Source organism: Vigna angularis, chromosome 3 (assembly GCF_016808095.1).
Source record: "Vigna angularis cultivar LongXiaoDou No.4 chromosome 3, ASM1680809v1, whole genome shotgun sequence".
NCBI classification, from domain to species: Eukaryota; Viridiplantae; Streptophyta; class Magnoliopsida; order Fabales; family Fabaceae; genus Vigna; species Vigna angularis.
In genome coordinates this window covers 40,533,833-40,678,011 of record NC_068972.1, presented here as the reverse complement: position 1 = coordinate 40,678,011, position 144,179 = coordinate 40,533,833, and the positions used below count along the sequence as shown (strand labels likewise).

The window sequence follows — 144,179 nt, the reverse complement described above, 5'->3', positions numbered from 1 at the left end:
AATGCTTAAAAGTCTAATCTATCTCTTTAGAAGTCAAACATGCCCGAAGAAACTACTATTTCATCTTAAGACATTAGAATAGTATAATATTAGAATATTATATAAAATATATCGCTATTATTATTATTATTATTAAAACAATTTGACCAAGGATTTCAATTTTGAAAGTTTACTTTTTCTATCTAAATACTTTTAAAAGGTATTTAATAAATGAAGCTTAACCTAAATCAAATATGAAAAGCAGAAACAAAAACCAAATATGAGCTACAATATATGTGTGTTTTAGACAAGGAACTTAACCTACTTCCATCGCAATGTTAAGAGAGAAACACAACTATGTAGAAATAACCTTTTTGTTAAAACTATGAAAATATTATCATCACTGACACATCCAAAAATATTATACATCTTATGCAAAACAATCCATAGTAACAGAAGTTTGTGGGGACGATATTTACATTATAAAGAATTTTATATATTAGAATGATTTTAATTATATATAACATTTTATTATAAAAAATAAATTGTGGAGGCAACTGTTCCATATCACATAAATCCTTTGTTCTTTTGTGTCTATCAATTTTTTTATCAGTAAAGTAAACTAAAGTGCTAGAAAAAATAATAAGGTAGAAGAAGATGCAGTGTTTCATTCTCCACTATACTTTATTAATTATGTTTTTATCAAGTAACTTACAATAAAACATGTTAATGAAAAAATAATGTTTTTTGATCCATCTTTTTTACTAAATCAACTCATTTTTGAGGTAAAATTGCATTTGTAATGGTAACTTCATGCTCAAAGTAAAAGTAGAACTCTAAACATGGCTAAACAATCTAATGAAGTATGGGCTATCAAGTTTTGATTCACAGAACAAAGAGAGAAAAAAATTAACATAAATTTTTTTTACAATATTTTGATACAGTATATTGGTATCGAACTGTTGTCTGACCACTCATTAATATTTTGGTTTACATACAAAATATATATATCTTGGTGTGAAGAGTATGTGTGAGGGATGTGTGAAGAGTGTGTCGGAACCCTCACGACTAACAATAAAATCAATTTAAAATATACAAGTGAGTGTAAATCTTAGTTTACAAATCAGTTTTATGGAATTGAAAATTGATTTCTTAAATTCAAAATATTGTAAAAAAATATTATTAATGTATATTAAAAAAAATCAATGAAAATATAATGAGAAAGTAGGGTTAGCTAAACGTGGAATATGGAGGTCAACGCGAACACGACAGGAGGGTGATGAAAAATGAAGTAGTCTATTTTTAGGTGTTTGTATGCAGTTAATGCAAACTCCAAACGTTTACTTTGAGTCGTCTCAATGACTGCAAAGAGGATTCCTATCGTATTAATTACTTAGCTACCTGCCTACGACCTCACACAAAACCCTTTTCACCTTATTTACTATACTTTCATTATTAATTCAATTTAGATATTTTTAATCAACTTGTGTTTATTTATTTATTTAATATTTATAATATTTATATTTTTTAATTAAGTATCTGTCATTTAATTTGTTTATCAATGGAATGTTATGAGTATATTTTGTTTACTTATTTTACTTGTTAAGAAATCCACGAAAATACAATAAGTGTAAAAAGATAACTGTTTCTTATTATTTTTATTGAAAATGTGTTGCATAATAAAAATGGTCTAACCGATGGTAATGACGAGAATAATTTCTTAAGTTATATTTCGAAATCATTTGAAAAACATTGATGAATATCTTATCTAATAAGTAAGAAACACAATTTTTAACCCACAGAGATAGGTAAACAAAATGAAAAACAAGATAATGATCATATCACTCAATTAACAAAAGATTGAATAACGATACCTAAAAAATATAAAAAATTTAAGTACTCAATAGTAAAAACAATTGATTTATGGGTTAAAATTTAATTAAGCCTTATAAATATATATTATTAAGCTGAAATATAGTTAGAAATAGTGTCAATTTATGTTAATTACTCTAAGAATTCGGGCTTATATATAGTGTGTAAACCCATGCTTGATAATTTATTATTAGATTATATGATAAAACTATTTCGCTTACTTTGCTTATTTTTCTTTAAAACGACAGTGTAATTATTTTTTTATCTAACTTAATAAATTTTTCACACATCACTTGTTTCGTGTACGTTAGCTAGGTGGGAAAGCTAGGTTGAAAAATGTGTGAGAGAGGATTTCATTGCACTTTTGCTTTGTCTTTATGAAGATTCGTTTACAACAGTTCATTTTCATGAGTATTTTATTCCCATAGAAACAAGTTTATATGTATATCATAAGATATATTTTTGCTTACTGAAGAACACTTTCGTGGATAAAACAAAACAACAAATCATAAAAATTAGAACCAACAAATCAACCCAGATTTAACCTGAAAGGAATATATGTTAATTAATTTATTAGGTTAGCAGCAGAATCTGTAGCCAAATAGAAAAGAAAGTATTACTAACAGTTGTTTCAACTTGGGCATGTGATGGCTCAGATTCAGATGTAGTATGAATAAGAATCCCACTGCTATGGCAAACGATTGACTTTCATACCCAACATGGTTATCAACCATTTCATTCCTTCCAATTGTAAGTAGATACAAACGCAGATAATGTTAAGAATCTAATTCACATTGAATAAAAATGAAAGATATAAAGTAATATATAAAACTAAAAATTTATTAATATATTGTTGTAAAGTTTTAGATATAATGTCAAACTTTTATATGAATAAACTCAGATCTCGTGTTAATTAATCACCTCTTCCGTAGATCCATAAATAACCTGAAAATAAGCCATAATGATGTCTTACATTTGAAGACTAAACAGGCACAAGTAATTCCCCTTGCTTTAATTAATTTTGGCTCCCATTCTTGGCAACTTTTTCTACCTTTGACCACCGAAACTCTAAGAATGAAGAAATTAAAAGTTTGCCATAAATATATTTATATATGTCGCATATGGACCCTTGACTTAAGACCAGTAGAAGAAGCTGTATATGTTGAACACATATAAAACTAAGAGGAATTCTCTTACCGTTTGGCACTCCTTCTTCTGGTTTTCCTTTCACACACTCTCTTCTTTCTTCCGTTACCCAGTTTTTGGTTTGGCATGGAGGAAATCGAAGTGCCTCAATACTTCATCTGCCCCATATCCCTCCAAATCATGAACGACCCCGTTACGGCCATAACGGGCATAACTTACGACCGAGAAAGCATTGAACAATGGCTATTCAATAACAAGAATACCACCTGCCCCGTTTCCAAACAACTCCTCCCAAGAGATTCTGATCTAACCCCTAACCACACCCTTCGACGCTTGATCCAAGCCTGGTGCACCCAAAACGCTTCACTTGGCATCGTTCGCATTCCCACTCCTAAGCCTCCTCTCAACACCCTTCAAGTCCTTAAACTCCTCAAACATCTCCATCATCACAAAACCTTCGTTCAGTTGGAACTCCTTGCCGTCGAGAACCACAGAAACAACAAGTGCTTGCTAGAAGCAGAGGTCCCTAGGGCCATGATCCTCTTCATCATCAATTGCTATAGAAAAAATCAAATCCAAAAGGGTCTCCAAGAAGCTCTTAGCATATTGCAGTTTGTCAAGATCCCCAAGAAGGAAGTGAGTCTCACTACAAAATAATAATAAATTACTGATTCAAGTTCACTATAAAAGTTGCCTTTTTTTTCTTTTTATTTTATTCTTTCTGATATACAATTTTGTGGAGACAATGATTTATATTTTTTAATTGGATAAAACTGTTGTTTTCCAACTGATATGCATATCTCGTCATTATAATGTAATATCAAGAAAACAAAAACAATAATAGAGTATTTATGTTTTGTATATATGTTCTTAATATTACAGCCAAAATAGTAGTCTCGAGATGTTTTTCTTACGATTCTAGCTTTTCTTGTAGTGGCCGCTGCTCGTTAAGGACCACGACCAGATAATGGATTCTCTAGCATGGATTCTGTGTCGTGAGGGAATGGAGAACTCCGTTGCAGTGAAATCCCATGCGCTTCTACTTCTGAAGAAGATCATCAACAAGGGCGACACGTGTCACGTTCTGGAGAGGCTGAAACCCGAATTCTTCGAAACAATGGTGAAGATTCTGAGACACGGAGTGACCCAACAAGGAACGAGTGCGGCACTTCACGTTCTGCTGAGCGCTTCTTCTTCGACGCGGAACAGGATCGTGATGGTGGAAGCAGGTGTGGTACACGAAGTGGTGGAGATCGAAATGGGGGCGCCGGAGAAGAGAGTGACGGAACTGACGCTGGCTATATTGTTCCACTTGTGTTGTTGCGCCAACGGGAGAGCCAAGTTTTTGAGCCACGAAGGGGCCATCGCGGTGGTGACGGAGAGGATTCTGAAGGTGTCTGCGGCGGTGGACGATAGGGCGGTGTTTGTTTTGGCAATGGTGGCTAAGTTTTCGGGGACGAAGGTGGTTTTGCAGGAGATGTTGAAGGCGGGAAGCATGGCGAAGCTTTGCATGGTGCTTCAGGCTGATAGGGCAAAGTATTTGAAGGACAAAGCCATGGAAATTCTGAAGGAACACTCGGAGCTTTGGAGCGACTCGCCTTGCTTTCCTCGTTCGTCGTTTTGTGCCTACGTTCCCTACTGAAACCAAACACCATTTCTGACATCTTCGAAACTCTCGGAGGTTCCTGTCACTATATAAACCATGCTTTTGTTCTTCTGTATACCTCGAAGAAGCACGTAACCTTCAAAGTAAATTTGAGTGTTTAATATGTATGTTAGGAGGAACTTTTCTCGAAGAATTTTTTGGAATAGAAAAATAACAATAAAATAAATCAAATTAATGTTTAATAGGATAAAATTAGTTTATAAATTAATTTGTACATCAAATAATTATAATTTATTGAAAAATTAATCAATTTTCTTTTCATTTGTATGACAATGTATTTCTCCTTTTCTCTTTTGTATGACATTTATGTTATCTATCATACGTTTATTTTAATTTTTCTCTCTTTCTTGCTGATTGTCAAATAGAAATTTGCATATCTAGAAATAATTTTTAATATATTGTGTATAATAGTTTGTTTTTCTTTATTATATTTACTCTATCGAGTTCTAATTTATACAAATTAAATTATTATCATATCCTAGATAACAAGTCAACAACACCTGAATTTTTTTTGAAAGACGTCTAAATTGATAGTTATATGTAACAATCTACGTATTAAAAAAATATTTTTATGAAACTTGTATAAATATGTATAAGGGTGGTATTTAATGTATAATAAATACTTATTTTTTGATTAATTCACTCAAATTGCATTATATTCACTTATTTATTAAGAAACTTTTAAACGATTTCACTATAATCAAATTATTACACAAGTATTATTATCATTGGTAGATTTGCCTTACACGAACACGAGTATACAAAATTATTTGTATCCCTTTTATATTCTTCTAAGACATATCAAAAACACATTTATAATACTAAATTACTTTTACTTTCAGGAGTGTTATCTAACTATATACCAAATGCTCAAAATATAGGAAATAAATATCTACAAGAGGATATGAAATTTAAGATCTCCTTTAGTAAAATAATTTCAAAATAGTAAAAAATATTTATAAATAAAGTTTACTCTCAATTATTATCTTATTATACAATTTAGTATTCATATATTTATATATATATATATATATATATATATATATATATATATATATATATATATATATATATATATATATATATATATATATATATATATATATATATATATATATATATATATATATATATATATATATATAGAGGTTCATTAGTTGTGTATGGATTTAAAGATTCTTCTTAATAGGCCTTTCTCAGATGAATGTCGCTCTTTGGTGTGTTGATCTTCTGAATATATATAAGAATTTTTTAGTTGACACTTTAGTAGACACTCAACTTTTTATGCTCGATGCAACTTTTCTTCTTAAAATTTTTCTAGTACTAACTTTACCATATTCAACACAAATATGCAAGTTGTTATGAGTGTTGGATGAAGTTTTGTAACAAAATTAACTTAGGGAGACTGACTTAACTTTGGAAGTTATAAATGGTCTGATTGTAGAGAGATTCAACATACATAAATCTTAACAGTAGTAAGATATACTAGTACAAAAACATTGTACAACGTCGAATATTTTGAACTTTTCACGTCGAATTCGAGAACAACGTCATATCATGAGACGTTAAATTGACGTCGAATTTTATCAATAAACGACGTTAATAAATTTTTTTATTTTTTATAATTAATTGTGATCTTTTTTACAACAACAAATTTCAGTTTTTGGTATTTTGTAAAGCATGAACTATGAACATGTAATATAGTATCAACAAACAACAATGACAAACAACAAACAAGTTCAATCAAACAACAACAAACAAGTTCAACCAAACAACAACAACAAACAAGTTCAACAAAAAGTAACAACAAACAAGTTCAACAAATAAGTTCTTCAAAAAGAAAACTAACCTTGGTTCATCGGAATAAACTGTTGCCACAAGTGAGAGAGAAAGCAGAATGCGCTTATGAAGGACAAGAACAAGAAAATAATTGGTCAAAAGAAACGAAAATCATACCTAAAATAGTAAATTAACATGCATTTGTATCAAATGAAAGAAAGATTACATGTGATGGTTGTCAAACTTCGTTCGAGAAAAGTTTGAGCAGAGAAGAGGGTCTTGCGCACTAAGGTAAAGTGAATGAATTTTCAATCTCCCGCTCAAATTTTTATTGAATTCACTAATCTTTTGACGTCTAACTCTAGAACATTCGACGTTTTATATCCTTTTATGTTGAATTACAATTCTAAACGACATTAATAATTGCATTTATTTACAAAAATACCATCGGTCATTTTTAATGTTGGCTATTGAGTGGTTCGACGTTGAATGCGTGACGTTATACGCTGTTTTTGCACTAGTGATATTGTTCACTCTGAGTTAAGTTTTTACGAATTTGTTTTAAGTATCACTCTAAAAAAAACTCTTACTAATGGAAATATTTTATGTGTGTATAAATTTATGTCAATCTTTTGTTTTATCCTGTATAGAACTTTGTTATCCTAATATCGATAACTTAAAAATAAATTGTCGTTTTGTGTAGGATCTTGCTTTATCTTTTTTACTCTATGTATTTTGTGTTTCTTCCACTGTATAGAGTATATTAAAAGTTTAACTATTCTCATACAGGTATGTATTTTTTTTCTCTTATGATAAATGTTTAAATGAAAACATTATTGGTCCTTCAAAACTAGATGTTATTTATTAAGATTAAAACTTTTGAAATGATAATTTCTTTTTAAGATTGTTTTTCTTATCAGAAAAAATTAATGTGTACAACAAGTATAGATTGTAAATGTTATTGATATTTTTTCTTATTTTTTTGTCAGTAAATATGAATTACTGTGGAAGGATTTATTTGTGAATAGAATATAGAAAGTAAATCAGAAATCAGAAATGCAGACGTTAGGATAAAAACAAAGTTAAAAGAAGAATAAAAAAACAGTGACAGCAACTGAAGCAGCTTCCCAGTATGAAATGCTGAAAATAAGCAAACGACCTAATAACTCTGGGACCACACTGTTGTCAACTATGGACTCTGCATTATTTCTTATAATATAAGAAAATAGTAAAAGTTATTTTCATGCACAGTATGTAAAGTGCATGCATTAAGTCATTGCTGCCCTGATATAACAATTTTACCTTTGAAAAAAAAAAAAGAAATTTCTTCATACACCACTTTCAATGCTAATGAAGCTTTCAAGTTTTAACCATATGCATGTATTTCTGGGTGTTTAATATGAGAGATGAGTTTTCTATACATGATTTTTAAAATTAAATTTTAAGAGTTAATATTTATAGGTAATGTTTTTCTTATATATCAGTCAATTTTTCTCTCTTTTTATTTCTATTCAAGATTCAGACTTTCAATGGTGTTAAAGAATATGTGATTATAAAATTCAGTGATGCTAAAAAATAAATTATATTGAAATCATTTATAATTTTATTGAAATATGGGGAACACAATTTTCTTTAATTTATTTAATTAGATAATTCTATCTTTTATAAAATTAAATTAATTTTATTATTTGATAAAATAGTAATCATACAATATTTTTACCTAAAAATAATCTCATAACCCCTCAATTTAAAAATATATAAATAACTTTTTAATTTTTATATTAACTTTTTTTTTACGTTTTAAAATTATATTATTATAAAAGTATAGAATTCTTAAACAACCATTTTCAAAATTACTCTTAAATATATACCTTTTTTTTATTCTCATATAAGATACATAATCGCTAATATTCCTGAATTTAACCTTTTTTTTTTAAGTTTATGTTTTGTATATTTTTATTCAAATTTATTTTCTAGTATGATATATATATTCAATCAATAGAAAAGAAACTTTGAAATATATTTTAAAAATCATTTTCTATTTTTGTTCAAAATTTTATAATTATAATATTTAAAACAATTGAATTTATTTTAAATTTTTTTAAAGATATGAATACATAGGGATAGCGCTTATATTTTGTCTTTCTGTAGTTTTTTACAAGGAAATTAAAGGAAACGGAAACAAAATCGGCTGGTCAACTGTATCTGGTCAATGATTTTAATTGGTCAAAGTTCAATAATTCATTGATGTCATGTACAATCTGTTACTAATTATTAACTATATTTTTTAAAAAATAAATAATAACCTTTTATAAACCATATTAAAAAAAAGGACCTAAAATACACAGCAACAACAAAAGAAGAAAAAAAGAAAAATACATGATTTGGTACACTCTTTTAACACAATATATTTTACTGATTGAGTTGATAAATTCATGAAATTGTATGAGTCAAAATATCCTAATTATTAGTGTTTATCTTAATATATATTTTTAATAGGAAACTGAATGAAAACTTCTGAAAAAATAATGAATTCTTTTATAGAAACTACACTATCATACATTAAAAGTTACAATGTTCCTTTACTTAGTACGAATATTTTATAAAATTTTCACTTTCAAAATTTTAATCAGTGTTTAATAGTATTGGTCAATCTTCAAATAAAAGTATTCCAAAGTCACTATATTCTAGTTCCTAAACATACTTTTCAATAAATATTTTAAATAAAGAAAATACAACAAATGAATATCATAAAATAAATTAAAATTTTCCTGAGTTAACGTTAACCATTAACTTTAACTTGCATGATAAAATTCGTTGTGTTCTAAGTATGTAGATTAGAAAGTAGGTACTACTTAAAGAATTCAGAGTTAATTGTATTTTTTTAGTATATATAATTTTAATTTTCAGGTTAATTATTTAAGATTTTACATAATATTAAGATGTATGTTTGGTTATCATAATTTTGGTTACCATTTAAATTTTACTAATCTTTATGCGTTTGATAAATCGTTCTAATATTTTTATAACATAATTTTTATATCTTAAGTTATATATATTCCTTGTCATTAGTGAATCATAATAAATCTCATGATTTTTCATTACATCAATAACAGAGATAGTATTTATTTTTTTCATTAGAGAATCATAAACAATCGTAGTAGCAAAGTAAAATTTTCGAAGTCTCGTCAAGAACGGTTTGCACAGACTAAAAATATGAGAAAGCCCATTTCAATTTTCTGGGCCCATCTGTATTTTGAGCCATCTTGATCCTGTTAGAAATTGGTTTTGGACTTCACTAATATTTTATGAATTAACTATAGTTACTTTATATATATATATATATATATATATATATATATATATATATATATATATTATTATTATTATTATTTATTAGCTTTCCTTTTAACTTAAACCCACGCGATCCCACATGTATAAAACATAAATAAAGTACAACTAAACTAAGATATATCTAATCGTAACATTTACGATTAATTGATCAATTCCTATTTATGTAACATAAAATATGTTTTTCAATAATTATCATTGATCAGGTATCATCGCTTGAAAGAAGGGTTAAAATGAAAAAAAAAATATATGTTTTAAATAATAATAATAATAATAATAATAATAATAATAATAATAATAATAATAATAATAAAAGTTATAATTCATCGTCATTCTTTATTCTATTACATCTTACTTTAACCGATATCGAGAATAATAAGTCATTATAATTTATTATACGCTTCAATTGATTATTTAATTAGTCCAAGTATAACCTAATTTAGGTTGAATAACATCATAATTTAAACTTACTAAATAAAATTTAAGGCTTGTGATCTTTTTACTCATTTAAAAGTTCACGATTTTTTGGGAAGAATTCACTCTAATTTTTTGTTATAACTAATGATCAAAGTAAACTATAACAAAAATAGTTTAGACTGTAGTAATCGAGCTATGCATATCATTTATAAAGAATGCAACATATTACAATTTAACATATTACTATTACGAAAAATCTATTATACAATTTATCCAATAATTTACAATTTCTAATTGAAATAAAAAATAATAAAAATTATATAAAAAAATGTAATAAAATATTACTATAATTTCTATTCTAAGTGTGTTTCATATTTGATTAAGTATAACTACCCTTCTATGTTGAGTATATATAATCATGTAAGTGACGCATTTTGATGCGTCAACTTTTAAAGCAAGTCAACGAAAAGAACATCCATTTATGTTACCAAATCAAAACTTCAATTTGGCACGTGAATTTAATTTGGTAATGTTGAGATTTGGATGAGACAGTTGACCTGTTAAAACAACTTGTGGGTCAACAAGTTGTATTCACAAACCTGGAATTGCACACCATTAATTCATATTCCTAATATAATATTAAATGTTAGTTAAATTGTGGAACAATAACGGTAAAATAAAATATAATATAAAATATAGGATACATTATATATTAATTTCATTTTGTCTACAATTTTTTAAGATTTATCTCCGGATAAACTAAAATATAACAAAAACGAGTTAAAATCATCAATAAATGAGTTTTAATAAAAAAAAGAAAATATATATATATATATATATATATATATATATATATATATATATATATATATATATATATATATATATATATATATATATATATAACGATGTAAAAAACAAAAATTAGGATGAGAGAAAACGACGGTCAAATAATGGCCCTTGGCTGAACGAGGCATAATAGTTGCAGCACGCAATGAATTAATTTTTTAGGGCTAAATTTCTTTTATCTCAACTCTAACAAAAAAAATTGTAATTGGTTTTGAAACTTTGATTTTGTTTCATCTCTTATTTTCAATTTTAATCTTTCGTTTCTAATCACGTTAAATTTGTTAATATCAATATATGTTTGAACAAATATTTAATCTAAGAGAATGTATCTTATTCAAAGGAAAACATAAAATTTAAATAAGTTTAGAATGTATCTTTTGTTACTATAAGAGAACGATGAGATGACAAATATCAACGTGAATTAATTGAAGTTTTGTGGAGGTTCGCAAGTACTATGCTTTGATAAGGTATTTATGTGTTCTTTACCTACCAAATGAGTAGTATAGATTTTCTTAGTGATTTCAAAAGGGATAATTTAATCACCACTTACTTACTTGCAAGCGTACCAAAACCTTTTGAAATTAAGATGTCCAAATTGTCGATGTCATAAGTACGATTTTATTTCTAAAATTTTTTCAGTTTGATGACAATGAGAGTGTAGTGAAGTCGATATATAGAACAATTCAACTTCCCTTCATATTGGTTTACATAATGAGGCCTCATTTTGAATGAAAAATTTTACATATGCCATTTTGAATTAGGATAGACAAATTTTTTTCTTGTAGTTGTTCCATTAATCTCAACTTGCAAACTCTTGTACCAGCCAAAGTTGAATCATTAAGTTTGATCATCCTATTAATTTCTTCGTCTTGTAATTCTATGAACCACAACTTATTTTCGAAGTCTAGGAACTAATCCTCTATATGTACAATTTGTTTTTCTTGTATATGCAACTTGCAAAAATTCTTTTTCTACCTTTGTTGCTTCTTCAAAAGATGTGTAATGAGTTTTTCTCTCCAACTCATGATACTAATAATGATACTGACCTAACTTGTCATAGTAAAAGGACTTAGTGAGTGCTTTATTCGATGTGTATCTTTTGTGTCCTCTTCCACGTCCACAACCACTTCTGTAAAACCCATGAAAAAATTTATAATAGTAAATTTTAGCATTTTATTAGTAATAATAATTTTAATGGATAGAAAAATATAAATTTTGGATATAAAATTATAGTAATTTTATAAGGAGAAGTTAAAATTTTTGATAACTTATTTAGTAAATTTTTAAAAAAATCGAATAGTAAAAATTGAATAGTGAATAGTAAAAAGTGAATAGTAAAAAGTGAATAGTAAAAGTGAATAGTAAATAGTAAAAATAAATTTTCAGCATTTGGATTCCTTAGCATGGAAGTAAGTAGTAGGTAGAAATTAGGATCAGATTTGGTGAGAAAATGATTGAAATATTATTTTTAAATAATATTAAAATAATAAATAATATTAAAATATTAATGAATAGTAAATTTTTTTTTACTATAAATAGCCATAGGAGGGAAGGGTATTTTGCACCAAGAAAAGAGGAATCAAGTGAGAGCTTGAGAAATAGAGAAGAAAGAGTTAGAGAGAAATTTTTAGTTGCAAGAAGAGTAGAGGTTCTGAAGGGTTTCGGGGGAAACAAATTCGGAGCAGGAGATTAAGTCTGGAATAGAGGTAGGGGAGCTAACTTTTCTAAGCTTTTATATTATGATTTAGTACTGTTTTATTACTATTCATGTCTTGAAATTATGTATGAATATTGTTAATGCTTACTGTATGTTTATCTATATTGATATTCGGTATAAATATTATATGTTGTTGTTTTGAATCTGTTAATAAGAAATTTGTTAAAAACTAGTTGAAGAACACTTTGGCTAAGGAAAGACTTGGTACTTAAGTTGTCCATTGTGACGCACCTCTCTTTCCTGGAAGTCTACTCGATAGGTTTTTAACTTAAATCTTGTGTACAGATTATGTACTGTTAAATTATCATGTAATATATCTTGTTGGAATATATTCAGTTTGTATGATTTCTGAAATGATTGAAGTTTATTTGATTTGAATTTATGCATCTACACATGTATGAGTATTACGGGGAAATGTCGTAAGGGTATAATATGAGTCGAGGAATGTGAGTATGGTATGAGTCTCGCGGAGAGATTCTGTAATGTCAGGGTATGTGTATGAGGATTAGGGGTAGATTTCGTAATGGTATAATATGAGTTGAGGAATATGAGTATGGCATGAGTCTCGTGGAGAGATTCAGTAATATTATAGTATTTGTGTATATGTTGATGTTGAGGGTCCCGTAGTTGGAGGTTATCCTGATACTCTAATAATCATCTAGTCTCAAGTAGAGAGGGATGAATTATGTGGTGAGAGGAGCAGGAGGTCCTGGTCTATGTGCCGGTTTTGGACATAGTGAGGGGACTAACCTTGTGAATGGTATGAAGTATTTTGGAAGTGTATTTGTAAGAAGAAGTAGAAGTCATTCCAAGTGCATAACCTCCCGTGACCGCTCATCAACGTATCATCCGGATGAGTGTCTATTGGGTATTGTGGTGTCTATTGGGTATTGTGAGACGAGTGTCTAATAGGGATTGTGGTATGAGGGTGTCGAACATAATTATTATATGATGTTTATATCAAGGTAATTATACATGTTTTAAATGATTTGTTGCATGTTAGCTCACCCTACTTGTTTGTGTTTGTTTTGTGTTTGGGTATGTGCGATGATCGTATAATTCGTTATACGGGAGCAGATGAAGGAATGTCGTCTGATCCAATGCCAATGAAGGGAGAGACAGAAGAATAAGTTAGAAGAATTCGAATTATATTTATGAGATTATAGTTGAAATCTGAGTTTAAAACATGTGTAGACATATATTAATTATGAATTTATAAGTGTGAGATTACGGGATATTACCGTAAATGTAATGTTACAATATATATCTGGCGTGAGATATTGGGATGTTACATTAATGGTATCAGAGCAGTTCGTCCTTAGGATGACCTTTGTGTCATGGGTCTGTCGTGTCTTCTCTATGAAGAATTGAGTCTAAATGGTATACTTACGATTTTCTCCAAGTCTAGATAGTAGAGTATTGTGTCTAACTACTCATGACTTTTACGAGAGATGATTTTCCTTTCTTAATTCTTAAGGTTTATGAAAGATATTAGAATTAGTTAAAGCCTTCATAGGGAGATATAATACTAGAATTTGAGTTTCAAAGGATAAGTGAAGATGTTGGTGTTTAGAAGTTATGTTTTAAGATGTTTGCAGGACAAAATCAGGAGATTAGATATCTTACGTTTCACAAAAAGGAGTTAAGTTCAAAGGCTAGATTAAGAGAAGCTTTGGATAAGCATGAATGTAGCAAGGTTTGAGAAATCAGTTTGGTTTAGTATATCAGTAATGTTAGAAGTCAGAAGAGAGGGAAGTGTTGGTGAGAAACGGAGTGGCATTGTGTGAGATTGGTAACATGGATCGATGTATCAGTAATGGTTGGAATCTGAAGAAAGAAAATGGTGGAAGATTTGAAGATAAAGTTTAAAATAAAAAAGGATAGGAATACTAAAGTAGATTAAGGATAAATCAAATATTAGACGAAGAAGAGTAGAAGAGAAGTGGTATAAGGCATAAAGAGGATTGAGAGAAAGTTTAGTAGGAGGAGAAATTTGTAAGTTAAGAGAACACGAGGTCTTTAGAGAAGAATGAAATATTGAATGGATTCTAAGCTAAATGGATGATCAAAAGAGATGGTTAGATTTTTCCAGTAAATGTATTAGAGATAAAATTTGAGAGTATGTGATTTTGGTATGATGAGTGGTAGAGAAAATCCAGGTACGAAAATTTTGGCTTTCAGCTTATGCAATGTTTTGGTATTTTTATGAGAGGATTAAAGAGTCATGACTTATGGTTGAAAATCTTATTAATTTTGGAATATTAAAGTTAGTAGAGGTAGTGTAAGTTGAATTAATATTATGAACATGGCAAGATAAGGAAGAAGAAGAGTTTGGAAATAGATAAAAAGGAGAGTTGCAATACTAATGTGATTAGGGAATTTGGAATAATTAAGAAGTTGTAGGTTGTGATTGGAGCAATTTTCATCAGGTATAGTTATATGGTAGTATTCAAACCTCAATGGTGATGTAAAGGATGGGTAAAGATTTATATGTCGCACCTTGATCTCTGACCAATGATGTGTGTGAGTGAACTTATTTATATTTACTTTTAGTTCGCATAAGATAAAAATTTAAGATTTGGTTAACACTAAATATCCTGGGGATATGGTTTTGATATCGGGAAGCATGTTATAATTAAGGTTGTGTTGTGGTTGATTGCATTAATAAGCTCTTTAAGTGGTGGCAATTGCCCTGATAATCTCTAGAAGAGTGGTAGGAAGTAACATGGTGGTTAAATGGTTTGGAGAGTATACTTGCCTGAAAAAGCTCTTGAATAGAGTGGTGGGAAGGGATACTTGGCACAATGGTTTTGTGCTATGACATGTTTTGATTACCCATAAATTCTTTATATCTGTAGGAGTTATTTCAAGTATTAGAGGATTAATTAGTTTAACCATTAAACTATATTTTAATGTCATAGGATGGATTTAACTTATGTGGCATAAGTGGTTTATTTAAATGAGTAGGTGCAGTGCTGATATGAAAGCTAGTTAGTTTTAAATTCGGCCTTATTAAGATTAAAATAAGTGGTTTCAGAATTTATAACATTGTTGATTGAGTGATCTGCTGAGTCTTATCAAAGATACGCAGTTGTTAGGTACTGGGTTAGAGGCAACGTTAAGTTTGTGGATTCATGTTAGGTTAGGATGTGGGAAGGTATTTTGAGGACAAGGTTTATATTCCTAAGATTTAGAGTTTATAAGTTAATTCTTGGAGAATGTTTTAACTTAGGCTAGTAATGTTTGCTAGGAAAACAATTAGATGAAGGTTGAGGTAATTTGGAGTATAATCTTGAAAGAAGTTTGATTATTCTAGTTTTGTCAAGTATTTCAGAAGTGTTTATCAGGTAAAAAAAAAAAAATAGTGGTTCAACATTTAGTGTGGGTTAAATAAAGGATGAGGATCAGTATTTTAGGGATATCTGATCAATGCAAGTGAAGGATAGATATTGTAGTTTAGGGTATGATCGAAAGGATGGTTTGGTCATGTTCCAATATGTTTTTAGAAGTTTATGGTCTTCAAGAATTGTGAGTTGATTGTTGAACATTAAGTGTGGTTAAGGGTGAAGGCAGTATTACCGAGAGTCAGATAAGTTCATCAAGGACGAGTGAAGGAAATGATGCATGATCTTAAGTGTGGAAGGGTTTCTATGGATGTTATAAAGCATACTCAATATAGGTATTATTTTGGACAAGTTCTTGTTAAATGGGTATAGAAAAGATGAATTGTTTAGTAATAGTGTTTTGGACTCCGTGTAATCATCAGAGTAATTATAAATTTTACGGAGAATAGAAGTAGAGGGTAAGGTGGAACAATCTAGTATAATTTTGGTAAACATAAGTGGCTTTTAGAGGTGTACGATTTCTAGGAGTAGAAATTGTGTTGAGAAAATATAATGGAAGGTTGTTACGGAAAAAGAATGATTCTTAGAGTTTTACAGGGTCATGAAAGTCTTAAATAGGGATCTATAAGGAGAATCACTTTCTGGTTATAGTAGGAATGAAAAGTTTTCTGGAATTTTGTGATTAATAGTTTATGAGTAATGAGTTCTTTTAAAACATTAATGGATTATTTTGAGACTAGTGGGGTATGTGTAATGGTGGTTTTGACGAGGCTAGAAGTGACAAGTAAGAGTGTTCTGAAGGTTTATGATTTTAATTTTTTCGTGAGTACATTTCAATTTGAGATGCTAGAAATTTTATGCACAAAATGAGTAGAGTAAATGAGTTTACAAGGAAACTAGAAGATAAGGTGAAATAATCATAACTTTATTTTTTTATATCGAATTTTCGAGGACGAAAATTTTTGTTGTTGGGGAGAATGTAAAACCCATGAAAAAATTTATAATAGTAAATTTTAGCATTTTATTAGTAATAATAATTTTAATGGATAGAAAAATATAAATTTTGGATATAAAATTATAGTAATTTTATAAGGAGAAGTTAAAATTTTTGATAACTTATTTAGTAAATTTTTAAAAAAATCGAATAGTAAAAATTGAATAGTGAATAGTAAAAAGTGAATAGTAAAAAGTGAATAGTAAAAGTGAATAGTAAATAGTAAAAATAAATTTTCAGCATTTGGATTCCTTAGCATGGAAGTAAGTAGTAGGTAGAAATTAGGATCAGATTTGGTGAGAAAATGATTGAAATATTATTTTTAAATAATATTAAAATAATAAATAATATTAAAATATTAATGAATAGTAAATTTTTTTTTACTATAAATAGCCATAGGAGGGAAGGGTATTTTGCACCAAGAAAAGAGGAATCAAGTGAGAGCTTGAGAAATAGAGAAGAAAGAGTTAGGGAGAAATTTTTAGTTGCAAGAAGAGTAGAGGTTCTGAAGGGTTTCGGGGGAAACAAATTCGGAGCAGGAGATTAAGTCTGGAATAGAGGTAGGGGAGCTAACTTTTCTAAGCTTTTATATTATGATTTAGTACTGTTTTATTACTATTCATGTCTTGAAATTATGTATGAATATTGTTAATGCTTACTGTATGTTTATCTATATTGATATTCGGTATAAATATTATATGCTGTTGTTTTGAATCTGTTAATAAGAAATTTGTTAAAAACTAGTTGAGGAACACTTTGGCTAAGGAAAGACTTGGTACTTAAGTTGTCCATTGTGACGCACCTCTCTTTCCTGGAAGTCTACTCGACAGGTTTTTAACTTAAATCTTGTGTACAGATTATGTACTGTTAAATTATCATGTAATATATCTTGTTGGAATATATTCAGTTTGTATGATTTCTGAAATGATTGAAGTTTATTTGATTTGAATTTATGCATCTACACATGTATGAGTATTACGGGGAAATGTCGTAAGGGTATAATATGAGTCGAGGAATGTGAGTATGGTATGAGTCTCGCGGAGAGATTCTGTAATGTCAGGGTATGTGTATGAGGATTAGGGGTAGATTTCGTAATGGTATAATATGAGTTGAGGAATATGAGTATGGCATGAGTCTCGTGGAGAGATTCAGTAATATTATAGTATTTGTGTATATGTTGATGTTGAGGGTCCCGTAGTTGGAGGTTATCCTGATACTCTAATAATCATCTAGTCTCAAGTAGAGAGGGATGAATTATGTGGTGAGAGGAGCAGGAGGTCCTGGTCTATGTGCCGGTTTTGGACATAGTGAGGGGACTAACCTTGTGAATGGTATGAAGTATTTTGGAAGTGTATTTGTGAATGGTATGAAGTATTTTGGAAGTGTATTTTGGAAGTGTATTTTGGTGCGATGATCGTATAATTCGTTATACGGGAGCAGATGAAGGAATGTCGTCTGATCCAATGCCAATGAAGGGAGAGACAGAAGAATAAGTTAGAAGAATTCGAATTATATTTATGAGATTATAGTTGAAATCTGAGTTTAAAACATGTGTAGACATATATTAATTATGAATTTATAAGTGTGAGATTACGGGATATTACCGTAAATATAATGTTACAATATATATCTGGCGTGAGATATTGGGATATTACAGCTTCTGTCGCAACCTTGACTAGCTGTTGATTTATTATCATGAACGACTTTCAACATCGGCTCATCTCGTTGATAATCTTGTATCCTTTGTTCATGAACAAGTAAGTTGTCATAAAGTTCATCAAGGATGAAGATACTCATCATTGAATTCCTTAATTGAACATACAACATAGATGAACTTTAGATTAATGATTTGATAATTTTTCTAACAACCGTATTTATCATTTCATTATTAAATTTCATCTTATTAACAATGTTGAATGAACATCATATCATATAGGTGTCCACTTTCTTACCTTTTTTATTCCTGAAAACTCAGAATTCACAACACAACACAATATTTCAAGCTGATGAAGTACTTTTAAATTTGATACATTTTTAATAAAATAATGAACTCCAAAAATAACTATATATGATAGAATTAATAACTGTAAAGGTCAGAATTATGATTTCAGTTATATCGAGTAATTAATAAAATATTGAAAGAATTATATTAGTAAAAAAAAGTATATCAAACATTTGAAATAATTAAACCTTACATAAAAACTTTATTTTATGGGGTATAAATATTAGAAAAATACATCTTAAAATTCAAAATTTTTTGGCAGCCTTCACATTGAAAAAAATTCTCAAATACTTAATGATGTGAAAAAGTTGGTATCTGGTTTGGCCCTTCTCTAGGGTTTAGACTTTGGTGGTGGCTTTCACATATGTCTCTTTCAGCATTGACTCCATCTGGGTCTTCACAAACACATGATTCAGCATTTTCATGGCCGACATTCATAAACTTGCATCACCATCATCATCATTATCACTTTTTCTCTATTCTGGTTTTCTTCATGTTGAACGTAATACGAAATATGCGTAAATGTTCACAGTGTAACCCTAATGATCCAGTGTGTCATAATATTGGTATTGATTTTTCTTGTGCTTTGTTCATATATAAACGCGGAGAAAAGAGATCGGAAGAAAAATATCAAATTAAAAAAAAAAACATGTGAAGATAATTTCTATCTTAAGGAGGAATACTTAAAATATCTCTTAAAATTTTGTTAATTTTATAACTTTTAAAAATAATTCGGAGTTGAAGTTGACATTTTTTTAATATAATGTCAGAAGTTTCAAACTCAGTATTCTAGTCCAGTTTGGCTTGTTATTTGTTCCAGCTTGCATGTGCTTAGGGTTTGATTAATTATATCCAGTCATATAAAAATAGTTTGATAAGAGTTATGAAAATGAAAGAAACAAAATTATTCTTTTGTGCTTTAAATATTTTTTTAAAAAAACTTAGACGTATACCAATAAATAAATAAAAATATGATATAGGTAGGTATATGAATTTTAAAATGTTTTCTAATTATAGAAATCAATAAAGTTATCATAATGATAATTTCTATTTGAATATAGTATAACGTTATTTATATTTTTGATATATTTCTATTTATATGATAGTATAAATAGTTATTTAAAGTGTTATGCCTTCTCATGTTAAAAAGTCAAAACCCCCTTTATCATCTTTTTTGTCTTTTAATTGCAAATGAATTACAATTTTGTTCTCGGAAAAACTGATTTACTATTGATACGTGAAAAGTAAGAATATTAAATTTATTTTTAAAGTTTTAGGCTATTATTTATTATTGAGATGACATTTTTAAATAATAATTTGATACTAAATTATATTTTTCTAGTACCAATTTCCAACATTTAACCATAAAAAAATTAGATCATAAGTTGGAGTCCAAAGTAGGCTAGACATATTTTTTTTCTCTCTAAAATCATCAACATATGCATGTTTTCAAAACTAAGAAAATAAAAAGAAGATTACTCAAAGAATTCAAATTCCAAAATTGATACTATAATTGCCTTCTTATTAACTAGGGTCAATAGAACCTTCAAAGAAGATATATTAGGAAGAAGAAGAGAGTAAGATGGAAGGAAAACAATAATGTCTCATGGCTTTGTAAGATATAATAACATTGTTCTATCTTATTAAATACATATGCCTAATTACTATGCTCATTCCATTTTTGTTTCATGCTTACAAAGCTCAGACCAAAAGTAGTAAGACATGAAATCCATATAAGATAAATATTTTTTACAAACCCTAACAATTGAAACAACTTAACAACTTTATTCTTTTGTTAGCAAGAAAAAATATAAAAATTAAAATAATTAGGTTACCTTAATTCATATACAATTACTTAATTACTATAATTCAAATTAAGTCATCATAGTTATTTTCAATATTTAACTCTTAAAGTTCAACAGTTTTGATCAAAGAACAAGTTGAAGAGCAATAAGGAGTTTGTGAAAAGTTAGAGATTTTGCACCACTGTTAAGGGTTTGAAAGTGACAAGTAACTATGGAATTAAGGTTTCATGAAGAATTTGATAAAAGATTTTTATGTTGATTGTTTCAGAACCAGTATAAAAAGTAATTTTTTTTATATTGGCTATATCTATGTTAATTCCAGAACTGACAGAATTTTTATAATCGGAATAAAAAACCTTTGTTACAAGGTGATTATTTACATGTATAAAGGGAAGAAGAGTATTTTTTTCAAAATATGTAGTGAGTGTTGTTTGATATTACTACACAAATTTTTATATTTACTAATAGATTTTTATCAATAAAAATAAATATGTTGATAAATCCAAATTTATTGATGAATTTTATTGATGAATGTTTGAATTTAAATCATTGACGAATATTTTGTCATTAACGAATATTTCGATAAGATTTGTCGATAACTTAAAATTTGTATTACTAATAGATATTTATACATGTAATATATTTGAAGATTAATTTCATCATTAAATTATGTCGGTAATTTAAGATTCCTTTTATCGATAGATATTTCTGTTAATAAATTCATCGATCAAATGAATGACAAAGTTTTCACCAAACTTGATGATTTTTTTTTTTGTATTTCAATAAGAGATGGGTGAGAAGAAAAGAAATAATAAAAAGAGGAGGAGAAGGAAGGAAAGGAAGAGAAAAAAGAAGAGAAGAATGAGGAAGGGAAGGAAGAGAAAGAAGAAAATGAAGAGAAGAAGGTATAATGGTGATGATTAGTTGACAGTGACAGTTAAAGTTGGAGGCAGAGGAAAAAGAGAAAAAGAAAACGAATAGAAAAAATTAAAGTGACAACAACAAACTAGGTGGGGGAGTAAGAGGAGATGAAAAAAAAAATCAAATCGCGATATTTATCAAAACATTTTATCCATGACCAAAATATATTAATAATTATTAATAAATTTGTATCGATAAAATTAAAGTAGTTCATAATTTATCTACATTAACAATTCATCAATAAACTAAAATTATTGATAAATTTTTACTATTATTGATAAATCGTATATGTCGATTATATTTTATTTTGTTACAGTAATATCTTATGTAACAAAATCAAACATAATAATAAAATAGTGAATAAAGTTTAAATTCTTTGACTAAATTCTTGAAATTAAAAATGCAATGATAAAATGAAAAAAAAATTATGACAATATGGGATGATATGCAAAATAAAGTCAAGTAATTCAATTATAACAAATAAATATGATTAAAATAAATTTATAATGTGATAAAATATATTAGTATAATTTAATTTAATTTAATTAGATAAGTTACAAAATAGTAAGATGAGTAGCTTTTTAATAAATATTTTAAACATACAAAATATTGTTTAATATACAGTCGAATTCAGTTGTTTTTATTATTGATAGTTAAAAAGGTATATTCAAATTTAATTTAGATAAAAAAGATAAAAAGGTAAATTAAAAAAATTGAATTATAAAAAAAAGATATCGATTAAAACAAAAAGGAGTAATTTAAGATGGTTGGAGCATATATTTTTAAATTATTGTGAATTAAAATTAAGAAATATATTGGAAACTATTAAATTAAATTAAATGTTTAATATATAAGATTATGACAGTAACATGATGTGACAAGACTGAGATCCATTCCTAAGCACTCTTATTTAATATTATCTTCTAAAAACACTTTCATAAAAGAATAATTAATAAAAGTACTTTCATTTAATAATAGTTTCTATAGTTGTAGTCGTTCAGGAATCAAGGATAAAGATCCAATCAACCTAAAGTTTTTGTTTGACATGAGTCTCTTAATTAATCAGACCAAAAACTAAAATAATTAAATTTCAGTTTTTCTCTGTTACAATTTTTTTTTCTTTGTATTTGTGTTTACGTTAAATAAATAATTTTGGTTATATAGACAACTTGCGATTATGATCACGTTCTTGTGTTTTAAATTTTGGGTGTATAAGTATATTAGAAATTAAACAATGAAAATTCAATTTAATATATATAATATCAAATGTTTCATTATTAGGATGAGAGTTACTATAAACAAACTTGTATATTTTCTATCAAACTCAGTCCACCACACATATAATACGTAAAACATTGTGTGATTAAATTGAAAATGTTATACAATGGAAAAATTCAATTTAAACTTAGTTTAAAACATATCATTATTAAAATACTAAATAATTTTTCCAAAGCAACAGATAAGATGGTCTATTTAAAAAAGTGAGTAAAAGTTGACTTTTTGTTATATATCGTGTATATTAATTGTTGAAGAAACAAATTATAGAGAAAACGTTTATGCATATATGTATAGTTTTAGACATTTTCTTGCTCAGTTTTTTTGGGATTAAGTCAAAAACTGAGATTGCTTGCAATATATACACACACCACAGACGTAATATAGCTATAGTATATTTTATTTTTTTAATAAGACGTGCAGTGTTATTTCTTCCCTTATTTTTGAAAAATACCTTATAAAAATAAGTTTATCATAAAATTAAACAGTGACATATATAACACCCATGCATTGCTTGATTATTAAAGTATAACAATGAAATGTCTAACAACTAAAAGTCTGATTTTGTGTGCTTGATTCCAGCTTTGTGCTACTTTTTATAATCTATGTACTTTTATAATGTAGTGTTTGTTTTAAAAAATATTTATGGAACAATATAATCACGTATCCATCTAAGTATGAACTATGCATGTTTGAATATGTTTAAAAAATAATCATCTTTTTATATATAATAAAGTGTATGTATGTATATACGGGTTGTGTATTTTTTCATATGTGAATTTATTGGAGGAAAAAGGCCTCAAGATATTAGATTTTAAGAAAACTATGGAAAAATCTATTGATGAAAAAAAATTCTTCATTAGCACCGGAATTAATAAAATTTTAATATTTTAAAAATTATATGTGAATTGTTTTGTAATTTTTTTTTTTGTAGTGGTCATCTTGTTTATTACAGAGATGTTTATATTGTGCCTTTTTATTTATTTTCATTTGTTAATTTTAAAAAGTAGATTACTTAGATATAGAGTGAGAGTAGTCTGTCTTGAATTTCTGTGTGTGTGATTCCACATTCACACCCATGAACGTATTAATTAAATAGGTCAACTAATTTATTCATATATATATATATATATATATATATATGTGTGTGTGTGTGTGTGTGTGTGAGAGAGCTGTAGATAAAATAAATTTAATTTTTGTTATATACGGTATATACGCGTTGTTTATTAAATGCAAGGTGTCAACTAACTAACTACATTTAAATAAGTGCCAGTTATCATTACTATAAAAACAAATAATTCAATCTTTTATGAACATGGAAAATAGGAGGAAATGATATAATTAGGTGGTTTGAATTGAGTAATTTTAACTGTATTAGGCAGTTTTATAAGAGGAAAATAATGCTGGGAATCACATAATATAAGAAATAATTTGTTACAGTGAAAGTCTATTCACATAAATAATAAAAACTAAAAAACACAATCAAATTTAATGACATTTCAAATTTTACATCTATCAACATTTAACAAAAGTATTTCATTATTAATACAATTTTTTTACAAAAAGAAAATGTCAAACCTTTTTCCAATATTATTTTTTAATTATTTTTTGTAATTTTTTATTATTTTTTCTCCCACCTTTTTTTTTCTAGTTCAGTGCATGGTCATATTACTAATAATATGTTCATGACTTTGGAGCCAAAATATTTCCAATTTCTAGTTGTTTTGTTACTTTACTACCACAACTTAAATGTAAAACGTTAAAAAAAAATACATTATCTCAATCTCTATAACAAATTAACTAATTAAAAAATAATGTTAGAAAATTGACTTTGTTATGTTGAAATTTAGTGTAATAATTTATCTTTATTTTTTATTTAGTAGCATTTGCATGTATCTTTAATATAATCTATTATTTTAATGAATATTAATATCTTTAATATCACTTATTACTAGGTTAGTGAAACAACTATGGAAAATATTTGTCATAAAACATATTTTGAGATTTTTTAATCAATATTTAAAAGTAATTTTATTTTTTCTAAAAAAAAGTAGACTAGAATAGATTGGAATAGATAACCAACTATTAGATAAAGAAAGCATCATATTTCATTTCTTTTATTATTGATTTTATCTATTGTGACATAATTAATCAGTTAAACTTTGAAAAAAACTTAATAGAAGATTTTTCATAGCATAATTGTAGTATTAGTTGGTTATTGGGAGTAATTGTAAGAGGTTTTCTACCTAATGACTTAAGCAGGTTCAAGTCATATCATCAATTTAATTTAATTTAGGATAAGAGTATTCATGACTATAACATGTATATGAATAATAAATACTATGCAAGTGTAAATATTCTCTATTTACCTAGTAAAAGATAACAAATATCTTTGACTGACTTAATATTGCAGTACAAAAAATTAAAATTACTTGATTCCCGAAGAAAGTTACAGAAGATTGTTAAATATTTTTATAATATTTTAGATTTAATTGTATACAGGTATGTCCTACTTTATTTCAATATTTGTCTTTAATTTGTTCAACTGTGAACGATTTCTTTTAGTTTTTTTTTTTTTAAATTTAAACCGTATTATTTTTTACTTAAATAATAATTTATTTTTATTTTTGTTGAATTTATTTAATTTCTTTTTATTTAATTTTTGTTAATTTTATTCAATTTAGTCTTGTTTCTGATATTTAAATAACTATAAGACATAAATAATATTTGTCATGTATTATTGTAATTCTTTTTAATTTTATTAAACTGGTCATCTGTTTAGCAAGAATCGTGACAAATGGTTAGATTGATAATTTAGTTTTTAGATTAATTATTTTTGTTTAATTTAGTCATAATATTTTTTTAAAAAAAATTAAATTATTCTTTTTTAAATTTAAACTAAATTTAATTTTTATATAATTGTTATATTGATATATTGATTTTTAACCTTTTAAAATTTTAAAACTTCTTACTTCCAAAATTTTCACAATAATTTTAAACTGATTCTAATCTTAAATTAAAAATATTTAATAAAAACATAAATTGTAATACGTAAAAATTGAATTTGATATCGATTTAAAATAAAATAAAACTGTTTTATTTTGAAAAATATTAAAATTAAATTAAATAAAAATAATATAATTTATATTAAATATAAAATATTAATGTTGACATGTATTACTAAAAATAAATGAAAACCAAACTAATTTGACAAATAAACACTTTTTTAAAAATTATAAAAAAATTTAAAAATTAAAAAATCACAGATTAACACGTGATAAACCATTTCTATAGTCCGTTAATTATTTAAAAAAAATTAGTAAAAAATCAAATTAAACTATTTTAACAAAAGTTAAAACCAAATTAAAAAAAAAATATTAAAACTAAATTAAAAAAGTCAAGTAAGATGAAATTTGGATTTATCATTCTTCTTCTACTGTAATGGACAAAGAGCACTATTTTGGAGATTTTTTTTTATGAGCATATTTTTGGAGATTTACCTCTTCAACTTTTTTATTTTAATTTTTAAAAATCTAATTTATAACTTCTACTTTTATACTACTACAACTCAATAAAATATAATAAAAAAAATAAAAAAAGGTTGAATAAAAATATAAACAAAAGTGCAATAATTAATAAAAAATGATAAATCTGGAATAATAAGAATCACGCTTTCATACTGTTTAAGACAACAATATCTGAGTACAATTAGTCATTTTAACTATTCATTTTTTAAGTTTTCTAATAATATGAGATGATTAAAAAGATTGAGATAAAATTTTCAAGATAAACCACAACAAAAGAAATAATTAATATTCATTAATTTCTACTCACCACTTAAGACACTGTTAGTCAAAATTAATAGGTTTTAATAGCAATTTGAGATAACCTTTTCAAGGTACTAAAGAACTTTTTATCTTTTTTTATTTTATTTCACATCCCATATAAAAAATGTGAAAAAAAAACCTTTAATATTAATTTTTTACTTATTTTCATTTTTAGTTTTTCTTATATATTTTCTTTCTTATACCATAGTTCCATCACATTTTTTTTTTCCAGTTTTTCCTATTATTTCATTCGTTTCACATAATGTAAAGCAAAAACTTATTACCCTTAAATATTAACTTATACTACTGGTTACCAGTTCTTTTAAGTTGTGGTGGTAAGTAAATGGTAAAAAATAAAATAAAAGAAAAGCAGTATTCACAAAACATAATTTAATTTAAAATGTGAGAAAAATATGAAAGTTTTTATTAAATAAAATTATAATTCTAAATATTTATAGTGATGAGAGGGAAATAAAAAGAAAAATCAACACGTTGATAAGTCAAAGAACTGTGACAACTGTAACTGTGTAAGTGAGTTTTAATCCCACCACGTTTATTTGTTCCTAATGTGTGCAGAAAGTCAAACCCCAGTTTTTAATACTATTTCCAAAGCCTGCATGAATTGGAAGGAGCCCATGGAAAAAGAAACCAATGAACACAACACAACCTTAAAACAAAGTCAAAGGTGTAAATCATAAATGCTACAATAAACTCAAATCAGAATTTCATATCTATACCTTCAATTTCAAATTAATGAATGTTTAAGGGTTTTCACCCAAATGAATGAGTAGTTAAGAAAATTTCTTACAAGAAAATTATTACTAATTCAGAATAATTTTAAAAAATTAAAAAGTAACCGTTAGAACCGCTCTTAGAATAAGCTATATTGCAAGCATTTGTCTCTCATGGTTTTTTGAAAATACTTTTACTTGTTCCTAATATTTTTTTTTATTATAAAAAGTACATGTTTAACGAAAATTTGATAAATAATATTAATCTATCAGAAGCGGTCAAACATATTTTTTCTAAAATAAGCTTCTATAATCAATAAATATATTAATATATAAGTTCTTTTGTAGTTATGCATTTATACTCACATTTATACTCCATAAGATTGAGGTTAGATCGTTTTGGAAAAATGTTTACCACTTTAGTATAGTTTATACATAAGAGATATATTGTGACACTATATATATATATATATATATATATATATATATATATATATATATAATATTATTGTAAATAATACACTTAAAAATATTAGAAAGAACACAACATTACAAGAAATACTAAATTTATTAACAATAATATTGTGTTATTAATGAATTTACCAACGAATTCAACATAAACTAATAACAATGATATAAACTATTAATAAAGGATTTCCTACAATTTTTTTTTTCAATTTTACTTTTAGTAACTTCTTTTCTAAATTTAAATAATTATTCAAAATAAAAAATAAATACAAAATTATTTATAATTAAATAAAAAATTAGTAATGTAACTACTTTAATTTAAAAAAATTTATGAGAAAATCCCTTTATATTATTGTATAGATAAAATTTAAAAATTATTCATTTTTATAATGACTTTTCCGAGAAAGTTATTTTATACTTGAATACAACTTTTTCTGTTGTAAGAAAAAAGTAAATATCAATACGAAAGGATTTTCTCTTTTAGTGTATACAATATCTTTTTCAATTTAACTTTTTTAATAACATTTAAAAAAAATTAAATTAACTAGGTTATCTTTTTTACTACATGTAATCTAAATTTAATTGTTTCTTAAATAAGTATCTTATCATCTTAATCTAACAAATGACTGTTTATATAATTTAAACTACTTTTTGAAAGTAAATTAATTATTTATAATAAAACTGACAGAGAACCCATGTGTTTCTAATAATTAATAGATAAAGAAATTGGAATTTTTCTTCTTTTTCTTTAATGGGACATTAAACCTTGAGTCAAATGTAAATTTTCTTAAATGCATTAGGAGGTAGGAGAACGTTATCATAAAAGCTTACTTGGTTGCAACTTGTATCTAAAATTGAACCTGAACCTAGTCTTGAGTTGTTCAAGTTGACGTTGGTGTTGGTGTAACCGTTAAGTTGAGCACCATCCCCAGAGTAATTGGAAAAGTCAAAAGGTGGCACATTTTTCCGTGTTTGACTTTCCCCAATTTGAACACTATAAATATCCACCACCTCCTCTTTCTCATCTTCAACAATACCAAATCAAAACCATTCATTCATTCAATCAGAAGAAATGGACGAAATCGACGTGCCTCCCTTCTTCCTCTGTCCTATCTCCCTCGAACTCATGAAAGACCCCGTGACAGTCTCCACCGGAATCACCTACGACCGCCACAGCATCGAGAAATGGCTCTTCGCCTCCAACAACGACACGTGTCCCGTCACCAAGCAGCCTCTCCTCCCAGACCTCACTCCCAACCACACCCTCCGCCGTCTCATCCAGGCCTGGTGCACCGTCAACGCCTCCCATGGCATCCAACGAATCCCAACGCCCAAGCCCCCCGTTGACAAAACCATCATCCAAAACCTTCTCAAAGACGCTTCCGGCTCCCCAAACCTCCAGCTTCAGTGCCTCCGAACCCTAAAATCCATCGCTTCCGAGTCCCAAACCAACAAACGCTCCATCGAATCCGCAGGCGCTGTTAAATTCCTAGCTTCGGTTATAACCAACACTGTAAACTCCTGTTTAGACGATGACGTGGAGCTGGAGTTGAAAGCAAGCGTGGCGGATGAAGCATTGAGCTTGTTACACAACCTTCACTTGTCCGAACCGGGTTTGAAGACTCTACTGAGTCACCCCGAGTTTCTAAACTCGTTAACCAAGGTTATGCAGAGAGGAATCTACGAGTCACGTGCTTACGCTGTTTTTCTACTGAAGTCGTTGTCGGAAGTGGCGGAGCCGGTGCAGTTAAATAACCTGAAACCGGAATTGTTTGTCGAACTGGTTCAAGTCCTGAAGGACCAGATTTCGCAGAAGGGTTCCAAGGCCACACTTCAGACGCTGATTCAGGTGTGTCCGTGGGGGAGGAACAGGGTGAAAGCGGTGGAGGCCGGGGCGGTGCCGGTTATCGTGGAGCTTCTTCTTGAATACAGGGAGAGGAAGCCCTGCGAGATGATGCTCGTTGTGTTGGAGACTCTGTGTCAGAGCGCGGACGGGCGCGCGGAGTTGCTGGCGCACGCGGCGGGGGTGGCGATCGTGGCCAAGAAGATTCTGAGGGTGTCGACGATGGCGAACGACAGGGCGACGAAGATTCTGTTGGCCGTGTGTAGATTCTCGGCGACGCCCAGCGTGTTGCAGGACATGGTGCAGCTGGGGGTGGTTGCGAAACTCTGCTTGGTGCTGCAGGTGGATAGCGGGAACAAGGCGAAGGAAAAAGCCAAGGAGATTCTCAAACTGCACGCCAAAGCGTGGAAGAACTCGCCTTGCATACCTGTGCACTTGCTTGCTTCGTTTCCAACCAGTGCGTGAAAGAAACGAATCATACCAAGTTTCTTTTCTTTCATCGCTCATCAATCATATCAAACACTCCGTGTATCCATTGGTTTCAGGTCGGAACAAGTCACACGACAAAGTTGTTTCGTATCAGATCAAATGAAAACCAAACTCATTCATGATTTATCCACCACAAACACAAACCCCTTCAAGTCATTTTCCACTTTATCTCATTCCAAAACCTGCTCAAAGACTGATCCTTTCTTCGATACCAGTGAAAGAAAACTGAAATTAGATCACAGTTTTGAGTTTTTCATTCCCTGCTTGGTCGATTCTTGTTTCTTGATTTTGGTGTCGTTTTTCGTGTACAGATTTGTTTGCAAACAAAGGATAGCTGTGGGCGTCAAATGTTGCCCCCGAAGAAATTTAGAATTTATTTCAATTTCATTTAGTGGATATACGACAGACTATTTCATACTCATATTCCTCATCTTCTTTTCCCTCCCTTTATCCTCCTTGGTTGTTTTTAGCATTTTGTGAGTACAGTTTTTATTAACTTGGTTGTTTTAGAATTCTAAATTGGTAATTATGTAGTTTTTTTTTCTCAAATATGTACTTTTTAAATAGTAGGATACTAATGATTTTTTTAAAGGGTAATTAGTAATATATTTAGGTGGTATTTAATTTGCAATGAAAATTACTATTTTCTAATTTTTTTAATGAAACACAAATTAAAAGTCTTATTGATTGTTTTATTTGTAAGACTCTATTGTAATGTTAGTGTTAATTGAAACATTTTTAGAGTACATTATCTATAATTTAAAGATAAAATCTTGTAAAAGTAATAAGTTAGAAGAGAGATTAACATTAAAAAGTAAGGTAGTTTTTTTTTTTAAATGTTAATTTAAAATAAGCTTATCACTATCAACTGAGTTAATATCATAATAAATTAATTAAATGTTATGAATAAGAACGACAAAGTATTATCTTATCAAGGTTGCATAAAAAGATCGAATAGCGGTTTATAAATTTATAAAAACCAAAAAGTCTTCTTGATTAAAAATAAATAAAAGGTACTTATTGGAATAATGAAAATTGATAATCATGACAGAGGACACTATTATACCTTTCAATAAAAAAATAAAAGTTGACTTTGTATTTTATTGTGATTTGCTACCTCTTTCTAATGCGATGGATGCGAATCCATTACAGATCATCAACGTGATTCAACCAAAAAATAAGCACACCTTTCCTCTGTTCCCGTTATTTATTTTTCCCACGTTTTGATGCAACTACTTTTACAACCAATGACAAATATTGAATAAGAAAGTGTTTATTAAAGAACACTTTTTCATTTTAAATTTAAGTTCTATTTATTTATAATATATATTACATTTTCTGATACCAAAAATACCAATTGCTATTAATAAAATTGAAAATATAATAATACTTTAAGCCAAACGAAGATGTCAATTATACTGCCTTTCGAATCACAAATATAGCTTATGAGAGAGAAATTGAATGTCATTTTACTCTTTTTACCTCTGTTATAAATTGATTATATATGTCACTATACATACAATTTTATTATTTAATGTAATTATTTTCTAATTATAACAATTCAAATATTTATTAAAACTTAAAATTGTAAAATTAAAACTGTATTTCATAAACTCATAAGTGCTTCTCAAATATGCTTCTAATTTGTCATTTTATTATAAACCCATATTTGAGACATAAGTATCAAATTGTATCTTTATGAGTCCTATATATTCTCAAGAGCAAAATATAATATTTTTTTAAATCAATTGAGTATTCAATTGTATTTTGAAATTTATCCATTAAAAAATATTCCTATACGATATTTAATAAAATACACTAACACAGTAAAAAGAAAACAATATTCATAAAATATACAAATAAAGATTGAATTAAAAAATAAAATACTTGTTTCTAAATAAACTCAAATCTACTCACCTTGAAAATTTCTATTTCATATAGATTTATGAATGTTGAAGTAAACCTTATCATGTAGTGACACACAAAATACATTAATTTCAATTCAAGAGAGGTAAGTTAATTTTCAATCTTTACTATAAGGCACATACACTTATAGTAAAGAGAAGTAAGGGATGATAACTACTCTTTGTATGATGTTTTTCACTGTCCTTTTGTAGAAAAGGGTTTTAATTGCCTTGCTAATGAGAGAAAAGATCAAGGTTACATAAAATGGAGGTGAAAGCCTAAGAATTGTGAAATTATAAAGTTTGATGCCCGTCAATATTAGAAAAACTTTGTTGGAAATTGGTGGTTTTTGTTGGTGATTTGTTGAATACTACAAGGCACAAACACTACACCCACCCAATCTTCATTATGATAAGTCAGTGAGAATTTGGATCTTCATAAACAATTTTTTTTTCCAGGAAATACTCAAAATAAAGAAATATAGGAAGAGTCACACGTTATTCCTGCCTTGAAAGCCCGAAAGAATGTTGGGGCAGAAGACGATGCATTACAAAGCCAAGCAATGGTTGACGAGCAATGATTGATGAACAATGGTTGGTCAATTAACTCACTAGAACGCCTAGGTTGATGAACTCACTATAATACCTGAGTTTAATTTCGATGCAATGAACCCTGGTCACAAGCGCACTGGTTTAATGAACCTTCGTTGACAAGCACCCTAGTTTGTTGAACCCTTGCCAACGAGCACACTAGTTTACTAAACCTAGGAAAGCGAGCGCATTGATTTGTTGAACTCAAGCCAGCAAGTGCACTAGTTAGCTAGACTCAGGTGGCCTTGTGCACTGGTTTGTTAAACCTAGGCTAGGCTTGCGCACTGGTTTGTTGATCTCAAGATAGCAAGCTCATTGGTTTGTTGAACTTAGGCTAATGTGTGCACTAGTTTGCTGAACTCAAGTTGACGTACGCACTGGTTTGCTGAACCTAGACCCTAGTTTGGTAAACCCAGGCTGGTGAGCACACTGGTTTGCTAAACCTTGACCAACAAGTGATGACAGAAACAAACACTAGTTGGATGAACTCAGAATGCGATGTTTGATGAATCAGAACATGTAGTAGAAATTTGAGGAAATTTAAAACGTGTTGCAGTTAAGTTTAGGAAATTTAGGGAAAGCGTAGGAAATTTGAAGAAATTTGATTGTAGGAGGAAAGTTAGAAAATGAAAAGTGTATCATAATTTTGTGGAGGTCCTAAACCTCTTTAAAAAAGAATTAAAATCTTCACTATTATTAGCTTTCATACAATTGTAACCATGTTAGTTTGTGGAGTATTGTTGTAACCTTTACAAATAACGTCCACTAAATATCAATTTTTGTTGTAATGTGTTTATTACACCAATTTAAATACTATAATATATTTTTATTATTAGAAATTAATTACATTTCATAATTTACATAAAGATTAGTATGTTATTAATTCATACAAATGAGAAATTTTAATTTCCTTGCTAATTTAAACTGATTTTAAAATTTTTAATCACTCTACTTAAACTGATCCAAATGGTGTATGTTTAGATATAAAATTAAAAGTGTTTTAAAAAGTTTTCTTATCAATAAACTATGTTTTTAATAAAGTTTTCAAAATTTTAACTTATATCCGATGAAAGATTAAAGTAAACTCATTCATGATCCTCCCCTTGACTTTTTTGTTTTTGTTTTTTTTTATTATTTCATTAAAGAGGATCGGATCTTACTTAAAGATAAATAAACTTACCAGTGAGCTAAAGTACCCATCAAACACTTATTTTTTAACAATGTTCATTTTTTTTAATCATACAAGGTTTTCTTCAAAATATATAATGGATAATTCAGCAGATTCAAATTCAGGAAAAAAAAAGAAAGTAAAACGAAGGTAACATCTGAAATCACAAGAAACTGAATTTATTCGAAATATAGGTCACCATTTGACAACATATTAACAAAACCGTAGAGAGCCATGGAAAATTATTTGAATGATGCGACATACTAGTTGACTCTTCCATAAGTTAATACTTTACTGTAACTTATTTCACACAATAACTATTCTTAAATTTTGCGAAAAGTCTAACTTATTTTTTAAAGCTTTACATATATTATCATATTTTGAGGTATTTGGAATGGAAAGCAACGTAAGTTTAGAATAATAAGAAAATTAAGTCATGCCCATCACCTCTATACATGTGTTAGGGAACTTCAATATACACATATCTGCACACTGGTAAGATATTATCCGTTTTGGGTCAAACACTCACGGATTTGTTTTTGGTATCACTCTAAAAGGCTTCTTACCTAATGGAAGTATTTATGTGTATATAAACTCATGTTCAATACTTCTTTTATCCGATGTGAGACTTTGTTTGTATCCCGACAATATGCATGGACCTTAATCCTTTAATATGTGTATGGTAGGATATCTGAGTCGATCGACTGGCAACCCAGATGACCACTAAGGATAAATAAAGCACACGATAGCGAGTTTTCTTATGACCATTCCTGAACGATCGTCCACCCATTAGGTAGAGCGATCATTCGTCATATCATATGCTTGTCATCGCCGCTTCTGACATCAATCATTCAGTGATCGTCTTTTAGCGATCGTCTGTTGATTGAACTAAACGGTTAACATTAGTTCACGAGGTCACGTCAATCCAGTCAAAGGTCAGAGAGAAGACGTTCGATCAATTTTAGTCAAAATGGATATATTAATCCTAATAAACTAAAGAACAAACGGTTAGAAATATCTGGCCATAATGTCGCAAATCACGAAATCAATTAACCCAGTATCAAGCACGACCTAACAGTTGTGTTTTCCAAGTAGTCAGATTCTCTAACCAACCGGATTTTTAGGTAAACGATTTATCTTATTGTTAGGTTAAATATGAAAAACCAGAAGGAAAAAAGGTACGTTTTTCTGAGAGAGATTTAGGAGGAGAATATTGATTTTCTTCTACTTTTGAACTAAAAAGGTTCTATCATTCCCTTTTTCTGCCTTGAGCGTCGGAGTGCCTTTGCAAGTACCCACCCCATTTTCCCCAAAGAGTTCTGCATTGGAAGAAGACGTGGAGATAACTACATTGCTGGGAGGAGAAGACGTGACTCATCAGATTTATATCTCGGTCTCAACTATTATACCGAAACATTTTGGCACCCACCGTGGAGCCGAGGTTTGATATCCCAAAGAAGACCACAAGAGTTATGGAGGACAACAACACCCGAGATTTGATCAAGCAACTGCAAACACAAATCGAGGCGCAGGCGCAAACCATACGAGAACAGGAGGAAATTCAGCGCAAACAAACCGAAGAGCTTGCAGCGCTGAGGGCGCAGCGTCCTCCGCCGGAAATATCGACCTCCAACCGACAGGACGATAATGAAGGAAGCCATCATGGAGGACCGTCCGAACCTGTCAGAGGAGGAAGGAAGGGGCCCACCTCTATGCGCCTCACCAACCTGCTTCCATTTACGGAAGCCATCATGCAAGCTCATATGCCGGAAAAACCCCCTCCAGCGTTAGAAAGATATGACGGCTCAGCAGACCCCGACAATCATCTCCGCAACTTTATAGACGCTATGGCGTTCTACACGGATAATGACCCTGTCATTTGCAGAGCTTTTTCGTTGTCTTTGAAGGATGAGGCACTCGAGTGGTATCACACTCTTCCTCAAAATTCAGTGGATTGTTTCGCCACAGTAGAAGCCCTCTTTCGAAAACAGTATGCTACCAATAGAAGACCGCAGATGACTCCTGCTGAGCTCGTGAACACTAAGCAGGAGAAAGATGAAACTCTAAAGGCTTTCATGCAAAGATACAACGAGACAACCAGATGCGTGAAGGACGTGAACCACACGTTTATAATTAGCAATCTACCCTCGTGTTTGAGGTCGGGGTATTTCGCGGAACAGTTGTATGCAGATCCTCCAAAGTCTATGGAAGAACTCCAGGCAACAATCGCGAAATTCATCCGCATTGAAGACCTCAGAAACTCTAGAAAGAAACAACAGCATGACAGTCCTAACAATAGTACCAAGAAAGACACGAAACGGTCGTCCAACGACTATAAAACAGATCGACCACCTCGAAAAGAGTCGGGGTGGACACCTAAATATGATCGCAATACATCCCTCAACGCACCCAGGACAAAGGTGCTCGAAGAGGCATTGCACGCTGAACTTCTTACCGTTCGGCGAAAGGCCACTCCAAAGAACGCTGATGGTAGTAAAGCGTGTCGACTTCATATGAACCATGGTCATGATACAGAAGAATGTAACATGGTGAAAGATGAGTTGGAAAGACTCATCCACGTGGGCTACCTCCAAAATTACGTAAAGGAGAGGACATCCACCAGAGTAACAACTCTCAACCGGAAGGAAAGCTCCCGGCGAAGCCCCGAACGATCACCTCCCAAGGACGACCGGCGAAGACGGAGATCCCGAAGCCAACCTCGACACTCGGAAAGAGAGAGGTCGGTCCGAGGGCGAATCGACACCATATCCAGTGGCTTCGCAGGGGGAGGAGCGTCAGCCTCCGCCCGAAAACGACATTTGAGACATTTAAAGACGGTGCACATGGTAGATCGACAACCTCGATCCATACCCAACATCACTTTTACTGAAGCAGATTTCCACGCTCCCGACCCTGATCACGATGATCCCATGGTCATCACGACCGAAATATCCTGTTACGATGTCAACAAAGTGCTCGTCGATCAAGGCAGTTCGGTCAATATCTTGTACTGGACCACCTTCAAGAAAATGGACTTGTCCGAAGACCTGATAGCCCCTTTCAACGAGCATATTTTAGGCTTCGCAGGGGAAAGAGTCGACACTCGGGGATACCTCAACTTACGGACTCGACTCGGAACAGGCAGGGAGGCACCAGAGCTCAGAGTCAGGTTCTTACTGGTAGAGGCAAATACCTCGTATAATGCTTTGCTAGGACGACCTTGCTTAAACGCTTTCAGAGCCATTGTGTCCACCCCTCATCTGGCCATGAAATTCCCCACAGAACGAGGGACCATCTGTACCGTAAGGGCTGATCAGCGAACGGCTCGACAGTGCTATGTCGCCGGTTTAAAGGTCACCCCTTTCATGCCACCTAGGAGGGCAAGAGGAGCCAAAACAGCGACGATCGACTTGGACCCCAGAACCAATATAGATGAACGTCTCCATCCACAAGGAGATGTCAAAACATTCCAACTAGGAGCGGATACGTCCAAAACCACGACCATCGGTGGAAGCTTGGCGCTACATGATGAGCATGATCTGACGAAGATACTAAGAGCCAACGCTGACTTATTTGCGTGGGTGGCTGCAGATATGCCAGGAATCCATCCGGGAGTCATGGCCCATAAGTTGTCGATCTTCAGGGAAGCGCGTTCGGTTGCGCAGAAGAAACGACGATTCGGGGAAGAAAAACGAGAGGCCATCCAGGCAGAAGCCAACAAACTGATGAATGCCTAGTTTATCAGAGAAGTAACTTACACCACGTGGTTGTCGAACGTGGTCATGGTCAAGAAGTCGAACGGCCAATGGAGAATGTGTGTGGACTTCACTGACCTCAACAAAGCATGCCCTAAGGATTCATATCCCCTACCGAGCATTGATCGGTTGGTAGATGGAGCTTCAGGACATACTGTGCTCAGCTTTCTCGATGTGTACTCGGGGTATAACCAAATCTCCATGTACGAGCCCGATCAGAATAAAACAGGCTTCATTACCGAGCGCGCCAATTACTGTTATGAAGTAATGTCGTTCGGCTTGAAGAATGCAGGCGCCACCTACCAACTCCTTATGGACAAAGTCTTCCACCATCAAATCGGCAAATGCATGGATGTCTATGTAGACGACATGGTTATCTGAAGCCAATTTGTGGAACAACATCTCAAGGATTTGGCAGAAGTGTTTCTCCAGATCCGACGATACAACATGCGACTTAACCCTTCTAAATGTACCTTCGAAGTCCCGGCTGGTAAGTTCTTGGGGTTCATGCTGACATGCAGGGGCATCGAGGCCAACCCAGACAAATGTAGAGCCGTGCTAGAAATGCAAAGCCCAAAAACCATGAAAGAGATACAACGTCTGGTCGGCCGACTGACAGCATTATCCCGTTTCATTCCGAAATTAGCCGAACACATCAGGCCTATCCTGAAGAACATGAAGAAGGGCACCACCCAACATTGGGACAATGATTGTGAAAAGGCCTTCGGTGCTGTTAAACACATTCTCACCAGCTCTCCAATCATGGCGCGACCAGTAGCCGGATCCGACTTACAATTGTACATCGCAGCGTCCCATCATGCCGTAAGTGCCGCTTTGGTACAGGAGACCCCGCCCTTAAGCTGATATATTTTGTCAGCCGCACGCTGCAGGGGGCAAAGGAACAGTACTCCCAAATCGAAAAGGTAGCCTTGGCCCTGCTCACAACTTCACGTCGACTTCGGCCATATTTCCAGAGTCATCAGGTGGTTGTCCGAACTAATCACCCCATCGCCAAGAGAAAACCCGACCTAGTAGGGAGGATGGTCTCATGGTCAGTGGAACTTTCTGAGTTTGGACTCCGTTATGAACCTTGGGGATCCATTAAAGGTCAGCACCTGTCAGACTTTGCAGCCGAGCTGACACCCATACCTGACGGCTCAGAGCCGAGGTGGCTCCTTAACGTGGATGGATCCTCGGACAAAAGAGGGGGAGGGGGAGCGGGTATTGTTCTAGAAGGACCAAATGGTCTAGTCGTGGAGCAAGCCATCACGTTCTGGTTTCAAGCCAGCAACAACCAATCAGAGTATGAAGCTTTGATTGTTGGTCTAGCCCTAGCCAAAGAACTAACGGTCGCTCGATTAAAGTGCAGGATGGATTCACAATTGGTGGTCGGGCATATGAACGGAACCTATCAGGTTAAAGATAATCAATTACTGCGCTACTTCCACAAAACTAGCACCATCCTCAGGGATTTTGACAAGGTCAGCATTATTCATGTGCCTAGGGAGCAAAATGCAAGGGCAGATCTCCTGTCTAAATTGACTCACTCCAAGGAGAGAGCACAATTATCTTCAATCATCAAGATGACACTCGACCACCCAGTCGTGGAAGCTTTCGTCACCGATGTTCCGACGCAGGAAACAGATTGGAGACAGAACATGAAGAAGGTGAAGAACATGAAGAAGGGCACCACCCAACATTGGGACGATGATTGTGAAAAAGCCTTCGATGCTGTTAAACACATTCTCACCAGCCCTCCAATCATGGCGCGACCAGTAGCCGGATCCGACTTACAATTGTACATCGCAGCGTACATGAAGAAGGGCACCACCCAACATTGGGACGATGATTGTGAAAAAGCCTTCGGTGCTGTTAAATACATTCTCACCAGCCCTCCAATCATGGCGCGACCAGTAGCCGGATCCGACTTACAATTGTACATCGCAGGGTCCCATCATGCTGTAAGTGCCGCTTTGGTACAGGAGACCCCCGCCCTTAAGCTGATATATTTTGTCAGTCGCACGCTGCAGGGGGCAGAGGAACGGTACTCCCAAATCGAAAAGGTAGCCTTGGCCCTGCTCACAGCTTCACGTCGACTTCGGTCGTATTTCTAGAGTCATCAGGTGGTTGTCTGAACTAATCACCCCATCGCCAAGAGAAAACCCGACCTGGCAGGGAGGATGGTCTCATGGTCAGTGGAACTTTCTGAGTTTGGACTCCGTTATGAACCTTGGGGATCCATTAAAGGTCAGCACCTGTCAGACTTTGCAGCCGAGCTGACACCCATACCTGACGGCTCAGAGCCGAGGTGGCTCCTTAACGTGGATGGATCCTCGGACAAAAGAGGGGGAGGGGGAGCGGGTATTGTTCTAGAAGGACCAAATGGTCTAGTCGTGGAGCAAGCCATCACGTTCTGGTTTCAAGCCAGCAACAACCAATCAGAGTATGAAGCTTTGATTGTTGGTCTAGCCCTAGCCAAAGAACTAACGGTCGCTCGATTAAAGTGCAGGATGGATTCACAATTGGTGGTCGGGCATATGAACGGAACCTATCAGGTTAAAGATAATCAATTACTGCGTTATTTCCACAAAACTAGCACCCTCCTCAGGGATTTTGACGAGGTCAGCATTATTCATGTGCCTAGGGAGCAAAATGCAAGGGCAGATCTCCTGTCTAAATTGACTCACTCCAAGGAGAGAGCACAGTTATCTTCAATCATCAAGATGACACTCGACCACCCAGTCGTGGAAGCTTTCGTCACCGATGTTCTGATGCAGGAAACATATTGGAGACAGAACATACAGGACTTGATGATGAAGCAGGAACGAGGGGAAAAGGTCACCGCAAGTGACTCAAAACGTATCGCACGCTTTCTATACATAGGCGACGACCTATACAGGTGTGGCCACAACACACCCTTGTTGAAGTGCATATCGACGGACGAGGCAGACTACGTCCTACGCGAGCTCCACACCGGGATCTGCGGTTTTCATTCTGACAAACGTACGCTCAGAGCGCGCGTACTACGCGCAAGATATTACTGGCCAACAATCGACCAAGATTGTGAGATATTTGTTAAGAAATGTCTCTCGTGCCAGGCACACGGTCATGACTTCCGCGTCCCTCCTGAAGAATTGCATGGCATCATCTCCCCATGGCCGTTCGCCCAATGGGGAATTGACATAGTTGGACCGTTGCTAATCGCAAAAACTCAGAACAAATTCCTCCTAGTGGCGGTCGACTACTTCACCAAATGGATAGAGGCCGAACCACTGTCCATAATCAACGCCCAGCGAGTACAAAAATTCATCTAGCACTTGATATGCTGATTCGGTCTGCCACAAAAGATCATCACCGACAACGGCAGACATTTCATTGAGAAAAAGTTAGAGGAATTCCTCAGCAGCCTGGGGATTAAACATGTGACCAGCTCGGTAGAATATCCACAAACTAATGGACAAGCAGAAGCCGCGAACAAAGCTCTGCTCACAGAATTGAAAAAACGACTTGGCGAGGCTAAAGGTTTATGGGTGGAAGAACTACCCGAAGTCCTATGGGCGTATAGATGCACCCCGCACGGATCCACTGGGGACACTCCATTCAATTTGACATACGACACTGATGCCATGCTCCAGTCGAGGTCGGAGAGCCATCACTAAGACACAACATCACCAATATGACCCTTAATGATGAATAGTTGCAGATGAATCTCGACACGCTGCCCGAGCGTCGAGAAGTCGCCACCGCTCGTGCAGAAGCCCAAAAAAGAATGCTCTCCCGCCGTTATAACACTAAGGTCAAGCCCCGAGCCTTCAAAAATGGCGATCTTGTGTGGCGGAAACGAGGAGAAGCAGGAAACAACCCAGCACACAGTCAGTTAGCAACCAACTGGGAAGGACCGTTTCGCATCGTTGAGGACCTGATGAATGGGCATACCGCCTTCAGCTCCTCAATGGACAAACCGTCCCCAACACGTGGAATGCTACTCACCTCAAATATTATTTCAGTTGAAGTTCATTAGTTTTTATGTTCATGACACATTATTTTTCTCACTTACAATAAAGAATATCTTTTCTATTCTTCATTTATGTTGTTCTCACTTGTCAAGTCCCAAGGTCAAATTTTCCAAAATCGCTTGGCATGTTACATGGTCGCCCTCGAGCAGCCAGATCCAAGCAACTATTCGGCCTGATAAAGGTTCACCTTGGAACATCCGCACCATGATAAATCGGGATACACTCCCTCTGGTAGATGTTCTCTCTCGAACACCCAGTTACATTCAGGATATACTCCCCTGGTAGATGTTCACCCTAGAACACCCAGCACATTCGAACTAAACGATCGTTCATAGACCTTACCAACGTCTACCTCACACTAGTACGAGGACACTTTATCGTTCACACAACAATGCTAACAACGTCATAACAAATATATATTTCATAGATGACCAATATCTATAAAACAAAAGTTCCAGACAAACAAAATACGAGTACATAGTCACATCAAAATCCTACGACCTAATCTATTACAATGTTTGGAGATCCGACAACGGATTCTCTAGCAGCTTCAACAGTGGGTTCCTCAGCAGCGGCCGCCTCATTGGGTTCCTCAACAGCGGTCGCCTCATCATTAACACCGTCTTCAGTCTCCAAGAAGGCGTCTTCTGGAATCTCACCTAAGGGCAACATTTGACCCTCATACACATCCTTCCTCACATCAAATGCCACTCCCTCAGTAAATACTTGTAGGAGATGCGTGACCTGCCTCAAAGCTTTCTTGAAACCTCTAGTGTGTTCCACGACTATGGCTTCGATCATTTTTTCTCTTATTTCTCGATCCTCGACCGCCGCAGCAAGTAGATCATCCCTCTCTTTAGTCAATGCCGCCACAGTCTTCTTTGACTCTATCTGAAGCTCATCCCGTTCTTTCTTCAGAGCCAGGCCGGCTGTGCGAGCACCATTCAACAGCACTTGGGCCTCACACATTAACCGCTCCGACTGCTTCTGCTTTTGGTTGCAGCTAGCGTGGACCTCCGTCAGCTCTTTCAGTTGCGTCCGCGCCTTCTCCAACTCAACCCTCAACACGCCCCTATCGGAAGCATACGCCATGTGCCAAGCAGCCATGGCTGTTCGACTCGCCAATTCTAACATGGCGTCGGCCATTTGTTACTCCGTCATGCTCTCCACCACCTTCTTTTCAAAGTCATCCAGGTTGAACTCGATCTTATGGCTCAGATTGAAGGATGAATCCCATACGCTGTTCGGGAGAGGACGATTCATCTCCTCTTTAGTTTCCTTCATCCTCTTTGACGCAGCGCCAGTGGTGTCGATCGCTTTGCCCCTCCGTTTCCTTACCAGCGGCTGCTCCTCAACGATCACTACTTCGTCAGGAGAAGCCGACCGCATGCTCGGAAGAGGCGGAAGGGCTTGAGTAGGTTTGGAAGATGGGCTTGGACGTCCAACACCCGCCTTACCAGTGTCGATGGCTTGAAACCAATTGCGGATTGATCCCTTTCTCCCCATTATCTCTGCCAAATACAAGTCCCTCCAACACGGTCAGCAACAATCAATTAATATACAAAAATAACAATAAGAGAAACATACCGAATACCCTCGAGTCGAAATCATCATGCTCAAGACAATTTATGAGCCGACGGGAAGAAAAGGGGCGTGGCAATGCCGTCAACACACTCAGAGCTTCTAATTCTTCAATTTTCGTTTTATCCTCAGCCCACGAGGTGAATCTCAATGGATCCGGCGTCCAGTACAGAGGAAATTTCGGGCTCCCATCTTCATCAAAAAAGTGCGCCCGCCCTGAGTCGAGAATCGACACCTTAAAGAATTTGTCTTTAAAGCCCCTGTACGACTGCGAGTAAAGTTCTAGGAGAGCATCACCCGGCTCAGAAATTAAAGACACCCAACCCTTCCTAGCGACAGGACGACATCTAAAGAAACGCAAAAACAGCGTCACAGTAGGCCTAATAGCCAAGGCCTGACAAATAACAGCGAACGCCTGAATGTACCCTCAACTATTGGGATGCAGTTGGGTGGGCGCAACGTTTAGGGTTCTTAGAACTTCCATTTGAAATTTTGTTAATGGCAATCTCACATACAGATCATAAAACGGTGGGGCATAGAAGTAGAAAAAATCGTTGGTGGCGTTCTCTCTTCCATGAAAAACTCTTTCATTCTCACGACAGGCCACCAACTTGACGCAAGATCTGTAACCTAGGGTTCTCAAGATACAACTATTCTCTACCTAATCTGCTAGTACTAAATTACTGCTAAACAAGCTACGGAAATCACTTACTTCCCGCGAAGCCCAATCGTAGTTGCCACCACAAGTCGTGGGCATAGCGCAATCTTCCGGACCTTCACTCAACACGTTTCTGTACAAGAACGCACTTTCACTGCTAAGAATGGTGGTGATTTCATGACGCTCCGCCGTCGACGATGATCCCGGTGTATCAACACGGGCATTCTGCCCCTTTTCTTCCATTATCGGCAATAAGCACACTAGAACGGAGAAAGGATTAAGATTTACCTGGCGGGTTCGTATGGAAGCAGAATCAACTCGCAGCAACACAGGAGCACCGTCACCGGAGGGGAAAGGATGCTTTTTGGTTACGGCAAAAGTATTACACCTTTTCACATTCCCTTTCGTGTTAAAGACGCAAATGAAGGCAGAGCGCCATGCGCCGTAGGATCAACTTAATCCAACGGCTCTGTTTTCATGTCTTTACGTATACCCCCAAAGGCGGGAAACCCTAGAGCCTTTCGCCAAAACGATGCGTAACACTTACCTTACCCAATAACTGTACACTCAACGTCCTACAGTAAACTCACATGCTTAAACCACACTCGTTTACTCGGACTCGGGGGGCATTATGTATGGTAGGATATCTGAGTCGATCGACTGGCAACCTAGACGACCACTAAGGATAAATAAAGCACACGATAACGAGTTGTCTTATGACCATTCCTGAACGATCGTCCACCCATTAGGTAGAGTAATCGTTCGTCATATTATATGCTTGTCATCGCCGCTTCTGACATCAATCATTCAACGACCGTCTTTTAGCGATCGTCTGTTGATTGAACTAAACGGTTAACATTAGTTCACGAGGTCACGTCAATCCAGTCAAAGGTCAGAGAGAAGACGTTCGGTCAATTTTAGTCAAAATGGATATATTAATCCTAATAAACTAAAGAACAAGCGGTTAGAAATATCTGGCCATAATGTCGCAAATCACGGAATCAATTAACCTAGTATCAAGCACGACCTAACGGTTGTGTTTTCCAAGTAGTCAGATTCTCCAACCAACCGGATTTTTAGGTAAACGGTTTATCTTATTGTTAGGTTAAATATGAAAAACCAGAAGGAAAAAAGGTACGTTTTTCTGAGAGAGATTTAGGAGGAGAATATTGATTTTCTTCTACTTTTGAACTAAAAAGGTTCTATCATTTCCTTTTTTTGACTTGAGCGTCGGAGTGCCTTTGCAAGTACCCACCCCATTTTTTTCAAAGAGTTCTGTATTGGAAGAAGACGTGGAAATAACTACATTGCTGGGAGGAAAAGACGTGACTCATCAGATTTATTTCTCGGCCTCAACTATTATACCGAAACAATATGGATTTCCCCTTAATTTGAAATGAAATCTTAACCTAGATTTTTTCCATTTTGGTATGCGTGGAATGAATACCTAGTTTCTGTACTGGAAAATAGAAAGTGTCAAAATCTGTGAAGGGTAGTTGAAGTTGAAGATGGTGAAATCGTTATATCTAGGGCACATATATTTTACTATATGTGAATGCCCTCCAATGGAGGACAGGTCCAACTTTATGGCTCCGACTGCCAAAGTGAAAACAAAGTAGAATTCTTAAACAAAACATTGATTCCTTTGATTGCGGGTTTAAACTTGATGAATTAGTCATTCTCATTTGTCCTATATAGATTTTTATTTCTTGTATTTGACCTCAAAACAATAAGTAAATTTACTGGTAGTAGTTTTCAGGATGAAATAAAATATCTCATATTTTAGTATTGGTAAATATTTATTATTTACAAATATAACAAGTATTTTAATATTTCTTTATAAACAAGTTGAATGTAATATCATAATATTTACATTTACTGATATTTATTTTTTACAAAAAATATTAAAATAAAAATTTAATTTATATTTTTTAAGTTAAATTAAATTAAGATTAAAATTAATTTATGTTTTATTAAGTTTAATTTAATTAAAATTAAATTTTAATTTATATTTAATTTAATTTCTATTATACATTATATTTTGTTTTATAATTATACTTAAATTTTATTTTAAAAATTTTAAAATATATATTTTTTAAATATTTATATATATATATATATACACGAGTATTTATAAATTTTAAAATATTCGCATATATTTTTTATTTATAAATTATTTTTTTTTCAGTTGGCATCTTATTTCCGAGGCATAGCTCGCATCTCTTGCATAAACCAGTCTTGGTTAATCGAGAATCATCCTTTTTTATCTCGCACTGTTCCAATCTTCTTTTCCTTTTAGGTCTTTCAAGCATAACCTTTTTGGTATGAGGCATGACATCTGGATATGGTGTTAGGTCTCACATGTTGTTACCGTTGATGGGGTATACGATTGATGCATATGTTTCTTCATTGGTGGACTTCATAAAGCAAGGTGGGATGAACTGTTGTCCATCAATGTTGAGAAACTTCATTGCGGCTAGCGAGTGACAACAGGGAACTCCTGTGAGGCTCCATCTCCTACAAGGGCATGACAAGTCGTCTATGTTTACAACAAATTTGTCTCCACTGTGGGAGACATGTCTCACTTCAAACCATTTATTTGCTGACCAATTGTGAAAAAAAATGAAGAAAGTTTATAACAATGAATGAGGAAAGTACAATACAACTCAGAAGTGGAGAAGAAAGTTTACGTAGGAATCCAGTTCTTGGTTGATTGGAATTCCTTTGTAAATCTAGTCTAGATCTTTGGATAATCGATCCGTTAAAGGACTGTATCTTAGACCTGTTTTGTCCCATCTTTTCATGATGTACACCCTGATTTCTTCCAGCATTGTTATGATTGGTTTAGTCTTGGTATGAAGGAGGACACTATTGAAAACCTCACTCATATTGTTGACCAATGTGTCACATTTTGGTGTTGGACTGAATCTGGACCTTGACCAGTATCTATAATAACAATGAAAATGAAGCACTAAAATAAAGCACTCAACTGAACGGTGCCTACTGCCTGTAGTCGTTTGGCTCCTTCCCCATCACCCCAACATGATATGAACAATATTCAAACATTTGCAGAAACATACTTAATACAATAAGTGCTATAAATTAGAAAGTACAAAAGATAAACCTTGGAGGGATGGCTGTCAAATGCTTGAATGCGTCTTCATTGACATCTTTAATGTTTCTCATTTCCCTCTCCCAATTTTGTGGATGAGTAGTAGTAGTTGCCCTCCACATCAGCCGTTTCAGATTTTTACCACGAAATTTCTTCCTAAAGTTAGAATATAAGTGTCTCACACAAAACCTCTGGTCAACACTAGGAAGTAGTTGTTGTATGGCTGGTAGTAGACCCTGTGGTTTTAAAATTATAAAGAACAGTTACAACCATATGTAACTAAGGAATTAATGTAGGAAAGAACCAAATTAAATATGATTATTACCTTTTGTTGGTCTGACATAAAAGTGATTGATGAACATAGTTCTTGATCAAGCATATGTATCACTTCATCCTCAGAAACAACATGTTCAACGTATAAATAAGCCTAGCTAAGTTAGCCATAAGCATGGCACCAGTGTCATCAATCAATTCTTCCAACCTATTTTCCCACACTAAACCCCCCTACACAGTACCATAAATGTTTAAAATTATCATATCCAAAACTTTTCACTGCACTAAAAACTACAAAATAACTCCACATATCAGGGTCAAAGGACAAAGTTGTTGTCTCCCCTTCATACTTCAAGCTACCATCATTAATGAACTTCCCTCTATGGTGGAAACAACATTCAATAGCGTCGTCCATTACGCACAACACAATATAAATATATCTACACACACCTATTATGCAAAAATATGATGACAAAAAAAAAATATTAAAACAATAACAAAACGCAGTCACACAAACTCAAATAACTTTAAACATACATGGGGAACCACCAAAATGCACTCAACCGAACACAGACCAAACCATATATCAATGGGGAACCACCAAAACACACTCAACCGAACGCAAACCAAACCATATATCAATGGGGGACCACCACCGAATATTGTACTTTCCCAACTATAAAAAGCAAGACGATAAAGCACAAACACTGACCTTCATTCAGATTAACCTTCACTCACCACGTGCTTCTGCCTCGCGCTTCCAACGACACAAGGTCCCATAGATCACCTCGTGCTTCAACTTGTTCCAGTCGCACATGCAGCGTTATCTCATGCCGATGTTCTTCATTGACCAACACTCGCACTTCCAATCGAAGAAGATGAACAACGACTTTCTTTTCTCCCACGAACCCTAAACCTCAACTTCCCCCAATTTCAATTCCATTTCGCAATTGCAGAGGACAATGGGGCTTTCACCACTTTATTTTATTTCATTTCCAACTTTGCCCTTAGTTAAAAACATGTTTCCACTATGTACACTGCATTTTTTAATTGAAAAATAAAAAAAATACAATTCAATCACGTTTTTAATGCCACGTAATAAAAAATTACACTGTCAGCATGCCACGGCACACCCTCCTTAATGACGTTTCATCAATTTGACGGAAAGCTTTTATTTGATTCAATTTTACAAAAATAAGGATCCAATTGAGACACCGAAAAAGAAAAGGACCTATTTGAGATTCTGGCCAAAAATAGGGATCTAAAGAGATATTAAACCTAAATTAAACTCCAATTTCACATCATAATTTAAATCCCATTTTCACTTAATAAACTTATTCACATTACTTGCCAAGTATATCTTGATGCTTTTTTGTCTACTTATTTATTACATATTTTAAAAAATTGAGGATTCAATTGAGAAAACTGGAGACTTTGAGGAATAAATTAAGATTTTAGTACAAATATTATGAACATCCGAAAATAACAGTGGTAAAAAAAGATGTTTATACTTATTTGTGATCCAGACTCGTTATTTAATTTGTGTTGAACACTTTCTTAACATCAATTTGAAGTTCGTAAAAGTTATATTGTTTCCTTCGTTCCAAATATTCCAAATAATTACCACCGACTGACCGTCGTACACATTCAAACTTTTGTTCCATTTGTCATTCATTCCTAGAAGTTTGAATTGAGGTAACAATTATTCTTTGCATTGTTGTGGTGTTCTAAACTAACCCTAGACCAATTGTAACATATCTTCTATATGTGCCCAGACACCCTACGACTGAAAAATAAATGAGTATTTGATTTGTCACCATTTATACGCATTACACATCTTTTACTTCCCACATCTACCTCTCTATAATTTCATTTTGTGTCTTACTATGCTAATTTCACAAGGTAGATTTTTGTTTGAAATAACCCTTCGTTGTTCATGTATATCTGTAGAATGCATCCATCTAACTCTTGCATCAATGTATTCATCACATATTTCTCTCGTTTGAATGATTCTCCTTTTCATTCCAAATTCCATTTCCAATGATATTCATATTATTGTCTTTCATCTAGTTTAAGGGTTTGCAAGACCCATATTCTAAGTCCATAATCTCTTCCCACAATCTTGTATTTCCTTTCCTAGCCTTCATTTCCATTTCTCACTAAGGTTGTGTTGATGAGTTTCAAGTTCATTTTAACCACCTTCTTACTCTGTTTTACATTTTTTTCATTTTATCAATGAAATATTTTTGTCCCCACTCCCATGAAAACTTCTTTTGTACTTTCTTAATTATTTTCCCTACACTTGATGGCATTTTGAACATTCATTAGTAAAATAATAGGACGGTAGATATGACATTTTATTGAATTGACTATGCTCACAAAGGATATATCTTCTTTTCCATACAACTAGTATTTTTTTTTCTGATTTTTGCTATCACATCTTGAGAGAGTTGATTGCTTGTGCGGTTTTTAAAAAAAATGTATTCCTAAATATGTAAATTGGACATTCATAATACTACAATTTATAATTGTTAAAAATCGTTGGATGATTTTAGACTCTAATCCTATGGTTCTTATCTTATTTTTATAGAAATTCACCTTAAGTCCTGTACCATATAAATCGATAGATATATGTCATCTGATCGGTCAACTATATAGAAAGTCAACTCTAGAAATCTCAAAACAGTATTAACCAAACGATTACGGAGTGCTTTTAGCTTATCTGTTGGGACTTGGACTTTGCTAGAGAGGAACCACAAGATATTAGAAGAAGAGAGACAAACTAAACTTTTTAGAACATCTAGTTGTCGACCCTACATACCGAAACAAGTCCCAAAAACAAATCCAAAACATCTAAAAATACTTTTTAGAACCGAAATGGTATGGTTTATATAATTTAATTTTTTTTAAGATTGAGATTATTGGATATCTTGAATTGACTAATAATATTTTTCAATGAGATTAAATTAGATTCAATTTTTTTAAGAAAAAAAGAACTATAATTAGTGTACAATAGAATGGAGTAAATATCTATTATCAATGGTAAGATTAATTACAACATATTCCGAATCGAGCATCTTGCAAAATTAAAGCGTACGTTCACATAGAAAGCAACAGCTTGCACACGGTAATGCCACCCAGCCGCGCCACCCCTTCTCCACGACCATTTTAGGGCATGAACAAAAATTAGCACTCTCATAATGAAAAGGAATGAGACATGAGAAAGGATCAAACCCTAAAAAAGGAAAAAAAGAATAAGATAGATCACGATTGTTGAAGAAAATCTACAGTGAAATTAACGTAACTTATATTATTTTCCAAATGGTCCCTGGATAAAGGGATCTTATGAATCGTGTAAATAAATTATACATTATCTTTATGAAATCGAAGCCGATTGTGGGGCCCACTTTATTGGATCGTGGGTTTTTCTGGGATCGTGTGATTTGCACACAGTTTGAGGTCGGTGGACACTATCGTCAAAATATTCAAACTTTGAAATTTTCTTCTATGACAAAATAAAGTACAAAACATAGTGGTTAACTGAATGGTTCATGAATTTCCCAATGAACCATGTCATCTCACCACAAAAATATGTCCAATTTGCCAATTTATGTTCATTTAATGTTGAAAGTCAAATAAACACACACACAAACATTAAAAAAAAATGCATATATAGGCATAATTTTTTGACCTAATTGTGGGAAATTAGTGGCTCATCTTCAACTAGGTTAGGCCAATCAGTTATTCCAGTGATTTTGAGTTAATTGTGAACTGCATTAATTATCATATATGCCCCAGTGCTGACTTAGTACTTGTCAAAGTTGGTGATTCAATTCAACACAAGTTATTTAAACCCTAAAATGCTTTCTAGTAAAACCACGTTGGTCGACAACTAAGTTTTCAGTCCATGATATTTATAGTATACATCAAAATTTAAAGTTCAAAACAGAAAAATTTTAAGGTTCAAAACCTAATTGGTTGGAGATACTTCTACTTATTGCAATTCATTATAAAACAAAATTGGAATCCTACAGGGATTACTCAGCAAAAACAATAAAACCCAATGGGATGAGTACGTAGTTTATTGGAAACACTTTGAGATGGATGGCGAATTATGCGAGTTACGAGAATGTTAAACTTCCTAAAGTTTTGTTTTCTTTATTACGAACGGCAGCCATTGCAGAGAATGAGAAGAAAGTCTATGATAATTAATATCATTTAATAATAAAGAATTTTATTTGCATTTGTTACTTTTGTAGCTTTTGTTGATTTCAATAATCATACTGAAGATTCCTTAAGGAATAGTATAGTTGAGAATGCTCGAGACTTCTACCAACTATGAGACGTTATGAATAGTTGTAGGCTACAATGATAATGAGATATGGTAATAATTGAGAAAAATATGCCGACAATGGATAAATTTCATCCTAAAATTTTGAGAAGAAAATGAAATGAACACGTGATTGTTTTATAAACAAAATATTTAATGGTAATGAATTATCTGAATAAAATCTTTTACTTATCAATTAATAAAAGTTAAAATTGATATAAAATTTAATGTAAATATTTTAAAAACTAATAACCTAATCGTGTGTGTGGTTAAGTACTAACTATAATAACTATAATATAAAGTAATCTTACACTGTATAACTTACTTTATCATGATCAAATGTCGTATTACTTCACTTTATGAAAGCTCTTATAAATAAGAGTATTTATAATTAAAATAGGTAGGATAATTTAAATTTATATAAAAAAAAGTTCACTTGGTTTTATCTTTTTATTTTTTTCACTGTAATGAAAATAAAAGGTGAACACAGCACAGCAGTGTCACTCTGTCATGCAAGTTATGGAACATGAGTTGTTTCTTCCTAGAAACTGTAACAGGATGAAGAATTCAATTTTCTGACAACCATTGAAAACCTCAAAAACTGAACAACCAGATTGACGTCATCACAGGAATGAGAGTTTATCAGTATATAAATTCAGTGTATGTAGTGTTACTGTGTAGACTAAATAGAGACTTTTAATTTGTGTTTACATTTATAAATTTATTATTTAGTAGTAACAATTCATTCTAAACATAACAAGCAAGCAATGAAAAATGAACAGAATAATTTTTCTTAAACATCTCAAGGCAAATCAAAGGGGCTCCAATTACCTATTAACAAGTCTGCATCATGAACTTCAGGTCCAAGAAGTGGTGGTTGCGTGGCTTGAAATGTCATCATCTCAGAATTTGACCACATCATATGATGATGATGATCATCATGTGAGGCTTCCACTTCACCAGGTAATGGCGGCAGCTCAAAATTCACAGCACCACCATGACTACTACACTGCTGAATTCCATCTTTTTGAATAGTCTGCATAGAGTTGAAGTCACCATAGCATATTTGGCCACCATTATTAGCCTCAGCAGAATGTGTGGATGGTTGTTCTGGAAGATTCAAACACCCAGTAAGAGCAATTTCTTCAGGCAAAGTACTTGGATCAGAAACATCTGTGTTTGATAGCCTTGAATTATTTTCCAGAGAAGGATCAAAAGCTGTTCGAACTTGATCTGGATTACTGCTCTCAATCCCAGATTCAGAACTGGGGTTTTGGTTGAGGAAATTTGCATAAACTAGTGCAAGATCAATATTTGGTCCATCACTCATCCCTGATGAGGAGCTAGAAGCTGCAGAAGTCCTTATTCTGGGATCATAAGAATGCCCAACAGGGTTATTATTATGATCTGTGGCATTCCCACAAGGTGATGATGATGAAGTTTTGAAAGTGAAACCATCAATGGATTGTCTCAACAAGGTCTTGTTACCTCTTCTGTTCTTCCTGCAGCCACCACCAACAGGCACATTCCGAAGAGAGCCTCCTTTGGTCCAGTACCTTCTGCACCCTTTGCAAAAGTACCTGGGTTGAGTTAAGCTGTAGTTATTGTAGTAGCAGAACTTGGTGTTGGAAGAACCACACCTTGGACAATTTGGTGATATCTCAACCTCCGCCTTCCATCCACTCTCCATCATCACAAAAACCTTGATGTTACTACTAAAGTTGTGATATTAAGGTCAAAATCACAACAAAAACCTTGATATTACTACTAAAGTTGTACTATGGTCGCAGACACATAAAAGAAATCTTGATATTACGGTCAAAATCATAAATGCAGACTTTTTTTTAAACCTTACTTGCATTTGTTTCATAGAAAAACATGTATATACACACACTTTTCGTGTGAGAGCGAAAGAGGGACAAGTTAAGAGAAGGTGGTAATGCTAATTTGGTGTAGAAAGGGGTTATATGTGGTCGAAGTGAGGCTTGAACTCCCAAAGCACATTGAGAGTTGTGGTGAAGTTTGATTTGATGCACATGATATGATGGATATTATGATCTTGGGAATGTGTATGCACCATGCATGCACATGAGGATGCATGGGGTAGGTAGGCCTGGTGGTGTACCACAACCCCGTAGGCTAATAGAAAGTGTCGGTGTTGAAGACACGTGGCGTGATGGGAGTGGTGGTGATGAGGGTGAGTCGGGAAGCAAAGGCATCGATATCATCATTTCAGGTTTCTTTCAACAGCAGACAGCCTAGATATGAGAAACACATTTCCACAAAAGGGTAAGCATCCCAACCACTTACTCTCGTTCAAAGTAGAAAGTGGGAACTCACCATTTCACACCAATCCAACTGTTGCAAATTGAAGAATTTACATCACAAATAGCTCATAAACTGTGCTTCATGATGCTTAGGAATTGAGGCTGTGAATAAGTTACAAACTTTTTTCAATACTGATATTTAGATGCCTAACATGAAGAATTATATTCTTGACTTTACATGCCTTATGTAATTCCAAACACGTAATTTCATCTTTATTTCAGCTTATATTACATATTACTTTTTAGATTTTCTTTTTCCTGCCTATCATTTAGAATTGGGTGTCGACTAACCATTTTACAAAATTAGAAAAAGGTAAGTAGAATAATACATTAAAGGTTTGAGTCTTGGATAATCTGGGGAGAAAATGCAACCCTAGTAGAGTTCATTTACAATAATAACTTTCACACTAATATTGGGTTAGTTCCCCATGAGTTCTTATATGGAAGGAGGTGTATGACTCTTTTGTGTTGGTTCCAAGACAGTGAGACAATGTTGGTAGGTCATAATTACTCTAGCAAACCACAAAAAATATAAAGTTGATTTAGAATCAAATGAAAGCAATTCAGAGTGGCAAAAGTAATAGGCAAAAGTAATATGCAAAAGTCATATGCAAACAAAAGACCCTTAAGTTTGAGGTTGGGATCATGTGTTTGTATGAGTTACTCCTACTACAAGAAGAGCATTGAGATGCACAATGTTTTCTTCTACGTTTACTAGACCATGTCAAATCCTAGGAAGATTCTTCCAGTAGCTTATGAACACATAGTATGTATTCTTGCACTAGATAAATGTAGTGTTGGTTGGGGAGACGATAATTGTTGGTTGAGTGTTATATGAGGGGTATAAGTTGCACTAATCAGACATTAGGTGTGTTCTACACTGTGTAGATATTGTAAGTGTAACATATACATAGCAGATGATCAGAGCATTTATTTTGGTAAGACGAGTTGAGGTTGAAAGCGTTAGATGTTGTCATATGTGTTGAGATGTCCAGTTGCATGTTAGCCACATGGTAAGGAAGTTTTGCTTAAGCGTGTTAGCAACAGTGCAAACAAGGGAGAAATTAGTGGATAATTGTTGGTGAGAAGGTTAAGGAGCTTAATATGTGTAACTCAATGCTTGACTCTTTTTAAGGAATGCATGCATAAGTCAAAAATATCCATCATCGAGTTGCATTATTAAACAAATCATACTTCTCTACAAAATATTGTTCTCTACATTTCTTTCTTGCTTCCTTCTAGAGTTATGGTTGTCCTCGGGGAAAGTTGGATGATGGTTTTGATACTCTTCCAATGCGCACAATTTGCCTGCAAAAATCTGAGGGAATTAGTGATGAAAACCCCTAAGTGTAACCTAAACTAAACTTATTCACAAAGTTAGATAAAAAAGAGGATTAAGGAGGTTTCAAGCTTCAAGAGAGTTGATTTGGTATAAAAGTGCACCACAGATAATGGTAAGAATTACCGTTATCACATGTTAGCCACATGGTAAGGAAGTTTCGCTTACGCGTGTTAGCAATAGTGCAACGAGAGGGAGAAATTAGTGGATAATTGTTCGTGAGAAGGTTAAGGAGCTTAATATGTGTAACTCAATGCTTGACTCTTTTCAAGGAATGCATGCATAAGTCAAAAATATCCATCATCGAGTTGAATTATTAAACAAATCATACTTCTCTACAAAATATTGTTCTCTACATTTCTTTCTTGCTTCCTTCTACAGTTGTGGTTGTCCTCGGGGAAAGTTGGATGTGACTAGAGGTAAATCTTTCTAGTTTTTCTTGGTTTTGTTAGTTTGGGATTATGCTTGCATGTGTTGTCATTGGGATTGGTAATAGTCGTTGGGTGTCAGAGGTATCGTGGGTTTGCTCAAATTCCTAGTTTGGGGTGTTTCTTTGTGGAGTAAGCTGGTGTGGGCTATACTCACGTGTTTGAGTTGTTGGGTAAAAGAACATATTTTTCAAGGTAAGGAAATCTAACATTTTTGTGTTTTTTGTTATAATATGTTGGTGGATATTATTGTTGATGATATGAAACACATGTTGATATGTTATATATGTGGTTGTGTTTATATTTGGTATGTGCATTGATGATAATGCTTGTTGATGTATGATTAAATGCCATGATCAAATGTGGTGTGTTGTTTATCTAGGGTAATAGTGGTGAGCCTTGGGTGGCTCTAGTCAAAACCTCCTATGGATAGAGGTTTTTAGGAGAATACTAGAGTGAAAGTTCTAACTACAATAGTGGAAGAGACAAGGGTAGTTGATAACTAAGAAAGGATATTAGACAAGTTCAAAACAATATGGTAAAGTGTGATGGGGTTTAGCTTTATTTGACTAACTTATAGGATAATGAATAACATCAAACCATATACTTTAATGGTCAAGTGAGGGTTAACTATATGAGTGATAGTTAGGTAAGGTACTTGCTATACGAAGTACTCATCAAACGATCACTTGTGCTAAGGGAGGCAATCGTTTGATAGGTGTATATATGTACACATATCAGACGATTGATTTGTTGAGTCTGCTAACTTCAAGCACTTTATGAAGGTATCGAACAATGATTCAGAAAGTGGTTTACCTTGCTGGAATAACACGGATAGGTGTTTTCTAGAATTGTAAATCACCTTGTGGAAGTTTTCCTCAAACTTTTTTTAGAATGACTGAAGGACTTGTGGATGGAGAAGGTCGTAAGATGATGAGTGGTATCCATTAGACAATACCTGCAGTTTTGTGCTTAATTTGAGCAAGGAAAAGGAGTGTGATCTTTCTAGCTTGGCACTCTGCTTTGGAAGGTGGAGTCAGAGAAAAAGGATAGTAGAGTGATGGGTATGTCATGGCTAGAGGCCAAAATCTACTAGAGTGTGTTTGTGTGTGTGTATATTATTTGGGTTAGGTAGTTGATACGCTATCGTCGACGCTATCAAATCACTACTACTTAACAAGGCAATTTCACTATTATCAAGTTAGTAGTTAACAAATTAGATAAGGTTAAAGTAACTCTGAGTCATTTTTCAACGAATACAGAATACTTTTTCAATATTCGACTCTTATGAAAGACTATTAAAAATTAGTAAAACACAATGTAATGCTTAAAGATAAAAGTAAAAATCTTTCCTAATGAGATTAATATTGAAGATTGATGTGAATTTGAATGAAAAACAAAGAAAAAAACTTTGAAACAGTTATAATAAAATAGGTTAACTTCCACTATTTGTCCAAAATAGATTCACCGTTTGTTATCCAAGATTATTGTTTAATTAATTATCGCTTTAGAGTTTCAAATTAATTAAAGTACATTCTTAATTAATTTAAGGGTGATCTTACATTTAACCAAAAGTAGATTCTCAATTAAAAATAAGACATTTCAAGATTAATCACAATAAATTCAACCAAAGTACATTTTCAATTAAATTTTGTCATGCTTATTCTTTTATCTTCTAACCAAATTAAAGGTTAATTAATCAAAGTACAATCTTGACTAATTATTGTTGAAGTTTTCACCACTAATAAAAGCACATTATCAATTGGTAGCAAAATTCATTTAATCATATGAAAGTTTTTAACTTCAATCAAAGTACATTCTCCATCAAAATTAAAAATCATTAAACTCACACGATCAACATGCGTATAGATTAAAACACCTCACTAATTAGCTACTATGTAAAAATTAGTACTTTTCATGTGATTGAGAAACAAAAGACATAGATGAAAGATAATCCAAATCAATAATCAACATAAACAAAGACATTAATTCAACTTAACCTCAAAATCCATAATGAAATTACATTGAAATAACCCTAGAAGCTTAGCCCGCCCTCCATGAATGGAGTGAGATACATGATGAAAATAAAAGTGACAGGAGTGGTGAATGCTTCCAAGTCGAGGAGTTGTTTCTGCTTTCCCTTGGTCTTTTTATATAGAACTTGATTAGCCATGGATTTTTATTTTTCTATTATTGTAATCTTCTTTATGATAAAGTAATCTCCTCAAACTATCTTATAAATAATCCAATATCTTCAAGATGTATTTGATTGTTGTAGAGATATAAAAATATTTGAGAAAATATTTATTATATTAAAAAAATGAAAATATTATTTTTGATATTTATTGATATAGTTAAATAAAGTAATTATTTAACAACATCAAATAAAATATCTTAAGATATACTTTTTCTAAATTATCTTTTATCATAAACATTTATCAATAATCAAATCCATTTTTGTACAAAAAAGTAGAGAAAATTACAAGATCTAATTTTTGTTGCTTGTTCTCCTTTTCTGGTTTAGTCAAATTTCTTCACTTTTTTTCATGTTTTTCTTGTCTTCTTCATCCAATGTTTGACTTGATTTCTTGTGGTTTTGATTATTTATTATTTTTGGATTTATCTTTAAGGTGTCATGAAACTTTAACCAAATTATTTTTACACTTCAATAAGCTCAACTTAGCTACAACTACACTAATACACCTCAAAATATCTAAAGAATATTTATTCAACTAAAAGGCTACTTTTATCTTGTTTTTGTATCTTATGTTCAATAAATTCAATTATAACAAATCCTAATTAAATTATTCTTTTAAATTAAAAAAAATCAATGAAGAATTCAATATTAAAGACTAACTGGGGATATAAACATGCACTCATTAGTAGTGTTCGATAAGCTAGAAACTAATGGGATGTTGGGATGTTTGTAAATTGAAAACCACTTTCAATATCAATTTTTTGATATTTAAATCATTTTCTTTTAATTGTAATGAAGTAGACTTATTGTACACACTTTCTTATATTTTGTATTTTAAGCTAATTAGACATTTGCTTACTTTTTGTTATAACTTTTTCTATAGATATCATCTATACTTGATTTCATATGCATTGAATTTTACATTTCTAAATTTTAGGAATGGTACCCTTAAAAAAGTAAGACCCTCGAGAAGCTTCTCATTTTTCAAGAGGGAGAAAGAGCTCGCAAGAGGAAGCAAGCAGAGGCGTATGACAGAGAGAGAAGATCGAAGCGGAAGTAGAGAAACGGAGGTAAGAAAACGAAACTCAACTTTTACAGTGTTTGAATATGATTTTGTATGTTCTGTTACAACTGGAAGGGAAAGAGGGAAACCTTATTTATAGGGTTCTTGGGAAGAAAGGGGAAAATAGAAAATAGAAACCCTAATTAACAAAATAAACCGATTACTATGTTTTGACAATAATTTGACTGACTATCTTAGTCCCAATAGCCTCCCCTAAAGCTGGATGGTGTATACTCACTAATCCAAGCTTGGGGATGATGGATCGGAACCGTACACGATGGGCAAACTTGGTAAAAATGTCAGCCAACTGTTCATCCAAGCGAACTGGAAGGAGATGTAGGAGATTAGCCTAGATCTTCTCACGAGCAACATGGCAATCCAGTTCTCTATACACTTTGTTCTCTCGTGAAAGCTCTGGTTATGAGCTATATGCCTTGCTGACTTGTTGTTATAGTAGAGAGTAGGAGTCCCAACTGCTTGAACTTGAAGATCTTGAAGAAGATAGTGGATCCATTATATCTCGCATGCAGTAGCTACTAGAGCATGATATTCTACTTCGGTGGAAGATCTGGAAACGGTGCTTTGCTTCTTGGATTTCCATTAGATGAGGGATAAGCCAAGGAAGATGCAAAAACCTGTAGTAGACCTTCTAGTATTAGAGCAGGTTGCCCAATCTGAGTCACTGAAGGCCTTTAGGTGTATTGGAGAATCAACTGCAAAAAATAGTCCCTCCGAAGGCTTAGATTTTATGTACCTAAGAATATGTTGCACAGCCCGATAATGATAGTTAGTGGGAGATTGCATAAACTGACTTAACAAATTAATAGAGAAACACAAATCAGGTCTAGTATTAGTGAGATAGAGCAGCTTCCCTATCAATCTTCGATAGGAGCTAGGGTCATCCAAGTAGCTATCCATTTTATACAATGAGCTTGTATCACTTAGAAATGGGGTAGAACATGATTTGCATCATAGCATTCTTGTTTCCTTAAGGATGTCTAGAGCGTATTTCCTTTGACACAAATGAATCCCTTTCTTAGATCTGGCCACCTCCAAGCCTAGGAAGTATTTAAGTTCTCCCAGATTTTTTGTTTGGAATCTGTTATGCAAAAGAACCTTTATGTGATTGATTTCTGTCATGGAATTCCCTGTCAATATGATGTCATCTACATAGACAAGTAAGGCTGTGAAATCTGTAGGTGTCTTTTTGATAAAAAGTGAGTGGTCAGACTTAGATTGAATATAGTTGACAGAAATGAGAAAAAAATATAATTTTTTAGGTCCCCATAGAGACTTAGTGAGCCTGCAAACCTGACCCTTCTCATGGACATTAAGACCAAGTGGTGGCTCCATGTAAACTTCTTCATTTAGGTCCCCATGTAGGAAAGCATTGTCCACATCAAGCTGGTGTAGAAACCAGTTTTTGGAGGCTGCAAGAGCAATGAGTAATCTAGTAGTAGTGAGCTTGGCAACAGGGGAGAAGGTGTCCAAATAGTCTATCCCTTCCTTTTGGGTATAGCCTTTTGCTACTAGGCAAGCCTTATATCTTTCTATAGTGCCATCAACCTTGTATTTAATCTTGTACACCCATCTACAACCAATGGGGTTTTTCCTAGAGGCAGTTGTGTTAAATACCAAGTATTATTATCTTGTAAGGCCTTGATTTCTCTCTACATAGCTTCTACCCATTCACACATGTTTTTGGCCTCATCTTAAGAGTGAGGTTCATTATTTGCAGTGAGGTTCATTATTTGCAGTGATGGCCATAGTATACTTCAAGTGTTTCTCTGACAAAGGATCACAAGACAACATATCAGAAATGGGATAAGGGGATTTAAAATTGTTTTTCATAGATAAAGATTGATTAACCTGATGCACATAGTCATTTAGATACCCTGGAGCCCTTCTAACTCTGTTAGATCTCCTGCAACTATGATTTTCTTCACTATCAGCAGTGTTGTCATTACTATTGCTGTTAGTGGCAATCTACTGTGTCAGCCTTTGATCATTGGTGTCCATTTCAACAGGTCTCTCATCATCAATAGAATTCTAGCTGCCTAGAAGATCATTAAGAAAAGTAGTTATGTCTGCCTCTTTATTATTGAGTTCTCTGCTTTGCTGGTCTTTGTAAGGAAAAATGTCTTCATAAAAAATAACATTTCTACTTATGAAAAGTTCCCTAATGTTGATGTCAAGAACAATGTAGCCTTTGACACCACTCTTGTAACCAAGGAAAATTCCCTTCCTAGCTCTTGGGTCAAGCTTACTTTTGTTGTTTTCAAGAGTGGAAGCAAAGCATAGGTACCCAAAAGTTTTCAAATTCAAATAAGTGGGAGGAGCATTATACACAAGGTCATTAGGTGTTCTATTATTAAGAATAGGGGAAGGTAACCTATTTATTAGGTAAACAACATGAGTGACAGCATAGGACCAATAGGCATTAGGCACATTAGATTGAAAAAGAAGGCTACAAGTCACATTAAGGATGTGTTGATGTTTGCGCTCCACAACAGAATTTTGTTCAGGAGTTTCAACACAGCTCTTTTGATGGTTGATGCCATACAAATCATACAAGTTAACACAATTAAATTCAGGTCTATTATCTGACCTAATAGTTTTAACAGTTTTATCAAACTGATTTTTAACTTTGACAATAAAGTTTTGTAATAAATTTCTAGTTTAGCCTTTATTGTTCATTAAAAAGGCTCAGGTATGTCTGCTATAGTCATCAACTACAGTAAGAAAATACTTATGACCAGAACACAGGAAATGGAAAGAGGACCCTATATATCACAGTGAATCATTTCAAAACATTCAGTAGACAAAGAAACACTTCCAGGAAAAGGCAATTTATGTTGTTTAGCATAGTGGTAAGTATCACAAACAATATCAGGAGTCATTTGCATATAAGGAAAATTTCCGCATATTTGTTTTACAGTTTTGTGTCCTAGATGACCTAACCTATAGTGCCACAAATTTACATCAACATGTTCATAAGAGAAAACAGACTTTAAAATGAAATCTTGGTCAGGGTTGGGAAAGGCTTGTAGATAATAAATACCTTTGTAAGGATTAGCACACCCAATCATCTTCAATGTAGAATTCTCCCTTATCTGACAAATCTCAGAGAAAAAAGTTAGACTGCAGTTTAAGTCTTTGATAAGACTTTGGACAGAAATTAGATTAAAAGAAAACTCATGAATATATAGAACATTAAAAATAATAAAATCTTTAGAGAATTGGACAGTCCCTGCATGTTCAGCAGTGATAACAGAGTTATTTGGGAATCTGACATAAATGGGCTTAATTTTATAAAAAGTGACAAAGTTCCTTTTCTCATGGGTCAAATGATTAGTGGCCCTAGTGTCAACAATCCAAGCAAGGGTACCTTGTTTGTCTTCTGTGTTATTTCTCTACATCTGATTGAACTTATGAGTAGATTCATCAACCTTTTCTATCATTCTGAGAAGCTTTTGCATCTGCTCTGGGGTAAAAGAATTGAAGGCAACATTGGTGCTGGCCTGGTGAGTGGGTTAAACATCCTCTAGGCCAAAACTGCTCTGGCAAATATTGGCAGAACTCTAGTCAATCTTTTTGTCCTGATTTCTGTCAGCTTTCTTATACCAAGGTGGGTAACCATGCTTGGTGTCGCAACCGGGATCGCGACGGGACGGCGAACCGAAAACAAACGGGTTTAAGAAAATATTTTGGGAGTCGCCACCATAGTTTATTATGGAAAAACCATGGAAAACCATAAAATAAGACATGGTCTACGAAAACTAGATTTTAGGTTCGGGAATCGGTTACGCGTAAGGAAGGTGTTAGCACCCTATCGCGTCAGCCCAAAAGCAGTACCTTTAATTAAATGTATAAAGTTAACTTGATTTTTCAAAATGTTTAATTTTCCCTATTAAAAAAATAAAGAAACAAAAAATATTTTTTTTGTTTTATGAACCCGACAAGGATTGACCTTGCTCCTACGTATATCCATTTATGATGGACAATCAAGGATCACGTAGTTCTTTATCTAGAAAAAGGTTTGTGAGTTTGTTTGAAAAGTGAACTCGATTAGGATTGACATCGTTTTTTTATTTTGAAGAAATTCTTTTATTTTGAAAATTGTGGGAAAAAAAGGAATGAAAGCGGTCATAGGCCGACGAGTACGTATAGAATTTATTTTATGATTTATTATTATTTTTTTATAGGAAAATACGTGATAAGAAATATTTTTTTGTTTATTTTGAAGTTTTTTATTTATTATTTATTTTTAAATAAAATAAATAAATATCACGTGATGCGAGAGATATAACCAATACCAAAGAAACGAGAGAAAATATTCTTTTTTATGAAAAACATTATTGGTGTGTAGTAAAAAAAATAATACCTTTAGAAAGACCTTCAACGAAAAGAGAAAAAGAAATGTACAGAGATGACATACCTTTCCAACTTTCAATACTCCTCTAGTTCTTCCTTGATAGTTTCTGTTGACAGAGTCCCTTTAGCGTGAGAACTTACTTTTCTTTATACTCTCCCGTACTTTTTCTATCTCTATTATTTCATAGTGTCTCTCTCCATCTTTTTTTTTCTCCTCCCCTTTTTCATGACAGGGTGCGTATTTATATACACACATTGTAATATTATGGTAATATTGCCCTTAATGGTGAATTAATTGGCAACAAACAAAATAGGGAAAGAAAATGTCTTGGCTCCAAGAAAAAGAACTCAAATAATATTCAAGACATTAATTATAATTATTGTCAGAAAGTTTGTCCATTTTTAAATTCATATTTTCCTCTTTAAAAGCAACTGACGCAGCAAATTATATTAATATATTATTTTAATTATTGTTTATAATTATTAGCATAATATTGATTCAAATTATTACTATATTAAACTAACATTTCAAAATAATTGTGTCTTATATTATAGTTATTATCCTTTTTACCCACCATTATTTATTGTTCTCTTATTTTTTTCATTTTTATTTATTTACTTACCCGGACGAAATTGGGTGTTGACACTTGGAATAACACTCATCCACATTATAATTCATTTTGTGACAGTAGGAACACTGTTTTCCATAGTTAGGATTTCTTTCTCTTCTTCTTCCTTGGCCACGTGATCCAACACCACGTCCTTTGTTTTTCCAAGTCTGGTTAGTTCTCCAATTGTTGTTTTTGTCAGCAACATTAGTTAGAACTTTGGTTTCAGCAGTTTGGTTGACAGTGTCAATATCTTGTCTTTCTTGTTGTATGATGAGTGAGAAAACACGATTGATGTTGGGGAGGGGATCCATCAAGAGGATTTGAGTTCTCACACTATTATAGGTATCATTCAGCCCTTTTAAGAAACATATAACATGTTCTATTTCTTTGTATTTAAGAGAAATCTTTGAGAGCTCACAATTACAAGGGATGTCACACGTACAACTAGATATGGGTCTAAGAGATTCCAATTCTTTCCAAAGAATCTTTAAATCTGTGAAAAATTGGCTAACACTTCTTTCTCCATGTTTGATTAAATAAATGTCTTGAAGTAAATTAGAAATTTTAAAGTAGTCACCTTTAGAGAATCTTTCCTTCAATTCATCCCATAACTCTTTGGCATCTTCAACATATATCACACTTTCTGCAATCTGTGGAGAAAGTGTCTTTATAATTCAGGAAAGAACCATCATGTTGCATCTTTCCCATGAATCAAATAAAGTCTCACTTCTTTTTGAGGTTTCTTGATCGACCTATCAATGAACTTGATCTTGTTTTTGGAAAGAAGAGCTCTTCTCATGCTTATGCTCCAAGAAGAGTAATTAGTTTCACTTAGGACTTGAGAGATGAGAGTAAGTCCTGGATTCTCCCCAGGATGTAGATAGAAAGGACTGGAAGGATTGATCCATCATGGCAAGAAGCAAGAAAGGGCCAAGAAATGAAGCAAGAAAACAGAAGGAAAAGATTCTGGCACAGCAGAAGCATAGTAGGTATTAAACCTGCTCTGATACCATTTTAGGAATGGTACCCTTCAAAAAGTAAAACCCTCGAGAAGCTTCTCATTCTTTGAGAGAGAGAAAGAGCTCACGAGAGGAAGCAAGCAGAGGCGTATGACAGAGAGAGAAGATCGAAGCAGAAGCAGAGAAACGGAGGTAAGAAAATGAAACTCAACGTTTACAGTGCTTAAATATGATTTTGTATGTTCTGTTACAACTGGAAGGGAAAGAGGGAAACCTTATTTATAAGGTTCTTGGAAAGAAAGGGGAAAACAAAAAATAAAAACCTAATTAACAAAATAAACCGATTACTGTATTTTGACAGTAATCTGACCTATTATCTTAGTCACAATACTAAAGTTTCAAAATAAGTATATTGTTTGCTGAATTTGAAGTATTCTTCTATCTTCTATGGTTTTTTTTTTTTTAAATTGATGCATGTGGACTTATGGAGAAGATCAACTTTAGGTTATTAAAACAATATGGAGACAATAGATGGTTACAAAAATGGGAGATTTCAGGAAAGTTTTTCTTATCAATTCAACCTTTGTTTTAAGACAATCTAATGGGGAGGAATTTTATTTCTTCACGTGTTTATATCAAGTATGAAAGTTGTTCACTTCATATGGAGGCTAATCCTAGGAAAACTGCAACCAACAAAATACTTTCACAGATGAAAACAATTGGCTAATACAATGTGTTTGAGAGAGGAAAAAACTAATCACTTATTCCTTAAGTGTGAGATTACTTTTAGAATATGAAACTTATGTTGTAAATATATTTTTTTTTAATTATCCTATTAGAGCTTGTAACTCTCAAAGGAATCCAAAATGTCATATAAATTAAAAAGAACAATTAATGGAGGACTAGAGTCAAAGTCCATATGACAAAAAGAGACACGAGATTAGTTAAATTTGAATTCAATAATCCTAAGAAATTCCTAAAAATTCTTCCCTTAGACCATATTGCAAATGGATTGATACATACTTGTACTAAAGAGCACACAAGAACACTTTTTACATTTTGAAAAAGGTAATGTGAAATCATTATTAAAAGTATAGAACTTATGTTTCAAAGAGGTTGGTATATACATCTGCCTACCATGTCATTCTAAAGAACAGACAACATCACCTAGGACTTAATAATAAATGCAACAACAATATAGGTAGTTATGTATGGTATATGGAAAGAAAAAAAAGATGAGTCGATATTTAAAATGAAAAAATAGTTACTAAAATAAAATATTTACCATATTTCATTTCTGAGTTTGATCTAAAACACTTAAATTTCTTTTTTGTAAAGCTCAATTTATGATGAAAGTAATATGATGAAAGAAGTATAGAATTTGTAGGATTAGTATGACTAAAAGTAATAAACTTAAAATTTCATAATTGGAAATATTATAATCTATAGCATCCAATTACAAAGAAAGATAATACAAAGATAAGTATTACAAACAATTTTATTTAATAAACCATAAAAATAACCACAAGAAATAAAATAAAATAAAAAGAAGTTGTAAGATCATAATTATAATCCTTGAAATAGTTATGGCACTTGTGTTTTATACATAAATTATGTTCTCGGAGATCTAGCTTATGCAAAAAAGAGGCACATGGAAGCTAAGTATATTACCATTTTCTGAACAAAGAATGTCTCTTTCATGATAGAATGAATTTATAGTTGACTCTTATGTCTTGGATCATGGACTTCTCGGATCATGTAACTCAAGATTTTCATCAATTTTCCCAAAATACTATTTTTATAAAAAAAAATGTTAAATGATTTACTTGTTTTTATTTTTTTATTAAACTTCTCCCACGGACGAGAAATGCTTAGTCAGACAGTGAACAACGGCTTCCAAGAAGCATTTTCCACGTAAGAATGTAAAGTTCTCAAATATGTTGAAAATTTAGAAAATGATATTTTAATTACCACAAAATATGTTTAATAATGATAAAAAAAATCACAGGATGACACGAACAGCTAGAAACTTATTATCATTTCAAAGGAATTGAATAGAAAAATCTTTCCCAATAAATTTTTTTCATGTACAGAAAAACTATTAAATAAAACATGTATTAATATTTTAAAAGGAAAAACCATATATCAATAATTATGTGTGGATTTGAAGAAGATAAAAAAAAAAGTGATTTGTTGCAACTTAGCATTGGAAGATTAATTCATTCTCAAGCCACACAAGAGAAAGTGTCCAAGTAAGAGTCGAGTGATAGTAACCAAAAACACATATACCTAAACCAGTATAATGTTAAGGATTTTTAGATTAAAAAACGCGAAATTTTAAATAGCATTTTATGACTTAAAATATAAAATTTCAAATGCATACATTTAAATGAGATTAATAAAATTCAAAATGATAAATGATTAGAGAAAAATTAGTGTTGCTACAGTGAATGTTTTACTTAAATCAACCAACATTCAAATGAAGAATTTAGCTTTTAACAATTTAGTGTTTCATATTAAAATGTATTCAAACAAAAGGTGTTTGAGAATGAAAATGTTTCTCGATATTTGTTCTATTTAAAAAAAATCCATTAGTAGTCAAATTATTCGTTTACAAGTTACCTACTAAAAGTATATTTTAACTAGAAAATTAAAGAAAAAATTAGTCTTATAATATAAGCTCAAATTAAGTTGCTCTAAAAAATGAGTACTAATAATCTTTCAAAAAACACCAAAGTATAAGTTACACTTATTTCTATAAAATAATATTACTTGCATAAATCTAAATAAATATAGTCAAACTCTAATATAATTTCAGTTATTGATGATTTTCTCGTCTCGATTTCAATTTTCATATTGTAATTCAAATGGTGTATGATGATAGAAAAAATACATTAGATAGAAAAAATACAGTTATTGATCTCAAAACAACACAAAAAGTTGATGCCATTTTTGAGTTCAAATGATGTATGAAGATAGAAAAAACACATTAGACTATACGATGAGTAAGGTTGTTGGAGTTAACTAGCTGAAGCAAAATTTATATCAAAAAACTCAAATTACAGTATAATAAATGTTAATTCCTATGGGAAATCAATGTAAGTATTAACCTAGATTTTGAAGCTTAAGTAAAACTATTAATAGTACATGTTAGTCATCATCTTAATCTTATTTACTCACCGAAGAGAAGACCTGTACATTACATACAACATATGGCATGATAATACATCAATGTATATGTAAGCATCTCCTTAGCTCACCATGAGCCACATTCCAACCATTTAATTGGGAATTGATAATGTGCTCATTTAAATGAATTAAAAAACAAATCCATACAAGTACATATTAACAAAATTTCAGTGCCTGAGGCATAAGCTTCAGCGCAACTCGTCACTTGGATAACGAATGTACATTTACAGACATATATTTGGTAAGTCATGCTTCTACAGTTCTACTCGGCCATCAATGCGGGCTATAGTTGGCCCAATTTGTCCTGAATGAAACCAAGAAACCATTGTAAACCACAGCTTGAGAACATGAAATAAACAAATAACATAATAAATAAACCATTGCGTTCTTTGTGAAAGGAATTTATAAAGATCTAAGTTATGCCAAATTATTTTATTATTAAATACGACGAATCCTAGGAAGTGAAATAGCTTTACATAACTATCAGACCTTAACCCACCAAATACGCACAACTACACCAAGAATAACCCCGTGTGGAAAATAAACTAGAGATAGTGTTAAAAAATCGGTTAAATGGGGGAGTAATCCTCACCTTAAAACCCAATTTTGTAAAACTAAGTTAAACTAAACCCATTTTATAAAAGATGATATCAAATTCCATCCCAGATCTGTTAATACACTGGCTAGGTTATACCATTCCAAAATCAATAATGTTAGAATGAAGGGGTGTGTATGAAAAACCCCAAGTCCCACACTGGCTAGAGAAACAGTCCCCGCTTTAATAACCAAATTTGTATGGTTGGATTTAAACTCATTTTCTAAGATAATCAACAGCGATAAAAGAAAACCATTAGTAAACAACCACACTCTGTTAGTAAACAACCACAAGACCTGTGAAATAAATAGATCCTTAAAAAACAACCTGAAGCATCTGCATTAATTTTGGATGCTGCTCCAAAAGTTGGCAAAGTTTGTCCCGATCTCTCAATAAAGACTGCCATGTCAGAAGAGTAAAATGATAAGATTTAAAACAGCGCAAAACCAAATTGTACGTTTGGTTAAAACAGAAATTAAGCATGCTATGTAGCCTCCTATTAATGCCATTACAATTGAAAGATACCTGGATTGCCTCCGGAGACTTAAAATACTCGTGTAATGACATTCCTGCATCTGGTTGCTGCTGTGATTGACCATCCCCAGGCTGTTGAGTGTATTCAACATGGGGCTGCAGCTGCTCGTGTGAAAACTGTTGCTGCTGGGTTTGGTAATATGTCTGCATTGAAGGAACATGAGACTGCTGCAGCATATTCATTTGATGCACTTGAACATTGCTTTGCACAGCCACCGCTTGCTCCAACTGCTGTAAAGCTTGAACAGGTGGCCTAAGCTGAGGTGGTTGTGGTGGACGTGTAAGCTGGGGTGGCTGCAATGGCTGCAACTGAGTAACTGAGTGCATTGACTGATATGAAGCTGGAGGAACAGAAACATTTTGTAAGATATTTGGCTGGCTCTCAGTCTGTTGCTGATTGGGCGCATTTCCAAACATAGTCAATGGCATGGAAGCTGGCCTACTAAACCCCATCGGAGGATTAGGGTATGATGACAATCTGACTCCTGAAGATGCAATGGAAGCCTGGGAAAGTTCGGTGGTCCCCATACTTGTCTGATTATACATAGAAGGTTGGGAGCCAGAAGTTTTAATAGATGATAAATTATACTGACTAGATATGAAAGGAGGTGGTGTCGGAGGAAGGGGAGGAGCAACTCTATTAGGTCCACCAGGAGAAGACACAGATGTCCTGGAGTATTTTGAATCTGGCATGGGAATAGAAGATGCTAATGCTGTTGCTGTTGAACCATTGTTGAAGGGAGATGGATAGTCCAATTGAACCTGCACGGAAAAATTATAAATGTCGTAAGCTTATCCAGGAGAAAACTGAAGGCAAGAGAAAAAGATTCATACGAATGTAGCAGTAACCAAAAAAGGAGGAAATAACTAACAAGAACATGGAGGAAAAGTTTCTCACTTGGAATGCCACTGGACGTTGTGTGCCTGCTTGAGAATTAACAAATGAAGTTGACTGACTGGGAACAGAATCGGTAGCATGAGATATTATAGGTGAGACTGTCGGTGGAGGTGGCATCGGTGGTAAAGGAGGTTGGTTGGGCAAGAACCTTTGGTCGTACAGTCCTTGAGAACCAGTAGCAATACCACCGTGTTGAGGACTGTTCTTTAATAAGTAATTTTGGGAAACCATTCTTGAATCAGCTGGTATTTGCATAGACGAGGATGGATTATTATAAAGAGACATAGGAAATGAAGTATTTGATGCTGTAGAATCATATCTACCAGAAGGCTTAAGTTGAACATTTTTCAAGTCATCAGGCTGCTCAACATACTTCCTGTCCGAAGAGACACTTGATTCACGAGTTAATGACATATCAGGACGTGAACCAGAGATCTTCGAAGAAAATTCACTTTGGGCATTTTCATCGATGTTAGATCGCAATGGAGTACCCACCTGTGAAAACTGACCACTATCAACAACATCACTTCCTGTCTCTTCAACAATTGAATGAGGAGAACTTTGCTCAACAATAACTGGGGCTGGCTGCTGTAAGTTATCATCCAGCTGAGGGAATAGCAACTTGTCATCAGGGTCAGACTCCTCTCCATCAAAAACTATATCAATTCCTTGAAGATCATCATCAAGATCCGTTTTCAATTGCTTAGATTTGTTTAACTTCTCCATATCTGCAGGTTTCACAGGAGAAGCATTTTTAAGGTGTCCCACAGCCTCTCCCACAACAGTTGCTGAAGGGTTCTGCCGTTCCCTCTGTCTTGCCATAAATTCATCAACATGAATGGATGGAGGTCTCCCACCAGTAGATCCTGCTCGTGGAACTGATATTACATTAGTAACCCCTTCAACAATTCTCTCTCTTGCAACATAATCATCCACATGCATAGATGGTGGTCTGCTGGTATTTGGTTTGCGATGTCGGAAAGCATCCCTTCGTGTAGTACCAGAAGAAACAGTAGACTGTGCTGCACCCCGTGAAAAAGCATTTTGTGAGGAGATATCACCCTGAAAACTTTCTCCTCTAGCTCGCCTAACCGCACCATCCATTGATGGAAGCTTCCTCTTGGCAGCAAGATTTGTTTGCGTCAATCTATCAGGTAATACTTCTGGACATTCCCAAAGGAATTTTTCCCCAAGTCCTCCAACATAAAGATGATCATCAATCTTTTCAACACTGTTTTCAAGCAACTGATTCGTATTTGAAAAAACTAGAACTTCATATTGAGGTAAAACAGCATCCTCAAACTTCATGGAACCAGCAGGACTTTCCAATACTAATGACAGTGACTTAACAGACTCGGAAACCTTACATAAAAAATGAGCAGAAGAAGTTACAGAGTAATACAGGTAAAAACTACTAAAGAAGAGGCTAGATTCAAATGGCTAGAAACCTGATGCAATGGGATTTGTGAGTAAGAGGTAACCAAACAGTCATCCATAGCAGCTTTGGAACTTAACAGAGCACTAAATTGTAGTATGTAATTTATATTTTCCTCAGGAAAACCAACTGATCTTGTCATATCATCCAAAATCCCAAAGAGATACTTCAACGCAACCACTCTGTCGGAATTCAAACTAAGCAACAAAAGAAACTTTAAGTTATCCTGCCATAGGACCAAAAATAATAACAGCGAGACTAAGTACGCAGAAATTTTCATATACATCAAACCCTCCTTTTCAATGCTCTAAGAAACTTGGGATATCAACGTATAAAATAAGATTTCAGATATCTACTTGATGTAATATAATTTGTTTGTTGCACTTCTTCACGTATATAAATAATATAAAGTCGAATTTCAAATTGTTGCTTCTAAAGAACATATGAAAATACACCTACAAAAAGATTTCTTTTCACTAAAAATGAAACAATATTGCCACAACCAACAATTGCATAGTCTAAATTAGTTACATTGAGAACTAATGCCATAAATATACAGTAATTCGTATATTTCAAAAGCATGACTCTGACCAAATATTGAAGCAATATCCGTTAACTATCCTTTAGGATTTTACATAGTTATCAATCCCAAATAATTGTACATAGTACCAATCCCTGAAAACATTAAATGACCACTTCAGTGAGTTTTGAAAAATATGACAAAAACAGTAAAAAGATAACTACTAAAAGCGAGAAAAGAACGAGAGCAGAAAATTGAGGCATGCAGGGCATGAAACTGAAAAAAGAAAGAACAGAAAAAAAAAGCAAGCTGAAAAGTGGGTGAACCCAGGGGCTTGGCCAGACTTTGGTGTGAAGTGGGTCCAATCCAATCAAGAAGCTGAAAAGTATGTGAGACGGGAGCCTAATAGGTATGGAAGGGATGATTGGTCAAAAATTGTTTTATATAATTTAACCAAGAGTCATGTTGGACAATCCCGTGATTCAAAGTCATTTCAAAAGTAGCTTAACATGTGAAAAGTGTTATTTTAAAGTTTTACACTTTAAATTTCAAGTTATTGTTTGTCTTATATTTTTCTTCCTTAGATATATTTTAGAATATTTTATCTATATAGTGAAATAAAAACTTAATAAGTATAACAGAACATTTAATTACATAATAAGTTAAAAAATCACATTTATACTTATATACACATATTTTGATAAAGGAATTGTTTCACAATATGCGCTTTTCCAGTTTAAATGAATAATAACAAAAACCATACATATAGAGGCATGCACACCAAATTTATGCTAATGAACAACGATAATAATAATCTGGTTGTAAATAAAATATGATAATAATAATATTACTTTATGTAATTGATAATAATAATAATAATAATAATAATTATTATTATTATAATTATTATTACTATAAAATATATGGCTAGTAAAAATATATTTTATTAATATTTTTAATAATTCCACATTTTTATTGACTACAGTAATATAAAATTATTAGTTATTGTATTATAATATAAGATATAGATATAACTTCATCACAATATAATTTACAATAGTAACATTAATCGTGTGTGTGTGTGATATTAAAATATAATATAATATACAATTAATTATTTTGCTTTTGTATATAATATTCTCCCTCAGTTTTAATAAAAATTATTTCTTGCATAAGCAACTATTACTTCCGTGAATCATGTCCACAAAAATTGTCTTAAATCTAAAAGCAAAGCAATTACATGGGAATCTGAGTACGCGACAAGGAATAAATGAATTTTTTTCAAATCATGTTAATCATAAGCACATGTGCAGGTTAATCAGCAGCAGTAATCCAGATATAAAATACGAAAGCTTACCTATCTCCGTTCATGCAAAACTGTATGGACCCAACAGATAACGCATAGACAGCCTCAATTGCATAAGTTGACAAACCCTCCTTTGTATCATCCATAGATTTCAACAACTTCATCCAACAGCTGAGTAAAGGGGGGCATTTTCTCCATTCAGCTACACTGGAGACACTATAATTCACATTCCTATCACCTTTCTGAGGATCGAGTTCATAAGCAAGAGAGTGGATACCCAAATAAGTAGCTCCAAATGCCACTTGGCCTTCACCACAAGATGCTAATTCTTTGAAAGCTGTAAGACAAGCCAGTAACTCTTTTCCAACAGGCAGGACCTTGAAACAACAGAATTCTTAGTTAGCAACTGGAGAGTAACCAAAAAAACACTAAATTTAGAACTATACAGTGACTAGTAAGACAATTGATATTTGGCACCTCTTTTCCCAACGATAAGTAAAGACTGTCAACAAAAAATCTAAATAGATCTACAAGTATATACAGAAGGTATTGAGAGTCACCTGGCAACTCTTCAAAATATATCGTAAAATTAGGGCACAATCTTCATCACTCATTTTTTCAAATTTTTTACTGCCAGAACACCAGAAAAATCATCACTGAGTTATAAAACTTGAATAAAACATAATATTTAGAAAAATGTAAACTGCTCACAAGTCATGTCTTTGCGGGTAATGTTCAGAAGTCTCAGAATGAAAAAGGAGCATGATAAATTTGAATATTGGGAGACACCAACTATAAATATTAAAGCTGCATCTTGCAGAACTTCTATCAGGAGTCTGCTTTCCATCATCAATAATAACAAAACATCTATCCAATAGTTTAGTTAGCATCTGAAGAGTGCCCTCCCTCAACAATAGGGCCTGACAGAGAAAGTGTATCAGCTTTATGTAAATTACTGCTATCAATAATAATTAATAAAACTGCATCGATAATTATAATCATATTGAAAGAAAGAGACAAGAATAAACGGAAAAGCAGATAAATCACCTTTCCAAGTGGATGCTCCAACAGGCTTACAAGAAAATCAAGAAGCCTCAAAATCTGAAAATAAAGAAACAAAATTCCTCAAAATGTCAAAATAAAAAGAAAGAAATCCAAGATACAAATTTTAGGGGCAGACAGGAATCTTACCTTGTATGCATCAGTATCTGATGGGGATGATGATTCCGAAACATGATGAATAATTGAGGACAACACCGGTTTTACAAGCATGGATGCATACTTAGGATTGTGGCAGGAGATTCGAATAACGAAAACCCGCAGAAGATCTTGAATGACCCCTAATGCCTGCCAAAAATCAGAGTAACAAAAACTCATTCATGCAAGCTCCACCAATAATGCCTACTCCGTATTAGAAATTTGGAAGTTCATATTTAGGAATAAACTACATACAGAAATTGCATAATGTTCTATAATCTCAGCAATTTTGTCAAGATGTGGCACAAGCTGGCCAACCAGTTTCTCAAGGTGTCCAGAATCCAAATACCAGTTGACATGTCTCTCCTTCTGAGGCCCCAATATGGTTCCAATACCCAACATTCTTCGTGCAGTTAACAGGGGCATTCCACTAGTCCAAAGCCATACATCTTCTTCAGGAAATAAATCACTCTTGACATAGAAAACAAGACCAGAGGAGTTAATCATACAAACAATCCAGTAATCTTATTGTACACAGCCTAAAAATAAAAACATAAATTTAAGAATGGAAAAGCACCAAGCAATGTACAGTATCTGATGAAAAAACAACAGTGCAACCTTGCATAGTAAAACTTCAAATGGAATGGACATACCAAAAGATAGAGTAAACTGCAAGTTTCTTTTGGACCTAGAGTCAACAGAGAAGAACTCTGAACACTGGCAAGAAGGGTGTTAAAAAGACCTGGACTCCATCCATGCACTGGCCAGAAAGCAAGTGCTGATGCAATAAGATGACAGACTGCTCCATAACCAACAGCATAATCAGGATATGGAGATATTAAATCTGCTGCACATGCAGCTAGCTTGGGACTGCAATTACCAGGATTTGATCAGTGTAAAGAAGTAAGATTCTCTAACAAGATGCAAAGAAAAAGGAACTAAGAGATACCTTATTTCCCTGTGCAATCGTAAAAGAGCATTCATTAATTTTGTATTTCTGTGTTGCTCCTTTGCTTCCTAAAATGCAACCAAAACAATCTTAGTTTTTTACCTTGTGTTGCACAAGGTACTGTAACTCTAATAGAAGAATGTCAGCTTTTTTTTAAAAAAAAATTTACCAAAAAGAAATTGAAGATCAGAGAAGGGTAAAGGAAGATCACATATAATAATAATATTAATAAATTAGATATACGGAACTCCAACCAAAGCATCACATGCACCCAAGATTGAACTTAGGCAAAAGATAACACAAATAATATACCACTGAAGTCCTATGGACACTCCTCAAATCACATCATTCGTGCTCATTAGTTAAAAACCATAAGATGTTAAAATGTAAATTCTTCAGTGTTATGATATAGATAACAGAAAATATTGGTGACCGAAAACAATCATTTATGAAAAAATATTGAAAGCCATTACTGGTTATGACAGAACCATTGCGGACAAAAAAAATCAACACCTGCATATAGTTAATTTAAAACTTCAGAAATATAATTGTAATGCTAAAATTATTGAAAGAAAACCAAATAAGTAGTAATAACATATCCACAAACTCAAATAACAATAAAATCAAATTGAATCACCACCAAATTCATGTTATGGACCTAAAATAACAACTAAATATAAGATAATGTCCGAAATTTCTAATTATATATTGGATTTCCTTGAACTAACTTGTTCAGCTAGAGGTGGAAAAGAAGAAAAATTATTGAGAGGAAAAGAAGAATAATTATTGAGAGGAAAAGAAGAAGAAAAAGAATTTAAGCACGGTTGGAGGCACTGAACAAAGAGGAAATAGAAAGAAAAATAAAAATAAAAGAGCAGTTGCAGTGGAACTAGAGGTGGCTGCAGCAGCAGGAGGATGACAGCAGGAAGGCAGTGATGTGACAGCAACAGTATTGTATTGGGACAGCAGCACAGCTGCACTGGAAACAGAGCAGGCTGCACAGGCATGGAGTGTGTGAACCATAGGAGCTGCAGGTGGGGTGCTAAAGGATGAGGTGGGCTGTGTTACGTTTATTTTCTGATGTAGATGTTTGGGTTTGGGTGGGGTTGTTTATCCCAACCCTCTGCTTTAAAAAGAAAGGCTATTGGGCTGACCCAATATGCATTACTCCAAACATAGAAATATAAGAGAAAAAAATTAGGGCTTCTAGAGCCTGGCGTCAGGTCCCATTGACCTAAGGCAGCTTCTTTATATATGCAGATGATTGTCTCATTGTTCAAGATTTCCCCCATCACCATCCCAAATTACACTTTGGCATGCACAACGGGGTCACTATGAGCCACCATGAAAAACCTGATTTGTCACCACCATGTTGTTGCAGCCAACAGAAAGTTGGCCACCGCAACCGTGGCCATTTTTAAAAAACACTGATTCTTAAAGGAACAATGTATTTCCTGTTAATTATTAAGCATTGATAACAATTCAGAAAGACTAACTAATTACCACAATCTGAAGTTAAAATCTATAGGCTAGACAGCAACAATTGGTAAAAAGAAATCTTAGACAGGAGAAAAAGAATGTATCTAAATTTCCATCTAATTCCTTGGACATAATCCAATATCTTCAGCCAAGAGTCATCTGTGCGTGAGTTCATTCTGCCATTACATCTTCCTTCAACCCATTCAAGACCTCATGCATATTAGGGGTCCATGCAATACGTACCGCTCCACATAGACTTCTAAATAGGTGATTTGCTTCAACCCAGCACCATTTATACAGGTTTTGCATCGCCTAGGACTGGAACCTCCAATCACAGCATCAAGAAAATCAGTCCAGGATAGATTTTGTAAGTAATGCTCCCACCATTGGAACAGCATCGACAAAATCAGTCCAAGGTTGCATATAGTTAATGTGAAATCTCATAAAGAAACCATAGTAGCACTAAACTTCTAGCAAATCAATAGCATCCATGCCACACCCTTCCCCAATCAGTCACTCCTTTGAGTTCAAAATATAATTCAACCTAATTGACCCATTCATCCAACCATAAGCATCACCAGGAATAGGGTAATCTCCCAATTCCTGAATCATACTTCAATCCATCAAGCTCTTGCTCCTCCTTTCACCCTTTCCAACATTTCTAACACCTTTAATGTTGTTTTCACCCAAAAGATTCACCAGGTTCTTCTCCTCTTTACATGTGGAAGTTGACCCTTCAAGTAGATCTTCCAATTTCTTTATCCTCATTAGTCAATTAGTCAATCTTGAAGTTGAAGCTCTATCCCTTCCTGTTTCCTGCCAATCACCTCTCCATTACTTGTCCAAGATTCAAAGCCTCTCTCCAAGAACTCTAAAGTAGCCTCTAATTACCAATTTCAAAACTAATCCAAACTAAGTACTTGTTTGGCTTTTGAAGCAATATAGCCTAACAGACATTTGAGCAAGCACACAAAAATATTGCTATCACGTTTTATGTGCCTCAGAATTTGCAACAAATCCCACATGAGTAACAAATCACCGATACTCAGGAAATATTACATCATTTAAAAAAGGCTTAGTTAAGTTTTAAATCCTTGATAAATTGGATAACTTGCAATTAAGTTCTTATTAAATTTTTACGGTCTATTGGGTACTCAAAAAAATTAAATTTTCAATTGAGTCTCCACAATTTAATTTTTCTGTCAAGTGGGTCTTATACATCACCTTGCATAGTTGTCACCACATGTAATTTTATATTTTATAACTTTATAATTTTTAAATTTTTATAATAATATGAAGTTAATAAATATAAATGTTGAATAATGATATGATATGTTTTTTGTTACACCAATATTAAAATATACCATTGTTTTATATTTTTATTCCAAAAAACATAACATAAAAACATAACACCACATTATAGATTATTCAAAACAAGGAACTTACTAACCCATCTAACACCATCCTAAAGGAGCAACTATTGCCTGAGTTAAGAGACTGCAAATCAGGGGTGGAGTTGGAGTTGTGCATAAAGGTCGTGTAGGACATCTGATAATGAGGCTTGCAGATTTAGAATCACAGAAACAACATCACATAGTGGAGATAGTGGTCCCATGAGGTAAACTTGCCAAGCACTTTCACTTTTTGAGAAGTGTAGTGAGCTAGCTAATTTTGCTTAAAGTCAGACCTAAGAAGTGAAAGTGTTTGTTGTGAATGCTAATGTGAAGCATGAAAAGGTAGAAAAACACGGAGATTGTTTTTTTATAAAGAACTAAGGAGGATTTTATTTGAAGCCAGTGAAGAGGAAAGAGTTGGTGCAGAATTATAAAATTATAAAATTAGAAAATAACAAAATTATAAAATTATAAAATAACATGTGACAACAACAAAATAAGATGACAGAACAAAATAAGAGTCATGTCACTCAGTTAAGACTCACATCATCCGATTAACAAAAGAAAAGTAAACAGCAGGGACTCAATAGAAAAATATAATTATTGAGTATCCAATAGACCAAACAAATTTAATAGGACTCAATTGAAAGTTTTCAAATTTATCAGAGCCTTGAAACTTAATTAAGCCTTTAAAAAGGGTTTCATGGCAACCAACGAGACCCAATCTCACATGTTTTGTTGTTGAAGTTAGGCTGGTCCAATTTTAATATGGTATTGAAGTCTATACCCAAAATGAACATTGGACCACACATATATGTCTAGTCAAGGCATGAGAGAAGAGTTAATGTTCCACAAAAGCTAGTCTTAGTAAGTGGGTTTATATCTAACGCAACCTCATAAAACAGGAATGTAAGATGAGAATTATATCCCACTTATATATTACTAGTCGATTTGAGATTTCTGAACATCACAAGTATGAGATTAGATAATTATGAATGGTCTAACAAGAGCCCGATAACAGTGGTATGATGGCCCCAAAGAACTAGACTGATAGGCTTTGATACCAATTCAAATTTAGAAAGAATAATATATTTCTTCTATCTTTCAATAATGAAGCCATTGGACCTGTAAATACATGTGCCTGCTGGTTACTTTAGGAAACATAGAGAGATAATTCTAAGGAAACAAATCCATATAACTATGGGATTGTGTTTAAATACATAATTTTAGTATTAATAGCAAGATACCCCTATAATAAAGAATAAAATTATAGCATGGATAAGACAAAAACTTCCTAAAACGCATACCGAACAACACAGTTTTGACATTAGAAAGTAAGTTTAAATCTAACTCATCTTTACTAAATTGGTTTGTAAGATGACGACTGTACCCCACTTAAGTATTATAATCCAGCCTTATTAGTTGATGTGGGATCTTCAATAGCTAGGATTAAGGCCAAAATACTCCAAATAACACTTGAGCAATTTTCTTCCATTCAGCTAGCTTTTAAAGTTATGTTATGCTCAATCTTTTTCTAATAGGGACTTCAAATTAAATTTCAGAGAAACTTCAAGTAAAGGAAAAATTAAAAGCAAACCAACTGAACTAATAGAGACTCCTTTATTAACTGGTTTCCATAGTTATCTAGCACACCCAATAGCGTGGCACATCTCCATAATAGGATTATTAACTGGTTTCCATAGTTATCTAGAACACCCAATAGCAGGGGCACATCTCCATAATAGGAAAGGCCAAAGATCCTTTGCTCAATGATACACATCATATCATGCTTGATGAAGTGGGCCTCAGTTAGTGGCCATCAGCTGCAAGGGTGACCATTTTCGGCTCAGACATAATGCAAACCCAAACAAAACTATAAATGTACAACTTTTTTAGGTTTGAGATGTAATTACCAATCAAAATGTAATAATCAATCCCAACTCTACAAACTGTTCAAACTCTTTATAAACTATTTCTTCGTTAGTAGGATGTATGTTCACATTTCAGATGTAGATTGTTCCCAATTTTCCAATATAATGAAACCACCACATAAAAAGACCAATATTCTATTAAGGACACACCTGTAATTTCTGTAGTAATGTAATAAGTAGCACCAATGAAGGAACCAAAAGATCAACTATGTTCAGCTCACGATTACGCTCTAGAAGTAAATCTGATGTAGTATTGCATTCTGTACCCTCATCTACAAGGTAATCTGTTCAAAGATATGGAACATTACATTTTGCAAACCTAAAGAGAAGTCCATCTAATTTAATTGCATAAATTTAGTAGCCTACCCTAACCAGATACCAGAATTAACAATTAAATGTATGATTATGAAAAAATTTAAATAATATAACATGTCTGTCAAACAGAAATTTTCTTGAAAACAGTTCGTAGCATCAACTCACTAATCTGATATATATTGCATATCAAATATTATTAAGAGAAGGTAGGCAACCCATTGTAAATTTGTAATAAACTTACCATAATTGTTCGAGGACCTCTCAAGCATGAATCTGCAGTTCACCAAAATGGCATAAATAACTATTACGGCACCTTCATCATAGAGAGTCGCAGCAACAGTCTGCATTGATTAAAAGTTTCATAAGAAAGGACATAATTTTACATGGAATTATTCAAAATAGATTATTACATACTGGGTTCTCAGAAATAAAAGACAAAATCCTTATTGCTGTTGTCAACTGTGCCAGAGAAGAATCACGAAGAGTGACACCATCAAAGGACTTTTCAGATATAAATTTTCCAAGATTCTCCATAACATTAATATCAGAGCCACTAGAAGGGTCTCCAACAACATTTTCCACATCAGTCAGATCTGAAACTAAGATGCTAGTTGATGTTAATTGGGCATCCCCTCCTGAAGCCAATACAGCAGCATAACGCAGGAGACCAATTCCCCCATGTTTGTGGTATACTACACCGGCATCGATCCATTCTAACAACCGCGAGGGAGCATCTTTTCTGTTGGACCCCGGAGAAGAGAAATGCAAAGCCCTATGTAGTTCCATGGCATGTCCAATCCATGAACCCAAAGAAGAAGATGTGGAATCTGTAACTATGGCTTCAATGATCTCAGCAGCTGAGTGAAATATTGTAAGATTTACAGCTGAAGATCCTGAATATAGTAGAGTTAGAACAAGCACTAAAGAAGAAATCATGTCAATACCATGTCTGTGTATAAGAAAGAGATAGAGTGACTTGAGTACCACTGCTTTTCCCAAGAGATTCAGATTCCTTGATGGAACTCAGTGCTTCAATTAAGATGGAAACAGCCTACAGAAAAGAAAAGAATCATACCATAAAAGAGCCAGCCACAAATAAGCAATATACTACGTACTAAAATGTCTACCACAAATAAAAACACCATTCTGGAACCCAAACTATCTTTGTAGCATTTACATCTAATTTCTGTAACTGCAGATTAGCACTGAATTTATTATGGACAAAAGAATAAAATTTCAACACATGTTAGGAGGTATTTGTAAGAGCGTCCACAGATATTATGTGGGCCTCTACCCTTATAAGCACCTTTTAGCTTATTTAAATAAGCTTTTTGGCGAAGTTTATCAACACAAGTTATCTCTAACTTGCTTCTTTAATTGTTTTTACAGTCAAATTTGAGATAATCTATAATGTGATAAGAGCTACCTAAGTGTTAATAAAGTTGTTCACTCAAACTCCTCAGACATTGAAGAATTCTGCCGAAAATTCACAACTAACATATGAGCATGTCACTTAATAATCCAGCCATCCAGTGAGTAAGCCAACAGACCATACAAATACAATCATATAGCATAAGCCTCCTTATGCAGTATTATAGCAGCTAATTATTTAGGTGCATACCTCAGGAAATTTTCCCAAAGAAGATAATGCCTGGCGCCCACAATCAGATCTACAAATCATCCGCAAGTTTAATTTAGAACTTAAACTGTGTAAGAATATTTAAGATTCAATTCAAATAAGGCAATTGGCACCGTGAAAGCATAGAGAGTTCCCAGACAATCCATAGGAACTCTTCTGATTGTGGATTCGATGAAAGCAGACTGTCAGTGACATTGGCCTAGAGCAAGCACAGAAATCATCTCAATTAGATACAAACCAGAAACAAAGTTAAAACTCCAGAGAAAAAAACAGCAGAAAGAGCAGTAACAAAGCAAACAGTGGGCGTGAAATTATAATTTTGTTGCACAACTAACCATTTTTAAATGCATCTCAATTATCATTCCTATCTCCAGTGGACTACAAAAGAAACCCTTTGAAATCAAAATGGAAGCATATTGAAGAGGAATACAATTTTCCTTATTGCCTCGGTGACCACCCCTAAGAGCAAGTATTAGTGTACTCGAAAGTTCAGCATCCTGCAAAAGGAATATCAAGCCTAAAACGGTAGAGAGTTAATCAAATTACTCGACATCTCACTTACATCTGTCTAATAATTGATGAAACTGATGTGAGTGTTATTTGTAACCAACCTGCACGACTAAAAAGGAAAGACAGGATCACAGCCTCAACTGATGATGTGACATCCATGAAGAGTTCCAAGACATGGCCACTCTCCGAACGCAATAAAGATGATGACAACAATGCAGTTGATAATGAAAGAAAACCCCTCTCCTGCAAAACAAAAACAGTCTCCAGCTCTCACATTCCAATACCATCTTCCTTTATTAATATACAGATACAGACAAAAATGTAGATTTTACTTAAGGCAAACACATGATGTTTAAGTTAGACAAGATGCATCTCAAACAACAGCAGGCAACATTTCTGGAAAAAAAAAACAAAAAAAAAAAAAGAACTTGTCTTGACAAAACAGTGTACCTTCAAAAGCCCCAATAAATGTGAATCAATATCTGAATCTGAAAAGCAACAACTTGAAGAGCTTATCAAGCTGGAAGTTGTTTTATATGACAACAATCCATCTGTTTGACCAGTAATCAGTGATCTGCTTGCACAAGCTATGGGAGAAGGATCTTCAATTGGACCACGCGAATTTATCAATTTCTGCATTAGTACTTGTTAACAAACATTAACAATAAACTTTTTTAAAGTTAAAATTACAAAAAACAAGTCAGAAGTCAAAAGAAAAGAAAAACATAGTGGGGAAATATAAAATAAAATTCTGCATATTACTACTTTATAATACTACTAAAGCCATAATTGATCAAATTAAAACTGACCAGGAGCTTTCTGAGCAAAATTTCAGCTGAGCTGAGCATATTCAGTGTGGCATCTGTAATCCTGCCAACAGTACTGACATTTTCCAGCACAGAAAGAACTGCTGACTGGCAAAAATTAAATTATTACAAGATAAAGATGGAGTTCAGAAATGCAAAGAAACATTTATGTCAAGCACAATCATTGAAAGAAATACCTCATATCTAGAAACAATTTCATAAAACCGTAAGCGATGAAGCAAATAGGTTGCAAGAGAAGCAACATCATGCCGAGGTTTTGACAATATCAATTTCACCAAATGGCTGTAGCCTTCACTGATACCAGAGGGAATACTTTCATCTTCCCGAGGCCACCAACCTAAAAAGGCTTCACATCCCACTGAATACCTAGTAGCCCGCTCTATAACACCAAGAAGCAGTAGCATAACAGTAGTAGAATTTTGCCCATCCTTGGAAAAGAACACCCTCAGGTGCTCCATTCCCCCACTACTAACAAACTGAAAACAACTCTCTCTAGCAGAACATAGCAAATAAAACATGCTCAATCCTAAAAAGGCATGCTCCCTCTGCAGTTAAGCAAGCAGATACATTAGCGAGGGGGGAAAGATGAACAGAAAACACAAGCTAATAAGCAATATAGGGGGAAATGTAATTAGATTCTAACTTTCTCAACAAATAGGATGATGCTAGCAGAACAATTGACAAAAAAACAATATATTACCTGAGAAAGGAAGTGATCCCCTATACATGAAGAGTGTATTTGGAAGTGAAAGTACTGGTTAAACATATCCACTAACGTTTTGGAATCCAACATTTCAACATCCATTTCAAGATAATTGCCCTCTGATGAACAATCGGCAGATTCACTCCTAGATTTCTCATGAAGAACCTTATAAACCTCAAGAAGCTCTTTTCTTGCCTCATTAATTGCACTGTGCAACTCTTCCAAATTCTCAGATCTCTTCCACATCTGATATCTCCCACTGATTGATTCACATATGTCACTGGAAATGTAAGAAGAGATTGCAGACACTACAGTATTTACAATTTTATGACCAGCATCCCCAAGATCTGAAAACTTCAAAATTTTTAGCATCAACTGTAGAAAAATATTGACTTCAAGAGAAATATTTGTTGCAGGAACAGGAATAGACAACACGTTCAGAGAAGAACGTGATTCACGAATTGTAAAATTAGTAGAGTGTAATGCAGGTGGCAGGTCTTCAAGCTTCCCCTCAGTAGAATCAACAAGATCAGTCAATGCATTGTCATCAATATCAATGTTAAACTGACCCAGATCCTCTGCTGTGTTGCCATATATAACCATACTCAGACTGCGATAGCTGCCCCTTACAACTATATGACTTGTAACAACAGCCTGAGAAAGAGAAAGGAGTAAACACCAAAATGGTACAAATCTTTGGATAGAAATTTTTTTTTTAAATAATTATTTTTCTTAATCTCCCTTGGGAAATTAGCAAAATAAGACAGTATTCTTTCAAAATAAACAACCAGAACACAACCTTAGGCAATAAAGTGAAACAACGAGGACAATGCATCCACCAAACATCTTTAGTAAATTAATAGTATACATTACTCTTATAAAAACATATATGATAAGCAAACAAGAACCATACCTACTCAGAATTTCAATAATATCCTTTTCACTAGTATCAGTCACCAAACAAATTAAATTAGATCAAATCATGTCAAAAGATCTTTTACGCATTAATATTTACTTAACTATGAGTTTGACATACAAATTACTTCTCATGAAATACATCTTTTGCATCTATCTGTAAAGAAACAAAAGCTAAATATCTACACCATACAATTAATGGATCAAACAAAAAAATACAACAATATTGATACACCTTTGAACAAATCCAAACGGAATAGAAGTAAATAAATATTAAAACAAGTTTGGGTAACAAGGAACCAAACACTTAATAATAGTCAGATTAGAAAATGGTCTAAAATTTCATAAATACCTCTACTTCTAGTACATTTGATGAAGATTGTGAATAGAGAAAGGGCTGACAAAGTCTTCTAAACCTCGTCTCTCCCTCACAATGAACAAAAACTTCTATTGCAAATGATGGAGGTGAAGTCGCCCTGAAAATGTCACCAGCAATGAACAAAAGTATTATAAAAACTTCAAAAGTCATCCAAAACCACAAATGCAAAGTGCATCTAGTAAACATGAATCCTAAGGCCCAATTAAACATGAGCAACACAATGGCAGAGTGCATCAAGTAAAAAACTTAATTCAACACTTATTTTAAGCTTATCTATGCATATATCATAAGCTTACCATGAAGCTTACAGAAATAAACTAAAAAGTTTATTTTAATAACTTTTAGCAATCACCATGAAACCTATTGCAATAAGATTAAAAAAACTTATAACAAGGTCATACGCCATTTTCACATTTAATGTGAAAACTAGTGCAAATAGCTTCAAAAATTCATGTATCATGTACACGAAAAATGAGTTCAACACAACAAAACATAGTATAAACTTCCAACCAAAATCATAAATGCAAAAAATTCCTAAATGAAACATGAGCAACACCAAGCCAGAGTGCACCAAGTAAACAACTTAACTCAACTTTTTTTAGCTTATCAAAGACATGCTGATATCATAAGCTTATCATAAATGCAAAATAACCCTAAGAACGATTTAAACATGAGCAACACCAAGTCAGAGTGCATCCAGCAAACAACTTAATTCACCTCTTATTCAGCTTAACACGCATGCTTATACTATACACTTCACTGTGACGCTTCCAGAAAAAAACTAAAGAAAAAAAAAACTTATTTTGATTTATTAACCGATCACCATGACACCATCAGACATATTGGAATAAGAATAAAAAAAACTTACAACAAGGTGATGAGCCATTTCCATAGGAACAAATAAGCAGGTGCTTGGAAGCCCATCCCACTAAATTTTCACGTTAATGTGAAAGCTAGTACAAATAGATTTAAAAATTCATGTATCATACACACGAAAAATGGGTTGGACACCATAAAACATAGCAAAAACTTCCAACCAAAAACAAATGCAAAACAATCCTGAGGACAAATTAAACATGAGCAACACCAAGCCAGAGTGTACCCAGTAAACAACTTAATTCAGCACTTACTTTCAGCTTATCATACGTGTGCGTATTTCATAAGCTTAACCATAAAGCTTACAGAAATAAATAAAAAAGAAAATTATTTTAATCATTTCACCAATCACCATTGACCTATCACAAAAAGATTAAAAAACATCTAGTAAGGTCATAAGCCTCTTTCATTAGCACAAATAAGTAGGTGCTTGGGAAGCCAATCCCACGTAATTTTCACAATTAATGTGAAAACTAGTACAGATAGCTTTAAAAAGTAATGTATCATACATAAAAGAAAAAAAAATGGGTTGGACACGCAACTAAACATATTATAAAATCCCTAGAAACTCTTTCAACCAATTCCGAAGGGTATAAAGTGTTCTTCTACATTACATTACACAATGTAGCCATCTAAAACAAGCATGAGCAACCACCAACTCTCAATGCCACCAAGCAATAAAGAATCCCCACTATTCAGTCCAACCTTCTATCACTTCAAACCAATTTCAAAAACTCAACACAAAAATAACATACCCAATGAGTGCCACTGCTTGAGCAACTGATGACGCACTCTGTTCAAGAAACTCACAAGCGGTGATAACAATGGGCTCTGAGAAAATCACCTGCAAGAAAGGACTCTCGGTTACTACAACCAACCATAAGAAATCCACCAAACCCCACTAAAACACATTCCAAAGTTCGCAGTCGCTAATAACACACAACTATGATGAGGAAAGTAAGGAGTAGCCAACACCAACCACGCTTAAAGCTTACCGAAAAGAGTTCTTTAAAATTTCCCACTTAGCAATGCGATTGAAAGAAAGAATCGCGTTGAGAGATAGAGAGAAGCGAAAAATGACGTTACCTCGTCGACGTACTCATCGAGGTGTGGATGAACGAAGGTTTGGGAGAAGAGAACGCATGGCTCTGGTCGACCCATGTGACAATTGAGATCAAGAAGAAAGACACATGAAAATTTAAAATTCTAGGGTTTATGTGAGTGCCTCTCTCCTGGGTGCAACGCAGATTTGGTTTTATGGGTTGCGCGCTCGTGGCCGACCTCTGAAGACGAGAGAGAGTAGTGCTTAAGGAGAGAGGGAAAGGGAATTCTGAGTTTTTTTATTTTTATTTTCATTTTTCCGATTTTGGGTGAATTCCAAATAATGCTATTCTTCATCTTTTTTCCTAAATCATGGGATGTCAAATCTAACCAATTAACCTTTAACTATGTGATCTTAGCTACACATCTATTCATTAATGAATAAAATTATCATTTTTATAATTATTTTTTCAATTAAAATAAATTTGCACTATTTTTTTAACTTTTTATATACACTTTTTTATTATTGATTGTGTATGATAAAAACAATTAAAAATTATTTAGTTTTATAATTATTTTTATGGAAAATTTATAATTTTATTCTAAATTTTAGTAACATTTTCTAACTTAATAATTATTATAATATTTTTTTATTTCATAAAAAACTGGGCATCTTTTTGCATTTTCCAAGAGTTACTATGAATAAATTTAGGAAAATTAAAAATTATTAATTTTAAATTTTAAAATATGAAAAATTATATATGAAGAAACAAATGCTTTTATTATTTTTTTTAATTCCATTTTTAATTATTAAACAGTCGTAACACTTTTTACATTAAAAAAAATTGTAAAACTAAGTAAGAATGATTGTGTAAGAATATGTTCTGTGGATGCTCTTCAAGATTAATTAGTTTCTCAGTAATTTAGTTTTTGTAATAAGTATAACATCTATTTGAATTGATGTCTTAAGACACGCATAACCGAGTTTGGAATAAGAACAAGGAAAACTTATATTAGAAACTTGGTTGGAAAAAACCACATTTTAACTTGGTTTGAAATAAAAACTCTTATACCACTTGATAAAGAAAGAAGAATACATTAACTCCAAGTTTTAAACCAAATAAATCAAAGAAAATATATGGAATATAAATTTGCACAAATGTAAACAAAGAACCAGCAAATGTTAAATTTAAAAATATAAAGGGAGATTATAAATGGAGAAACACACTACAAGTTAAGAATCGAACGTTCAAATAAACTAAAATAATTTTTTTTTATTTCTATCAATACATCTTCCACTTATATAATCACGAATATGATTGAGGACTGGTGTAACCGTACTAAAATTATACCAATGTCATTTAACACTTTTCCATTTTTAAATATTAAATATGTTTATCTATATTTAAATTAACGACAATAAATTTATTTAAAGATGACTTTTTTAAAACAAAGTGTCATTATAATGCATACAAACAGTCGTATCAAAAGTTTAAATTAATTTTGTACAATATAGACAAACTATTCTCGACTCATTACATACAGCCTACCTATTTTCAATTTTATTACGGTTTAGAGTTATCATTATTAAACTTCTATTTAAAAATAATCCCATTTACTTAATAGCTTATTATCCTATTTAGATATTTTAAAATTTTAACATGGAATAAGCCAAACCAAGATTTTTTAAAAATCAAGGTCAACTTAAAATAACCTGTGCGTTGAAATTTTAAAAAGGCCAAACCTATTTAGACAAAACCGTGGTTGGGTAAACTTATTCCCATCATTATCTTCCTTTTAACCAAAGAAATCAGACATTGCACATAAATATTCTAGATAAATACCAATGCTATCAATCAATAAAAACTTTACCAAAATCGCAAAAAATTATATTTAATGAATGCCAGGACTCAGAACAGCATGATTTAGCCATGGAAAAGGAAATTATCTAATGACTTGACTATGCAGTAACTCAACAGCAGCGGCAACCACACCCCTTCCTTCTGAAGAAACGTCAAATCCAGGTTCTTCAATTTTTCTGTTCAGAAGCTTGTCAAGCTCCCCACGTAATTTCTGCATTATTCCATTACCGAGAGATCGTTATGCTCAAGTATGGGTAAAATTAAGATTAGGATCCTCTAAATCAAGGAGTGCACTTTAGGGGATAAAATCCAATAATAGCACTTGGTTAGAAAATCAATAGTTGAAATTGAATTAACTGCAAATTTTACCATATATACGTTTGTTTTTGTAACAAATAACCATTGTGAGATCATCTCTTCAAGTAATAAAGCCAAAACATAAGAGATTTGCTGGGAAAAGTCAGGGGGAACATTACCCTTATTAACTCGATAACACTTTTTGAAGCAGAGAAATGAAGGTAACCTCCAAGCATGTCAATGCCCTCACCACTTTTGCTGGGGACTAGATTACCACCAAATAGAAGTAGGGCATAATCTGAAATATTCGTAGAGTCTCTAATATAGATGCTGGTTGTTTTCACCTTTTCACTATACACAATGTACGGCAGAGGAAAGAGATGAACCGCAGCATTAACAGAAGCAGGATGGATGTCAACCTTCCCTACTTCTTTAGTGTAAAATGCTGTCCTTTTCCCTCTTCTTTTGCACTGCACAACATTGGGGTAGAGCCCGGCACAAAGAATTGCACAAACCATCTCCAAATCGTGACTGTACTGGTTGTAAGCCTGCAAAGACATCATATGTTTGATAACCGTTTTCCTAATACTTGCTCAGAATTTAGCCATACATTCGAAACAGAACAGGGGCTTACATTAGGTCCCCTGGACTTGTCAACAAATCCAATGTCAGATAATAAATTGAGAAACTGCATCCTCATATCATCAATCAACCGCAAGGTTACAGGGGACAGAAAATTATCCCAACAAAACTGCTTCTCATTCCCACTTCGTTTTGCATCCTTCCATCCCTCAAAAGCTTTGAGAAGGGCTATGTGATCACTGAATCAAAAAATATATCTATATTATAATTGAGAACTAGCATGATCGATGTAGTAAAAATTGAATGAGCACTACTGAAAGGAACAATTTTCTAGAACAATATGATGGACTTACCTGCAAGAATCACCAGCAAAAGATTGTTTTGCCGCATCAGCTTCCTCTTTTCTGTTTATGGGTAAGACAAACGGGTTGCGGTAAGCAAGAGCAGCAGCAATAGTTAAGGCAGGATTGAGGCATTGAAAGATAGAGCCCATGAGAAGCATCTTTCCTATGTTTGGGTCCAAAGGTATGTTACAAAGATGGCGACCTGTAAGTATCAAATTAGCTAAGCCTCAGATAACATCCCAAATCTAGACTCTATTGCTTAAGGAGACAAACTTATTCAGCATAATATACCCAGTGGAGTGAGCTCCTCGTGTTCATCTAATGCCCCAACTGTTTTAAGAAGTTCAATAGCATTCTTAACAGCTAAAGGATCTGGTGGTTGAAGTGCCTTTTCTAAAAATGATGCCACAGTTCCAAGCCGCAAACTTTTAATATGAAGGCACAACTCTTGCAAAGGTGTTCGGAGGATTTCAGCTAACTGGTATTGAGGCATTGCTTCATGGATCAGTTTTGGGTATAACCTATAACAAACTCCAGGTTGCACTCGACCAGCTCGTCCACGTCTCTGGAAAAGTCTACCGATTAGTAAAAGTAAAACATTGCATGTTTCTCCGTCTTTTATCTTTGGAAATGGCGAAGGGAGGGGAGCAAGGGATTAGAGTCAAATACAATGTTTAACAAATAAGGGGCTCAGCCTGAAGAGTCACATGTTCAATGAGAGGAATATATATGCTGTGAAAAATATATTGAACAACTTCAATACCTGATGAGCTGAAGCCTTTGAAATCCATGATGGCAACAAGCAGGCAAGCTTATTTAGAGCATCATAGCTGGTCTCCTTCGCTTTGCCACAGTCTATGACATACACAACGTCATCTATGGTGATGCTACTCTCAGCAATATTTGTTGCCAGAACAATTTTCCTACAACAGCAAAATAACAATCAAATGTCAAGAAAACCAAATATACAAAAGAGTAAAATAACTCACATCGTAACAGATCATTTGATGTATATTCAGTAAAGTAAAAAGTCAATTACAGTGTCAATACAGTAAAGCACAAAACAAAGCAGAAAAAAATATCAATGCAAGAAGTTAGGTTTTCCAAGAGTTTAGATTATGCAAGGCCCCTTAAATGGACTCAGCTCCTAGAACCAATTGATAAATGGTTATTCAATAGGTACCTAATTTCCCATGGTCATTTCAAGTTAATGAACAGCCACACCTTTTGATAGGAATAAGAAAAGGTGGTTAGTGTATGAGAGAAGGAATAAGTGTAACTGACTATAACGAACTAACTGTCTAGGACAGTTAAGGGGGGGAGCGTGTAAGATGGTATAAATACTGGCTGGTTAGAAGAGTTATGGGTTGTTGATTGTTTAGATTGTTAACGGGTACTTACCTGTTGAAGAGGGTTAGGCCTCTGGGTGCTGTATGTACAGACCGTTTACTGTGAATACAATTGATTTCTTCCAATCTTTCTGTGTTTCTTGGAGTGAAAGTGAGCATTGATATTAGGTTCCCAAGTCTGGAACCTAACATTTGGTCCGACCTGCCGGATCCCCAATCGGAGTGTCATCGCACGTAGAGATGGAGGGAAGAATGGTGGTAGTCGAAGGGCACTTAGAGGCGGTCGAAGTGGCAATTGCAGAGACGAAAGCTGATACGGCGGCGATACGCCAGGACGTCCAGGCAATCTTGAAGGCGCTTGGAGAACGTCACCGCAATAACCACGGGAAGCAACAGGGGGAGAGTGAGTCGTCGGTGAACGATAATGGTGGTGGTCCAAGCGGCGGAGGGGGAAGAAATGGAGACGGTAACCAAGGAGGTATGAGCCAATGGAGGAAACGAGTCGAATTACCAGTCTTTGAGGGGGGCGAACCTTGGGTATGGATTGGCAGAGCAGAGAAGTTTTTCGAAGTACAGAAGGTGGCGGAGGAGGAGAAACTGGAACTGGCCTTTATCAGTATGGATGGCTACGCCGGAAGCTGGTTCCGATTCTGGCGAGAGAAAACCAAGAACTCTTCTTGGGATGGGTTGAAGAGAGCCCTTGGTATCCGTTTTGGAGGAGGAACACGAGGAACGGTGTATGAAAGGCTGTCAACCATACGACAGTCGGGACCGGTGGAGGAGTACATACGCGATTTTGAAGTTCTGGTGGGGCAGACGACCCAGATACCCGAGGAGCAGATCATGGGGTATTTCCTGTCCGGTCTGAGGGAGGAGGTGGGCGATCATGTCCGGCCACATGATCCATCGGATTTGATGACCGCCATGCGAGTGGCGAGGGATGTGGAGAAATTATGCACGAAGACCGGAGGAGGGGGGTTATCCAAGAATCAGAATTCTTGGGGGAAGGCGTCGGGTTCGGTGACGGTGCGAGGAGGAACGGCGGAAAGTGTGGGGTCTGTTAATAAAGACGCGACACAGGGACGGAATAAGGGGCTGGCTACCAGCGGCGGAGGTGATCGGACTGTTCGCAATCTACCTTACCCGGAGTATCTTAAACGGAGGGAAGAGGGTCGTTGTTTCAGATGCGGCGGACCCTTCAGCCCCGGCCATCGCTGCCCAGAGAGGGGCCTCAAAATGCTAATTGTGGTTGAGGAAGAGGAAGAGGTCGAAGGTGAAGAAGTGTCGGAGACGAACCTTGAGACAATGGAGTTGTCGGCACTGTCCGCCGGAGGGCTGACGACACCCAAGACAATGAAGTTACGAGGACACATCGGACAAAGAGAGGTAGTAATTCTAATTGATAGTGGCGCGAGCCACAATTTCATTGATCGACGGTTGGTGGAGGAACTGCGGATGACGGTGACAAAAACACAGCCGTATTTGGTGAGTCTGGGGGACGGGCAGAGGAAGAGAATCAGTGGTTGTTGCGAAAAGGTAGCGTTGGAGATAGGAGAGGCTCAAGTCGTGGAACGTTTTTACATCTTCGAGCTCGGAGGGGTGGAGGTCATCTTAGGGGTAGAGTGGCTAGCCAAGCTTGGGGAGGTGACGGTGGACTGGAGAGTTTTAACGATGAAGTACAGACAAGGAGACAAGAGGATAACTGTACAAGGGGATCCCACGTTAGAGAGGAGGGTGGTGGGCCCCGAAGCTTTAAAAAAAATAGATGAGGTGGCAACATGTTTTTTGGTCTGGGAGTTGGGCTTGTGCGAGACCCATACAAGCAGCCCAAAGTGTTCGGGCCTTACTGAAAAACAGAAGCAGCAGATGGGGGATTTACTAGAACAACATGACGTGGTGTTCACGGAGCTTGAGGGGTTGCCACCTAGCAGGGAGACGGTGCATCAGATACACCTTAAAGAGGGAAGTGGTCCGATCAATGTCAGGCCGTACCGATACCCACATGTAATGAAAGATGAGATCGAGCAGCAAGTTTCGGAGATGCTCCGATCGGGGGTGATCCGTCCGAGCCATAGCCCGTACTCCAGCCCAGTAATTTTAGTCAAGAAAAAAGATGGCAGTTGGCGGTTCTGCATAGACTACAGAGCCCTGAATAGAGCGACGGTGCCGGATAAGTTTCCCATACCGGTGATAGAAGAGCTGTTGGACGAGTTAGGGGGGGCTTCCTATTTTTCTAAGGTGGACTTGAAGGCCGGGTACCACCAAATCCGCATGGCCGAGAAGGATATCGAGAAGACGGCGTTCCGCACACACCAGGGACATTACGAATTTGTCGTGATGCCTTTCGGGCTCACCAACGCGCCGGCAACATTCCAGAGCACTATGAACCATCTCTTCAAGCCCTATTTGCGGAAGTTTGTGCTCGTATTCTTCGACGATATACTGGTCTACAGTCGAACCTGGGAGGAGCACTTGGAGCACGTTGGGAAAGTCCTGTCAACCCTGAGACGGGATCAGTGGGTGGCCAATCGGAGGAAGTGTGAGTTCGGGCAAACCCAAGTCAAATACTTGGGACACATTATCTCTCACAGAGGCGTGGAGATGGACGATGAAAAGATAAAGGCGGTGGTGGACGGGGAACGGCCAAAATCAGTGAAGAGTGTGAGGGGATTTTTGGGTTTATCGGGGTATTATCGAAGGTTCATCAGGGACTACGGCAAAATTGCCAGGCCTCTAACGGATCTATTGAAAAAAGGAGGGTTTACCTGGAATGAGAAAGCAGAGGAGGCATGGCAAACGTTGAAGACAGCCGTCACGACAGCCCCGGTATTGTCCCTCCCAAATTTTCAGCAACCCTTTCACATTGAGTGCGATGCGTCGGGCAAAGGGGTTGGCGCTGTATTGATGCAGGGGAAGAAGCCGATAGCCTTTTTCAGCAAGGCCTTATCGGAAGGAGCTCTCAGCAAGTCCATTTATGAAAAAGAACTGATGGCTCTGGTATTAGCGATCCAGCACTGGCGTCCTTATCTTTTGGGACAAAGATTCATAGTCCACACTGACCAGAGGAGCCTCCGGTATCTCTTGGAGCAGCATATCACGACACAGAATCAACAAAACTGGATAGCTAAATTGCTGGGATACGATTTTGAAATCATATATAAGGTGGGGACTACCAACCGAGTGGCAGATGCGTTGTCCCGAAGAGATGAGGGGGTGAACGACGAAGATAAGGAGTTGTCGGTGATAGCCAGGCCCTATTGGCAAGATTTCGAAGAAGTAATGAAGGAGGTAGCTGAGGACGAGAAACTACGTAAGGTGATAGAAGAGATAGAGGTGGACCCAAATTCTCACCCAGCATACACGATAGAACATGGAAGACTGCACTATAAGGGGAGGTTGGTGTTGTCGGCGCAGTCTCCGTGGCTACCAAGATTGATGGTAGAATTTCACCTAACGCAGATGGGGGGTCATTCAGGAGTTTACCGGACGTATAGGAGGATAGCTCAGTCCTTATTTTGGGTGGGGATGAAAAAGGACATTACAGAGTTCGTGGCTAAATGTCTTGTGTGCCAACAACACAAGTATTTAGCGTCATCACCGCAAGGATTACTACAACCCTTGCCCATTCCGAATGCAATATGGGAAGAGCTTAGCATGGATTTCGTGGTGCGGCTGCCTAAGTCTCAGGGGTACGACGCTATTTTGGTGGTGGTGGATCGACTGAGCAAGTATGCCCATTTCATACCACTCAAGCATCCTTATTCGGCAAGGACGGTGGCTGAGAGTTTTCTAAGAGAAGTAGTACGATTGCATGGGATTCCAAAATCCATCGTGACCGACAGAGACCCTTTGTTCTTAAGCATGTTCTGGAATGAATTGTTCAAAGGCCAAGGGACGCAGTTAAAAATGAGCACCGCGTATCACCCGGAGACAGACGGGCAGACAGAGGTGGTGAACCGGGTGTTAGAGGGATATCTCAGGTGTTTCTGTTCCGAGCAGCCGAAAGGGTGGATGACTGTGTTATCGTGGGCGGAGTTTTGGTATAACACGTGCTATCAGGGGGCAATCCGATGCACCCCTTTTGAGGCTGTTTACGGGCGAGCACCTCCCTCCTTGCACAGATTCATTCCTGGCGAATCTCTAGTGGAGGCTGTGAATCAAGAGCTTCAAACCAGGGACGAAGCTTTGAAACAATTGAAGTTCCATCTTGAGCGCGCGCAAGATCTTATGGTGCGACAAGCTAATAAAAAGAGGAGGGTTGCGAACGTGGCAGTAGGGGACTGGGTGTATTTGAAGATACGACCCCATAGGCAATCCTCGATGCCTACCAGACTCCACCCAAAGCTATCAGCCAGATACTTTGGGCCGTTCCGGATAATTCAGATGGTAGGGGAGGCAGCCTGTAAGCTGCAGTTGCCAGAGACAGCTCGAATACATCCTGTGTTCCATGTTTCCCAGGTGAAAAAGGCAGTAGGAGAACATCAGGTGGAGAGGGAGTTACCACCGGACCTGCAGGCAGAGGGGCCTTCGTTTTGGCCCATGAAAATTTTGGGCAGGAGGCAGAGGACTGAAGAAGGAGGAAGTGTGCAGCAGGTGCTGGTCGAATGGCAACAAGGAGGGCCAGAAGGGGCCACTTGGGAAGATGAAATAACAATCAAGGAGCAGTACCCTGATTTCAACCTTGGGGACAAGGTTGATGATGAAGGGGGGGTATTGATAGGAATAAGAAAAGGTGGTTAGTGTATGAGAGAAGGAATAAGTGTAACTGACTATAACGAACTAACTGTCTAGGACAGTTAAGGGGGGGAGCGTGTAAGATGGTATAAATACTGGCTGGTTAGAAGAGTTATGGGTTGTTGATTGTTTAGATTGTTAACGGGTACTTACCTGTTGAAGAGGGTTAGGCCTCTGGGTGCTGTATGTACAGACCGTTTACTGTGAATACAATTGATTTCTTCCAATCTTTCTGTGTTTCTTGGAGTGAAAGTGAGCATTGATATTAGGTTCCCAAGTCTGGAACCTAACACCTTTGGACAACATTTTTTCCCAGAAACAATCTTCCTCTAGCAATTAACATGTTTCATTATATCATCATCAGTTGTTAAATTCTGAAAATTGACACTAATGCACAATAATATTCAGTTTCACATATATTATTATTAATATGTTGGAGCCTTTCTCCAAATTATTATATTTTGAGGACAACTTAAGTTTCTTGCCAACCTAAGCTTTTCTTATTAATAAAGACAAAGTGCCTTCAACTGGAATCTATCTTAAGCTACTTCTGAATTTGGTAAGTTAGCAATAGTACAGTTTGTACGGGAAAATCCCTGAAAATAAAACCAAGGAAACTAGATCAACCAGTTTACATTCACCAGATCCCCACATTCAGGTCCAATATGTAGTTTGGCTTCTGGCTTGATCTTTATCCCCTTCATCTATAGAGCATGTTTCTACTCATGAACTTCTCCAAGCATATTTCTAAAATGGAAGACGATATAAATGAAATTGACAAAAGAAACATGCTTGCCTCTTGTTTGGAGGAGGACGATCAAATATTTCGCATTGGTTGGCAGTTGGCATTGAACCATGTAAAGGAAGGATCAAAAACTTGTGAGGGTCTCCGAGTAAGTTATTTCCTTTAAGTTTGTCAAGTAGTTTAGAGATTTCATCCCAGCCAGTGAGAAATACAAGAATTGCTCCACTACCTTCATTCCGACATATATATTCAATTGTAGCCTCTACCTGAAACATTATAGGAATAAAATGACACAGGCACACTATAAAAAGAATCCCACAACATGGGAAAAAGGAATAGGGAAAACAATATTGCTACCTTACTAAAAATTCATGATCAAAACTTCAATGAATGTATACAGCCACATCCGTGATAAAAACAGTAAGAAACAGAGCAATAGTAGCAACAAAGGATACTGTCACTGAATGCACTATTCATTGCAAGAGAAAAATCAAGTAGAAGATTATTGGAATACTGATCTAGGTTCGTTAGCAAATGTTAAAATATTAGTCGACTGTAGCATATCATACTACCGTAGTTTATAGCTGTAAATTATCCCTAAAGTTAGTCATCCAAGCTGATACAACACAATTGTTGAAATAATTACACATAAGATGAACTCGTTGTATATATAAGATGAAGCATACAACACAGTTCTCCCAACCACTTATTGTTTCAAAAGACTTTTACACCATCTGTAGCAAAAAAATTCAAACATCCGATACCTCTTGACCAGATAAATTCACACAAAGTTTCTAACACTAAAAGAGAAAGATGACAGAGATTTAGCCAACAGCTGATAAATTAAATTCATAAAACACAGATTGATCTGACAAAATAAAGTGAAAACACGTACCAATCCCAAATCAATCTGCACACCCGACCAAGCTTCAAGAGATTTTCTTACACCCAAGCTGTAATTTTTGTAATTAGTATCAACATCTATATCCTGAAATAACAATATGTGGAGCATCTTATGTACATTTATTCATACTGTGATTACAGGAGAGGTTAATCAATTAGTAACAGAACCATGCAACACATAAGGAGAAAATCACAATGAACAAGAAAGAGAATAAATAACTTATTCATAGAAAAGACTAGTAAATACATTGCTAGAAAGTTCATACCAAAAATGTTCATCAAGCTTAAGTATCTTTTACTTTTGAAAGAAAAAATATTAGAACGCTGAGAAATGCTTTCCATCCAACAGGACATTATTAACTGTCAACTTCAAAGCATCTTATATATCATGAAGATTGTAAATACATGATTGATAGTTCAAATATGCATACCTCAAACATTTCAGTCAAGGGATCCTTCTTTGAATCCTGTTGTTTGCTTCTCCTCCTTGAATTCCCCTCATAATTGTCAAAATCTGACTTGATGCTGTATCGAGATTTCTCCAACACATCTTCTAAGAAGTACTCTGCCACAGGATAAGTAAATCCCTGGCACATATGCCCAAAAAAATAAAAAAGGAATATTTTATTTGTATTGAAATAAAAATAAAATAAAAAATAAAATAAAATAACTTCTTAATATGAAATAAAAAGTAATGCATACCGGTATGTGTATTGTTGGGGCATTTGCAAAGTATTTAGAGAACAAATCAGCATTAATAGTGGCACTCATCAAAATGAGACGCAAATCTGGACGTCGTGGAAGAAGGTCACGTAAAATTATAATTAAAAAGTCTTCATTCATGCCTCTTTCATGAATTTCATCCACCAGCAAATGACTAACACCTTTCAAGTCTGGGTCTTGTACCTATTAACCAACAAATACAGTAAAGACAAGTCAAAGCCACTAGTTGCAAGGAATATAACAACATCCCATGATATAGCTGCAAATTTCTGAACGGTATATTTACCTCTTTCCAATTGAGTTACAGACCAGTCTAGATCACCTAACTATTCTAGCCTTTATTCATAGAATGAATTTTATTTTTGTTCTAAACAAGCACCACTCCACAATTTGCAATCAAAAACTGTCCCAAAAACTTCAACTACTAGGTGAAGGATCATGATTAGTTTTATAAATTCATATTTAACTTCTTACATGAGCTTTTAAGACTAAGATCACAAACAAACCTATTGTTGAAATTCATTTTTTTTTATTTGGAATAATGGTGATAGCAGGAAACAAATTCTAACCATTATACAAAATCATCACCAACTCTAGCATAAGTCAAAAGCTTGTCCTATTAGAAGGCGGCTTATAAAAATGGGTTTATATTTACTATAAGTGGCATCCAACCTCCCCACCCTTGCCAAAGAAAAATGTAGGGAAAATAGCACAAGGAACATAAAAACCTCAGGCAAGTACCAATTAGACACAATAGAAGAAAGACCTATACATAAACAAGTTTGGAAAGGAATTGCATCTTAAAACAGGATACTTTCAGTTTTAGAGGAATCATATATTACCAACTGCCTAAGTAAAACACCAGTGGTGCAGAAAAGCAGGCGTGTATCTGCAGAACGTTTTGATTCCAGACGGATTTGATATCCAATTGTTTCCCCAATACTCTCACCTCTCTCAGAAGATATTCGAGTTGCAACAGAAATAGCAGATACCCGACGAGGCTGAGTGCAAATTATGTTGCAATCAGCTCCACGCAAACACGATATTTCTTCTTCCAAAATAAATTGTGGCAACTGTGTTGTTTTACCACAACCTGTCTCTCCTGAAACTACTAATACCTGTGCAAACACAAGCCAAACTTTATGCTGTTGCAGAGCCAAAGCAATAATGACTTCAACTGATGATAAGTCAGGATCAGCAATAAACAAAGAAGGAAAAGAAGTCCAAACAGACCGTGTATCATTCATATTCATAATTTACTCGACCCACAGATCTAGTATTGAAGTTTGACTTTCATTATTTCCATTAAGATCTATAGATATTATTTCCTAAGAACTTACTAAATGAATCAAGTCAATAAACTACAGTAAATAAGCCATTTTTGTCATGATAAATAAGAAATATCTGCCAACCTGATTTTCTTGAACGGCTTTTAGAAACTCAGACTTCATTTTAAATGCAGGAAGCATCTCCCTAAATGATTTCATTTCCTTCAAGCTATCACTTGCCTGTACATAAATAATATTCAATCCTCGTATAAGTTTAAAATAGATCATAAAGCAGTCAAGTAATTGGCACAATGGATGCAAAATTGCAAACAAATGATATTGGATTCTGATCAAATTACTCCCAAATCCTTATCTACCTGTGCAAGTTCTTGCTTTTCTTTGAGCGCAACACTAAGTTTCTCCTTAAAAGAATCAGTATGTTGTGAAGAAACGGTTTTTATTGTGATTGCAGATTGTTTATGTCCAAGGTCAGCTGACACAGAATGCAGACTAGATGGCGCTGCCCCCATTGAATGTGAACTATTCAAAAGGTTTCCTACTTTCCTCTCAATGTCAGTGGACATTCTAATCTGCCAAAAACTTAACATAGTTAGTACAATTCTACATGCAGAAAGAAGTAGAAATAGGAGGACTGGTACACTCCACCTCTTTCTGTGTTGATCCATGACGATCATCAAGATCTGCACGATAATCAGGCAATGGAACTTTGCTAACAACGAGAATCTTCCCTTTACTGTAAGCATGGCTTTCTTTGCCCAAAGTACAAGTCAAGCCATTAAGATGTTAGTTAAAACAGAAAAATCAGATTAAGCTCAACATGTTCACAAGTACCATTAAATCTATGTTCGATATGTAGCAAATTCTATGCCAGAAATGATTATTTCCACAAATTCAATTATAACTAGGAATTTAAGCATTTATGTTACATGTTATATTATAGTTGCCTAGCCCTCACTTTTAGATACCAACATAATATTGTTAGTGTAAGTACCATAGTAATCAATACTAGATAGCAGCAGCTGAGCGGGATGACCACTATTATCATCTTTTAGACTTTTACACATATATAGTTTGCATTACACAACAATACATGTATTGTTTAATAGTTTTTATATTTTTTTTACACATTAAGCTACTATATATATTTCGTATTATTACATTATTTACATTTTTTTTATTTAGCTTATTGTATTATATTATGTTTTATTTAGTTTATTATATTCTTGTTACTGTTTATTAATTTATCTATTATGCTTTCTTTAGTTTATTATTGTTATAATTAAGTTACTACATTTACTATACTAATTCTATTTAATTACTACAATTCTTATTTATATGTTAACTTAGCTGACAAGAGTATGAATGAAGTCAAAGCAGTGGGGAAGAAAGGGACACAGCTCAACTTCATTTAGTATATATTTTATCTCTATTATATAATATTTTTAACATATAATTATGGGTTAATATTTTAAGTGTTCTTAAATATTAGAGTATCCTATAGTCTAATAATAACATATTATATGATTGATAAAAAGGCAAAACATAAAATCATAGTCTGTTTAGGGTAGAGAGTAGGCTTTTATATTCATGCCTAAGACCCACCAACCCCAAAATCCTAAGAAACCTAATAAGTTTCTCCCATCCCATCCGCCATCACCTTCCTTTCCCTTCTTTCAGAGAAATAGATCACCCAAGAAAAGAAGCTGCAGGTACCCTTGACAGGCTACACAATGAAAGGAGATTGACAAGCAGAAAGGCTAAGACTCAATAAATGTTTCTACCAGTTGTCACCCCCTATAAATTATAATAACACTGGTTTCAGGGTATTTTCAACGGCAAAAACCCACTTTTGGTTGCAATTTTCTGCAATATCAGTGGCGAATGGTGGCATGACAGCTGCTACAACAAGCCGAACTGCAAAGACATCCTCAAGAGGAGGGGTTGGCCACTCCGCCATCCCATGATAGTGCATGATTGACAACTATGATAAGTACAATACGTGCCTTAAGGCAGCCCAAAAACTGTATGGACCAAGTACAGTACTAAAACAAATTCAAACCAAACATTGTTTACAGTACCATTTGGTTCAGTGCTCATTACAACTAAAAAAAATGTCCAAACCACAGTCACGGAGGGAAAAATAAGCCAATAATAATTTATGCTTCAATTTTAAATTTAAATATACTACGTTTACAAAGTGATAGTAGCACCTAAGTCCTGTTGTGGACTGCTTGACCCCAGCGTCAAACCCAAACAGGCCACCATTACTTGCAGTTTGGCCTACCATGAACATTCACTTAGCTTGTTTCAAACAAAATAATCCCATAAATAGGACCATTGTTTAAAATGAGTTGCTTCCCTGTTACAGTTGAAAATCTATACAATAAGTCTGCAAGTTGTTAAACTGAAAATCTATGTCCACATTGTATCTGCCCAGTGACCTACTTTTATGGTACACAGACTTGTTCAATTCATCAGAAATCATAGTTGGCTTGTGGATTTCAAGAATATGCCGTATGGTTTGGTAGCCTAATCCTCAAACCGACCCCAAACTTGGAACATTCCTAATTCACACAACATTAATGTAACATCAAACCAAACTAATTCCAAACACCAAAGTGGAGTCAAACATTAGCCATTGATTTTCTCATGAGGAATGATGCATAAACACCTACTCAGCAATCTATTACGCACCTAGTTGACACTCTCAATTTCTCTCTATCTAGTCACTGTTACCCATTATCTCTTTTCTCTCTTCTATCTCTATCTCTCTCTAAGTGTATAACAGGATTTAGGTGTCATTGCCCATGCTCGTTTTTCTTTCCTTATCAACAATGGCACATCCTCAGTCAAAGTAAAACATCATAAATACAAAATTGAAATCAAAGTTCCAGTTAACTATCACGATAAATGATGAAGCAATTAAAAGTATCTAGTAAACATACAAGTAGAGTTCATGCTGATAGGCCATATCAGCTAGGGTTTTCTGATCTGCAATACTAAAGTTACGCTTAATCACCATCTCCCGCTCCCCTCCTCGTTTCATCTTTTCTATCTTATCCAACCACTCATTCTCATCTAGCACCTCCTTCTGCAAAAAAAAAAAAAAAAATATATATATATATATATATATATATATATATATATATATATATATATTCACATAAATTGAACAAAATATTAATTAAAAGCAATACAGAACTTGCAGTGCCCATTATCAAACACAACAGAAAAAAAAAACTTAAATACAGCTCCATACGAACTGTCAATACTGTTCTGCATTCAAGACCAGAGAGACTTACTTAGATAATCTGCATAATAGAGGTTTGTTTAAAAGGATTTCCCAGATTATCAAGGTGAAGCTTGTTTTAATCAGACAACACAAATAGCAACTAAAGAACTGTATTGAAATATTATTTTTCCACAAAAGCAACTACCACTAACACTCAGTAATAATAAACTTCATGCATTGACAAAATAGCATTAAAGGGTTCAGGTTTAGGGTTTAGAAAAAAGGATGTAGTAGATGACAGAAGTGAAACTTGCAACTTCACTCATCATCCAACAACAGCATAGAAAGCTAAAGAACTATATCTAACAGTTTTTTTTCCACAATAGATACTACTACAACAACTACTACTACTGATCATAATAATAGAATATAATAATCATAGTAATAAACTTGGACCATTGATAACATTTAAAATTATTAATTAGCTTAAATTTTAATTCGAGTTCACCTCGGCTTGTTGTTGTTTGAGGCGCTCGGCGCGCCAAACAGGGTCCCACCACCTTTGCTCGCCGCGTCCGCCACGTCCTCCACCACCTCCACGACGGCCGCCTCCTCGACCGGCGGCGGAGGATCCTCCCCTGCGGCCGCCGCCTTGGTAGTTGGGGCGGTAGGCCATGACGGAAGAGGAAATCGGAAGGTTCGCGGGGAAAGATTTGGGTGAGGGCAGGTGCAGAAAAGCGAGGCTACGATGGGATATGTTCAAAGTAGGGCGCAAAAGGTTGCTACGCATTTATATGAGAGACAGTTGAGAGTGGAACAATGGCCTTAAACGTTTTTGCTTGTGGGAACACTCTGAAATGTGAAATGCTACGTGTTGGGCAGAGAGAGTGAGCTAACCGTTTGACGGCATGGCTCGGAAATAAAAAATAAGTTTAATTCTTCGGGTGGTGCCATTTTTAAGATATTGCATCTTTGGTTTTTATTTTAAAAAAGTGTAAACTTTGTGTGTAATTTGGTTAATATATATCAATCAAATCTATTTTTTTTACCCGGTATTTTAAACCGTTAATATTGATTTATTGGTCATGTTATGCTGAAATTTTTATAGTGTCGTGGCATTTGTTTCTTTTATGTATAATACAATAACGATTTTATAATATGAAAAATTTGGGATTAGGGTTTGAAAAAAAAAATTAATGCTGAATGTTTACGAAATTAAAAATTTCAAACAGAAAAGAAGATAAATGAAATTGACGATTTGAAAGAGAATAAGTGAAGCAAAATTGAAGATTTCGAACCGACAGGAGAATGTTTACAAAATTTTAAACGTTTTTTAATGTTGTGCTTCCTTCTAATTTTGTGTGTAATATGGTCAATTGCATATTTTTTTTTTATGAAGTCACTTGATAGTGGTGATCCACCATTAAGTGAGATGTTGTTTTCGTTGTGTGGTCCACCTTTGTGTTGTTTTCGTTGGGGTGTCTCATTTGAAATTGTTCTGTCGTTATTTTTAAGGCATGAAATGTAATGTCTTATATTCTTTGCTCCTTTTGATATATGGCAGGGTTAAATATATAAGCATATTGTTAAACTCGTTTTTAGTCGCATCAAAGCCAACAAACTTAGTTTCCCCACTAATGTAGTAAAGGGATAACCAAGGATCAATACAAGGACTCAACTATGATTAAGTTTCAGAATGTAGAGTTTAGTCTTGTATATTTTCTACCTAATTATTAACTACTACTAATGCAAGGTGGGGAAAGAAATTAAATTGAAACAATGAAATTTAAAAAGAAAAGAATAAAGCAATCAAATCTGTATAAAAGAAAAAAAAATAAAATAAAATGCAAGGAAGAAATAAAAAAAATAGAACCTAAGGTATGGAAAAGATAAAATCTAACTAAGCATACAATAACTAAAACTAATCTATACATGCTATGTGTCACGTCCCATTTATTACTGTGATGATTCACCTCTCTGCTCCCATAAATGCACCGTGCCACGTGTTCTGAGTATTTGGAAATCCACCAACGAGCCGTGCATGTGCGCCACTTGTCAAAGTGGAAGCTTCTGAAATCAGTGGTGGAGCGCAGGTGTCGTGTAGAGGGACGCTCGTCCGTCCGACAGTGGGTTTTGAACAAAAACAATTTTTCTGGAAAAATCTCCCACTCTCTACGCGCACCTTCTTCCCTCCCAAACTCAGATTTTTCCTCTTCTCCTCCATCTCTCTAGAACCTCCCAAACTTCTCTCTACTGTAACTCACCAAGCTTATCTCCGTTCGCGTTTCAGCACCATAGGAACGTTCCCTGCACCGCGAGCTTCATTTCAAACCGAACAACTTCCAGTTCTGGTAAGTTTCACTTGGGCGATCGTTTCTGGGGTCCCTGTAAACTGTTTTCAGCTGCATGCAACGGTGTAGGCTAAGCCCTTCCTTTTCTTTTGGTTAGTTTAGTTGAAGAGCTTAAGAGAAACGTTGAGAGAGCTTCTTTTAGACGAATCAAGATCCACCCTTTAGGACGTTCGCTACTGAATCCGGGTAAGGGAAGCTTATTAAATTTAATTCGTATGTTTGTCGTGTACTGTATGAACATTATGTGTGTCGCATGAAGTATGAACTGTGTTATTTGATTGTTGGTATATGATCATAAGTATGAGTTGATATGAGTATTTGAAAATATGAAATATATATATATGTATGCTGAGAAATGAGTGAATGTAAATGAAACTATAATATGAACTTCTCTATGATAACGTACGTCCGACATTAAATGGTTCTTGACCGTTTGGTATTCTAGTAAAATTCTTTGAATTGAAATACTTTCATTCGGGAAGATTTCTGGTCGAGGTTGAGCTGTGTCGGTCCTTTACTTAGAGCTCATAATGAGCAGTGTCGAACACCCTTGATAATACAGATCATCCATCTGTGTCGACTGACCATGTCGAGCACCCGTCTTAAGACAGGTCGACCATATGTGTCGACCGACAGTGTCGAGTACCTTTCCTAATACAGATCATCCATCTGTGTCGACCGATAGTTTCGAGTACCATTGTTAATACAGGTCGACCATCTGTGTCGACCGACAGTGTCGAGTACCTTTGCTAATACAGATCATCCATCTGTGTCGACCGACAGTTTCGAGTACCATTGTTAATACAGGTCGACCATCTGTGTCGACCGACAGTGTCGAGTACCTTGCTAATGCAGATCATCCATCTGTGTCGAACACCCTTCGTGATGTAGGTCGTCCATCTGGGTCGACCGACCGTGTCGAGTCACCTTGTAATATGGGTCGTCCATTTATCTTGAAGCTGGTATTACTTTATTTTGGAACGGGGCAAGTTCTTCGGTCTCGTTCCTCACTTTCGTTCTCGTTATAAAGAGGTCGTGATTTTATGTACTTGGACAGAAAGTCAAAAATGAAAATAAAAGTGAAAGATGATAAATGATGAACATTATATGGAGTGAACTATGATTATGGATTTTGAACGAGCGTTCCAGGGTGGAACGACTCTTGAATGGATATTGAGATTTGTAAGTATGAACGTGGTAAGCTTAGATGGTGATCCATCCTGATATTCCGTGAGTGCTCGTTCTCAAGTAGAAAGGAGTATGTCATGCGTGGGAATGGCAGGAGGTCTAGTCCATAACTGTAACTTGGACAAAACAGACTAACCTTAGGTGGCTACTGATGAGCATTCCAGTTACCCCACCTGAGTGCACGGACGCCTTAGCTACACAGGATTCATACAGTCCGGACGGTCGGTCTAGTATCAGGATTTTGGATGAAATTTATGTATGAATTGAATGTATATGTTGTGAACGTACTTGCTGGATTTGATATGCATGAAATGTATGTTTTGGAATGAATTAAATTCAATAAGCTTACCCTGTGTCGTTTCCTTGTGTTGTCATTCGCCCTTGAATCTTTGTCTTGTCTATGCAATGATCATCCGTGTGGATGTGAGCAGACAGAGGGGCGTTACTGGAAGAAACGCTGGAAGAAGAAAATTTGGAGGACGCCAATCTCGTAGAAGTAGAAGTGAAGGCCGAGCAATAGAGGCGTTCGGTTTTTAGTTAGATTAGCGAGCGGCTGTGAGCGAGCACTCTTTTGTGGATTGTAAATAGTTGGACGTTCGGTCTTTGTTTTGTAAACCGTTCGTCCTTATCTTTTTGTGAACGCTCGTTAAATTATGTACATTTATGGTCGTTCGGCCTCTTTCGTTATTGTCGTGCCCTGTGTTTAAAACTGTTTTGAATTATTAATATATGTGATTATTCTAAGTATATAGTTGATGACTGTATAATTTTGGGATGTTACACTATGATTTAATGAAGCAAGAAACTAAAAGTAAAACTGAATAATAAAACTAAAGATGCATAAAAGAAGTGGTATATACATGTATCAAAACCAAAAGAGTGGACATTAAATTGAATGAAAGAGTCTCAATTCCTCTTCAGAAAGACATTTCGAGAAATGTAAGCCCTCCTTGGGGTCTTTTGAGTTCATATTTCAGAACTTAAAATGGAAATTCTCACTCAATTATTCAATCAATGCACACTTTCACAAGAACAAGATTAGAACACTAAGATTGGACTTAGTTTGTTAACTATGAAGCTTAACATCTCTCAAGAAGACATCTTGAAAAGCTAGGCCCATCTCCGGGTCCTATTACATCCAGAACAGATGTAGAAATGTGGATGTTTTCCTTCACAATTCTCAAACACGGTTCAATTACAAAATTGCAATCACACATACCAGAATTAACAGAAAGAAACAAAATAGAAACACAAATTTGGATGAATCTTTATACATTGGACTTTTCTCTGTCTCGAGAAGACATCTCGATGAAGAATGCTCACTACGGAGACATTTAATTCCAAAAGAAATCATAAAATTGCAGAGAATCAGAGTCCAATTCATTATAAAATCATTTTTTGTAAGAAATTGTTTAACAACGAGTGTTTCTGATTTTTTTCAGGCCAATTACCAATTCCTTTGAACTCTTTATTTATAGTACAAGTCCACGATCTAAAGTAAAGGAACCAATAGGATTTTTGGCACATTGGTTATTACAATGTCATCCAAATATTCATTTCCCCGTGTTAAAAAACAAATATGGTAAAAGATTATGTCCATATCTAAACATGTTTTTTACTATACTAGTATCAAGACAAGACAATTATTTATAAAATCTAATGAATAAACTTTATAATTTTAAAAAGAGAAGAGTTATTTATTATTTTAATCATATTGCTAATCTTTCTTAACTTTTACTCAAACTCCAATTCTTTCCTTAAATTATGTATATATTTATTAAATTATTTATATATTTATTAAGTTCTTTACTAACGTGTATCGCTCTCTTCTTTAAAATAATTGTCTTTAACACTTCAAAAAAAATTCTTAAATAGAAATCAATTTTAGGATAAAAAATAAATTATTATAGTAATGTCTAATTTAGATACTAATTTATAAACCAAAAATTATTTGTCTTTAAAATAATAATTGTATAGTAAGGTTTGACTCTTTTAAGGTTGAGCTTCATTAAGGCCGTTTACGCCACAACTGAGTTTTCCAAATAGTTCGGTCAATCTCTTCAACAGTCTGGCGGGTCTCCTCAACAGCCCGACTAGTTTCCTTAACAACCAAGTCGAGCTTCTCCAAAACACGGCCGATTTTCTCAACAACTCAGTTAGTCTCCTCAACAGCCTAGCCTTCACAGCACGATTGAGCTTCTCAAATAACTTGACCAGTATCTTCAACAGCACGATCGAGCTCCTCAACACTCTGGTCGACCTCCTCCACAACCTGGCCCACCAGTTCGTGCATGGTCAGACTAATAACATGGGCGACGATTTGTGAATGATCATATCAATGAGAATGACTATTTAGCCTCTTAATGTAGATTAAGGTATGATTGGATTGTCATTAGACCGATAAAGGTAAAGACTCATCCCAATTACTATAAATAAAGGTCATAGATATAACTTTAGATATGAGCACATAATATGCATCTTCTCATAACTGTGCGTCACCTACTAACTTAAGCATCATAATGTCTTCCATAGACACCCTTTGAGCAACCTTGGATAATGTAAATGGTGCACGACTGAGTTTCCTTACAACTCGACCGACCTCTTCTACAACACGACCAAGTTCCTCCATAGCTCGACCGACCTCTTCAAAGTATCTTAGCTAATCTTCAACACATCCTGTTCGATCTACTACAGTGCTCAACCAACCTTTGCCCATCCAGTGTGACTCACTCCATCACTTTTAGACCAGTGTTAACCCCACCTCCCGAAACAATCATTATTATGAATAAAAAAATATAATTAATGATTACTTAGATTACAAATTGGTCACTAACAATAACTTGCAAGCTTTTGACTACCAAAGGAATTAAATACTAAATTGGTCACTAATATATTAATTAATGACAATTGATGAATTAGACAAACTAATATCTAAATTAGATTTAAATGGTATGGAGATCATAAATGTTATTTATAAGTTGTATGCCTTGTATTTTCAACATTTATGAATAAGGAATTTATTTGTGTCAAGCAAAAACAAAGATTTGAATAAAAGACCATTAAAAAAACATACCATGAGTTAAAAAAAATGGAGAAACATATTTTTTTTATATGTTAATATGTTTTGCATATAGATGAATAAAGATGGATAAACAAATTTCAATATCACATTAAAAAAAAAGTTGATAAGAGGTATTAAATGACATTTAATACATAATGATGGTTTTATTTTTGTTTAGGTAGACTATGTCATATAAGCATGACTCAAGATGAAGTGTCAACCAAGCAAGTGTTAGTTTGTGTTTGGTTCATTTGACGTGTTGTAGTTTAGGAAGGAAGAACAAATGTGCTTTTAGTTTAGATAAAGTGATTTAAATGAAAATGAGGACATGGATTTACGACATTAAAAGGAGTAAGCGTCTTCACTCGAGTGAGAATAATAAGGGAGAAAGTGAGCTCACCTTATACTAAATTACACATTTCGCCCTTCATTTTCTTTTTCCACTTTATATTTCACCTTTCATTTTATTTTGAACTAGAATCAATCATTCTCTCACCAATAATCGATTATCCTTTCCCTATTTTCACCTATAATAGATTCTCTTTTACATTTTTTTCCTCAAAATCAATTCTCTTTTCTCCCAAAATCAATTTTCCTCTTTTTATGTTTACCCACCATCGATGCTCTTCTATATTTGTTTCCCATAATCGATTCTCCACTTGTCCACTTCCTCCTTAAAACTAGTCACATACTCAGCTTTGTTACACGCCACCCAAGCACGCGATCTCCTCAACTACTGTATCGATTTGTCGCCACTACTTCATCCAACGCAACTCCTCCATTGTGCACCTTTCCCTGTAATACAATAAGTTAGTGTCTTCATAACTCATCTTTCCTTATAATATGGGAAGCCAATATCACTAAATTATAATATAATTTCATCAATTAAAATATTTTATTTTAAATAACAACTCACAATTCATTTTAACATATAATTTACACTAATAAAATTTTATTTTAAATTACTTTTAAACATAAGAGTAAAATTGTTATCTTACAATTTTATCAATTAAAATATTTTTTAAAACTTTTCTCTCATTTTTCACCATCCTTTTCTTAATCTAGACAATTTCACTTTAACCTCTCTTTTTCCTCACATCCACTCATTTTCACTTTTCCAAATCTATCTTCCAATCTAAACACAAACTTAATGTCTCTTAGTGACTAATTTTTAGACTTTAAATGTATAAGAGAATAACTAAAGAAAGGAAGAAGAAGAACCACCTACCATGGATCTTTAGTGTCTTGGAAAAAATAACAACCTTTTTGTAAAAACAAAATACTTCAAAGATTAATTAAGGATTGTTTATACCTCTTGTAATATATTTAATAATATATTTTAGATTTATCTTCACATGTGAGATCAGATGCTCATTCTCACTAAAAAGTAACGAAGAAAGAAAAGAGAGAATAAATGTTAAAAACAACTTATTCATTTAGTATCAAGATAATGTTTTTTTGTTAAGCAATTAAACATTTTTGGAGATTAGAAAACTTTAGAAAAATTGAAAAAAAAATCACTAACATGACTTGTGCTTTATCTATGAGTGTAATTATCATATTTGACCTTAATCTTAATGAAGATTATTAGTATAATGGGATCTTTTGAATGCACTTATTCTTTTGATTTGTATCTTAACCTTGGAAGTTTGATGAATTAAATTTTCTTCAAAATATCTATATAATTTTTCGATGTATTAGATTTCTTTATTCCACTTTAACGAGTATAACCTCAATTTCTTTTTAAATACTATCCACGGTTATGTTTGAAATTTAAGATACAATATTTTTCTTGAAAATGCATGTGGGACAAATCATTTTTGACCAACTTTTAAATCATGCACGTAGTGGCGACTGTTTGTTTTTTCCTTTTCTTTTAATTTTTTTTTCTTGATCTCACTTCATTAAATCAAGACATAATATTCAAACTACAAAGAAGCTACCTTCACTTAGTTTGGTTCATGAAAATGAGTAAAAATGTGAACTCATACAATGAATTATAATTACAAATCTAGTATGCTTGTTCGCATTTTTTTTCTTCTAACAAAACATATCACATGACTTATCTTGAAACAAATTAATCCAAAATAATATTAAAATGCCACGTGCCACTCCTCCAAAAATAATAATATATAAAATTAGTAAGAACTTAGCTTAAAAATGCATTTTTATTTTGAAAGAACTAATTAACCCAAAATAATACTTAAAGAACTTTATAGAATTGTAACGAGAAGAAAAAAGGTGGATTAGGTCATGCTCACCAAGTTGTTTGGGTTGGTGAGAAATAAATAACAATAAAAAAAAAAACTCTTATCTATGTGCTTTACGAGAAACAAAGACCTTTCACCTTTGATGTAGATGATGCACACTAAAGGACAATAAATTACATATTATACTAAAAGAAGGACTACAAAATAAAATATAATTTACTATAACCTTTGTGTCAAAAGTATAATATTGCCAAAAATGAAGGTTCCCTTTTTTTTTCATCTCTCACTGTGTGCATTTCTTTCAAGAATATAGAAAAATCAAATTTCTGACAGATGTTGAGTTGATTAACAAACTAGAACAACCTTTATTATTTAAATAAGTTACATATTATAAATTCTATACCAGTTAAATTTACTTAAAGGAATAAATATTTTTCCAATAATGGATTTTATTCTCTACAAAAAAAAAATCTAAATATGTCACCATGCTCTCAAAATCGATTTTAATACTTGGAAATTGATTTTTCTCTATTTATTTATACCAGCACTGAGTAGGTAAGATATTTTCTCTCTTATGCTTAATTTTCACCCTCTTAATTAATAAACTAATCATAGATAATTAATGTAAAATACTACCTTATGTGCCTTTCTGTTTACGCTGACTGATAGGGTTGAAAACTGAAACGAAATACAAATTATCTTACCGTAAAAGTGCTCTTTCCTCTCTTAACCCATTCTAAACGCGCTTTCTCTTTAAGCTTAAGCAAAAGAGAAAAGGATTTTTAGTACGAAATTGAGACACTCTTATTATTTTCTAATTTTACCATATATGTTTGAGAATCAACCCATTGCATTTATCTTTAATATCTTATATTATTCGAAAATTTTGATTAATTAAGTTTAAAATTATTTTACGATGAGATTAGAAAACGTGAAAAGAAGAATGTGATTATGTGACGCGCTTCCATCGTTCACCAGTTCAACTCTTTCCCTCTCATCCACGTCATCTCAAACCCCACGTTGACTTCTCTTTTCTTCTCAGAACGCGGTAGTTGTTGAATCAAATTGAAAAATCCAGAACCATAATAAGGCCTCCGCACAAAGATCTAATTCTCATATTTCACAGTTTCACGATTACACAATTTTACAAACACCTTCGATTCATTGTTCAGTCCCAGAAAACGAGGTACCAACCATGAACGACTTGATCTCCGGTTCCTTCTCTCGCTTCCGCAGCGACCCGGCCTCCCCGGACCGCCACCACGTCATCGAGATGTCCGGCGTCGGTGACGGACACGCCGGCGGGAAAGTGAACCTCGACAAGTTCTTTGAGGACGTGGAGGGGGTGAAGGAGGAGTTGAAGGAGTTGGAGGGACTGGCGCAGAGTCTGAGGAGCAGCCACGAGAAGAGCAAGACGCTGCACAACGCCAACGCCATCAGGGACCTCCGTTCGCGCATGGACGGTGACGTTTCGGTGGCTCTCAAGAAGGCCAAGCTCATCAAGCTCAAGCTCGAGGCTCTCGACCGCTCCAACGCCGCCAACCGGAACCTGCCAGGCTGCGGACCCGGTTCCTCCTCGGACCGGACCCGGACCTCTGTGGTCAACGGGCTGAAGAAGAAGCTGAGGGACTCCATGGAGAACTTCAACGAGATTCGGCAGCTCGTGTCGTCGGAGTACCGGGAGACTGTGCAGCGCCGCTACTTCACCGTCACCGGCGAGAATCCCGATGATAAAACGCTCGATCTCTTGATCTCCACTGGTAAGGTTTTTTTTTCGGATTTATTTGTTTGTTATCGTTACTGAGTAACCACCCTCCGTTGGCTAGCTGGCTTTCCAGCTTTAGTGGGGTCTAAGCTCTCCGTATTCGGTTCAGCAGCCAGCTCATTACTTTTCATATACTCTTCTAATGTTATATGGTCCATTCACCACAAATCGCGGACCATGATTCTAGCTTAATAAATAGTCTTGAGTTTGAATACTAGGTATGTATCTAATACTTAGAATGAGAGATTTTTTATGTGTTGAGTAATCTTGTTTGGGTTGAATAAGATTGTCTTATGTGGATGATAAACCAGTGTGGTTTCTTTATCACTGTTTGAAGGGAAATTATACTTGGACGTTATATTTATACAACAAAGAGAGATACAAGGAGGTAGAGATGAAAAGAGGAGTTTGAGTTTGAGATATGATTACTGAAGTGAGAGAAAGAGATAAATAATCAATAAAAAAAGAAAGCAATAATGTTAGAGAGAAGTGTTGTGAATAATATAATTGTTCTCTGAATCTCTAAGATGTTAAATCAAGTTGAAATTCGATAACCAAGGATTTCGGTTTCTCAAGGAAGTTCTTAGTTTAGACTCTTCAGTTGTATGGTGTTCGGTTCATTTTCAGTTGGGACTCAGTTGATTTTGGATATATATTAAAAAAATTGAAATAAAATAGTAAATCTACTAAAAAGAGACGAAAATTTAATAGCAGGAAATTTGGGGTTTCAAATTCTAGTCTACTAGAACATAATCATGATTTGTTTCTCATTTTATCCATCATGGCTTCAAGTGAGTTAAAAAAACTTGATGAAATTAGTGGATAATTTATTGGACTTCGAAGTGGTTTTTCAAATTCAAGTTTGTGAAGCGTTATTTTGTCCTGGTGTTCAGGTTTGGTTCAATTTTGTCTAAATCTGATTTGATGCAAGTTTTGGATGTCCTATAGTAATATGTTTGTCACTTTTATGCAGGTGAGAGTGAGACTTTCCTTCAGAAGGCCATTCAAGAGCAAGGCAGGGGTAGGATTCTGGACACCATCAATGAGATTCAAGAGAGACATGATGCTGTCAAAGAGTTGGAGAAGAGTCTCAAGGAGTTGCACCAAGTATTCCTTGACATGACAGTATTGGTGCAACATCAAGGTGAACAATTGGATGATATTGAGAGCCATGTGGCAAGAGCTCAATCGTTTGTGCACACTGGAACTGAGCATTTGCAGACTGCACGAAAGCACCAGAAAAACACCAGGAAATGGACCTGTTATTGTATCATACTTCTTCTGGTGATCATCTTGGTTGTGGTGCTCTTCACTCTGAGACCATGGGAAAAAAGCAGTAGTGGCGGCAATGGTGGTAATCAGTCTCCACCAGCCCCAACAACACCTTCGCCTCCACCTCCTGCTTAGTCTTAGGGATTAGGATCTATAATTCACGAAACATACTTGTTTCGTTTACTTTGATTTGAAGATTGAGCTTTATATTTTGGGATCTAGCTGGGTGAGGGAAACATGCATTGGGCTGTGCTTTCAAAGAAAATCTGTTGGGGGTGAACAACAGTTTTATTACAATCCATGGAACAGTTGGGCGGTTAATCTGGGAAGGAAACGATTGGTTGTTCTGTTGGGGTAGATTTTTGGAGATCATTATTTTGAGCATCATATTCTTTTTCTGTAAGTATTTTATCAGTTTCAACACTTGTATTGCTGACTGATGGTTTATATATTTATATATATATAAAGGGATCTTTGCCCAAATATGATGTAGTATCTTACTCTCCCCTCATACTATCTTATATCATCGTTACACTTCTCTTCGTGAGGGTCCAATAGGCAGAGCTGTATCGCAATTATTCCAATTGAGTAGTATACTAAGTTTCTACTTTAAAAACTGTATCTGCAGTTGCAATTATAAGACAGAAACTCAACTCCGTTTCAACGGAATCTGTTGATATTATAATCACCACAAGTTTACAATGTCCACTTGATCAAGTACTTTTGTAACTGTAAGATATTATTGAACTCAACAAATTATGAGGGGCATCTCAATGTACATCTCCGTAATTGTCTTAGGTGTTGCAAGTGAAAAGAAGTGAGTGGAAAATGAATGAAAACTTAAAAAGTCTATTTTTTTTTAGTATGATATCAAATAGATTTGTTGTTTGTTAGATATATTAATTTATTTTCTATTTGATTGGTATTCGACTATTAATTAAGGTCAAGTTTTATATATATAAATATGTTAAAGTTTCATATTATGTTAATATATATAAATGGACGTGAGTTTCATTTTATAGAATTGATTTAGACTTAAAAATACGATAAATAAGAGAATTTAAGTATATGGTTTTATTTTTATAAATCACTTTAGAAAATGAAGCCGTAAATTCTGGTTTCTAATGTCCTTTAGGTTAATTTTTTGAGGGGTGAGTGGGGAAACGAACTTGTGAATGTGCAGCATAATAGACATCTGTAGTGTAATATATCTATCATGGTTAGGTTCCAGTGACGAAACTTCTATATGTTAAAATTCTTGATTGACTTGCTGATTGGGGTCACAACGAAGTTACGTTCGAAACTTCCATTCCTAGGATCGTTAACAGTTGGGACTGCTTGTAACAAAATACTAGCATTAGTTTTTGCTAAACCAAAATCCCTTTTTTTTTTCAAATATTTTCTCCCTTTTGAGCCTTCTATTTCTGCAGTATTCCACCATTGCCCTTTCCTTGGTTCCCAAATTTCAAGACTGATTCACACGAAATTTCCCACAAACCCATTTCTCCAGTCCCAACCTCCTTTGACCCGTTATCACCTTCTCTGTCTGCTACCATTCCACACATTCTTATTTTTCTCACATATTGTAAAGCCACCATTTGGGCAAGACCCATCAACTTTGCATATAATAAAACCGTGTTTTTCTCATTATTTCTTACCCAATTAAAAATTACAAACCATCTTGCAATTTGAACCAGTCTTCCCCACTTTCACCAAAATATTATTATTATTAAAGAAAATTTCAAACCCTTCGTTCCAAAGCCTCTGCCATTTATATAGCCATATACAAATTTTCTCGATACATATATACACTTTCATTCGGATAATTTTCTCTCATCTTATAATTCTTTTCACTTCTTTTCCTCCATACATCACAACCTTAAAATGAACGACTTGTTCTCCGGCTCCTTCACCCGCAACAGCGACCAAGCCTCGCCGGACCACCACCACCACGTGGTCGAGATGGCGGCGGTGGAGGGCGGCGTGAACCTGGAGAAGTTCTTTGAGGAAGTTGAGCCGGTAAAAGCAGAGTTGAAAGAGCTAGAGCGTCTCCATGAGAACTTACGTGGTTCCCACGAAAAAAGCAAGACCCTTCACAGTGCTAATGCTGTGAAAGAGCTTCGCTCACGCATGGACGCTGATGTAGCACTGGCTTTAAAGAAAGCCAAGCTCATCAAGGTCCGGCTCGAAGCTCTGGACCGGTCCAATCAGACAAGCCGAAACCTGCCTGGTTCTGGACCGGGTTCTTCCTCCGACAGGACCAGGACATCTGTGGTGAGCGGATTGAGGAAGAATCTGAAGGACTCCATGGACAACTTCAATAGCCTTAGGCAACAGATATCGACGGAGTACAGGGAAACCGTGCAGCGGAGATATTATACTGTTACCGGAGAGAACCCTGATGACAAAACCATCGACCTTCTCATTTCTACCGGTGTGTATCAATTTTCAAATTTTTGTTTCATATATGGTCGTGTTTACTTTTTTCATGTTTTTGTGTGTTTGGTTTATAGAATATTAAGGTTTTTTGATGATCAAACATTAATTAGAATCTTAATAACACATAATTAAACAGTATCCATTATAATTTCACCTATAAATATATATATATCAACCACCAACTAAACATTTATCCTTTAGATATAATATATGTTTGACTTTGTTTAGGAAACACATATAATTGATATTCGAAGACATGGTACAAGATTTGAAACACGAAACGAAACATGAAGTTAAGCGTTGTACTTGTTAACTATGTTGGAACAGGTGAGAGTGAAACATTTTTGCAGAAAGCGATTCAGCAGCAAGGTAGAGCGAGTGTGATGGATACGATCCAAGAGATTCAAGAGAGGCACGATACAGTGAAAGAGATAGAGCGAAACCTGAAGGAGCTGCACCAGGTCTTCCTAGACATGGCTGTGTTGGTGCAGTCCCAGGGAGAGCAATTGGACGACATCGAGAGCCATGTAGCACGTGCCAACTCGTACGTGCGAGGTGGGGTCCAGCAGCTCCAAGTAGCAAGGAAGCACCAGAAAAACACGCGAAAGTGGACCTGCTATGCCATCATTTTGCTCATCATTATCACTTTGATCATAGTTCTCCCCATAGTTCTAAGAAATTAATTGTTATTATTATTCCTCCCTCTAGTGGTGGCTGCCAAGAACGTGGACCGGTTCAATCATCGTTGTTATTATCTTATTATAGTCAAGTCTCGTGTAATGTTTTTGGTCATGTTTTCTAAATTTTCCACGTTGAATTGGTACCTGTTTGAAGATTGAGATGTTTTGGTCGGGTTTCTAGAAGGCACGAAGAGGAACTCGCAGAAGCAGTTTTATGGAGGTGGTATATTCTTTTGCAGATATCTATGCATGTATATATTACCTTGTTATCTGAAAATTTATTAGGTAGCTTTATGAGTGAAGTACTATAGTCATTGTTTTGTTTGTTCATTTGTACAAAGGAGTTGCACCATTATTCATAGCATGTTGCTTTTAGCATATTCCTTTCTCCTTTATTGAACCATTTGATTGGTGATTCATGGATTTGGTTCACATCTTCGACGAACTCCATTCTTTAACTTCTCTTTCTGAGTTACCCACATCAATAACTCATCCCTTAAGATTTCACTCAACCTTGTACATGTTACATAAAGATATGATAATGAAATAAATAATTTTTATGATGATTAAAAGAGACTTTTTTTTTATGTTAGTTCTTAACCAACATAAATACCGTTGATATAAAAAATTTAAACTTTTATGCCTTAACATTGTCGCTATCATTCACTTCTTATTTTGTCTCTTCTACCTCTTCGTTGTTGTATTTGTCAAAAGATTCTATAAATCAATAATAATATAAAATAACCAAGTACTCATATCTTTTCAGATGACTAATTTAATATATCAAAACCTAAAAATAAGAAAAACCGAAACAAAGCGAGGGAAGGGGACTCCAAATGGTCACTAATTAATTAGAGATGAATTTAAACATTAATTTCTTAAATAATCAAAATCTTAATATCTAATGTTAATAACTAATTTAGAGATTAATTCACAAACTAATAATAACTTTTTATTCATTGAGACTTTTTTGAATACCAATCATTTTAAATTTATAAATTGATATATAAATTAGTTACTATAGTGATTAATTATTTTCAGTCTTTAAAATTGGTTACTATTTAAAGATTTTATTATAGTGTGAGAGGAAGAGAATTAAAGATTCTATATCACTTACAGTGAACAACCGATATAATGTTTGTTTCTTAAATTTAAAATAATATACACACTCATTTTCTATATCGATTCCAGATATAATCGATATAAATTTTTTTATAATTTATTACAAAATCGTTACCTATCCATTTTCTATCCTGGTTCTAGTGATAATTAGCACAAAAAATCTTATCATATTTACAACTCTGTCAACACGTTACTTATCATATCGGACGAATTATAGTCCGTTTAAAAAATTGTTATAAAAAACTAATACAAAACATAAAGTAGAAAATGTGTGTTCCCATTTGTAAGTTTAGTATGAAATAAAAAAGATTATATTAAGCATTGAATATTTGAGTCTTATATCTATCCAAGCCAAATAAAATTAAATAAATTTAAAATAATCATTTTATTATTATAAAAATATATTGAATATTAATTCATCAAGTACATAACCTAAATTTAATTTTTAAATATTAGTTAGTTAAAATGTAACATTGTTATATGTTTTGTCGACTTTAACACAACGGAAAAGATTAATCTTTTCAAAACATAATAAAATTATTTTTAACCTATTTTAGTAAATAAATATTTGGATTAGAGTAAGATTAACGACAATAACTAACTTTAATAAAATTCACATAATATTAAACAGTAATAGAGTTGACTTAAAATTATACTAATATCATGAACCTCTTAACTATGGATTAATGTAAATTGAAAGTGTACTATTTTTTAGAAGGAGCTGCCTATTTGGAACCGTCTATATGACCAAAAGTAAAAGTCAATGTACAGTTGTTGCATGATAGTAACATAGGTACACGCACTATATATATATATATATATAATATTATGTAGTCATTGAAAGAAAAGTATATTATTATAATGTATTTAAATAATTCCAAATGTCCTAAATATTTTTAAATTCTAAAAAATTTCGTTCTCAATAGCGACGTATCTATAGAATTATATCTAGAAGTAGTTGAGAATTTTCAAATATTCGTAACAATTATTAAAAGGAAGTTTAACTTAAACTTAATAAGAAAGAAAGTTGTCTAAAACTTACTTGTAACTAATAATTTGTACCATGAATTATGATTATACTCTACATTTCACATAGTAAACGAATTTATAACCACCTTATAGATTACGTAGATTTTAGCTTAAAATTTGATTATCGAGTTTCTTGAAGCTATCTTCCATAACTAAATTCAGCAGACCTGCACCATCTAAACAGATATGAATCTGCATGAAACACCAGCCAAACCATTCATAGGAATTGCTACAACCAACCAAATATAACCCCATAAAGAACACCTACAACCATCAAGATCCAACCAAGATCTTTGATCCTTTCCTTACCGAAAGCTTCCACATCTTCTGCACCAAAAGCCAACCAAGAAAGCTTCCAAGATTCATTGAATAATCACCAAAGAAACATCCTACAAGCCTAACAAAGCAAGTGCAAGTCATTGGTCATAGATTCTTTGCTTGGAGCATAAGACAGTAGGTTCTTTTCAAAGGGCAACCTTCCAAGATTATCATCCAAGATTCATCTAGTAAGAAAAACATCAACTGTTTTACTAAACAATAAGGATATGTGAACATATGCATATTTTTGAGTCACAATTCTTCTAAATATAACGTTAGGTTAAGGAAGAAGTATGTATCCCCTCCCCAAAAAATAAAATCAAGCTTACCTTGGCCATTTCTGAGTGCAAGGCTGCCTTGAATGTCCTGTATATTTGTAAGCATGAACAAGGATGCTCAAGATAGGCTGTAACATGAAAATAAAAAATTAAAGAGAATGATAAATAATAGTAGCCGACAGAAGACAACATAGAAACAAAAACAGTTTGCTCATTCCAAATTGGTAACAATGAAAAATGCTCATACCTGAATAAATTTTCAGTGTATTACTTATGATTGCTTTAGTACTATTATTAAATACATTTCTTCTACAACCAATGGGATAAATATGATTGATTTCCAGCATCCATCAAATTGATTTATGACCAAAATTCTGAAAGCATTCACTTGAAGCGACTAATATATATGTTATATACATTAGCACAAAGGGGGTTGTTTGTTTCAAGGCATGATATCATGTTCTTTCTAGGAATATAATGACTAAGAATTTTATTCCTGTGAATATTTAGAATACTGTTGGATAACTTTTAATATGTCTAGAAAAGTGTTTTAAATAAAAGTGAAAGGCAGAGTATACCTTGTTTCTGGCGGTAGGGATGATTGTCGTCCAAGTGGTTTTTGTCCTTGTCAACAGAGGAAGCTTGAAAGAAGGAACATCTGGAGGACAAGTGAACAACTCGTTCTTGTCAGCAAGGATGATAGTCCACAGCAAGGAATGTAACTGCTTCTACAAATTGGGATTCTCGTTAATCCTAAATAGTTAGTTTTACATTTTTAATTTCTAAATTTTAAAGTAATAGATCAATCAGTTATTAAAAATCAATCCTACTGTGCCTTCTATACTGCATTCATTACTTTTCTAAGGACAATCAGCATAAGGTTTTGTGACTTTTGGTTTTGATCTATTTTCCCTTCAATTTCATTACAGTACTACAGTTATCATAAAGTCATGGACCCAAATTAACGTCCAGTATTGTCAATAATGCAAGGTATAGTTGGTGTAAGCCAATATGACCAGCAAATGACAGTAAATGTGAGGAAGATCACATTACACAGATTTAGATGAACATAAACAACTTTGTGGGTAAATAAATGATCAATCCCATACCTCAGATGCTGACCCTAAACACCATTTCCATGCTATCAACATTACTTGTGTTTTGATGAATTATGGGAGGAGATAAAGTCCCCTTATCCTGCAGCTAGATTCAGTCGTAAGGGCCTGCCTTGAACTTCCTAGAACAGTATATTACACATACAAAGACAGTGATTACACAGTTAAATTAACATCACAAGATGAACTCAAACTATCAAAACAAATCAACCAAAATTGTTCATACCACTCCATTCATAGAATTCAAAGCAGCCTCTACATGCTCAGCAGTTCGAAAAGAGACAAACCCATATCCCTGAGACTTCCCACTGTTCCTTTCGTAGATGACTTTGGCACTCAGGAAGCCTGGCAGCTCAACAAAGGCATCTCTAAGACACTGTGAAGTCACACCCCAACCAAGGTTTCCAGCATAAATCTTGTGAGGGCTGTCTACAAAGCCTCTATAGTTTGAACCCATTACTCTCCATTTTCCTTTTCTGGGTATTTCTGCGACGTTTACCTTAATAATCCTACCTCCAATTTCCTGTTCATCATCACAGCCATTACCATCACATGAATTCTGTTCACTTGTATAGCACAATAAACAACTGGATTAGGATGACAACTCCTCACAGAAAACTGAGTTGGCATAAAAAGCTTTTCATGGCCCAGCAATGGCATTTATGGCCTTTGATATTTCCTAAATCAAGACCCAACATCATAAAAAAAGATGATATATATCTCGTAGATAATGATAAAAAGACATGGAAAACTGAATTTTGATCAAACTATTTCATAACCAGGCCTTGATTATGCACCAAGTTATAACTCTAGTCCCTAAGTCCGCTTCCATCTTCACCATCTACAAAAGATAACTGAATTACCACCAATATGGCATAATAAGACAAAATAAACTCAAACTCTAATTCCAAAATACTCACGTTCCTTTGATTTTCCCATCAAAGGTTACAATCCGACCTTTACCTTCATTCAACAAAACAAATTCTATCTCATAATACATATAAATAGAATAGTCTAGATAGTAGCAAAATGAAAGAGAACCCTCCTTTGACATCTGGACTACTTCATTTTCAACGAATCACTCATCTGAAAATTTTCGACATTACAGTATGAGTAAGACTTACAGAGCCATCAAACATTCGAATTGCACATTCAGCTTCCTCCACGCTCCCCATTGTAACAAACGCAAACCCTCTACTTCTATCCGTAATGTCATCATACACAATCTACATATTCAACCACAAAAATGACAAAAGAGTCACAAACACAATCCAAACTATTATAACCAAAACACCCCAAAAACCAAAAACCTTAAATCTACGTATCAAACCATCCAAATCGAAAAGGGTTTCAAGAAAAAGAAAAAACTAAAAAATTCACAAACCTCAACAGATACAACATTGCCAGCCTCTCCAAACCGCTGAGCCAACTGAGAAGAGGGCAACGAATAAGGCAAGTTTCCCACAAAGAGTCTCGCTGAATGGTTGAAGAGTGAGGCATTTGGCTCTGTTTTTTGCAGGGTTTCATCCTGTATGGGGTTTTGAGTGTCTTGGAAGGAAACCAAAGACAGGGGAAGATGGCAAAGTGAGATCGCAGAAGAAATGGAAAATTGTGGCTCGAAGTTTTGAGGTTTGAAGGATATGACAGTGTGGGAGAAGTTAAAGGATAGTGAACTGTTGAAGATAAGGGAAGAAGCAGCCATGGAAAACCAATTTGCAGTATGAACGTTCCTCGGTATGTTACAGGTTTGGAAAAAATAAGGAACTATTTGTAAGTGTAACTATGTGGACCTTAAGATTCGAATGGATATGTTGCTTGTTAGAATTCGCTTTTGAAATAAACATTTAGCTTGGAATAAAATAAACATTTATTTTGTATAATTAAAATTTATAATAGATAAATAATCTTAATTATATATGACTTATATTATAATTGAAATTTATTATACACAAATATTTTTTGAATACACAAATTATATTTTATGATTATGATAGATTATTTTATGTAATGATATATTTTTTTTATTTTTCATTGCCGATAATTTTATTAAAATAATATTCTCTCTTCATTGATGAATTATTAAGGGTAATTTTGTAAATAATTAAATTTTTTTGATTATGTAATATTAATAAATTTGTTTTTATCCCTACACATTTTTAATGTATTTTTCTTACTATATTTTCCAAAATTTTAGTTGTAAATATTGTTTTACATACGTTTAATTATTTTAACTAGGTTTCTCACTTTTTTTTTTGTCTTAATTGAGTTTTTATTTTTAAAAGTTGAAGCAATTAGGTCCTTCGTGTTAGTTTTGTACTAACATAGTTAAAGAGGGTGTCACGTGTCCGTTTGCAATTTTTTTTAATTTTTTAAATACTTTTTATGTTTTTATCTTTTTTTTTGTTTTTTTTAAATAAAAAAATTGTCATGTGTCAAACTAGCATTGTGACACATGACCACATGTCATTGCATTAGTCTTAATTTGATCTCTGTATTTTTATTTTGTTTCAATTTAGTCTTAATTTTTTTTTAAATTAAACTATTTTGTCCCTCCCCAAATTCAAACAAAATTTCATTTATATATAGATCTTTACAAATATTTTTAACAAGATTAAGTTTATTTGTATTTATATTTATTTAATTATATAAATGTTAATTATGTTATTAAAGCAGTTGTGAATAAGGATGAATCAAGAGTGTCAGTGTTTGATAGTAGATCAGAGTTGTATATGATCAAGTCAGCTCTGTAGTACTTCAAAGAGGATGAAAGATTATGTAAGCGATATCGGGAAGACTTTAGTTTGAAGTCAATGCTAGCTAAAGTTTTGGAAATAACTTATAAGAGTTAGTGGAAGACATTTGGGAGGTCAATTTAGTTTGACAGATACAAATTGTTTGATCCGATATAAAAAAGATCCTTAAAAGATTAGGTTTGACGATTAAGGAGTTGTTTTAAGAGTAGTGGCTAGACCAATCTACACTCTTGAACACTAGAGAATTTAGTGTAAAGGCAATGTTTTCATTCAGTTAAGTGTTGATGATAATATCTCGATCAAGCTGGGTGTTTATGATAAGAAAGAATGCAGAGAGCATACTTTTCTTTTTATTTGATGAGTTAATTTTCGAGGATAAAATTTTTTCTTCTTGGGAAGAATGTAAAGACTTAAACTATGACAATTTAGAGGTGACAGTGGTTTAAAAACAATGAAACTCAGTTATTTTTAGTATTAAATGATTTTAATATAAATAGTTTCGTTATGGACGAGTTTCATTATTTTAAAACATATCATCTCTCTAAAAATCACTTTTCTAGAGTTATCTGACTTCTCTCTTAGAGTTCTCACTCCCTGTTCATGTGTTTGAAGATCAGAGACCGCCAAAGTGATCTCCGCAGCGAGATCTTCAAGTCTAACTGATCAATTTCTCAAACAAAGTTAGTTGGTTTTCTGCTCCTCTTTTTAGGTCTATTGCTTCTCCCATGTTAGCCCTTTTTGTTTTGCATGTAAAGTTTGAGTCTTCTATAAGACTCTCTTCTGATTAGTGGTCCTAACGATATATCCTGATCGTGCTTTTGTGGTTCATAGGAATAAATAGACCTTCCTAAGCATTTGGAGCTATTTTAGGCTTTCTAGAGCGATTTAGTCATCTATCAAGTAAGGAAAGCTAAATTACCCTAATTTAAGTGTATGATGTGTTGAGAATCTGAGTTGCATGTTTGAGTTGCTTGAAATTGATTAAAATCCCCTAGTATTGGTGTTTGTGCTGATGAAATATGGCATGTTGAGTTGAGTTAGGGACTTTGAATCATTTTTAGTGATTGAATGTTGAAATGTTGGTATACTGTGTGATTGAGATTGCATCTAAGGTGAATTGAGTCATTCATTCATGTTTAATCTAATGGTTGGTTGTTTTAGACATGTACATTTTCTTTTGCATAAACATTTCCCCACTAATAGAGCTCGAGAACAGTACCAGCGGCAACACACAATGAAGTTTGATAGTAGATGACAATACATGACGGAGCTCGACGGTAGGACATGGTAGGTCTCTTAGGGTCTCAAACATCTTATGGGCTTTCTTAACTCTTTGATAATCCTCTTTAGCTTCTTTGGATGCTTGAGCTTGTATCTCTTTCAATTTGTCCAGAGTTTCTTAGCATGATTTTAGAGTCGTGACTACCATCAAAGTTCTTGCATATTGTCTTCTATCACTGTCCCAATACCAAAATCATCTTGCAACACTAAGTTAGTGAGGAAAAGAAAAACCAAATTGATGAAATGTGAAGTATATTAAAATTGAAATTACCCTTTTGTGCTATGCCTTTATGAAGCGTGAGATTATACCTAGCTCATACTTATTCCCTCTTAAGTCTAGTATAACATAGTTTATAATATCTTTGTTTTAGTTAGCATAGTTCTTTTAAAAATTTTGTTTTACAATTTCTAGCAACTAGTTTTGTTTTTCCTTTTAATATGAGATAGTATAGTTTTTGGTAAATCGGTTCGGTTTGGTTCGGCTCGGCTCGATTTGTTTCGGTTCGGTTTGATTGGTTTGGTTTGGTTCAGTTTAATTTAGCTAGGCTCGGCTCGACTTGTGGCTCGTTCAGCTCGACTTGGTTCGGTTCGGTTTGGTTTAGTTTGATTCGGATCGAATGGATTTAGTTTAGTTCGATTCGGTTTGGCTTAGCTGGACTCGATTCGATTCGGTTTGGTTTAGGTCAGTTCGGTTCGATTCGATTATGCTAGGCTAGGGTCAACTCGTTTGGCTCGGGTCAGCTCGATTCGTACGACTAAGTTCGGCTCGACTTGGTTCAATTTAGCTCAGTTTGGTTCGGTTCAATTCATTGTGATTCGGCTCGGCTCGGCTCGGTTCGATTCGATTAGGCTCAAATCAACTCGGCTAGTTCAATTCAGTTTGGCTTGACGCGATTTGGTTCGGTTCAACTCAGCTCGGTTAAGTTCAGTTCGATTCAGATCGGCTCAATTTGGTTTAATTCGGTTCAGTTTGCTTAGGCCTCGCTCGACTCGTTCAATTCGATTTGGTTAGGCCGGGTTCGGTTTGTTTAAGTGCAGTTCGACTCAACTCTGTTCGATTAGTTCGGTTCGATTTGGTTCAGTTCGGTTTGGCTCGGTTCGATTCAAATCGGCTCGCTAGGCTTGTTCGGCTCGAATCAGTTCTGTTCGGCTCGGTTCAGTTCTGTTTGATTATGTTCTTTTCGACATAGTTTACACTATCGTTATCACGTGACACTATGTTAGTTTGGCATGTGACAATTTTTTTAATTTAAAAAATAAAAAATTAAAATTAAAATTATTAAAATAAATAAAAAAAAAAACTACTAACTGGGACACCATTTTTAACCGTGTTAATGCATAATTAAGGACAAGACCTAATTGCTCAAGCTTTTAAAAAAATAGGAATCTTTAAAAAATAGGAATCCTGAGACAAAAAAATGTGAATAAAAAGTTACGAGAAATAGAGACTATGATTAAACCAAAATATTAATATGACTAACTCCATTGTCACTTCGTGCCAACATGGAAATTGTATCTGACGTTTTGAAATTATTGTATTGTGGTGTCGATTGTTGATGCGGATTGAAATTTGAAATATTGGTATGTTTATTTGTTAATAGTTTGTAATTTGGAGTTTAGGTTTGCTAATACTTGCATTTTCAGTTGAAATTGTATTTGATTTTCCTATTGACCTATATCTGAAGATAATTTATGAGCACGTAAGCAGTTGCTGTTAACTTGGACTATTCAATAGACTTTTGTTAGTCTTGGTTCATTCAATGAAGAGAGCAAAGTCCTTCACATTTTGGTGTCTATGGAGTAATTTTCCCCATGATTTATCTATTGTAAAATGTCAGGTCATGTAGAAAATCCTAAAGCGAACTTATCTATTGCGGTCAGCTCCTGCTACTGAGCCCACAATTGTTGAGGGTTTAATCAGCCAGGAATAGGAAAACTTATCACAAAACTAACTCTTTTTTTTAGGTTTCCTCTTTACCTTAACTAGCTTTGAATCTATAAAACTTTTGGTTTAATCTTTGTATAGTATGTTTAAACATGAGAAAGTCAAAATATATACAGACAAATACCATTACATTTTTTTTAAGGTTATGAAACTCACAGTCTGTAATCAGCGGATTGTGTTGTGTGCTGTTACCATATGTTTATATGTCTGTGTACCTTTAGATGAACAGATCATGTCTGCTAAAAAACATAAATGAGCGTAAAAGAGATATAGAAAAGCAGTAAAACTGTCTATCCTTAACATAAAAGGATAATGTTGTATATATTAGAATTCGTTGAGATCTGGCAAAAGAAATAAAAAGTGTTTATGGAAATGTCTAGTCCTAAGATCTTCATTCGTATCGGAATTTCCAGCTTTTTTAGGATTATACACCGATGGAAAAGGTGGAAAATGTTCACAAAAAAGAATGTTCCTTCTGTACAAATTTGCCTCGAGTAAACTATCCTACTTTCTATCATAGCTTGATTTACAGCAGCTCATTCAAGCGAGAGGTGAGGTTTAGAAAATCATCCTCGTTGCATGGAATTGTGAGGCCACCCGTTGGATGATCATATCCAAATTCTTCTTGAGCTTGGCATAGTAAATGTTGAAATGAAGGTTGGTTCAAGTATGATATTGGAATCACAAAGCGTCTCATGTTAACTCCAACATAGACTGCAAGATAGCCTTTTGGGACTTCAACTCCCTTGCGAGTTGCTTTGGATGCTGAAAATGATCCCTGTCTAACAATACCTGGGATGCGGAAACCCATTGTTTTTATTTCTCTCACAAACAAACAATATGTTGTGTGATGTCAAACTCTTTGTGAGGATGAAATTTTGGAATTCTGATGCTTCAGAATGCGAATGACTTGTGTTGCTTGACGATTCAAAACAATAGTGTATATATAGTCCCTAATGAGAAGTCTGTAAATGATTTTTGGGAAGGCCATGATGGGGTCCAAGGAGGGACAGATATCACATGGTATTGTCTTAGAGACCTCATTCAGGGATTAATGAGGATGCATGCCATACCCCACATTCGACCTTCTAAGAAAGTGACAATCCACATTAAGTTAGATGCATTATCAAAGCTGAAACCTAATCTTGTTCACTGATTAATAGACATGTAGTAGACATACTGCAGACATATCACTTCTTTGTTTAAATATGACTATAATGTTGTTGATTTATGCACCTTTCTTGTACCAACTAATACAAGGGTGAAATAAGCAACCTGTAAATGTTGAGGATTGAGATATAACTCTGAAGCAGTGACGACCAACATTGAATGTGTGATGAGACACTATGACCCACAACATCTATGGATGCCAAAGTCTAACAACAAAACGTGATATTTGCACACTGCCCTTAATAGGTGTAATATACTAAACACGATACATCTTTCTATTCTGGAGACACATGTAATAATTCGAAGACAGCATCATATAACTTGTCTATGATTTGGCCCCGTTATTCCAGTCTCATATCTCTCCTGAATCAATAATTCATCTATCAAGTGGTTTCTCCGATAGCCTTTTATCTCTATATATAATTCATGGCTGCACACGTTTAGAACCAACACAGATCATTCACATCCTAAAGCATTCAAAATTCAAAAACTTAGTTTCAAGAATTTCTCAAAACCCTTTTGTTCTCGAATTTCTCACACGGTTAATACAACAATGGGCTTTCGTTTACCCGGTATCAGAAGGACTTCATCTGGGAGAAATCAATCATCTTCAAAAGTGTTGGATGCGCCAAAGGGATACCTTGCAGTCTATGTCGGAGAGAATATGAAACGGTTTGTGATTCCTGTATCACACCTGAACCAACCGCTATTCCAAGACTTGTTGAGTCAAGCTGAGGAAGAGTTTGGATATGATCATCCCATGGGTGGCCTCACAATTCCTTGCAGCGAACATGTCTTCCAACATATTACTTCTTGTTTGAATGGACAATAAATCTCAATTTTTGAGGCTGACATAGATTAGTAGTAGCATTTTTGTACAATAGGAATATTCTCATCTTGTAAAGTTGTCTCTTTCCTGAGAATTTGGGAAATGAAAGACCATCCAGTTGACAATTTTCTTTTTCTACAATGAGAATGAATTCAACTGCTAAAGCATCTCGGTTTAGTTTTTTGTTTATTAGTTACAATGTTTCATTCAGTGCAGTAAATACTAGACTTTGTTTTAAAACTATAGAAAGTAGCAACAAAACACCTGATTCTAAACAAGGGTAGAACAGAGTGTCTTTCTAGGATCAAAGAGAAAGATAAATTTATTTGGGACAAAATTAAAGTAGATTATATTTAACAAGTACAGATTCAATTTTAAAAATTTTAGATACCATACCCGAAATCAGAATTGAAGCACTTTCTCTGCTACCCAATTGTGCAAAATATCTCTTGGATTCCTTTCCTGGACATACATGACAGAATCGGTACCTAAACTGAAAGATATGGATATGAAGAGTTTGGAGCTGTGAACCCACCTACAAACTATATAAGTCGGGCAAAGCCTGACCAAGAGATCAAATGCGATCACATACGCCAAATCAAACTCCTCGAGACCCAAAATTTATGTTCTTACCGCACTTAATAGACATTCTAAAAAACATGGTTCAACAGGACCCTTTAAACCTCTTAATTTTGGAATAGTCTAAGCCTAGGTCTATGAGACAATATCCACCTATCATTATTTGGTATTATGACTATTATTTATGATGATATATCATTATTTATTATTAACTACTTGAGTTTAGTATTATTTTAATGATAGTGTTTATCCTATAAATAAAACTATTATTTTTTAAGGAATACTTACTTATTAATCATCCTACTCACTACTATATTCATAAAAAATTTAAATTTTTTTACTGATTTGAGTGTTAAAAGAGTCGGGATCTTTTCCTCTGAATATCAAGGAATTTCATTCTATATTCAAGGAATTGTTAGAATCTTACCACTTGTTCGTAGATCTACACTTAAAATCCTGGTAAGATACAGTAGTATTTATGTAATTCTTGTTAACTAACTGTTACTTTTCAATATCAAGTGTTCTGAATGTAATAGAGAAAGTAAGAAAAAAAAAAATCAAAAGAGAAAACAATTTAGCCCCAATATATATTCCTCCTTTTAAATTTTCTACACAATTTGCAGTAGCTATATTTCTTCGTAAAACTTAGTTTCTTAAGTGTTTCAAAATCAGCATTGCCTCTGGAATACTTGGACTAATCTTCATTTGATTAGATTCATTTGCTTGTAAAAGAAATTGTTATTTTTGTTGGGCAGGTGTGGATTCTGTGAAAGTAGATGCATAAGAAGGGAAAGTGAAGAGAGCGGAGGAGAAGTGTTAACATCATGAGGAGGATTTTCACTTCATAAATGGAGTGTGACATATATGTTGAGATATTTCAAGACTTAGATTAATTTGACATATTTCTTGTGATAGTTCTAAATCTAATACGTTGATTTGATATATATCTTGTTATATTTTTAAACTTAATAGACTGATTTGATATTATTTTGTTAAATCATATGATATTTGTGATTGTGAGGTTTCTTCACATAAAAAAGAGAGTTGGATTTTTTTTTAGAAAACTTATGTTAGAGAGATTTTTGTGTGGTTAAAGATATTGATATATGAATACTTATTATATAATATATTAGATTATTAATTTTTTAAATTATTATACAATATACTTATATTATTAATTTTTTGAATATGGTAAAATTATTAATACAATTATCACTATATTTTAAAATAATTTTACATAAAACTAATAATTAAAACATTGGTTCTAAAATTAAAAAAAAAAATTCATAAATACTTTCTAGAATTTTTTTAAAATAATTTAAATTCTTTTTAGTGGTTTTAAACCTTAAATAACGGTATAAAATATAATATATTTTGTTACCGTTTTTAATTATCAAAATATGATAAATATAAAAAAAATAAGTAAGTTTTGTAGTTTTTTAACCGTTGGTATTTTATTTTTGTTTTTTAACAATAATAAATACTAGAGGTTATTTTTTTTTTTGTTACAACTATTTTTGACATGAGTAATTTTGACTATTATTTTAATTGACAAAAATTTTATTTGTGACAGTGTTCACCGCTAAAATTTGTAATTTTAACTTTTATAAATGTCAAATTTTTTCTGTGGTACTCTTAGTTTCTTTTCAAGAGATTCATTGAAAGATTTAAAAATCAATTATATGTAATTCGAAAACCTCCACTTCAAAGTCTTCATAGACCATCATTACCTTATGTTCAAACCCTAATAAGACATATATCATACAACAACTGGTTTTAATATCCGAAGAGCACAACCAAGCATAGTCAAAAGCAGTTGACACACCAAAAGGAAATCTATGTTGCAGAGAAAAGGAAGAGGTTTTTGACTCTATCGTAGTTGAACCAACCTTCTTTTCAAGAGTAGTTGAGTCAACCTAAGAAAGAGTTTGGACATGATAAATTTTTTTTTTTTATTTTAAATTTTTTAAGTGAAAAAAGGTCATGTAGAAAATTCTAAAGCGAACTTATTTTTGCAGTCAGCTCCTGCTACCGAGCCCACAATTGTTGAGGGCTTAATCAGCCAATAATAGTAAAACTTCTCACAAAACTAACTCTTTTCTGAGGTTTCCTTTTTACCTTAACTAGTTTTGAATCTATAAAACTTTTGGTTTCATCTTTGTACAGTATCTTTAAACATGAGAAAGCAAAAAATAAATACAAATAACTACCAATCCATTTTTTTTTATGGTTGTGAAACTCAGTCTGTAATAAAGGGAATTGTGTTGTGTGTTGTTACCACATGTTTGTATGTCTGTGAACCTTTAGATGAACAGATCATGTGTGCTAAAAAACATAAATGAGCGTAAAAGAGATATAAGAGAAACAGTAAAACTGTCTATCCTTAACATAAAAGGATAATGTTGTACATATTAGAATTGGTTGAGATTTGGAAAAACCACCAAAAAATGTTCATGGAAATGTGTAGTCCTCACGTTCTCATTCAAGTCAAAATTTCCAGCTTTACTTGGTCATGAAAAATACTGAAAATGTTCACAAAAAATATGAAAGTTCCTTCTGTACAAATTTGCCTCGAGTAATCTATCCTAGTTTCTATCATAGCTTGATTTACAGCAGCTCATTCAAGCGAGAGGTGAGGTTCAGAAAATCATCCTCGTTGCATGGAATTGTGAGGCCACCCGTTGGATGATCATATCCAAATTCTTCTTGAGCTTGGCATAGTAAATGTTGAAATGAAGGTTGGTTCAAGTATGATATTGGAATCACAAACCGTCTAATGTTAACTCCAACATAGACTGCAAGATAGCCTTTTGGGACTTCAACTCCCTTGCGAATTGCTTTGGATGCTGAAAATGATCCCTGTCTAACAATACCTGGGATGCGGAAACCCATTGTTTTTATTGCTCTCACAAACAAACAATATGTTCTGTGATGTCAAACTCTTTGTGAGGATGAAATTTTGGAATTCTGATGCTTCAGAATGCAATTGACTTATTGCTTAGGGACGGAAAACAATAAGGTATATATAATCCTGATGAGAACTCTGAATGATTTTTCACAAGGCCATGATGGGGTCCAGGGAGGGATAGGTGATCACATGGTATTGTCTTAGAGACCTCATTCAGGGATTAATGAGGATGGATGCCATACCCCACATTTTACCTTCTAAGAAATTGGCAATCCACATTAAGTTAGATACTTCATCAAATCTTAAATCTAGTTCTTGTTCAGTGATTGGGCTCTAGCTACATCATTAATAGACATGCAGTAGACATACTGCAGACATCTCACATGTTTATTTAAATAAGACTATAATGTTGTTGATATATGCACCTTTCATGTACCAACTAATACAAGGCTGAAATAAGAAACCTGTAAATGTTGAGGATTGAGATAACTCTGAAGCAGTGGCGACCAACATTGAATGTGTGATGAGACACTATGAGCCACAACTTCTATGGACGCCAAAGTCTAACAACAATGCGTGAAATTTGCACACTGCCCTTAATAATTGTAACATACTAAACACGATACATGTTTCTATTTCGAGGACAACACCATATAACTTGTCTATGATTTGACCCCATTATTCCAATCTCATATCCCTCTTGAATCAATAATTCATCTATCAAGTGGTTTCTCCGATAGCCTCTTATCTCTATATATATTTCATGGCTGCACACGTTTAGGACCAACACAGAGCATTCACATCCTAAAGCATTCAAAATTCAAAAACTTAGTTTCAAGAATTTCTCAAAACCCTTTTGTTCTCGAATTTCTCACACGATGGGCTTTCGTTTACCCGGTATCAGAAGGACTTCATCTGGCAGAAATCAAGCATCTCCAAAAGTGTTGGATGCGCCAAAGGGATACCTTGCAGTCTATGTGGGAGAGAATATGACACGGTTTGTGATTCCTGTATCACACTTGAACCAACCTCTATTCCAAGACTTGTTGAGTCAAGCTGAGGAAGAGTTTGGATATGATCATCCCATGGGTGGCCTCACAATTCCTTGCAGCGAACATGTCTTCCAACATATTACTTCTTGTTTGAATGGACAATAAATCTCACTTTTTGAGGCTGACATAGATTAGTAGTAGCATTTTTGTACAATAGGAATATTCTCATCTTGTAAAGTTGTCTCTTTCCTGTGAATTTGGGAAATGAAAGACCATCCAGTTGACAATTATTTTTTTCTACAATGAGAATGAATTCAACTGCTAAGGCATCTCGGTTTAGTTTTTTGTTTATTAGTTACAATGTTCCATTCAGTGCAGTAAATACTAGACTTTGTTTTAAAACTATAGAAAGTAGCAACAAAACACTTGATTCTAAACAAGGGTAGAACAGAGTGTCTTTCTAGGATCAAAGAGAAAGATAAATTTATTTGGGACAAAATTCAAGTAGATTATATTAACAAGTACACATTCAAAATTAAAAATTTTAGATACCACGCCGGAAATCAGAATTGAAGCACATTCTCCGCTACCAAATTGTGGAAGATATCTGTTGGATTCCTCTACTGGACATACATGAAAGAATCCGTACCTAAACTGGAAGATATGGATATGAAAAGTCTGGAGCCGTGAATCCACCTGCAAACTATACAAGTTGGCCAAAGCCCAACCAAGAGATCATATGCGATCACATACACCAAATCAAACTACCGAAACTTTGGACTTATGTTCTTTCTGGGCTTAATAGACATACTAAAGAACACAGTCCAACAAGGTCCTTTAAGCCTCTTCATTCTGAAAAAGCCAAGCCTACGTCTATTGGACAATATTCACATATCATAACTTGATATTATGATTACTATTTATAATGAGATATCATTATGTTGTTATCAACATTATTATATAAGAGCTTAGTATTATTTTAATCAGAACATAGGTCCACGACTCGTGTTTACCCTATAAATACAACTAATATTCTCCAAAGAATACTCAACTTAATAATTACTCATACTCAATACTATATTCATAAAAGATCCAAACTCTTTTAGTGACTTAAGCATTAGAGAGTCTTTTGCAGGTGGATCTTTCCCTCTGAGCAACAAGGAATTCCATTATGATATTCAAGCCACGATTAGGCTCTTGCCACCTGTTCGTAAATCCACGCTCAAGATCCTGATAAGATCAAGTAGTACTTATGTAATTCTTATTAACTAACCGTTACTTCTCAATATTTAAAATGTTTTGAATGTAGTAGAGAAAGAAAAAAATAATAATCAAAAGAGAAAACAATTTAGCCCCAAAAAATATTGCTCCTTTTAAATTTTCTGCACAATTTGCAGTAGCTGTATTTCAGTAAAACTTAGTTCCTTAAGTGTTTCAAAATCAGCATTGCCTCTGGAATATCATAAACAGATTCCAAGGCCATTGAGTTGCTTTGGCAGCAGAAAATGATGTCTGTCTCATAATACATGGTATTGTTTTAGAGACCTCTTTTATGAATGACTAGGAGTGCAGACATTAAACACATCATTGGAGGTGAAAGCTAGTTCTTGCTCATTTATTGTGATCTAGCTACATCATTGACAGGCAAGAGCAGACATGCCTAAGACATCGTCACATGTTTCTTTAAATACGACTATAATGTTGATATACATCTACCACATTCCAACTAATATCAGGGTTACATAAGCATCTAGTAAATGTTGAGCCTTGAGAAGAGCTACTTGATTTCTCCAAAACAGTAGAGGTAAGAAGAGAACTCACATTGAGTGCATGATCATAAGGTACTCTGGACCACCTTTTTTGTGTACGTGCCAAATTCTAAGCAACAGAACATGAAATTAGAAAAAAATGAAGTTTCCCTCCCCCACCACCTTCAATAAGTGACATGTTCCCATTATACTTTGCTTTCCATAAATACATGTAACAGTGATTATCAAGATAAGTTCTTGTAGACAACACCATATACCATGTCTTTCATCTGGCCCCACTGCTCCAACCCATAATCCTTCTTTAACAAATAATCTATGCATCAGCAAGTTTCGTATCCTTTTATCTATATATATGCATGGCTTCAAGCATATAGGCCAACCCAAAGCATTCAAAATTACACAGCTTATATTCAAGAGTTCTCTAAAACTATTCTATTCTCAAGTCTGTAACAAAATCAATACAACAATGGGTTTTCGTTTACCAGGTAGCAAAAAAACATTATTTGCAGTCAGTCAAGCGTCTTCAAGAGCAGTGAATGCACCAAAAGGCTACCTTGCGGTGTATGTTGGAGAGAAAATGAAGCGGTTCATGATCCCTGTGTCATACTTGAACCAACCTTCCTTCCAAGACTTGTTGAGTCAAGCTGAAGAGGAGTTTGGATATGAGCACTTCATGGGTGGCCTCACAATTCCTTGCAGCGAAGATGTCTTCAACCGTATCACTTCTTGCTTGAATGGATGATAAATCTCACATTTCAGGAGATTGACTTAGAATAGGAGTGACATTTTTGTATACTAGGAATCTTCTCAACTTGTAAAGAACTCCCTTTATGAGGAAATAGGGAAAAGAAAATACTTAGATTGAAAAAATCATTGTTGTTTTTTATATGCAATGAGAAAATTTTCATTTGATCAAGCATTTTCTCTGTGCTTCATGTTTATTAGTTATAATGTTTTCCTCTCCTTGTGTGAACACAGTTGATAGCAGCAAGAAAAAATAGCTAGACTTTACTTTTTTCAATTTATAATCAAGAACAGAACACGTCATTCCTAACAAGGGTAGATACATGGTGTGCACTTATGGTGTATGCTCCACCTTCGTATGCATAAGTAGTATTTCTTTAGACAGAAATTGGTGACAAATTGTCGAGTTCTCACTGTATATGATATTCTGATTCCTTAAGACCATCTAAAAATCATTCCATAATCATTCCTTATTAGTTATAATAATTTTTATAAAAATTTGAAATATTTTAGATTGACCAGAATCATTTACATTCAATAAATTGGTTTAAAATATAATAATTTAATTTGATTTAGATTCAATGTGTTCCTAGTTAAAATTCGGTCAAGAGAATGACACTCTCTAAACGAATAAAATGATATACTGTGTCAGGCACTTTAAGAATGAATAAATTATTTCATGCATCTTACATCTCTCTCAATTTCAGATATCCCAATTATTCCCTCTTAATGCCTAATGGCACTGTTCATTGTGTTAATCTAACTTTTAAAAATAGCTTACAAAGCTTTGATCAGCCTTCCTGCTTTATACCAGGCTTACTTACTCTTCATGAACTTTACTTACTGAGGGTGTCTGAAACACTAATCCACGGTAACATGATCATAACTATTTTTTCCTTCTTTCAATTTTTTGAATTGAAAAAGATTACTGCATTTGTAACATCCCAAAAATATAGCACAAAACTATATACAAGTGTCATCATTTAATAATATAATAGAACAATTGCTGTATTAATAAAGTTAAACTTACAGTTATTACAAAATAACCATAAGATTTAAAACTTTACAAAAACTAAACACATATAACCGAACAGTTATATTTACAGAACGAAAATGTTGACCGAACGGTTCACCCAAAACTGTCCACACTATTAGGACCGAACAGTCATAACCTATTCAGCAGGAGTCTCGCCGCCCAGCTCCTATACTACTGCAAAACTAAACACATCATAAGATTTAAAACTTTACAAAAGCTTCGTATACTACTGCAAAACTAAACACATATAACCGAACGATTATATTTACAGAACGAAAATGTTGACCGAACGGTTCACCCAAAACTGTCCACACTATTAGGACCGAACAGTCATAACCTATTCAGCAGGAGTCTCGTCGCCCAACTCCTGTTCAGTGTAAAATCTTCCCCTTCTGCTCACATTCAAAAAGGATGATCATCGCAAGAGAAAAACCGAACAGTAACATGGACAAAACAGGAAATAAGGGTAAGCTACTACAATTTAATTGGGCGTGCATACATACAATTCATTAAAGTACAAACAATACAAAGCCGAACACTATAGCATACTAAAACCAATGCAAATAGACATATACAAATTTAACCTTATAATACAAGCATAAACCGAACACCTGACTTGACCATCCTCATCAAAATATCAGGATGAACTCCGTGAATTTCACTATCCATATTCATACTTTACCACATCAATACACATTTCACTGAGACATTCCTCCTTGGAATTCTCTTTTACATTACATGAAACGTATACCTTATTTGAATAATAATAAAATTTCCCATACACCTTAGATCCATACAATTATCTCAAATAATCAGAGTCACACTTTGAAAATGTTATTTAAATATAAAATAATCATTCATAGAAGGAGACCGAACGGTAACAACACAACCCCTAAGCGAGGATGAGAATTAGCTAACTACTAGAATTAAATAAAACCCAGAAACATGTTGGGTCTATCGAGGAGGAGGTTCCCTGTGGGTTACACAAACACCAATAACATCTGAGCCAGCTATATAAGGGATCGACACCACTCTTTACCCAAAACCTTAAGGCAATGGGTTAATGGGTCTTTCATCTTTATATATTGCTCTACTTTCTCATTTCTATCCAATGTGGGACTTCGACTCACACTTGGATATCCAACAAAACATACATTTCATACAATAATATACGAATCATCAAATCAATTCATTCCATACATACACAGAATAATCTCTGACACACTTAATTAAATAGCTTCCCTTACCTCTTAATAGACAGAACCGCTCACAGTACAGAATTTGCCCACCACCAAAAACTCAAAAAGCCAAGATTCACTGTATTGAGGAAAACAGGCCAACCAAAGGACCAGAAATGTGATCAAATTTGAAGAAGAAGAAGAAGAAAAACACATGCAAACAGAAACTTAGTTTGCATGTACCAAAAACTAGATTTTCTTAGAAGTATAAAGACCTACCAGCTCAAACCACTACTTGACCGATTGAAAATAGAACCTTTGCCACCAACCAACTTCAAACACAATCTGATGAATGATCGGATGAAGGAAAACGTGAGAATCAGTGGAGGAAAGGATGATAGTTTAGAGAGAAGTTAGAGAGAAGGAGGAGAAAATGAGAGTTCAGAAAGTTAGGGAAGAAAATGCATGCAGAAAGTGGCACCAGATTTAAATTTTTTACTTAAATACTACCGTCAAAACCGATCGGTCCACTCTGCTGCTCACACCTGTCTTTCACTTTCTGAATTTCTAAATTCTCACCCTTCCACCTGGCTTCCACTTTTTCTACAGAATTTAAGGGTTCTGACAGCATTCAACATTGAAAATTTCCTAGTGTGTATCACATATTATTCTTCATACGATTGTAAAATGTCAGAAGATATAGAAGATCCTAAAACAAATTACTCACTGCATGCAGTCAACACTTGCTACTGATAGAGTTTAATCAACCTTTGGTAAAAGTTAACAAAAAACAGCCTCTTGTCATTTTAGTATTTTATTTCTGCTGGACATGATATAAAATGTTTTTGTGAAGCTTTAGTCCCTATAGATATGTCCAAAATATCCTTGTTCCAATTTCATGGGCTCTTCTCTTCTTATTGATATCAAATTTTCAATTTCTCTTTACCTTAACTAGTTCTAAATATACTTAAATTTCGGTTTTATTTATGTATAGTGTATTCAAACATGAGAAAGACATAAATAAACACCGACGACTGTAGTGTGTCCATCTTTTTTGTGAAACTTACATAGCCTATAATCAAGTAGATTGTGGAGTTTGTTGCTTGTGATTATATTTATGTCTGTATAGATGTACCTAACCATGTGTCCCAAAAACCACTACAGAGTATAAAAGAGATTCAAGAAAGGAGAAAAATTGTCTGGTCTCAACATGATAATGGTTTATATATTAGAATCCGTTGAGATCTCGCAAAAGCATTAAAATGTATTTATGGAAATGTCTAGTATTAATATCTTCATTCTTATCAGAATTTTCAGCTTTTCTAGGATTATACAGGAATGGAAAAAATGGAAAATCTTCATATAAAAGAATGTTCCTTCTGTAAAAATTTGCCTCAAGTAATCTATCCTAGTTTCTATCATAGCTTGATTTACAGCAGCTCATTCAAGCGAGACGTGAGGTTTAGAAAATCATCCTCGTTGCATGGAATTGTGAGGCCACCCGTTGGATGATCATATCCAAATTCTTCTTGAGCTTGGCATAGTAAATGTTGAAATGAAGGTTGGTTCAAGTATGATATTGGAATCACAAAGCGTCTCATGTTAACTCCAACATAGACTGCAAGATAGCCTTTTGGGACTTCAACTCCCTTGCGAGTTGCTTTGGATGCTGAAAATGATCCCTGTCTAACAATACCTGGGATGCGGAAACCCATTGTTTTTATTGCTCTCACAAACAAACAATATGTTGTGTGATGTCAAACTTTTTGTGAGGATGAAACTTTGGAATTCTGATGCTTCAGAATGCAAGTGACTTGGGTTGCTTGACGATTCAAAACAATAGTGTATATATAGTCCCTAATGAGAACTCTGTGAATGATTTTTGGTAAGGCCATGATGGGGTCCAAGGAGGGACGGATACCACATGGTATTGTCTTAGAGACCTCACTCATGGATTACTGAGAATGCATGCCATACCCCACATTCTACCTTCTAAGAAAGTGGCAATCCAGATTAAGTTAGATACATCAACAAGCTGAAACCTAATTCTTGTTCACTCATTGATAGACATGTAGTAGACATACTGCAGACATCTCACATGTTTATTTAAATAAGACTATAATGTTGTTGCTATATGCACCTTTCATGATCCAACTAATACAAGGGTGAATTTAGCCCCTGTAAATGTTGAGGATTGAGATAACTCTGAAACAGTGGCGGTCAACATTAAATGTGTGATGAGACACTATGAGCCAAAACTTCTGTGGACACCAAAGTCTAACAACAAAGCGTGAAATTTGCACACTGCCCTTAATAATTGTAACATACTAAACACGATACATCTTTCTATTTCGAAGACAACACCATATAACTTGTCTACGATTTGGCCCCATTATTCCAATCTCATGTCCCTTCTGAATCAATAATTCATCCTATCAATTGGTTTCTCCGATAGCCTTTTATCTCTATATATAATTCATGGCTAAACACGTTTAGGACCAACACAGATCATTCACATCCTAAAGCATTCAAAATTCAAAAACTTAGATTTTAGAATTTCTTGAAACCCTTTTGTTCTCATATTTCTCACACAGTCAATACAACAATGGGCTTTCGTTTACCTGGTATCAGAAAGTCTTTGTCTGCCAGAAATCAAGCATCTTCAACAGTGTTGGATGCGCCAAAGGGATACCTTGCAGTCTATGTGGGAGAGAATATGACACGGTTTGTGATTCCTGTATCACACTTGAACCAACCTCTATTCCAAGACTTGTTGAGTCAAGCTGAGGAAGAGTTTGGATATGATCATCCCATGGGTGGCCTCACAATTCCTTGCAGCGAACATGTCTTCCAACATATTACTTCTTGTTTGAATGGACAATAAATCTCACTTTTTGAGGCTGACATAGATTAGTAGTAACATTTTTGTACAATAGGAATATTCTTAATTGACTAATGTAATGAAAGAGTTTCCAATTGACAATTTTTTTTCTACAATGAGAATGAATTCAACTGCTAAAGTATCTCGGTTTTGTTTTTTTGTTTATTAGTTACAGTGTTTCATTAAGTGCAGTAAAATACTAGACTTTGTTTTAAAGGTGTAGAAAGTGGAAACAAAACACTTGATTCTAAACAAGGGTAGACCAGAGTGTCTTTCTAGGATCAAAGAAAAAGATAAATTTATTTGGGACAAAATTAAAGTTGATTATATTAACAAGTACACATTGAAAATTAAATTTTTTTGATACAACGCCCGAAATCAGAATTGAAACACTTTCTCTGCTACCTAATTGTGCAAAATATCTGTTGGGTTCCTTTCCTGGGCATACATGTCATGTATATGTGCTTTATGGTTTAATTTTGAATTTGGTGATGCTTATTCACGGAAAGAACACAAAGTGCAGAGTGTGTGGTAAGGGAGGCATACTAACCATCCATTAACGATCCACCATCAGAAGAAATGTATGATTTAGAAATGACGAGGTCAAGCTCTGCCAACACCTGAACCATCTCCAACAATATCCCAGGCCTGTTTGCGCTGTCAATGTGTTTCAGAACATCCTACACCAAAAATCGTCATTCCTTCAATTATCTCTCACCAACACCTATTTAGTATAACATGACAAATTTACAGCTTCTTTTGGTTTGAGAGTATGACAACTTAAATATATGTTAAGCTTTTCCTATAATGCATTCTAACATATAGAAAGTAAGCTCAGCCTGAGAAATCTCCATGTTGGATATGTATCTACAGTAACGTATTAACGTTTACTGCGTTATGCTCACTGATTCACATCACTATTACTACTAGGGCCAGTTTATTTAGATTCTGTGGCCAAAAACGGCGAGGCTAAGCTCATTCAAATTCAACTATAATGAACAAGGTCTAACTCATACGGCTGATATGATGTGATTCAACATAGATAATTAAATCTAACCATCACCACTGTAATTATCAGGGATCTGAAGGCTATCAAAACCAGTGCTCCACACCTTTTACGATACCTGGCCACAACATTCATTATTAATAAGAGAAGGAGGCCACAATGCAAAGATTTTATTAAAGTTATTCAACAAGAGCAGCATTCATATAAAGATCCTATCACTGAGTTTGTCTTGTGTTTATGTCAACTATGATTTTGATGGGGCACAAAAGAAGATGAGGGAATGTGAAGAAGTAAGCTTGGGTTTTTTTTTCGCTAGATAACATATATCAACTATAGGGGTGATGTAACCCATGTGGCTTGTTCAGTTTCCCTTTTTTTCATATATGTCCATCATACCTATATTCATGTAGCTTGATTATATTATGCT

General features: G+C 34.1%; 10 protein-coding genes, 1 long non-coding RNA gene and 1 pseudogene across 16 annotated transcripts; 7 read left to right on the top strand and 5 right to left on the bottom strand.

Moving 5' to 3' along the window:
• Positions 1 to 3,071: 3,071 nt before the first annotated feature.
• On the top strand, positions 3,072 to 4,868 carry LOC108324394 (E3 ubiquitin-protein ligase PUB24). The gene is made up of 2 exons (XM_017557342.2): positions 3,072 to 3,633; positions 3,932 to 4,868. Exons 1-2 carry the CDS (start codon positions 3,124 to 3,126, stop codon positions 4,637 to 4,639), a joined length of 1,218 nt encoding a protein of 405 aa, XP_017412831.1. The 5' UTR covers positions 3,072 to 3,123; the 3' UTR covers positions 4,640 to 4,868.
• A 24,287-nt stretch (positions 4,869 to 29,155) lies between these two features.
• Positions 29,156 to 30,896, top strand: LOC108325537 (E3 ubiquitin-protein ligase PUB23). Its single transcript, XM_017558625.2, has one exon. It carries the CDS (start codon positions 29,216 to 29,218, stop codon positions 30,449 to 30,451), a length of 1,236 nt encoding a protein of 411 aa, XP_017414114.1. The 5' UTR covers positions 29,156 to 29,215; the 3' UTR covers positions 30,452 to 30,896.
• A 4,714-nt stretch (positions 30,897 to 35,610) lies between these two features.
• On the top strand, positions 35,611 to 37,875 carry LOC108324393 (uncharacterized). Its single transcript, XM_017557341.2, has one exon. The coding sequence runs from the start codon at positions 35,611 to 35,613 to the stop codon at positions 37,873 to 37,875; it is 2,265 nt and encodes a 754-aa protein (XP_017412830.2).
• Positions 37,876 to 40,073: 2,198 nt separating this feature from the next.
• Positions 40,074 to 41,552, top strand: LOC108324391 (uncharacterized). The gene is made up of 2 exons (XM_017557339.1): positions 40,074 to 41,189; positions 41,241 to 41,552. Exons 1-2 carry the CDS (start codon positions 40,074 to 40,076, stop codon positions 41,550 to 41,552), a joined length of 1,428 nt encoding a protein of 475 aa, XP_017412828.1.
• An 11,086-nt stretch (positions 41,553 to 52,638) lies between these two features.
• On the bottom strand, positions 52,639 to 53,852 carry LOC108323731 (dof zinc finger protein DOF3.5-like). Its single transcript, XM_017556331.2, has one exon. It carries the CDS (start codon positions 53,554 to 53,556, stop codon positions 52,666 to 52,668), a length of 891 nt encoding a protein of 296 aa, XP_017411820.2. The 5' UTR covers positions 53,557 to 53,852; the 3' UTR covers positions 52,639 to 52,665.
• A 14,450-nt stretch (positions 53,853 to 68,302) lies between these two features.
• On the bottom strand, positions 68,303 to 88,074 carry LOC108325830 (protein virilizer homolog). 2 transcript variants are annotated; one of them, XM_017558911.2, is made up of 28 exons: positions 87,839 to 88,074; positions 87,508 to 87,596; positions 85,850 to 85,973; positions 84,580 to 85,236; positions 84,056 to 84,424; positions 83,862 to 83,966; positions 83,503 to 83,685; positions 83,154 to 83,295; positions 82,878 to 83,059; positions 82,656 to 82,741; positions 82,525 to 82,573; positions 81,888 to 81,954; positions 81,318 to 81,796; positions 81,145 to 81,244; positions 80,739 to 80,872; positions 75,785 to 75,852; positions 75,489 to 75,705; positions 75,091 to 75,306; positions 74,830 to 74,985; positions 74,686 to 74,739; positions 74,350 to 74,558; positions 74,199 to 74,268; positions 73,690 to 74,015; positions 71,826 to 72,009; positions 70,378 to 71,739; positions 69,471 to 70,241; positions 69,273 to 69,344; positions 68,303 to 68,654 (listed from the first exon to the last, which is right to left on the bottom strand). In XM_017558911.2, exons 1-28 carry the CDS (start codon positions 87,911 to 87,913, stop codon positions 68,634 to 68,636), a joined length of 6,567 nt encoding a protein of 2,188 aa, XP_017414400.1. In that variant the 5' UTR covers positions 87,914 to 88,074; the 3' UTR covers positions 68,303 to 68,633. The 2 variants fall into 2 exon arrangements, with proteins under 2 accessions (XP_017414400.1, XP_017414401.1); XM_017558912.2 differs by having other exon boundaries at positions 81,318 to 81,787.
• Positions 88,075 to 89,612: 1,538 nt separating this feature from the next.
• On the bottom strand, positions 89,613 to 104,749 carry LOC108326006 (DExH-box ATP-dependent RNA helicase DExH1). Of its 4 annotated transcripts, XM_017559207.2 has the most exons (16): positions 104,362 to 104,749; positions 103,567 to 103,712; positions 101,267 to 101,366; positions 100,978 to 101,190; positions 100,745 to 100,840; positions 100,175 to 100,450; positions 99,312 to 99,515; positions 99,041 to 99,196; positions 98,602 to 98,694; positions 97,758 to 97,972; positions 91,642 to 91,801; positions 91,170 to 91,443; positions 90,888 to 91,080; positions 90,587 to 90,773; positions 90,132 to 90,500; positions 89,613 to 89,866 (listed from the first exon to the last, which is right to left on the bottom strand). In XM_017559207.2, the coding sequence occupies exons 1-16, from the start codon at positions 104,641 to 104,643 to the stop codon at positions 89,738 to 89,740; spliced, it is 3,093 nt and encodes a 1,030-aa protein (XP_017414696.1). In that variant the 5' UTR covers positions 104,644 to 104,749; the 3' UTR covers positions 89,613 to 89,737. The 4 variants fall into 4 exon arrangements, with proteins under 4 accessions (XP_017414696.1, XP_052730243.1, XP_017414697.1 ...); XM_052874283.1 differs by lacking the exon at positions 104,362 to 104,749 and having other exon boundaries at positions 100,978 to 101,185; positions 103,567 to 103,708; XM_017559208.2 differs by lacking the exon at positions 104,362 to 104,749 and having other exon boundaries at positions 101,267 to 101,370; positions 103,567 to 103,707.
• An 8,885-nt stretch (positions 104,750 to 113,634) lies between these two features.
• Positions 113,635 to 116,388, top strand: LOC108326100 (syntaxin-121). The gene is made up of 2 exons (XM_017559372.2): positions 113,635 to 114,423; positions 115,402 to 116,388. The coding sequence occupies exons 1-2, from the start codon at positions 113,859 to 113,861 to the stop codon at positions 115,833 to 115,835; spliced, it is 999 nt and encodes a 332-aa protein (XP_017414861.1). The 5' UTR covers positions 113,635 to 113,858; the 3' UTR covers positions 115,836 to 116,388.
• A 656-nt stretch (positions 116,389 to 117,044) lies between these two features.
• On the top strand, positions 117,045 to 119,235 carry LOC108326101 (syntaxin-121). Its single transcript, XM_017559373.2, has 2 exons — positions 117,045 to 118,134; positions 118,467 to 119,235. Exons 1-2 carry the CDS (start codon positions 117,585 to 117,587, stop codon positions 118,820 to 118,822), a joined length of 906 nt encoding a protein of 301 aa, XP_017414862.1. The 5' UTR covers positions 117,045 to 117,584; the 3' UTR covers positions 118,823 to 119,235.
• A 1,735-nt stretch (positions 119,236 to 120,970) lies between these two features.
• LOC108326103 (33 kDa ribonucleoprotein, chloroplastic-like) lies at positions 120,971 to 124,497 on the bottom strand (annotated as a pseudogene).
• Positions 124,498 to 124,931: 434 nt separating this feature from the next.
• On the bottom strand, positions 124,932 to 131,336 carry LOC128196028 (uncharacterized). 2 transcript variants are annotated; one of them, XR_008248111.1, is made up of 3 exons: positions 131,056 to 131,336; positions 128,817 to 128,899; positions 124,932 to 126,891 (listed from the first exon to the last, which is right to left on the bottom strand). It is a non-coding gene; the product is annotated as an uncharacterized LOC128196028 (long non-coding RNA). The 2 variants fall into 2 exon arrangements; XR_008248110.1 differs by having other exon boundaries at positions 128,817 to 128,896.
• Positions 130,180 to 130,826, top strand: LOC108325240 (indole-3-acetic acid-induced protein ARG7-like). Its single transcript, XM_017558277.2, has one exon. The coding sequence runs from the start codon at positions 130,384 to 130,386 to the stop codon at positions 130,660 to 130,662; it is 279 nt and encodes a 92-aa protein (XP_017413766.1). The 5' UTR covers positions 130,180 to 130,383; the 3' UTR covers positions 130,663 to 130,826.
• Positions 131,337 to 144,179: the final 12,843 nt, after the last annotated feature.

What these genes read in the sequence shown, in the direction of transcription:
- LOC108324394 (XM_017557342.2), top strand. Translation starts at nt 3,124, where the DNA reads ATGGAGGAAATCGAAGTGCCTCAATACTTCATCTGCCCCATATCCCTC. An exon ending in TCAAGATCCCCAAGAAGGAA is followed by an intron (nt 3,634 to 3,931) that starts GTGAGTCTCACT and finishes CTTTTCTTGTAG; the next exon opens with TGGCCGCTGCTCGTTAAGGA.
- LOC108325537 (XM_017558625.2), top strand. Translation starts at nt 29,216, where the DNA reads ATGGACGAAATCGACGTGCCTCCCTTCTTCCTCTGTCCTATCTCCCTC.
- LOC108324393 (XM_017557341.2), top strand. Translation starts at nt 35,611, where the DNA reads ATGGAGGACAACAACACCCGAGATTTGATCAAGCAACTGCAAACACAA.
- LOC108324391 (XM_017557339.1), top strand. Translation starts at nt 40,074, where the DNA reads ATGGTCTCATGGTCAGTGGAACTTTCTGAGTTTGGACTCCGTTATGAA. An exon ending in CCATAATCAACGCCCAGCGA is followed by an intron (nt 41,190 to 41,240) that starts GTACAAAAATTC and finishes CTGCCACAAAAG; the next exon opens with ATCATCACCGACAACGGCAG.
- LOC108323731 (XM_017556331.2), bottom strand. Translation starts at nt 53,556, where the DNA reads ATGATGGAGAGTGGATGGAAGGCGGAGGTTGAGATATCACCAAATTGT.
- LOC108325830 (XM_017558911.2), bottom strand. Translation starts at nt 87,913, where the DNA reads ATGGGTCGACCAGAGCCATGCGTTCTCTTCTCCCAAACCTTCGTTCAT. An exon ending in TTGAGATGCATTTAAAAATG is followed by an intron (nt 82,742 to 82,877) that starts GTTAGTTGTGCA and finishes TGCTTGCTCTAG; the next exon opens with GCCAATGTCACTGACAGTCT. An exon ending in CTTTGGGAAAATTTCCTGAG is followed by an intron (nt 81,955 to 82,524) that starts GTATGCACCTAA and finishes TCTTTTCTGTAG; the next exon opens with GCTGTTTCCATCTTAATTGA.
- LOC108326006 (XM_017559207.2), bottom strand. Translation starts at nt 104,643, where the DNA reads ATGCGTAGCAACCTTTTGCGCCCTACTTTGAACATATCCCATCGTAGC. An exon ending in TATCAGCATGAACTCTACTT is followed by an intron (nt 101,367 to 103,566) that starts GTATGTTTACTA and finishes GGGCAAAGAAAG; the next exon opens with CCATGCTTACAGTAAAGGGA. An exon ending in CCCCAACAATACACATACCG is followed by an intron (nt 99,197 to 99,311) that starts GTATGCATTACT and finishes CATATGTGCCAG; the next exon opens with GGATTTACTTATCCTGTGGC.
- LOC108326100 (XM_017559372.2), top strand. Translation starts at nt 113,859, where the DNA reads ATGAACGACTTGATCTCCGGTTCCTTCTCTCGCTTCCGCAGCGACCCG. An exon ending in CGATCTCTTGATCTCCACTG is followed by an intron (nt 114,424 to 115,401) that starts GTAAGGTTTTTT and finishes ACTTTTATGCAG; the next exon opens with GTGAGAGTGAGACTTTCCTT.
- LOC108326101 (XM_017559373.2), top strand. Translation starts at nt 117,585, where the DNA reads ATGAACGACTTGTTCTCCGGCTCCTTCACCCGCAACAGCGACCAAGCC. An exon ending in CGACCTTCTCATTTCTACCG is followed by an intron (nt 118,135 to 118,466) that starts GTGTGTATCAAT and finishes ATGTTGGAACAG; the next exon opens with GTGAGAGTGAAACATTTTTG.
- LOC108325240 (XM_017558277.2), top strand. Translation starts at nt 130,384, where the DNA reads ATGGGCTTTCGTTTACCCGGTATCAGAAGGACTTCATCTGGGAGAAAT.